This window comes from Primulina tabacum, chromosome 11 (assembly GCF_025594145.1).
Source record: "Primulina tabacum isolate GXHZ01 chromosome 11, ASM2559414v2, whole genome shotgun sequence".
Lineage (NCBI taxonomy): Eukaryota > Viridiplantae > Streptophyta > Magnoliopsida > Lamiales > Gesneriaceae > Primulina > Primulina tabacum.
The window spans coordinates 36,953,325-37,096,714 of NC_134560.1; the positions used below are offsets into that span (position 1 = coordinate 36,953,325).

The 143,390-nt window shown below is 34.1% G+C and overlaps 16 protein-coding genes and 1 pseudogene across 24 annotated transcripts; 9 read left to right on the forward strand and 8 right to left on the reverse strand.

Moving 5' to 3' along the window:
• Positions 1-3,416: 3,416 nt before the first annotated feature.
• LOC142519815 (uncharacterized) lies at positions 3,417-5,312 on the forward strand. Its single transcript, XM_075622838.1, has one exon. It carries the CDS (start codon positions 3,417-3,419, stop codon positions 5,310-5,312), a length of 1,896 nt encoding a protein of 631 aa, XP_075478953.1.
• An 11,051-nt stretch (positions 5,313-16,363) lies between these two features.
• LOC142518999 (arginine decarboxylase-like) lies at positions 16,364-19,192 on the forward strand. The gene has a single exon (XM_075621874.1). It carries the CDS (start codon positions 16,818-16,820, stop codon positions 18,966-18,968), a length of 2,151 nt encoding a protein of 716 aa, XP_075477989.1. The 5' UTR covers positions 16,364-16,817; the 3' UTR covers positions 18,969-19,192.
• A 4,578-nt stretch (positions 19,193-23,770) lies between these two features.
• LOC142519458 (epimerase family protein SDR39U1 homolog, chloroplastic-like) lies at positions 23,771-27,751 on the reverse strand (annotated as a pseudogene).
• A 1,073-nt stretch (positions 27,752-28,824) lies between these two features.
• Positions 28,825-29,358, forward strand: LOC142518971 (small ribosomal subunit protein bTHXm). Its single transcript, XM_075621839.1, has one exon. The coding sequence runs from the start codon at positions 28,931-28,933 to the stop codon at positions 29,204-29,206; it is 276 nt and encodes a 91-aa protein (XP_075477954.1). The 5' UTR covers positions 28,825-28,930; the 3' UTR covers positions 29,207-29,358.
• A 643-nt stretch (positions 29,359-30,001) lies between these two features.
• Positions 30,002-32,781, reverse strand: LOC142518969 (NADH dehydrogenase [ubiquinone] 1 beta subcomplex subunit 9-like). 4 transcript variants are annotated; one of them, XM_075621835.1, is made up of 6 exons: positions 32,521-32,781; positions 32,331-32,372; positions 31,834-31,915; positions 31,266-31,321; positions 30,620-30,694; positions 30,002-30,193 (listed from the first exon to the last, which is right to left on the reverse strand). In XM_075621835.1, the coding sequence occupies exons 1-5, from the start codon at positions 32,647-32,649 to the stop codon at positions 30,653-30,655; spliced, it is 351 nt and encodes a 116-aa protein (XP_075477950.1). In that variant the 5' UTR covers positions 32,650-32,781; the 3' UTR covers positions 30,002-30,193; positions 30,620-30,652. The 4 variants fall into 4 exon arrangements, with proteins under 4 accessions (XP_075477950.1, XP_075477951.1, XP_075477952.1 ...); XM_075621836.1 differs by having other exon boundaries at positions 30,606-30,694; XM_075621837.1 differs by having other exon boundaries at positions 30,002-30,300; positions 30,606-30,694.
• A 12,960-nt stretch (positions 32,782-45,741) lies between these two features.
• Positions 45,742-48,986, reverse strand: LOC142518811 (ABC transporter I family member 10). Its single transcript, XM_075621627.1, has 5 exons — positions 48,624-48,986; positions 48,197-48,283; positions 47,091-47,216; positions 46,879-47,001; positions 45,742-46,133 (listed from the first exon to the last, which is right to left on the reverse strand). Exons 1-5 carry the CDS (start codon positions 48,873-48,875, stop codon positions 45,921-45,923), a joined length of 801 nt encoding a protein of 266 aa, XP_075477742.1. The 5' UTR covers positions 48,876-48,986; the 3' UTR covers positions 45,742-45,920.
• A 2,541-nt stretch (positions 48,987-51,527) lies between these two features.
• LOC142519305 (uncharacterized) lies at positions 51,528-52,622 on the reverse strand. Its single transcript, XM_075622275.1, has one exon. It carries the CDS (start codon positions 52,611-52,613, stop codon positions 51,690-51,692), a length of 924 nt encoding a protein of 307 aa, XP_075478390.1. The 5' UTR covers positions 52,614-52,622; the 3' UTR covers positions 51,528-51,689.
• Positions 52,623-56,322: 3,700 nt separating this feature from the next.
• Positions 56,323-58,082, forward strand: LOC142518812 (mediator of RNA polymerase II transcription subunit 32-like). Of its 2 annotated transcripts, XM_075621628.1 has the most exons (3): positions 56,323-56,475; positions 57,260-57,714; positions 57,913-58,082. In XM_075621628.1, the coding sequence occupies exon 2, from the start codon at positions 57,283-57,285 to the stop codon at positions 57,712-57,714; it is 432 nt and encodes a 143-aa protein (XP_075477743.1). In that variant the 5' UTR covers positions 56,323-56,475; positions 57,260-57,282; the 3' UTR covers positions 57,913-58,082. The 2 variants fall into 2 exon arrangements, with proteins under 2 accessions (XP_075477743.1, XP_075477744.1); XM_075621629.1 differs by lacking the exon at positions 57,913-58,082 and having other exon boundaries at positions 56,470-56,566; positions 57,260-57,892.
• A 2,255-nt stretch (positions 58,083-60,337) lies between these two features.
• On the reverse strand, positions 60,338-62,990 carry LOC142519816 (uncharacterized). The gene is made up of 5 exons (XM_075622839.1): positions 62,664-62,990; positions 62,397-62,573; positions 62,169-62,294; positions 60,930-61,155; positions 60,338-60,825 (listed from the first exon to the last, which is right to left on the reverse strand). The coding sequence occupies exons 1-5, from the start codon at positions 62,988-62,990 to the stop codon at positions 60,338-60,340; spliced, it is 1,344 nt and encodes a 447-aa protein (XP_075478954.1).
• A 15,101-nt stretch (positions 62,991-78,091) lies between these two features.
• Positions 78,092-83,930, forward strand: LOC142517736 (SWI/SNF complex subunit SWI3D-like). The gene is made up of 8 exons (XM_075620140.1): positions 78,092-78,631; positions 79,219-79,502; positions 79,558-79,797; positions 80,628-81,233; positions 81,403-81,569; positions 81,644-82,065; positions 82,465-82,655; positions 83,199-83,930. The coding sequence occupies exons 1-8, from the start codon at positions 78,190-78,192 to the stop codon at positions 83,574-83,576; spliced, it is 2,730 nt and encodes a 909-aa protein (XP_075476255.1). The 5' UTR covers positions 78,092-78,189; the 3' UTR covers positions 83,577-83,930.
• A 129-nt stretch (positions 83,931-84,059) lies between these two features.
• On the reverse strand, positions 84,060-88,489 carry LOC142518772 (ras-related protein RABG3f-like). Its single transcript, XM_075621586.1, has 7 exons — positions 88,257-88,489; positions 87,484-87,510; positions 87,249-87,348; positions 86,320-86,466; positions 85,600-85,680; positions 85,097-85,242; positions 84,060-84,401 (listed from the first exon to the last, which is right to left on the reverse strand). Exons 1-7 carry the CDS (start codon positions 88,307-88,309, stop codon positions 84,335-84,337), a joined length of 621 nt encoding a protein of 206 aa, XP_075477701.1. The 5' UTR covers positions 88,310-88,489; the 3' UTR covers positions 84,060-84,334.
• Positions 88,490-90,545: 2,056 nt separating this feature from the next.
• LOC142519279 (glucan endo-1,3-beta-glucosidase 7-like) lies at positions 90,546-94,333 on the reverse strand. Of its 2 annotated transcripts, none has more exons than XM_075622245.1 (7): positions 94,127-94,333; positions 93,360-93,734; positions 92,808-93,091; positions 91,858-92,181; positions 91,322-91,502; positions 91,055-91,110; positions 90,546-90,747 (listed from the first exon to the last, which is right to left on the reverse strand). In XM_075622245.1, exons 1-7 carry the CDS (start codon positions 94,191-94,193, stop codon positions 90,703-90,705), a joined length of 1,332 nt encoding a protein of 443 aa, XP_075478360.1. In that variant the 5' UTR covers positions 94,194-94,333; the 3' UTR covers positions 90,546-90,702. The 2 variants fall into 2 exon arrangements, with proteins under 2 accessions (XP_075478360.1, XP_075478359.1); XM_075622244.1 differs by having other exon boundaries at positions 91,304-91,502; positions 94,127-94,332.
• Positions 94,334-101,108: 6,775 nt separating this feature from the next.
• Positions 101,109-104,983, reverse strand: LOC142519298 (putative receptor-like serine/threonine-protein kinase At4g34500). Its single transcript, XM_075622266.1, has 7 exons — positions 104,333-104,983; positions 102,762-102,866; positions 102,559-102,681; positions 102,090-102,260; positions 101,880-102,009; positions 101,585-101,794; positions 101,109-101,402 (listed from the first exon to the last, which is right to left on the reverse strand). The coding sequence occupies exons 1-7, from the start codon at positions 104,908-104,910 to the stop codon at positions 101,283-101,285; spliced, it is 1,437 nt and encodes a 478-aa protein (XP_075478381.1). The 5' UTR covers positions 104,911-104,983; the 3' UTR covers positions 101,109-101,282.
• A 10,653-nt stretch (positions 104,984-115,636) lies between these two features.
• LOC142518944 (NADH dehydrogenase [ubiquinone] iron-sulfur protein 8, mitochondrial-like) lies at positions 115,637-119,249 on the forward strand. The gene is made up of 8 exons (XM_075621804.1): positions 115,637-115,787; positions 116,529-116,625; positions 117,337-117,390; positions 117,489-117,580; positions 117,800-117,913; positions 118,425-118,492; positions 118,567-118,678; positions 118,765-119,249. The coding sequence occupies exons 1-8, from the start codon at positions 115,734-115,736 to the stop codon at positions 118,858-118,860; spliced, it is 687 nt and encodes a 228-aa protein (XP_075477919.1). The 5' UTR covers positions 115,637-115,733; the 3' UTR covers positions 118,861-119,249.
• A 943-nt stretch (positions 119,250-120,192) lies between these two features.
• LOC142518139 (phenylalanine--tRNA ligase alpha subunit, cytoplasmic) lies at positions 120,193-128,098 on the forward strand. 3 transcript variants are annotated; one of them, XM_075620836.1, is made up of 19 exons: positions 120,193-120,324; positions 120,890-121,150; positions 121,709-121,831; positions 122,211-122,300; positions 122,443-122,499; positions 123,152-123,207; positions 123,361-123,453; positions 123,699-123,789; positions 124,298-124,335; positions 124,425-124,463; positions 125,128-125,204; positions 125,278-125,362; positions 125,433-125,529; positions 125,999-126,095; positions 126,470-126,541; positions 126,962-127,028; positions 127,101-127,226; positions 127,400-127,454; positions 127,703-128,098. In XM_075620836.1, the coding sequence occupies exons 2-19, from the start codon at positions 121,004-121,006 to the stop codon at positions 127,751-127,753; spliced, it is 1,461 nt and encodes a 486-aa protein (XP_075476951.1). In that variant the 5' UTR covers positions 120,193-120,324; positions 120,890-121,003; the 3' UTR covers positions 127,754-128,098. The 3 variants fall into 3 exon arrangements, with proteins under 3 accessions (XP_075476951.1, XP_075476953.1, XP_075476952.1); XM_075620838.1 differs by having other exon boundaries at positions 120,912-121,150; XM_075620837.1 differs by having other exon boundaries at positions 120,199-120,320.
• A 1,788-nt stretch (positions 128,099-129,886) lies between these two features.
• On the forward strand, positions 129,887-130,914 carry LOC142519276 (glycine-rich RNA-binding protein). 2 transcript variants are annotated; one of them, XM_075622242.1, is made up of 3 exons: positions 129,887-130,095; positions 130,333-130,537; positions 130,592-130,914. In XM_075622242.1, the coding sequence occupies exons 1-3, from the start codon at positions 129,988-129,990 to the stop codon at positions 130,693-130,695; spliced, it is 417 nt and encodes a 138-aa protein (XP_075478357.1). In that variant the 5' UTR covers positions 129,887-129,987; the 3' UTR covers positions 130,696-130,914. The 2 variants fall into 2 exon arrangements, with proteins under 2 accessions (XP_075478357.1, XP_075478356.1); XM_075622241.1 differs by having other exon boundaries at positions 130,333-130,914.
• A 7,769-nt stretch (positions 130,915-138,683) lies between these two features.
• On the forward strand, positions 138,684-140,474 carry LOC142518602 (transcription factor RADIALIS-like). Its single transcript, XM_075621394.1, has 2 exons — positions 138,684-139,073; positions 140,297-140,474. The coding sequence occupies exons 1-2, from the start codon at positions 138,817-138,819 to the stop codon at positions 140,319-140,321; spliced, it is 282 nt and encodes a 93-aa protein (XP_075477509.1). The 5' UTR covers positions 138,684-138,816; the 3' UTR covers positions 140,322-140,474.
• The last annotated feature ends 2,916 nt before the right edge of the window (positions 140,475-143,390 follow it).

The window sequence follows — 143,390 nt, forward strand, 5'->3', positions numbered from 1 at the left end:
TGCCTCCTTTTGTTTTCCATATTATCCCAAAAATACGAACGATATGCAGTATTATTATTATTATTATTATATATATATATATATATATATAAATATATGAGACAGATTTTGTAAGACAATTAATATAAATTTTGTAAGACAATTTTACGAGAGTTAATTTTATGAGACAGATCTTATATTTGAGTCATTTATAAAAAAAATATTATTATAAATATTAATCAAATTGTATCGTCTCACGAATAAATATACATATAAATATATTAATTAATTATTTATTACATCCAATTCAATTGGCATGTGAGAGAACATGGATGGCTCATGAATTAGGTTATGATTACATATAAATGCGTGAAAGAGGAAACGGTTGAGACAATGGATAATATACCATAGGTCATTATAGAAAGGGGCCACCGATTTATTTATTTATTTACGGGCCTCCATCTTTCCTTCAAATTTTCTTATTCGATACAAAAGTTATTAAATAACACAATAAAAGAAAAATATGAAAAAAAAAATAAGGGTATTTCATAATTTTCAACATCAGAAGTAAAAAAAAGTTGGGTCATATCTCAATTTCTGGAGGATACTTCTAGTTCTAAGACGACATGGTAGATATTATATTCATAACTGACTTTTCGATGACTTATTGTTGACATCTATGTGAAAATCGCTGAAGTCGTGTCCATCTATTCGACATATAATTTCACGTGTAATAGATGAACGTCACCTCAAAAGTACTCACATATATGCTGATAGTGAATGTCGCGAGTCATATATATGGTTTTTTGGGGAGTTGTTGTTAAGTAAATATGTTGAACAAATCTAAGGGGAGGTGGTTCTACCATAGAAAGTATACTTTAATAAATTAACAATGACAATATAGCATAAAAGAAAAAAGAAAGAAAAATCAGTATGATTACTAAAATATTTCAGTCACACGGTTACCATAATTATATATTTTGATAAAATGATAATCGTTCGAACAGTTTTGTTGGTATCAGAACCAATGATGCAATTTTTTTTATCGGTCACATAATTGAATTATGATATAAGATAATGTATTACGTGCACATGTTTATGAATGTGGTCAGATTGTGGGAATAGTGGTCCCTAAAGAAGTGGGAATTGGAGAATTTGGCAATTTCTTGTTTGGAGTATAGGAACCCTGAACATGGTTTCAGAATATGTGCACATAAGTTATATTTAAAAAAAATTAAAAAAAATGCAACCGATTCAGTGCAAAGCGCCAAACACCATAAATAATTCAAGATGGATCTGTTCTTATTTTAGTAAACAAAGATTTGTTATTGTTCTTTCATTCGGTTATGAACAAGGTAAATAAACAGTAAGTCGAAGCAAAGATGTTCCTTTGTTCTCAAGACAAAATTGTATGTATCAAATTACTACGCGTTGCAGACAATCGTCTCTAAGATACAACGATTTCGAGTCGAGATATTGCAGTACTACAAACTTTTGAAAGTAGCGAACAAAAATATGCAATAAATTTCAAGGACGAAAAGAATGTGTGATGCAGCAAAAATGGTAAAGGATTTTGAGTGATGTATGAGAGGGATTATTTATAAATGATCACCGGATGCGTAGAAGAGTCACAACTCTCTGCAAGTGGTGATGGGACACATTGTTTGGTGCAAACAGCAGCCTGGATCAAATGCAACTTTCGAGAAGGGACGCACACACTACGCGACAAGACGCGCAGCAGCGCGCCTGGTTCTGTGTTGCGCACACTGTTCCAGCAGGAGGCGCGCTGCACGAGAAGACGAGCACCCGCGCGCCTAGTTCTGTTCGGATGCATCCTGAACAGCTTGTGCGCGATGTATCGCGTTTCTGGCCAACCCAGCGAAGGTGCTACTATTAACAAAATTATTTTCCAAATAAATTTGGTCCAAAAATATTAATATTGACGGCACCGTGCCACGTCGCCTGGCTGCGCGTGTGTGTTTCATCGAGACACAATTTATCAAGCTCTTCCCCTTCTAAAAAATTTTGGTACCCTTTGGGGCCCGAACCCTTAGCTCAAACTTGGAGCTTATAAGGGAGACTAAACTTGACTATTTTTTCAATGTGGGACAACTCTTATTCTCTTTTTCATTCACCACTCTTCACTCTTCTTTTCTCTTCATTTATAACTTAATTATTTTTTAACTCTGGTTATTATAAAATTTAATCAAACAAAGATAATATAAAGATGTTGAATCTCATTTTTTACACCAAACGATACAAAACTATATAAAAATATATATATATAGTAGGATTTATTGATATATGGAACAATGGAAAATCATTATTTGTCCGTTGAACGTTGAAAACTCTATGCTACATTGTATAATCGTTGCTGGTGGAGCTATTATCTGGTGGAGCCCCGTTAAATATTTAGTTGATTGGAACGTGGATTGGCATTGTGCATAAATAGGCATTGTGCATAAATAAATCGAACTGATCTGCAAATTTTTGGAGTTAGCGCGAAAATATATATTTCAGCTGTAATTTGATTTTTTAAATTTTCGTTATATTTGACTCATTTCGGTTCGTTTACTCTATGTTTTCTGACTTCCCAATGTTTAAACACAATAAATATGATTTTTTTTCTTTAACTGAGTTTTGCCATAGTATGTTCATAGGTGGTTTTATGTTTAGTTTATCCATCCAAATTAGTCCATAAACTTGAAAGAGCATGTCTTTTGTGAGACGGTCTCACGAATATTTATCTGTGAGACGGGTCAACCCTACCGATATTCACAATAAAAAGTAATACTCTTAGCATAAAAAAGCAATATTTTTTCATTGATGACCCAAATAAGATATATGTCTCACAAAATACGACCCGTGAGATCGTCTAACACAAGTTTCTGCCAATTTGAAATACATAATTTCAAATTCATCAAATAAAGCGCAATCTCACTGTCTTCATTAAATTGGGTTAAAAGTTTAGTATTCAACCATTTTCCAATATGACTTTTAAATATAATAATCGTATCGTGTTTTTATATTCTTTATTTAATAATTTTGCTTTCTGGAGTTTGTTTGTTTGTTTTTTTTATCGAAACTATACACTTAACACATTTGTGTGTTTTTTCATTCAAATATTATTAGAGTTAACATTGCATAATTCAGAAGCAATCATTTTTCAAGTTAGTTAGTTACGGAGGTTAAATACTCTCAGTAGAAAGCAAACCAAAACTCAATATGATACCTATATTTTTACTCCCAAGAGGAGAATAACAACAAATTCATTCTTTCTCCTATCTGTGATATGGTATCAGAGCCACCGCAAGGCGGTTTCCTTCGTTTATTTCGAGATTGAACGAAGATAGGATTACATTCAGATCACTGGTGTTTTCACTGTATCTTCATTTCGGATTTGTTACGGGATTTCGAGCTTGCAAAATCTCATACCAATGGCAAACACAAATTCGTCTGCGTGGAATTTGTCATCTCGATCGGCTGTTGATGATCCTTCGAGTTCATATTTCTTGCATCATTCTGATAACCCAGGGCTTGTACTAGTATCTCAGCCACTCACGGGTGACAATTTTGTGTCGTGGAGTAGAGCGATGAGGATTGCTCTTTCTGTCAAGAACAAGCTGGGCTTCATTGATGGCTCAATTCCTAAACCAGCAGATTCTGAAACCAACTTACTTAGTGCGTGGGTTAGAAATAACAATAACGTCATTTCTTGGTTGCTGAACTCGGTCTCCAAAGATATATCAGCAAGCATCTTATTTGCGGAATCAGCAGAGGATATCTGGAACGATCTTAAGGATCGTTTTCAACAAAGCAATGGTCCTAGAATCTTTCAGATTCGCAAGGATCTGATCAATCTTCGACAAGGGCAAGACTCAGTCAGTGTTTATTTCACCAAAATCAAGGCCCTTTGGGAAGAATTAAATCACTTTCGACCAATGTGTAGCTGCGGGAAATGTGGTTGCAATGGGGTCAAGAATCTGGAAGCATATATTCAAATGGATTACACAATGACATTCCTTATGGGACTGAATGAATCATTTACGCATATTAGGAGTCAAGTTCTACTCCTTGATCCTCTACCGCCGATCAGCCGAGTATTCTCTTTAGTTGTTCAAGAAGAAAGACAAAGAGCCATTGGGAATCAAAGCTCCATGAACGCCCCAAACCCCAACATGGCATTTGCATTCAAGAATGACCAAAATCAATCACAATTCAACAATCGGCCACCACCAAGATTTTCTAAAGGCAGACCATTCTGTACTCATTGCAACATTCTTGGCCATACGGTTGAAACTTGCTACAAAATCCATGGCCATCCACCTGGTTTAAAGGCCAAAAACAAGCAAGAAAACAAAGGACATGCTGCTTGTGTCCATCAAGAGACTGATCAAATTTGTCATTCTGAAACCCTTACAAACAATGTTGGTACAACATCAAACGTTGTCCAGAATTTTGACAAGAATCAAGTGGAACAATTGATGGCCATGATGATTCAACAGCTTTATACTTCAGAAAAGAAAGTTAATGAACATGAGGGTGATAATCCTTCAGTCAATCAGGTTGGAATACAAACTTGGCATAGCAGACTTGGACACCCGTCCATGCAGGTCTTACAGATTTTAAAAACACATTTTCATTTTGGTAATGCTGATGTTCATGATGATGCACCTTGCTCAGTTTGTCCAATAGCAAAACAGAGACGTCTACCATTTGTTCATCTCAATAATAAGTCTTACAATGCTTTTGATCTTATACATTGTGATGTATGGGGGCCGTATCATGTTCCCACAGTTAATAAACAAAGATATTTTCTGACTTTGGTTGATGATTGCACTAGATTCACATGGATTTTTCTAATGCAACACAAATCTGAAGCTTCAAGTGTAGTCTCCAGGTTTTGCAATATGATTGAAACACAATTCAGTAAAAGAATAAAAGCATTTCGAACGGACAATGCTATGGAACTGGCCTTCACGGAATTATTTCAGACTAAAGGAATATTGCATCAGTTCTCCTGTGTTGAAACGCCACAACAAAACTCAGTCGTAGAGCGCAAACATCAACATCTACTTAATGTTGCTCGGGCGTTATTTTTCCAGTCCAGCATACCTCTTGGTCTGTGGAGTGAATGCATAATGACAGCTACTTACTTAGTGAATCGTGTGCCTTCTCCATCCACTCAAAATAAGTCGCCCTATGAACTGCTATATCATAAAAAAGTCGACTATACCCACTTACGGGTCTTCGGATGCCTTGCATTTGCTTCTACATTAGCTGCCCATCGTGACAAATTTATGTCGCGGGCGCGATTATGTGTATTCTTATGATACCCACCGGGTATGAAAGGATACAAGCTGATGGATATGCAAAGCAAGGAAATATTCATCTCAAGAGATGTCATCTTCCATGAGTTGATATTTCCTTTTTCCCATATATCTTCCACAAAAGAGCTCATTGATCCATTTCCTTCAACTGTGCTCCCTAACCTGGCTCCGGTTGACACACAAGTCCCTTTGGACAGTCCTGTCATACCTAATCTGCACAATAATCTGAGGCCACATGATCCCATCAATACACAGGCCGCAACCATGCATCAACCTTCTGACAACAGCATCCAACAAAATTTGCACAATGATACTATGGCCCAAGATACAATTGATGCTTCTGCACTCCCATCTCCTACTCCATTACCTATGGCTGACACTCGTATCTCCTCAAGGGTATCTCGCCCACCTTCATATCTAAGAGAGTATCATTGTCATATGTTGAAATACCATTCTCCACCTTCATCAGCAACTACTTATCCCCTAACTCACTCCATATCTTATGATTCACTCTCTCATTCCTATAAAAATCTTGTGCTCAATATTTCATCTCAATTTGAGCCTCAATTCTATCATCAAGCTATCAAACTTGATTCTTGGCGCACAGCAATGAAGGATGAACTTGATGCAATGCACGCAAATAATACATGGTCTGTGGTTCCAGTTCCCCCAAACAAACAATCGATTGGTTGTCGTTGGGTATACAAGATCAAGTACAGATCCGATGGTACAGTTGACAGGCACAAGGCCAGGCTAGTTGCTAAGGGCTACACTCAACAAGAAGGGGTAGACTTCTTTGAGACTTTCTCTCCTGTTGCCAAACTAGCCACTGTCAAAGTCTTCCTTGCACTGGCAGCTATTCAAAATTGGATTCTCGCTCAACTAGATGTCAACAATGCATTCCTAAATGATGATCTATCGGAAGAAGTTTACATGGACCTTCCTCTTGGTTATCACCCCCCTGTCCAGCAACATACAACAGCTCCAAAACTTGTCTATCAACTCCACAAATCCATATATGGTCTACGACAAGCGTCTAGACAGTGGTACACAAAGTTCTCTCAAGCCTTACTGGATTCAGGTTTCAAGCAATCTCCAACGGATCACACCTTGTTTACCAGAGGATCAGCTCACTCCTTTTTAGCTCTGCTTGTATATATTGATGACATCATCATCGCAGGATCTTCACTTACTCTCATTCAAGGACTCAAGTCTGATCTTCAAAGAAAGTTCAAACTTAAAGATTTAGGTGATCTTAAGTACTTCATTGGACTTGAAATAGCTAGATCCTCCAAGGGCATTTACTTATCTCAACGCCATTACACACTTCAACTACTTGAAGACACTGGTTTACTATCTTGTAAACCGGCCAAGGTCCCCATGACACCACATGTGCGTCTCACTTCTGTTGAGGGTGATCTACTTACCGACATCACACAATATAGACGTCTCATTTGACGTCTTCTTTATCTGACTTTGTCCAGATCGGACATTATGTTTGCGATCCACAAACTTAGTCAATATGTTTCCAAGCCACGGACTACTCATTTACATGCTGTACATCAACTTCTAAGGTATCTCAAAGCTAATCCGGGTCAAGGGATTTTCTTTCCAGCCACGTCTCCTATCCAATTGCGAGCTTTTTCAGATGCAGATTGGGCCAATTGTCCTGACACCAGAAAATCGACCACAGGTTTTTGTGTATTTCTTGGAGATGCACTCGTCTCATGGAAAACTAAAAAGCAAATCACGATTTCCAGATCATCCACTGAAGTCGAGTACGGGGCGTTGGCGACTACGACCAGTGAAGTCATTTGGATCACTCAACTACTCATGGATCTACAGATCTCTCTTTCAACACCAGCTACCATCTTTTGTGACAATCAATCAGACATTCACCTTGCCAACAATCCTATGTTCCACGAACGTACCAAACATATCGAGATTGATTGTCATTTCATTCGAGACAAAATCAAAGATGGGTCTATCAAGCTTTTACCCGTCCGTTCACATCTCCAGCTTGCTGACATGTTTACTAAACCACTTCCGCTGTCCACTCTATCACAACTCATGTCCAAGATGTCTGTACAAAATATTTACGGTACATCTTGAGGGGAGGCTATTAGAGTTAACATTGCATAATTCAGAAGCAATCATTTTTCAAGTTAGTTAGTTACGGAGGTTTACGGAGGTTAAATACTCCCAGTAGAAAGCAAACCAAGACTCAATATGATACATACATTTTTAGTCCCAAGAGGAGAATAACAACAAATTCATTCTTTCTCCTATCTGTGATAAATATTGTGAGCTCCTTGTGCAAAGTTGGCAATACATTGGATTCAAAACCGGCTCCGTGATAAAACTGGGACGGGTTAGATATTGTGAAACGGTTCCACAAACGGGTCTAAGACGGGTTTCAGATTTTAGTGGACTCGTTATGTCATTATATGCATATATATGTAAATATATATATTATATTTTTTCGTATATTGAATAATAAATATCTTATTCATATTTTTATTTTATATTTTAAGATTTAAATAATTTTATTAGGTTTTAATATATTTAATTAATATGAAAATATATAATTATAAACTTTTGAAAACAATATATACAGTGAGAAAAGCACGTGTCGTGTTAAGCCATTAATCAAGCCTTTGCTGTGGACCCTTCGGATATACGAAATTCCGGAATAACCGCCACTGAACCGGGGCCCCATCTTTTAACGGAAGATTCCCGGGATCCAACTGTGAGATAAGAAATTGCCAAAAACCCCACAACGTTTCCCCCGTTCACACTTTGCCCACAATAGGATATGTAATTTCACAGTTTCGATTATGTAAATATTTTGATTTAACTATTTATTATTCATTTTTTCATGCATCGCATCAATATCGAGATGATTTGCTTGATAATAGATATCTTGTAAAACATCTCACTTATTTATATCCATAATACGGTTAGATAAGAGATCCGTATATGTAAAACAATTTCATAAAAAATTTTGTGTTTGATTAAAACGGTTAGAAATTTCAAAATATGTTAAAATATATCATATTCTAAGATATCTGAATTTGATGTCGTGTATGTATCAATATCAACATCATTATTTTATGAAATACAAAAATTTGTGTGAGACGGTCTCACGGGTCGTATTTTGTGAGACAGATCTCTTATTTGGGTCATCCATGAAAAAGTATTACTTTTTATGCTAAGAGTATTATTTTTTATTGTGAATATCGGTAGGGTTGACCCGTCTCATAGATAAAGATTTGTGAGACTGTCTCACAAGAGACCTACTCTTTATGAAAAAGTAATAATTCAACATATTTAGAAAATTATTATTTTAAAAATAAAAATATATTAAAATTAGAACATATCAAAGGAAAATAAATGAATATATGATTGGAGAAATATTTACTTTGGGAAATGGATATTGTTTAATATATAGTATTTAATAACTCGTTACACGCGTTTCATGTTTATATATAGACGATTTTTTTAAAAGTACTCTTGTTAAACAAAATTATAAGTTAAATTTTAAATTTTATTATTTTAATAAGTTTTTTTATTTTTTAAAATATTCAAAAAAACCAAAAAAGTGGGGAATGGTGGTAATTGTACATATGATCTGAACATACCAAACAAGAAACAGTGAGTTTAATACAAAAACTCTTATTATATCCTATCATGAGTAAATTTTACGAGACATATCTCTTATTTGGCACAACTCATGAAAAAATATTATTTTTATATCAAAAATATTATTTTGAACTCTACATATGAATTGAGACGATTATTTCAGGGATATAGATCTATGTGACCGTCTCGCGTGACACATACTCGTGGTTTAATATACGATGATATAATATAATTTCTACCTAATTAAAAGTTACAAGATTTATTTTATTTTTTAAAAAAATACAAAATAAATCCTCGACCAACTAAAAAGAAAAAAAAAAAGAAGAAAAAACACATCTAAAGAAAAAGAAATCTTATTCATTTGGAAAATTTGAGGTGGTCTACTATCGAAGAATTCATGTCAAGTTGTCTTACTAAGAAACATGTTGTCCATTTTCCTATAAATGTTCAGCAGAAAAGCTTTGACAAGTAATTGTACCGTGTGCATGCAAGTCATCGAGTGGATTGCTTTCAAAGAAAATTCAACATATTCGTAGATACTTCGTACACACAACTTTAATTATTTTATTTTCTCGGTGTCCGAAGGTATCTCACGAATTATTTAATCTTATGAAAAATATTTAATTTTTTTTTTTTTGTATCTTTATACCTTTTTTTTTTTTTTTTTGTATTTTTGTTGTTCAAGTTTCACTAAATCGTCGACTCGATTTATTGTATTTTTTTCCACCATATAATCCATGCTACCTGTATCGACTAGGGTCGTGAACGTCAAATCGTCGCATATTGGAGTGTTCACAAAAAAATATATTTTTGTAAAAATAATTAGATTTATAGATTATGAAGAAGTAAATAAAAAATAAAAGTACGTAGTCTAAAAAAATGAAAAAAAAAATTGAGTAATGTTCGATAAAGAGATTATACTTAAATTAAACAGAAATTAACAAATAATCTGAGTTTAAAAACGCATAAAATTGATTTTTTTAAGTCAAAAGTAATAAAAACTAATAATAAATAAAATTAATGTTAAGAAAACTCCTCGACTCAATCAAGAATATTTCACAACACATAATGGAAATCTAAAGAATCCACTATCGATTTATAGTTAAATAATCGGACATGAGTCAAAATAAGACAATTGTTTGACCTTTCAATGCGTATATACAAGTCAAAATTTGTGTGAAAATTCTATAGGCAGAAAAACTTTATAGATTAATAACGTTTAAATTATGAAAATTTATTAATTTAAAGAGATATTGGTTAATCGATGATTTAATTATTTATTATCTGAAAGGAATTTTTTATTCAACAAACATACATTTAATTATATAAAAATTCATTGTGTTATATCAATTTATGTGTCATCTTCTTTGAATTAATTATACTATATTATTAAGTATGAGATTCTTAGAGTAAAAACCTTAGAGAACACCAAAATATTTAATTATATAATTACTCTTCGTACCCTACTAAAAAACTCTTCAAGTCACTTCATATTTTACATAGAAAAAATCTAACAAAAATTCATTTTAAATCGAACAACTATTCTAAATTGGAAATAATTTCGTTTTAATTTTTTATAATTATTAGATCAAATTAAAAATAATAATAACACATGCAACGCGTGTTCATCTTTTACTAGTATAAATAAAAAAATCATTGTAAATACATACATACATACATACACACACATGTATAATTTTTATATGTTGTTCACCAGTCATGTTCATATCTGTGTTAATTTCACACTACATATACATCCACTAATTGATTAAAGCAATATAAACACAGGTGTATCATTTTTTCATGAAATAAAAATAATATTTTAAATACGGGTGTTATTCGTTGGACATATCTATCCTATTAATTGAGGATTGCCCTAATCAAATAACACACACATTGATATATAGACAAGAATACACAAGGGATCAACATACACATGTGACGTGCTCAAACAAAGAATTTGACCATAATCACATACTAATGGACAAACCTAGCCCCCCTTTAAATATCTAATTTTCAAATCAATGTTCAGTTTCAATATTCGAGTTGTCTCATTAATTTGTACCATTCTTCAAACTATTGTTGATGATACCCTCGGGATAGCTCGGGTTGTGCCCGAGTCATGGACGATTCTTGTGTCCGGGGCATGGACGACCCAGGATACTGGATGGATGGCCAGAATCAGGACAAGTCATCAGGAGCCGGGCGGGTGAATGCCCGGGACGTCTCCTCCCCGGGCCACCTCGATATGAGCACCGCACTCGAGTATACTAGCAGAATAGAATGTGGGCGACTGTCCCATCTCTGACACCAGGCCGATGGGTTGAAAAAATCAGACGGGCTGGATGTGACCAGTATGCGATTTGACATGTCAGAATATAGGGTGTGCTCAGCCGTTCTACTATAATTAGTAGGTAGCACGGAGAACGAGGTCATCATTACTTCTCCTACTATAAATATCAGGTTCTCTCCTTACATTTACATTCATTCATTCACACCAATCTCACAACCATCACTTGGTTACATTGGTTTCTTGGCTTGCATCATTCACTGACTTATGCATCGGAGTGGCCACGCCGGACACCCCTCCGGCGCCCATTCACGTGGTTACTCTCTTGGTTGCAGATTTTCATACCTCTCCCGGGAAAGAAGCTTCTGGTTCAGATATCTACATTGCTCTTATTTCCTCATCATTTTGATAGTAGATCCGGTGGAGCACCCGACCCTGCTCACTCATTTCACCAGGATCGCATCATTGGCGCCGTATGTGGGAAATTGAGCTCAAGACGTAGATATGGTTTTCATTAAAAAATAAGCCCAACTCTGCTTGGCAAACATACAAGTCCGACCAGCTCGACACTCAGATCTTATATGTGGATTTCATATGGGCTCAAAGCTCAGCAGCTATCCCGGATTGGCATGAAGAGCATTTGCTATGCACTCAGTGGCATACAGCTATATTAGTCACATAATTTAGCTCAACCAGATAAGTTTTACTCTACCGGAAATGAATTTGGATTCAATATTTCCAGGTTAGTGATTTGATTTTTAATAAAACTAATACAGCAGGTAAAGCAAAATCTCTTAAGCCCGGGAGGTACGAGGCCCCGACACATTATCTTAAGTCCGGGAGGTATGAAGCCCCGGCACATTCTCTTAAGTCCGGGAGGTACGAGGCCCCGTCACATTATCTAAAGTCCGGGAGGTACGAGGCCCCGGCACATTCTTGAAAGTCCGGGAGGTATGAGGCCCCGGCACATTATCTTAAGTCCGGGAGACACGAGGCCCCGGCACATTATCTAAGCCCAGGGTTCTCAAACCTGGCTCGGGGCTCCGTACCTCGACCATTCATGAAGGCCAGGGCTCCGCACCTTGGTTATCTATTAAGTCCAGGGACCCGTACCCTGGCCCGGGGACCCGTACCTCGGTCATCTTTTAAGTCCAGGGACCCGTACCCTGGCCCGGGGACCCGTACCCCGGTTATCTATTAAGTCCAGGGATCCGTACCCTGGCTCGGGGCTCAGTACCTCGACCATTCATGAAGGCTAGGGCTCCGCACCCTGGTTATCTATTAAGTCTAGGGATCCGTACCCTGGCTCGGGGCTCCGTACCTCGACCATTCATGAAGGCCAGGGCTCCGCACCCTTGTTATCTATTAAGTCTAGGGATCCGTACCCTGGCTCGGGTCTCCGTACCTCAACCATTCCCAAGTCCCGGGACATGCTCCCTAGCCCAAGGCTCCGCACCTTGGTTATTTATAAGCCCAGGGTTCTCAAACCTGGCTCGGGGCTCCGCACCTCGACCATTCCCAAGTCTCGGGACATGCGCTCCCCGGCCCAAGGCTCCGCACCTTGGTTATTTATAAGCCCATGGTTCTCAAACCTGGCTCGGGGCTCCGCACCTTGACCATTCCTAAATCCGGGAGATATGAGGCCCCGGCAATCTATTTTAATGCCCGGGAGACATGAGGTCCCGTCATCTTATACTTAAGTCCGGGAGACATGAGGCCCCGCCATTTTATCTCTAGTATGGGAGACTTAAGGCCCCGGTACCTCATCCCATCTCTGGGATATTTGAAGCCCCCGATGCTTTTACAGATAAACTAAATATTTTCCATGATCGGGCACACAAGACTAATCAAGACAGCGAGCATGACTCTAGCCCGACTATTTAAGGAGGGAGTGATGATACCCTCGGGATAGATCGGGTTGTGCCCGAGTCATGGACGACTCTTGTGCCCGGGGCATGGACGACCTAGGATACTGGATGGATGGCCAGAATCAGGACAAGTCGGCAGGAAGGGTTCATCAGGAGCCGGGCGGGTGAATGCCAGGGGAGGAGACCGGACGCCCGGGCTCTCGTTCAAGCTCCCGGGAACTTTCTACCCGGGCCACCTCGATATGAGCACCGCACTCGAGTATACTAGCAGAATAGGATGTGGGCGACTGTCCCATTTCTGACACCAGGCCGATGAGTTGACAAAATCAGACGGCTGGATGTGACCAGTATGCGATTTGACATGTCAGAATATAGGGTGTGCTCAGCCGTCATACTATAATTAGTAGGTAGCACGGAGAACGAGGTCATCATTACTTCTCCTACTATAAATATCAGGTTCTCTCTTTACATTTACATTCATTCATTCACACCAATCTCACAACCATCACTTGGTTACATTGGTTTCTTGGCTTGAATCATCACTGACTTATGCATCGGAGTGGCCACGCCGGACACCCCTCCGACGCCCATTCACGTGGTTACTCTCTTGGTTGCAGATTTTCATACCTCTCCCGGGAAAGAAGCTTCTGGTTCAGATATCTACATTGCTCTTATTTCCTCGTCATTTTGATAGCAGATCTTGTGGAGCACCCGACCCTGCTCACTCATTTCACCAGGATCGCATCAATTATTTATCCAAGTGAAAATCCAAACATCGCAAGAAGGGAAGTGATCGAGTTGGGGATGAGTTGATATACGGTTTTAATAAATTACGTAAAAAATTAGAGTTTTAATGGAAATTTCTTCTTCTTTCATTGTGATACTCACGAGAAATTTAGGGTCCGATTCCAGCAAGTGTCACTAGTCTAGAAGCAGGTTTCGAGATTGCCCTGAGCCTGAAATCACGAATAAGACCGTTAGAAGGGGGCCGAGAGGGTATACCGACGTAGTCCCTCCGACGCTCAAGTCAGAGACTTAGGATATAAGTGGAGAGCAGCTAAGGGTGCTACTGAAAAATAATATAATGAATAAAAAATTAGACACCCAAACCTCGTATTTATAGGAGAGTACATGAGCATGTGATGGACCTTCTACCTTGGTTGGGGATGAGCTAGGAGTTTGGGCCTGATTTTGATGGGCTCATCCACAGGGTATCACATTGTATTTTGGAAAGATTTGAAACTACAACCAACTGCTTGTTATTTTGAGAGTGGTGTGATTTTTTGTGAGACGGTCTCACGAATCTTTATATACGAGACGAGTCAACTTTACCGATATTCACAATAAAAATTAATATTTTTTTATGGATGATCAAATAAAAGATCTGTCTCACTAAATATGACTCGTGAGACCGTCTCACATAAATTTTTACCTTATTTCAAATCCATTAATTTCAAATAATTAGACTCCAAATCATTCCTTTGAACTCAAATAATAGATCTAAATATAACTATAAATTTGATAAGGATTTGTCATCAAATAGGTCAACTCCACATGCATCATTTTAGGTCCCACAGATTTGACAAAAATAATCCCACAAAAATTCCAAATTTAATCGTTATCCAAAAATAGAGTTCAATGTTTTTTTTTAAAAAAAAAACATATATAATATATAATTAAATCCTCTTAAATTCTTATGATGTACTGACATAAACATCTCCAAATAAAAGATACGCGTATCTTCGAATCTACGTTAAAATAAAACTCTTCGCCCCATGGTAGTAAATAAAATATAGCTAGATCGTTCATTTTATCAAAGTTTAGCGACGTCGTGAAAATTAATGAAATATTGAAAAAATTAGCAAGTTTTCCCAGTAAAACCTTAGATGTAGAAGGTCAAATATAAATAAACAAATGAATAAATAAGCTTGTTTGAGGAAGAACTTACCTAATATTAGTCAACAAAAGTGTAAAATGTGAAACACAACATCCTTTTTTTTCCAATTATAATATTTTAATTAATGCCTAAGAGGTAAAGTAGGCATATATGTATAACTTGAGGGTGTAAAATCAATAGAATCAATAATTGAGGGGGGTAAATGTGTATATGTTATATAGTTTAAGTAGAAAATGCAAATAACCCTAAATAAATAAAAGGATATAAAAAAAATTTTAAAAGGAATTGGAAGGGCATTATAGGTATTTCAAGTGAATAATTTTTTTTTTTTTATTTGTGGACGTGAATCCAATTATACATTCAAATTTATAAGGCACACACGGAGTTTCCACGTTTGTTTTTATTTTACCAATCCATTATATATTTTTAGTAATTTTTTCTTTTTTTTTTGCTTGGAAAAAATAAAACATCAAAATTATAATAGTGACGTGGAAAAATCAAATCTCTTGATCTAATTATAGTAAATATTTCCTCTAAAAAAATTATAATATATTTTTTTTTAGAAAATAAGTGCTTTAAAAATCCCGAATTCGTCAGAAACTTCCTAGCACTTTCCATGGTGGGAAGCATTCATGCAAAGCTCAATCTAAATGTAAGTTTTGAAAATGACAAATATAACAACTCTACTTTAAACCAAAATATTGCTTAAATGAGATTATTATTTTTATACATCCGAGTGTTGATATGACATCGGATACGATTCATAATCAAATCGAGAATCAAATTAGTTTATTTTAAAATAATATTTTAATCGATATATCGAATTAAAACTTTGTTATATAATATAATAAATAATATATTTTAAAGTCTAAAAATTTTGAATTGGTATATAATAAATAATAGAAAGTATAATAAAATTTACAGAGGGATTAATTAAGTGAAATTTATTTATAAATAGTAAATTTCGTTGCAACAAACTGACTGAGAGAAACTGGGCCCCGTTTATCATCTCTGCCACGCGGCAACTCGAAAATGATTCATCATCATCCCGTAAAATTTCAGGAGTATTTTTTTAAAAAAATACAATCATTTCAAAGTAAATAAAAATAATTATCTGAAAATATATATTTGTATAATAAATAACCACCTTGATTTTCCAAACTAAAAACTAATATTAAAAATATTAAAATAAGTCCAATTCAAATTTATACAATATTATTTTTATTTATTATAAAAAATATTGTAAATTAGTTTTTTTTTTAAATTTATGTAATTTAGAAAAAAATAAATTAATTTAATTGTGGGCCCCAACGCCTCAAAGTCCCCGACCTTGAATTTCCTATAAAACGCCGCTTTGCCTCTCATGCATTTCTCGCTCATTTCACAAATTCTCCTTCATAAGATACGGAGGCTGAAACCCTAGCATTCCGTTAGGTTTCCGTCCATTTATCCTCTCCAATCTCTCCCCTCTTTCGAGTTCTTTGCTCTCCGATCATAAACCTGTATGTTGGGATTCGCTCACGGGATCTAGAATTGTCGCCGATCCGTTTCTAGCATCCGCTTATGTATATCGTGCTCTGAAATTCTCTTCTTCTGAGGGGTAGGCGTGGGGATATCGGGCTCTTGTAGGCGTGCGAGTGGCTTCCGTTTTGTTGTGACCCAGATCCATTTTTGCTTCTTTTGAGGGGGTAGCCGGGGCTCCGGCCTCGGCGGGTGTCAAAGCCCCCACCTTTACAACATCGGCCAATTTTACATTCTTTGATTCTTTTTCTTTCTATTCCAACGAAAAGAACCCGTAGATCCGGGAAGAGATGCCTACCCTTACTTGTTTCGCAGACGTCGGCGATGCTCCTCCGTACGCTGTCACCACTGTACCTGCACCTCCACCTTCAAACACCTCTGCCGACGCCAGTGCTGTTTCCGTTGCCGCTTGGTCATCTGCCCACTCGGCGTTGCTTTACCGGGTTGATGGATGGGGTGCTCCTTACTTTACCGTTAACGCTAACGGAAATGTTTCCGTTCGCCCTCACGGCGTCAACACCCTGGACCACCAAGAAATCGATCTTCTCAAGGTAGTGAAGAAGGCTTCTGACCCGAAAAATTCAGGCGGGCTCGGACTTCAGCTGCCTCTTGTTGTTCGCTTCCCGGATGTACTGAAAAATCGCCTCGAGTCCCTGCATGATTCTTTCAATCTTGCTATTCAATCGCAAGGGTACGAGGCTCACTACCAGGGTGTGTATCCTGTCAAATGCAATCAGGATAAGTTAGTGGTCGAAGATATCGTGAAATTCGGGTCTGGTTTCCGGTTCGGGCTGGAAGCTGGCTCCAAACCGGAGCTTCTATTGGCCATGAGTTGTCTCTGTAACGGAAGTCCTGAGGCCCTTTTGGTATGCAATGGATTCAAGGATGTGGAATACATATCTCTTGCCCTTGTTGCAAGAAAGCTACATTTGAACACTGTCATTGTTCTTGAACAAGAGGAAGAGCTTGATTTAGTGATTGATGCCAGCAGGAAACTCGGTGTTCGGCCCGTTGTTGGAGTCCGTGCTAAGCTCCGTACCAAGCATTCGGGTCATTTCGGTTCTACCTCAGGTGAGAAAGGAAAATTCGGTCTGACAACAACCCAAATCCTTCGCGTCGTCAAGAAACTGCAGCAGCATGAGATGCTGGATTGTATGCAGCTGCTGCATTTCCATATCGGATCACAGATCCCTTCTACTTCTTTGCTTGCTGATGGGGTTCGCGAGGCTGCTCAGATTTACTGTGAATTGGTTCGCCTTGGTGCTTGCATGAAAGTCATTGATATAGGAGGAGGCTTAGGAATCGATTATGATGGCTCCAACTCTCAAGATTCTGATATTTCTGTTAGCTACAGCCTCCAAGAATATGCCTCAGCTGTTGTTCAAGCTGTTCGATCCGTGTCCAATCAGAAAGGCGTTAAACATCCTGTAATTTGCAGTGAAAGCGGCCGTGCAATTGTTTCTCACCACTCCATTTTAGTTTTTGAAGCAGTTTCATCAAGTTCCCGTGATTCTCCTCGAATATCTTCTCTGGGTCTTCAGCACCTCGTGCCGAAGCTGGCTGATGAGGCTCTTACTGATTACAAGAATCTATCAACTGCCGTGGTTCGTGGCGAGTATGATACCTGTTTGCTTTATGCGGAGCAGCTGAAACAGAGGTGTGTTGAGCAGTTCAAAGAAGGGTCTTTGGAGATGGAACAGCTTGCTGCAGTCGATGGCCTTTGCGAATTGGTATCGAAATCAATCGGGGTTTCTGATCCCGTCCAAGTTTACAATGTGAACCTCTCGATTTTCACCTCGATCCCGGATTTCTGGGGCATTGGCCAGTTGTTTCCAATCATTCCCATCCACAGGCTCAATGAGAGGCCCGAAGTGAGGGGAATTTTATCTGATTTAACATGCGACAGTGATGGAAAAATCGATCAATTCATAGGAGGCGAGTCCAGTTTGCTTCTCCATGAATTGGATGGAAACGGCAGTTTAAATGGTAACGGTGGGGCTTACTACTTGGGGATGTTCTTGGGCGGGGCATACGAGGAAGCACTTGGTGGAGTTCACAACCTATTTGGTGGCCCGAGCATGGTGCGTGTCTCGCAGAGTGATGGCCCTCATAGCTTCGCGGTGACGCGTGCTGTGCCTGGTCCATCGTGCGGAGACATTCTTCGGATGATGCAGCATGAGCCCAAGATCATGTTCGAGACCCTCAGGCACCGTGCTGAGGAATTCGACTATAGCAATAGCCTGGCAATCGCCAATGGCCTTGCTTGCTCTTTCGATAACATGCCTTATCTTTCGGCAACATCCTCTTGCAGCCTTACCGCAGCGAATTCAGGTAATAACAGCTACTATTACCTAATGGACGAGAATTTTACTACAGCTGCTGCTGCTGCCGCAGACTCGGTTACTTCTGAGGACGAACAGTGGTCTTATTGTGTTGCTTGAGTCGATTATGTTCCCCAATGGTTCTAAGTTCTTATGGTTAAGGTGTCTTTTTTCGATCATTTTGGTTCCCGTTCGGGTTCATCTTTGTTGGGTATTGTTAGTTGTTTCTTGTTTTTATGGTGTCCATCCTCCATTTCGCTTGATGCGAAATTCAGTCTTTCTTCTTGTAATCCTTACCGGATTCTATATTATGAACTCTTTTTAATAAGATTCTTGTTTTTTTTTGGTGTTTCTTATTGTATATATATGTATCACTAATATGAATTGTGGTTTGTTTGAAGTCATGGTTGATTGGAATTCAATCAAGGATGGCTCTGGGTGGCCATTTTTGAGGTGAATATCAATATAAATTTGAGTATGTCTTTTGTGAGACGGTCTCACGAATCTTTCAGGTCAACCCTATCGATATTCATAATAAAAAGTAGTACTCTTCGAATAAAAAGTAATACTCTTTCATGGATGATCCAAATAAGATATCAGTCTCATAAAATACGATCCGTGAAACCGTCTCATACAAGTTTTTACCAGTACATTTTAGTGGATTGGATTCACCACCCTTTAAAGTTCAAATCAAACTTTAAGACTGTCGGGTCCATTACACATATCTTTGCCCTTGTTTTCCAGACAGGGAAGGATCGATCTCAGGTGATAGCGAAATCAATGTAATAAAAAAAAACCAGACATAAAGATAAATTCGTTTTGAAAGTATTTTTTCACCTCTCTCCGTGTAATTATTTTTTTGAACTAAATTTACTTTATTATGTTACAAATCATCCAATCTAATAATTTTATAATTCTAAAATATTTTTCTAATAATTATAAAATGAGTTTTTTTTATAGTTTTCATTAAACTAAAGGTTATTTTGTGTTTAAATATTAAAATAAAATTATAATAATTTTGTTGTTCGGAGAAAATTCTTTATTCTGAGTTAAGAAATAAATTATGTTTTTATTAGTCTGTGACTTGAGAATTCTGTATCCATTGGGATTTTACGATGACACCCAGCTGTATAATGGACAGGTAAAAATTGAAAAAAGTACCAAGTATGGAAAATATTTCTATATACTGTTTTGTTTTATATTTTGATTTGAGCATCAGAAAAGTTTTCCAGCCACCTTCAATGTTTTTGCTTTTAAATAAATTTTATGTTTGGTAATTATTTGTATATTAATTTGTTCGATTGAGAATGCAAGATCTTGTTTGTAGAATATAGCTTAATATATTTTTATTTATTTTTAAAAAGTTGAAGCACATAAGAATCCTTTATAGACAGAAGATCATGTTTTTAGAGGATGGTTACATTTATAGATTGTGAAAAAGTGGGGAAAAAATTCAAATGTGAAACTAATGAATGACATCGTACGATTACATAGAGTTCCAGTTAGCATACTTTCAGACAGAGATCCTAGGTTTGCATCTCGTTTTTGGAAGAGCTTTCAACAAGCTATGAGGACTAAAGTTACTCTTAGTACGACATATCACCCTCACACTGATGGCCAAATTGATAGGACAATACAAACTCTTGAGGACATGCTGATAGCATGGGCTCTAGACTTCAGTGATAATTGAAGTGAACATATGTCATTAATCGAGTTCGCATACAATAATAGTTATCACAACAGTGTTGAAATGTCACCATACGAAGTACCGTATGGACAAAAGTGTCGATCACCACTATATTGGGATGAAGTAGGAGAAAAGACCATCGTTGGACCCGAGCTGATCCAAGAGACATTGAATAAAGTTATTATGATCAAGGAGAAAATACACCTGTGTGGGGGGCCCCAAAGTACACCCAGTTCGCATTAGTGGTCCGGGCACCGCTGCCGCCGCCCCCGCCGCCGCCCCCAAAAAAATTATTGTTAAAATCAAAACCAAAATTGTAGGTACCATATAAATATATTATTTTTTAATATATTTATATGGTACCTACAATTTTGGTTTTGATTTTAACAATAATTTTTTTGGGGGCGGTGGGGGCGGCGGCGGCGGTGCCCGGACCACTCATGCGAACTGGGTGTACTTTGGAGCCCCCCACACAGGTGTATTCTAAAAACTGCACATGATCGACAGAAAAGCTGGGCTGACCTGAAAAGAAAACCTGTGGAATTTGAAGTGGGCGAAAAAACATATGTGAAAGTGTCATCCATGAAGGGTGTGATGCGGTTTAATAAGGCTGGAAAAATGAATCCCAGATATGTTGGACCTTTTGAAATTATAGAGAAAGTGGGAACACTTGCTTATAGATTAGCACTTTCACCCGACATGTCAAGAATTCACAATGTTTTTCACGTTTCACAACTAAGAAGATACGTTCGAGATCCAAGTCATATTCTAGAAGCGGGACCACTAATAATTGAAGGAAACCTGAATGAGGAAGATCCAATCCGAATTGCGGATAACAAAGATCAAGAACTGAGGCGACGAACTATTCCATATGTCAAAGTACAATGGTCCAATCACACCGAAAAAGAAGCTACTTGGGAGTTGGAAGAAAAGATACGAGAACAATACCTTTATCTCTTTGAAGATCAGGTATAGCCAAGTTTCGAGGACGAAACTCCTCATAAGGTGGGAAGGATGTGAAGACCCAAGAATTAGCTGCACAAAACATGAAATGCATAATTCAACCAAGCCTTTAAATTCCATTCAAACCATGAATTAAATCTCATTCAAACCATGGATTCAAAGCTGAAATTTGAACAGCCCATAATAGCCATTTTAATGGTGTTTAAGGCCATTAAGGAGGCCATAAATATGGCTGTAATGGCCTTGAATGGCAGCCTATTCACCTCCCCTCCATGAGCCTATAAATACTCTGCATGATGACACAAAACATCCACAAACATTCTGAAAGTTTCAGCAGAAAGTTAGCTATATTTTCGAGCTCCCTAGTTGCTATTCTCAAGCATCGGTTCACCTCCGTCTTACCCACATTTTGTCCCAAAGTCGAGTTAAAGTTGCTGCTTAAAGTGCTGCCACTATCCGAAATCTTCTAGCAACTTGTTTTGGTTTGCAACAACCAAGTCTTGTACGAGTTCAAGCGGATTTCTTCCCACAAGTTCCTCAGGTTTTTCATCCAAAGAAGAGAAAAGTAAGTGGGTTTTTGCCATACTTTTATTTACACTTGCATTTCATAAGTGTACTAATTGATATATATATTGACATACTTGTTTTTCGTAAGTGTGTCCACATTTACTTAAAAATAAATTATGTATGCTCTTGAAATTCGATCGTTATGTTATATTCGTTTATATTTATTATGAAAATCATTGACCAATTTGTTGTTGATATTAGTTATAATTTTGAAAACATGTTTGAAATATTTGAAATGTACTGTAATGATTCGAATTAGAAATGGCAAGGAAATTCCGATATTTGATATGTTTTGTTTAAGGCCCTGATGCGGTGGGATATAATAACCGTTCTTTTGGTCTCTCTCCTTAGAGGAGTAACATATACGAGACTGATCAGTAAACAATGAAAAGAAGATGATTTTCAGTGCTATGTTTGTATCTTGTTCATATTCGATTCAACATGCTTATGATTGAGATTATGATAATGTATTCGTATAATTATAACATTGATATTTGTTATGCACGATCGACCCTCATTTACTGAGTATTTCCCAAATACTCACTCCTTATATTCTCACCCCAGATAAGAACAAAGAACAAATCGAAGATAAAGAACAAAAATACTTTTGGGGATGGTGATGAAGCCCAATCCAATTCAGGATTAGTCTTGTTATTCCGTCTTTAGTTATATTATCATGTTTTATGCTTTCGCATTTCGTTTTAATCGCATTGTAAAGACGATTATTGATTTATGTAATAGACTGGATTTTGGCTATTTAAGGTACTACGTGACTTGTTGTTATACGATTTTAAATTGTTAAACGACGCCGATGACACGTCTCGGTTTCGGAGCGTGACATGAACTAAACCGAGCAAAAGTAAAAACAAAATTCGGTTTAAAACTTAAATGAAAAGTGAAAATTCATTTTTTAAAAATTACAAACTCTCAACTTTGTCCAATGTGCATCTAAGAATTAAAGATGAATATTTATGAATATATAAGAAGTCCACATTTTTTTCCGTGGACATCTATCAATACAGACTATCTTGCACTTCGCAAAATATTAAACGTCCAAGTTAATTCATTTAGTTATACAAAAAATGCAAAATTTTTGGCAAAAATTTGTGTGAGACGGTATCACGGGTCGTATTTTGTGAGACGGATCTCTTATTTGGGTCATCAATGAAAAATATTACTTTTTAAGCTAAGAATATTACTTTTTATTGTGGATATCAGTAGGGTTGACCCGTCTCACAAATAAAAATTCGTGAGACCGTCACCTACTCAAATTTTACCAATCTTCCTCTTTTTAATGCATAGAAGAATAAATCGAGGACACAAGTATACTCTATATACAAATCAAATCCTTCAAATTTTGTAAACTGAGTTCATCATACATCATCGGTATCTCAAGGACATGAGTTTGATTAACGATTTCGGGCACACATGCCGGAAGAATTAAAGAGAAGAAAATAATAGAAAACGATCACAAAAAAATTTTGTATCAAGATGGGAGCTCCAAGATAAAAGAACAAAGAATCATCAGTGTGCTAAACAGATTTCCACATTCTTCATCTTTTTCTCAAGACATGATATGATGGCTCTAAGAGCGTCTGTAACATAAGGGTATTTGAAAGGAAAACCCAATTCATTTGCCTTCTTCCGAACCGCCTTTTGTCCTTCAAGAACCTGCAATTAGCCACCTGGAATGTGACACGTAGAGAGTTTGAATGGTGAGACCACTTATACTCAGAACCAGTGCATGAAGATCAATGTAAGAATTAAAAGGACTAGATGATCTTACTCACCACACAAGCACCTTCTCCAAGAACAGCTATAAGTGCAATGTCGGGTACAGGAAGCCACGAGGGTCTGTCCCAGGACAGATCCCAGCACGCCACACATCTCTGAAAGGCGAACTGGATTTGGCGCCGTGCAGTTTATAATACCTAGTATTTGAGACTGTAAAATGTTTTATCCAAGACAAGCAAAATGGCACAATAAGAAATCTACAGGAACGATTAACATTGCATTTGCAATTCAAACAAATGCAATTTTAATAAAATTTCACCTCTGTAAAAAGGGTTGGATAGTGCTTCATATATTATATTTACCATATCATCCACATGAATCCAGGAAAAAACCTGCTTGAATAAACTAAAATAAGTTCTGTCTGATATTCAAACAGGTATGGAGAAATTATCCATTCCAAAATTGTTCTGCAAAATATATACAACGTGACAGTTCAACAGCACCCTTGATTTCCAGAGCCCAGAGGTCGACCAGCAAACATCATAAAAAGAGGTACCATTTTAGCTGCAGAGAGTCAAAAGAGTCAAGATGGTATTATTAACTGCTTTGAAACGAGAATTTAAGAATGAAATATAAAGGGTTGGGATCTGCTTCAACCCCGTCACTTGGAAAGTTTTTTCTTTTAACAAAAGGTCTCAAGGATGATAGATTGTACCCAAAGCACCACCCTCTTTCCCCAGTACAATGCCGGTTCTTGTCTGCACTGGTCTAACATCTTTATGAACTCTCAGAGCAGCAGCTTCCCATTCTCTACAAACCTGAGTAACCATAAAAAAAAATTCAACATAGATGATATCTGCAGATGACATGCAATACTTGACATGCAGAAACGAAAAAATAATTTTTCGATTTAGAAGTAGTTGAAACATCCGACTCCAAAATGATGTCCCCATAAATAAATGTTAATATGATTTACCTCCGCCAGGTAGTCGTTTCCTGATGGACTTTGCTCATCAAATACACGTGTTTCACTAGAGCCTGATTTGAGCAATCAGGTAGAAAATTACAGTAAGCGCTTTATACACAACTAACGAACTTTACACATATTCCTGAAGAAATTATTGACAGGCACGGGTGAACATAGCATAAGGGCGAAGAGGGGGAGTAGGGAGTAGGGAAGATAACCTCCTCTTAAATTCTCTAAATTCGCCCCTGAATTGCGTTGAATCTGCCAGCCCACTCCAAAATCAGAAGGAGCCTGTAATTACATTGCTTGACCAGAATAATATCAGTTCTTGATCACATGTAACTTCAGTAGGAAAAAATGACTCCTACAAATTGTCTATTATGAAATAAAAATGCAGCAAAAATTAATTTTGACACACGTACCATAGAATCCAACGGCATATGAACTGATCAAAACATTGGGACTTAATTCATCAGGTGAATCGTTTATTAACTCTACGACCTGTATAGTTCAATGTGTTCCAGATATTAGCACATAGAAGAAGATTAATATCATCGCTTCAACACCATATAATTTGGAACTTGAGGAAGAAATTTGAAAAGGGGCGCCTGTGGAAAACCTTTGTAGTGACTTTAACCCTACTGTTCTTGATATCTTTCTTGATCTGAAAACATCGCATTTCAAGATTATTTCAAATATGAACATACAGGGCTTACCTCAAAGCATCACACTCTTTAAAATTTAAAGATATAATTACATGAAAAGATATAATAAATCTCAATAAATTTTGCAATGTACCTCAGGAGACCATCTATTACTTACAGGCGTCCCAGCCAAATTTACGACTGCTGTTGAACCCTGAATGTAGTTTTCCACTCTTGCTCCTCTGTTATTTCAATTGTTGGAAAATCCTTGACTGCAACATGTAAAGAAATTTCTAATAGAAAAGAGAGAGAACTTTGAGTTTGTATCAGCAAGAAGAGAAAGAACTCGGAATAGAAAAAATGGAAGGAAGAAAGGAAAGAAAGAAATAATATATTCGACATTTGTATCAAGAAAGTATTATTGATTGAAAGCAACAAGTACATAAAGTGTCATGAAAAGGGGGAAGATTTGAAGAACAGATGTTCTTCAAGTTGGGTGAGATAATTGATTCTCTGTTTTGAGAAGTCTCCATTTTACTTGGTTGCAGACTCAGAGATAAAAGAAAATTTGTTCTTTACCTCATTATACCAAGAATGAACGGAAAAAAAACTCGGAATAGAAATTGTTTATTTAGAGAAGTCTCCATTTTTACATTCTCCTCCTCATTTTCTCCCGAGGAGAGTTTTTTCTAGAAAAGAAAAAAAAGCACATATGTCCGGGTATTACGACCAATTTTTAATCTTCACCTCACATAAATGAGTCATCTGAATATAAAGATAGATAGGAAAATTCATTAAATTACTGGTTAATTACCTTCTTACCAGGGAAACTTGACAGCTCCTTTTGCCTAGTTCTTGTCAAGACCCGCAGACGATGATTATCTAATAAACAGATACGACAGAACACTAAATCCATACAAGTATGATGTGCTAGCTGTGCGAAGAAATGCAATCATCATGCGTAACAAATTAATTTACATTAGATAAAATTTCAAGGTATCACACACATAGATATGTTTTTAAAAACATATATTCAGTTATCAGTTCAATTTCCAATTTCTTGGGAGTATAGGATAAGCATTTGTCAAGTTTAGTGTTGTTTTCCAGCTCAGAGATCATGGTGAAAACGGATAAGAAGTGAATATACCTGCATGCAATCTCTGCACCAATCTTTTACCTATAAACCCTATGGCTCCAGTTATTGAAACAATCATCTCATTTTGCTGCCACGAAGGAGAAAAAAGAGCAAGTAAATCTGCCCAGATAATGGAAAGGAATATTGTACACAGAACTTTAAGGGCTAGAAGATACAGCACTTGATTGCTCAAATGTCAAGGCATGACTTTAGATATAATCACTCAAACAGAACTTTCTCTCAGATTTGGGATGCTAATAGTGAGTTGCATCTTTAGCACATGTATAACAACGTGCAAAGAGGCTATAATGCTAAACTTCAATGTAGAACATATGAATACATTTGTGGTAACAAATGAAGTCAAGCGCCGAAATCTCGGCTTTGGATTTGATAGGATGAACTGGAAGGAATTTGGAGAACACACGTATGAAGCAAGAGGGAGCTCACAAAATCTATTCACATCTGCAAGTATATCATTTATCAAATAATCTTCATTGAATTTCAAACTAAAACTGTAAGAAATCTAATTTCCAGCTCAGTAGAGACAATGCCACACACGAAAACAATTTGCTGCCAATTCTGCATGGCATCTATAGGACCATAATATCTCCACCTGAATATAGCTTACTAGTTTTCCTCGTAGGATAACAGTGAACACCGAAAATAAGCAGCTCAAGCATCAGTTATTCTTCTACCTTCCTCTGAATCAATATTTCAAGATTCTCAGTTAAGCAAGCTACAAACCTAGAACAACATTTATCAACAAAGGGTGTTTGTAAAGACCAACACATTTCAGATTTTAGCAAAGAAATCTCAAATCGTGTAAGTTTGAGAATCCACAATTCGGCTCAACTAAACTTCAGGGTTCCTGCAAAATGAAAATGCGCAATACAATTTGAAGGACATTACCTTCTGAGACTTCTCAGAATCATTCCCACTGCTGGAACATAAAATTCTCACTTTCTTAAACCTGCACATCTACAAAACCAAAAGGAATAAATAAGAATACCAAGGGATAATCAAATACTCAAAACTGAATGATTCACACAACAGACCAAACTTTTCCATAGATTAGAAATTAATTAACATACTGAAAATGTTCGAGGGAAGTTGACAGTGGGAGATATGGAGTTTGCCGTTGAATCTTTGCCTGTGAGACGGGTCTGTCTTACGAATCTTTATCTGTGAGACGGGTCAACCCTACCTATATTCACGATAAAAAGTAACACTCTTAGCATAAAAAGTAATACTTTTTTCATGGATAACCCAAATAAGACACAAAACAAGTTTTCGCCAATTTTGATTTAGTTAAATATAAGTCAATTTTTTTAAAAAAAATTTTGTGATAACCTTGTGAAAATAGTATTAATTGAGATTAAAGGAAAGATTTTATGTTATTGTATTATTTTACGAAATATCTAATATATGCTCTAGGAATTAACTATATAATTTTGTAAAGTAAAAATATTATGGGACTTTCACTTTATATACATGTTTTGTTTTTTTATGTAAACATTTTTAAGAAAACAATATATTTGATAAACAGCATTCCGTTCAAAATAACCATGTGATTAGAATCCATTATCTCTTAATTATATATTATGGTTGATTTAAAAAATTAAATTTTTTATGTTTAAAAAATCATAAGACGTGAGATAAAATATAAAAATCAAGAATTAAACATCACTTGATTTAAAAATATTAGAAATAAAAATTTAAGATTAACAAAATAGTTATCGATATAATGAAAATATTTTTTAATTTAATAATGTGTTTTTCTCTATTTATGGACACTGTCAAATGTTTTTACAATGTTTTTGAGTAATTAAGGATAATTAACAAACTTACAAAAAAACAATCAATAAAGGAGTACAATTGTTAAGAAAATAAAAATAAATATATTTGACATAAATCGAAGTGTAAATATAATTTCTCGTATATATAATATACGATAATAAATCAGTTATATTAACTGCATCACAAGTGAAACGACGACTAATCGAAACCCATTTTACATATCTGATAAACGTATAACATATAACAGTAGAAGCAAATAAAACTTGATTTATTTAGAAATATCTTTGTTATGAATGAAAAATAAAAGAAAACCATGCGTAATTTCCTCACGTGCATCGAAATAATCTAGGAATAAAGTTGTTAATGGGTTTATTAAGAAAACTTAAATGGACAGAGTCTGAACTGTGATTCCCAAAACCTTAGGGGTTAATAGTAAAATATCAAAGTATGAACACGAATATATCAGATTAAACCCCAGCTCTCGAAACAATTAAATAGCACTCCCATTGAACTGAGTTTTTAGGGTTTTAAGAATTTAGGGGAAACGAAGCACTGATCGATCGATCAACCAACCAACCTCGCCGCAAAATGAGCGTGATTCGATTGTGCAGCGCGGCGTCCAGGCGGATGACGGCAGCCGTGGAACATCGGGCGGCATTTTCATCCATCGCGACATCGAGTGCATCACCTACGGCGGCGCCGATCCTGTGCGGGCGTGGGGACAAGAGGACCAAGAAAGGGAAGAGATTTAAAGGATCGTACGGGAACGCGAGACCCAAAAAGGAGAAGAAAATCGAAAGGATCAAGGATAAGATCGAAGTGCCCAGGTCCACTCCATGGCCTCTTCCTTTCAAATTGATATAAACTATTTTCTTTGTTATTGTACTTGTAATCGATCCCAATTCTGAGGCTGCTTCATATCTGGGTAGAAGGAATCCATTCCTCCTCCTTCACTCTATGTTATTCGAAAGCAGTCACTGATTCTTAGTGAAATTCATTTCGTTTTCAATTTCGAATGCATCGTCATTCTGTTTAGTTTAAACATTTTGTTGTATCTACTTGATCTGTAAATTACATGAACAGATACCAGCGAAAAGCCAAAGTTTCTCGAAATCGTATCTAGATTTTAATACTTCACAGAGGCACGTTCTTAAATAGCGAAAGGTTCTAGACAGAGCGACAACGAGTTCTCAAGTCATGTCAAGAGAAAAAGAAAGATTTCAGGCTGATCTTGTGCGACATTGATTCTTGTTATATGATGGCTTACCAGCGGATGTGGATCTGAATCTTGTGGCGGCTTAAGGTTCAAAACATCAAATTTGGAACATTTTAGTTGCCATATTAATAGCAAATATATGATGATTTGTCTCTCGTGTGCCAATGTAGTTGACCTCTTCTTCTTTTAATCTTGCGGGTGGATGTTTTCTTAGATCGTTTGCAACGGATTAAAATCTCCAATGCAAAATTTGCCGATGCCTATGCATCCACCGCAAGACTTTAGAAGTAATAGCTTGCCAGCTTTAAAAAAAAAAAACAAAACAAAATTCACCCTATTTTTGTTACAAATATCTTGTACACACGCGATTAAAGTTTCACCACATGATTCAAATCAATCCGACTGCCAGATTATGTAATGACGATTCGATGAGACTCTATCAATATCCGTCAAGCTCAGAACTCGACCATTTTCATTGACAAACTGATTTTGAGAGTTAATATGCTTGATACATCAAACAAATTAAAGATCAACATTTCCGATCCAAAAGGTCTGAACTATACTCAACTTGAAACAAACTGAAACTAGATTGAATACAATCTGCTCCCTTGTAAAGTAAAGTGCACCTTGTCCATCTGTGTTTAGAGAGAAAGAACAAGGTGAAATTTATGGAAAGACAGCAAAATCAGCTAAACGCGATCACAAGGTTGAGGCACCCTGCTAATTCTTGCTGCCCTTCGGTCTTTAAAACAGATTATATTATCACTAAAATGTATTTTTGTTGCAAAATATTTTGGCAAACGATAAATTTAGGAATCAGTACTTCACCAAGTTTTAGCACATACGTTATTCATTACCCTTGAAAAAGCTGAATTATCTTTTACATAATTATCATATTCATTGCAGAAATTAATAATATGAAACAAATATTTATTTAACATTGAGGTGACAGGTAGCAGTTTTAGAATTATATCATCGGCCAGTCGCCACCCAAATTGGTTTTTGTAAGCCCCTCCCACATAAGAAACAGTAGGAGAATATAGTGACATCACACCGCTAACCTTTTATTTATTTCGAAGGATGAGGTTGTAGAATCAGTTATTATCTTCGCGACCATAGTCATAAATTATCTCGATCTGTAGCAATGGAACGGTTATAAGTTGAAAATCAGATGGAAAGGATTATCGCTTGGAGCCAATAGCGCAACACACAGATAAAACAACTATCAGCACTTCCCGGTAATGGATTTATAGGAAACAAGTACATGCAGAATATTGGGAACATTAATTCTCACAGGCTTAAAGGAAAGGATCGTACGTAATTCATTTTGTTGTATTATCTAGACACAAAGATATGGTTGCCAGGAAAAAAAAGGCAAGATAGTGAATCATTCCCAACAAACAAAGGGAAAACCAACATGGAGTCATGGACACAAAAGGTTGACCTACTTGTTAAAAGTTTAAACCAATCATACTCAGTTTTCGGAAACCATTTTACTCTGGTGCCAAAGAGTAACAAAAAGAAAGAAGATCAGATTGATGCAAACAGTCGTATAAAGATCAAATGTACACTTCAACTTTGTAAAGAGAGGCGGTTGGTGAGTTTTCTGAGGAACCAATAAAGTAAAAACAGAAAAAAGTGGGTAGCATAGAGAATGAAATATTTAAAACAGTTGATTCAAGAACATGATAATTTTCGATAAATTACCTCAGAAGGTGGTGTTGGGTTCCGGCAAAATTTGCTGCCACCAGGAGCCCATGGAACTGTTGAAATAAAAATGTAGTAAGGCAAAATATAAATAATAATCCCTGATCCGATGGTACAATTCAAGCAGTGAGTAATTCTCAATTTGAAAGCAAAACTAGTCAAAATAAAGTTTCAGAAGAGAAAACACAAGAACAAGAAAAGTTCAAGAAATAGAAACATGCTTCAACACATTAAACTTGCAGAAGATTGAAAAGATTAAATTTACATCTTTTTATGTGAGTCAACATATCTGCCTATCGCACATGATTGATGTACTTAAAGCAAGATTAAACATGATTGTAAAGTGCTCTGTTAGTTAACCTATTTATGTCCTCAAAATCTGAATACAGTAGATACAAACACTAAAACTCTATTTCTCAATCCTTAAAAGATGCATTCATAAGTACACAACTAGCAAGTTAGTATAGTTTCCTTAAAGACCCAAACTTCTTGTTCTCCTCATCAGTCTGACTTGCTTTTCTCTTTGTATTCATTATATAACGAATTAAGATGCTGACCTAAAACTTACCAATGTATGGGTCAGGGTGCCGCCATTTATTGTGTGTCGCTTCACCAGCAGCAATCATTCTATCAATGAGTTCAATATCTTCCTGAAGACCAGCGGGCACCACAAAAACAAGAAAAGAGAAGTCAACATGATGCAACTAACATTCTTTCAGTTTTTCAGCATTCTCACCCAAAAAAATCTTTATCAGCAAGATTACTTGACAGCATGATGAATGCAGTGAAAGTTAAACCCGAAAAAAAAAAAGAGAAGATCATAAAAAAATTGCACTTTTCAATCATCAAACACAATGTTCAAATCAAAGTATGCCGCATAAATCGCTACTACCACAATTTCTTTACATTCACCTAACAATCAAAGCTAGCGAAACCAAACTGTTTTTAGTCAATCAAACGCCTAACCTGTTTGCTGAGTGATTCAATTGTGAAATATATGCCAACAATTAAGACAATGAAATCGGCACCAAAAACATCAAATTCGATCAGAGAAGAGAAACAAACCACTTGTCTGTTAGCTTCAAACTTCTCTCTCAGGGCATCAGCCTGGAAAGACAACAAAAACAGAGGAAACCCTCTCAATCTTCAAGGAAATTAGGTTTGTGGCATATATTCAAACAGCATCCAACCAATTTAATGCACAGATCAAGATCAAATATACGAATCAAATCTAGAAAGAGAAATGAATTGTTACATCGGGGTAGAAGAGGTGGCGATGGACGGCCCAATTGAGAGTATCCTTCAGCGTTCGCCGGTAGAGGATCCTTACTCTCTCCTTCTGCGTCGCTCGCCGGGCAAGATACGACGCCGTAGCCACGCTCATTTTTCCTCAATCTCTCTGGTATTTTGTGCTATCAGTGATCTACCAGGGGGTTTTCGTCGCAGTCGGGACGATGGGGTTCTCTTCCTTTGATACGACGTCGTGTCTGTCGTGAACATTTTTTCCACTATTCATGTTTGGGCCTCTGATATAATATCCATAGATTTAGTGGGCTAAAGCCTACATGATAACTCGTTCAATAACCTCATTCAAAAAATAAAAATATTTTCTTTAATCCAAAAAATTATACATTTTTGTTGTGAAAAAATAAAAATTTATGGTAAAAAATAAAAATCTCAAACTCTCAAAATTTACCAAACTACACACTTTATAATATTTTTCTCTCTACTCAATTGTGATTTTCTTCACAAATGAGAGATCTATTTATAGGAAATCTTTACAAATAATCCAAAAATAAAATACATCATTACCTACATCATCACACACTAATTTTCAATATTTACAACTCTTATTTTCAACATTCAAATATTCAACATTCAAATATTCAATACACACATTTTAAATATATTTTTCAACACTCCCCCTTGTGATGATGATCATAATGATTATCTTCATTACGTGTTTTTATACTGCCTCGTTAAAAACCTTACTAGGAAACCATTGGGATAAAAACCATGGCAAGGGAAAAAAAGTGCAGTCACGTAAACTCCCCCTCATGTTGACACGAACAATTCTTCACAAATTTCGTAGATTGCGCATCCCAATATTATATATATGCTTTCTGAATATTGACGTAGGAAGCGCCTTTGTGAAGAGATCTGATGAATTTTCACTTGATTGAATGTGACGAACATCAATACATTTATTCTTCTCAAGCTCCTTGGTGAATGCGAAGAACTTAGGAGGAATATGTTTAGTTCTGTCGCTTTTTATGTATCCTTCTTTCATTTGAGCAACACATGCAGCATTATCTTCATATAGTATCACAGGCTTCTCGTCGAATGATAATCCGCATGAGATTTGGATATGTTGGGTCATTGATTTTAACCACACACATTCACGACTTGCTTCATGTAGTGCAATAATCTCGGCATGATTTGATGAAGTTGTTACGAACGTTTGTTTCTGTGAACGCCAAGAAATTGCAGTGCCTCCACGAGTAAAAACATATCCAGTTTGGGAACGTGCCTTGTGTGGATCAGATAAATATCCAGCATCGGCATAACCAATTATACTTGGATTAGCATCTTTTGAATACAAAAGTCCCAAGTCTGTCGTTTCTCGTAGATAACGGAATATATGTTTAATTCTGTTCCAGTGTCTCTTTGTTGGATATGTGCTAAATCTTGCCAACAAATTTACGGCTAAAGATATATCAGGCCTTGTACAATTTGTAAGATACATAAGGGCACCGATAGCACTTAGATATGGTACTTCTTGACCAAGAATATCTTCATCTTCTTCACATGGTCGGAATGGATCATTTTCTATGTTTAATGATCTAACAACCATTGGAGTACTTAAAGGATTTGATTTATCCATATTAAAACGTTTAAGTATCTTTTCTGTATAATTTGTCTGGTGAACAAAAATTCCACATTCTTTTTGTTCAATTTGTAAACCCAGACAATACTTGGTTTTTCCAAGATCCTTCATTTCAAATTCTTCCTTCAAGTATGACACAATTTCTTGAATTTCCTTATTCGTTCCAATGATGTTTAAATAATCAACATATACAGCAATAATTACGCATCTGGATGTTGTTTTCTTAATGAAAACACAAAGGCATATTGAATTATTTACATATCCCTTTTTCATCAAGTGATCACTTAGTCGATTATACCACATTCGACCAGATTGCTTTAACCCATATAATAATCTTTGTAATTTCACAGAATAACATTCTCTGGGTTTTGAATTTTGTGCTTCAGGCATCTTAAATCTTTCAGGGATTTTCATATATATATATTACTATCAAGTGATCCATATAAGTAAGCTGTAACAACATCCATAAGACGCATTTCTAAATTTTCAGATACCGCCAAGCTAATCAAATACCGAAACGTAATTGCATCCATCACGGGAGAATACGTTTCTTCATAATAAATTCCAGGCCTTTGAGAAAAACCTTGTGCAACAAGTCGAGCTTTATATCTCACTATTTCATTTTTCTCATTTCGCTTTCGAATAAAAACCCATTTTTATCCAACAGGTTTTACACCCTCAGGTGTAAGGACTATATGTCCAAAAACATTACGTTTATTTAGCGAATCTAATTCAACATGGATGGCTTCTTTCCATTTTATCCAATCCTGCCGATTTTTACATTCACCAAAAGATTTTGGTTCATGATCTTCATTATCATTTATGATGTCGATTGCCACATTATAAGAAAATATATCATCAATTTCTTCTATATCTTTTCGGTTCCATATTTTTCCAGTATTAATGTAATTGATAGAGATTTCATGATTCTCGTCAGTTTGTGGTTCTGACAGAATATTTTCATCATCATGTGTTTCTTCAGGAACATCATTCTCTATTTTGTGATCATCATGTGTTTCTTCAGGAACATCATTCTTTATTTTGTGATCATCGTGTTTCTCTATAAATTTTCTTTTTCGAGGATTTTTATCCTTGGAACCGACTGGCCTTCCACGCTTCAGGCGTTTAATGACATCATGAGTATCTTCAATTTGTTTATTTGTAATTTCAATTCGAGCAGGGGCATTTGCAGCATGTATATATGATTTAGTTACCCCTTTTGTGTCAGCAAATGCATCTGGTATTTGATTGGCTATTCTTTGCAAGTATACAATTTGTTGTACATCTTTTTCACATTGTTTTGTTCTTGGATCCAGATGTAACAATGATGATACATGCCATGTAATTTCCTTTTCGGTATGTTTCTGTTCTCCCCCTAACATTGGGAAGATTTTCTCATTAAAATGACAATCAGCAAAACGTGCTGTGAACACGTCGCCTGTCTGAGGTTCAAGATATCGAATGATTGATGGACTATCATAACCGATATAAATTCCAACCTTTCTTTGAGGTCCCATTTTCTTTCGTTGCGGTGGTACAATAGGCACATACACCATACATCCAAAAATTCTCATATGAGAAATGTCTGGTTCTTTACCAAATGCAAGCTGCAATGGGGAGTATTTATGATATGCACTTTGTCTGATGCGAATTAATGAAGCAGCGTGTAAAATTGCATGTCCACATATAGAAATAGGGAGCTTTGTTTTCATAATCATTGGTCTAGCAATCATTTGCGGACGTTTAATCAATGATTCAGTCAATCCATTCTGTGTATTTACATGAGCAACAAGATGCTCAACAATGATTCCCATAGACATACAATAATCATTGAAAGTTTGGGAAGTAAATTCACCAGCATTATCAAGTCTAATTTTCTTGATTGTATAATCGGAAAATTGATTCCTCAATTTATTATTGGAGCAAGTAATCTTGCAAATGCAACATTTCGAGTTGACAATAAACATACATGTGACCATCTGCTGGAGGCATCAATCAATACCATAAAGTATCTGAATGGTCCACATGGTGGATGGATTGGTCCACAAATATCACCCTGAATACGTTCAAGAAACATTGGTGATTCAGTTTGGATTTCGGCTGGTGATGGTCTTATAATAAGTTTTCCAAGAGAACATGCTTTACATTGAAACTTATTATTCTGAAAGATCTTCTGGTCTTTCAGCGGATGACCATGTGTATTTTCTATAATTCTTCGCATCATTGTTGAACCAGGATGTCCCAATCGATCATGCCAATTGGTTAATATTGAAGAATTATCAACTACCATGTTTGATTCAATCGAACTTATATGTGTATAATGCAATCCAGTAGGGAGCATTGGTAGTTTTTCAATCACATATTTCTTTCCTGATTTATATGTGATAAGACACATATATTTCTTATTCCCTTCATTCATTGTTTGAGTATCATACCCATGGAAATATATATTATTAAAACTCAACAAATTTCTTTTCGATTGTGGTGAATATAAAGCATCATTGATCAAAAATTTTGTACCATTAGGTAACAAAAATTGTGCTTTACCACATCCTTTAATCAAGTCTACAGGACCTGATATTGTATTCACCGTTGTTTTTGTTGGTTTTAGTTCCAAGAAATATCTTTTATCTCGGAGGATAGTGTGCGTTGTACCACTATCGGGTATGCAAACTTCAGCTTTGCTCATAGCATTTTCCATTTTTTGAACTTCAAAAAAATTTGCAATGAAATAAAATTACTGGCAATATATATTTAAATATAACACATATCATAATTATACAATAAAACATTATATGGATACATGAAAAATAAATTATTGTACATTTATATTCTACCACTATATTGTTCATTTTCAGAGAAACCATTGAGAAAATCTGCAGCATCAATATTGTTCATTTCTATCTCACCAACATATTGATCATTTCCAGAGAAATCATTCATAAAATCATCAGCATCAAAATGAGTTGAATCACTCAAATGGTCACTGCGTTCAGTGAAGTTGGTCTCCTTTTCTTTCCCCTTTAATGATTCTTTATAAAGTTTACAAAGGTGTTCAGGGGCTCGACAAATTTTGGACCAATGTCCTGGAGTAGCACATCTGAAACAAGAACTTTCATATCTTTTTGAGTGATTCTCATTAACACTTGTATTCTCATGATGCCTTTTCTGTGGATGGTTAGGGACGCTCTTTTGAGATGAATTATAAAAATAACTATCTCTATTGTTTTCAAAACCACGGCCTCGACCACGACCACGACCACGGCCAATTCCACGTCCACGTCCACGTCCACGACCTCGACCTCGACCAAAACCTTGTCTTTGAATTTGATTTTGGTTTCCAGGTTTAAATTCATTTTACTTACAGCATTTACTTCTGGAAATGCTGTTGATACAGTGGGTCGGGACTGATGATTTCTCATTAATAGCTCGTTGTTTTTTTCCGCCACAAGAAGACAGGCGATGAGTTCAGAATATCTCGCAAATCCACGTACTCTATATTGTTGCTGTAGAGTAATATTTGATGCATGAAACGTGGAAATTGTTTTTCAAGCATTTCCGATTCTGTGACCTCATGTCCACAAAATTTTAGCTGTGAGATTATTCGATACATCGCTGAATTATAATCGCTGACTTTCTTAAAATCTTGGAATCTTAACATATTCCATTCATCACGGGAGGTCGAAAGTATAACTTCCCTTATATGTTCAAATCTTTCTTTCAATCCTTTCCACAAAGCCATGAGATCTTTTTCAATTAAATATTCACATTTCAATCCCTCGTCGAGATGTCGACGCAAAAATATAATGGCTTTTGCCTTTTCTTGTGATGTCGATATGTCATTTTCTTTTATTGTCTCACTTAGACCCAATGACTCAAGATGCATTTCTACATCGAGAGTCCATGGCATATAATTTTTTCCCGTGATGTCGAGCGCAACAAATTCGAGCTTTGACAAATTTGACATGGTGGTACTAAAAAAATAATTACGATGCATTTTATTAGTTAATGAATATTGCAATACAAAGTAATGGATAAACAACAAGTACAAGCATTTGTAAAAATAAAGAAAACACACGATGAGGATATTCTCCGATAAATAAAAGACTCGTGAGTATGATAACCAAAATAATTAAAAATAACCTTGAGAAAGCCATCTTCTTTTTTCTTCGAAAATTTAGTGAAGAATAATTTTTAGAGAAGAAGAGAAAGTTGGAGTGATTGAATGTGTTTATGAGATCATATTTATAGGGCAAAAACTAGCCGTTTTGTTACCGTTTATGACCGTTGGTGTATAAAAAAATAAAGGTATGTATTTGTATAATTTTATGGTAATAATATGGTGTATATAATATTAGACATATTTAAATAATTATGTATATCATATCATATTATTATAATGATGTGTCATAAGATATTTTATTTAAAAATCTTATAGGCTTTTATACTTGTCGTATCCCTTACCGGGAGTGTGGGATGTCGTCTACCGGGAGTGTGGGATGTCGTCTTAACATCCTCCTAGGATTTATAACAAGTTTTTGAAAAATTTATTTTTATTATTTCTAATAACATTATATTATATATTAAATATATACACAATAAATAAATAACAGTAAAATATGTTGAAAAATATATTTAAAATGTGTGTATTGAATATTTGAATGTTGAAAATAAGAGTTGTAAATATTGAAAATTAGTGTGTGATGATGTAGGTAATGATGTATTTTATTTTTGGATTATTTGTAAAGATTTCCTATAAATAGATCTCTCATTTGTGAAGAAAATCACAATTGAGTAGAGAGAAAAATATTATAAAGTGTGTAGTTTGGTAAATTTTGAGAGTTTGAGATTTTTACTTTTTACCATAAATTTTTACTTTTTCACAACAAGTTATCAGCACGAAGCTCTAAAAGTCCTCCATCCTTTTCCAAGCTCCAAACAGAAGAAAAAGGTAACAAAAGTAATAATATTTATTTTACTGTTATTTATTTATTGTGTATATATTTAATATATAATATAATGTTATTATTAGAAATAATAAAAATAAATTTTTCAAAAACTTGTTATAAATCCTGGGAGGATGTTAAGACGACATCCCACACTCCCGGTAAAGGATACGACAAGTATAAAAGCCTATAAGGTTTTTAAACAAAATAACTTACGACACCTCATTATAATAATGTGATATGATATACATAATTATTTAAACATGATTAATATTATATTCACCATATTATTACCATAAAATTATACAAATACATACATTTATTTTTTTGTACACCAACGGTTATAAACGGTAACAAAACGGCTAGTTTTTACCCTATAAATATCATCTCACAAACACATTCAATCACTCCAACTTTCTCTTCTTCTCTAAAAATTATTCTTCATCAAATTTTTCGAAGAAAAAAGAAGATGACTTTCTCAAAGTTATTTTTAATTATTTTGGTTATCATACTCACGAGTCTTGTATTTATCGGAGAATATCCTCCTCGTGCGTTTTCTTTATTTTTACAAATACTTGTACTTGTTGTTTATCCGTTACTTTGTATTGCAATAATTATTAACTAATAAAATGCATCGTAATTTTTTTTAGTACCACCATGTCAAATTTAACAAAGCTCGAATTTGTTGCGCTCGACATCACGGGAAAGAATTATATGCCATGGACTCTAGATGTAGAAATGCATCTTGAGTCATTGGGTCTAAGCGAGACCATTAAAAAAAATGGCATATGCACGTCACAAGAAAAGGCAAGAGCCATGATATTTTTGCGTCGACATCTCGACGATGGATTGAAATGTGAATATCTGACTGAAAAAAATCCCATGGCTTTGTGGAAGGGATTAAAAGAAAGATTCGAACATATAAGAGAAGTTATACTTCCAACCGCCCGGGATGAATGGAATACATTGAGATTCCAAGACTTTAAAAAAGTCAGTGATTACAATTCGACGATGTATAGAATAATCTCGCAATTAAAATTTTGTGGACATGAGGTCACAGAATCTGAGATTCTTGAAAAAACATTTTCCACGTTTCATGCATCAAATATTACTCTACAGCAACAATATAGTGTACGTGGATTCGCGAGATATTCTGAACTCATCGCCTGTCTTCTTGTGGCGGAAAAAAACAACGAGCTATTAATGAGAAATCATCAGTCCCGACCCACTGGATCAACAGCATTTCCAGAAGTAAATGCTGTAAATAAAAATGAATTTAAACCTGGAAACCAAAATCAAATTCAAAGACAAGGTTTTGGTCGAGGTCGAGGTCGAGGTCGTGGACGCGGACGTGGACGTGGACGTGGAATTGGCCGTGGTCGTGGTCAAGGCCGTGGTTTTGAAAATAATCGAGATAGTTATTTTTATAACTCATCTCAAAAGAACGTCCCAAACCATCCACAGAAAAGACATCATGAGAATACAAGTGTTAATGAGAAGCACTCAAAAAGATATGAAAGTTCTTGTTACAGATGTGGTACTCCAGGACATTGGTCCAAAGTTTGTCGAGCCCCTGAGCACCTTTGTAAACTTTATAAAGAATCATTAAAGGGGAAAGAAAAGGAGACCAACTTCACTGAACGCAGTGACCGTTTGAGTGATTCAACTCATTTTGATGCTGGTGATTTTATGAATGATTTCTCTGGAAATGATCAATATGTTGGTGGGATAGAAATGAACAATATTGATGCTGCAGATTTTCTCAACGATTTCTCTGAAAATGAACAATATAATGGTAGAATATAAATGTACAATAATCTATTTTTCATGTATTCATAGAATAATGTTTTATTGTATAATTATGATTTGTGTTATATTTAAATATATATTGCAAGTAATTTATTTCATTGCATATTTTTTTTTGAAGTTCAAATATGGAAAATGCTATGAGCAAAGCTGAAGTTTGCATACCCGATAGTGGTACAACGCACACTATCCTCCGAGATAAAAGATATTTCTTGGAACTAAAACCAACAAAAACAACGGTGAATACAATATCAGGTCATGTAGACTTGATTAAAGGATGTGGTAAAGCACAATTTTTGTTACCTAATGGTACAAAATTTTTGATCAATGATGCTTTATATTCACCACAATCGAAAAGAAATTTGTTGAGTTTTAATGATATATATTCCCATGGGTATGATACTCAAACAATGAATGAAGGGAATGAGAAATATATGTGTCTTATCACATATAAATCAGGAAAGAAATATGTGATTGAAAAACTATCAATGCTCCCTACTGGATTGCATTATACACATATAAGTCCCATTGAATCAAACATGGTAGTTGATAATTCTTCGATATTAACCAATTGGCATGATCGATTGGGACATCCTGGTTCAACAATGATGCGAAGAATTATAGAAAATACACATGGTCATCCACTGAAAGACCAGAAGATCTTTCAGAATAATAAGTTTCAATGTAAAGCATGTTCTCTTGGAAAACTTATTATAAGACCATCACCAGTCAAAATCCAAACTGAATCACCAATGTTTCTTGAACGTATTCAGGGTAATATTTGTGGACCAATCCATCCACCATGTGGACCATTCAGATACTTTATGGTATTGATTGATGCCTCCAGCAGATGGTCACATGTATGTTTATTATCAACTCGAAATGTTGCATTTGCAAGATTACTTGCTCAAATAATAAAATTGAGGAATCAATTTCCCGATTATACAATCAAGAAAATTAGACTTGATAATGCTGGTGAATTTACTTCCCAAACTTTCAATGATTATTGTATGTCTATAGGAATCATTGTTGAGCATCATGTTGCTCATGTACATACACAGAATGGATTGGTTGAATCATTGATTAAACGTCTGCAAATGATTGCTAGACCAATGATTATGAAAACAAAGTTCCCTATTTCTATATGGGGACATGCAATTTTACACGCTGCTTCATTAATTCGCATCAGACCAAGTGCATATCATAAATACTCCCCATTGCAGCTTGCATTTGGTAAAGAACCAGACATTTCTCATCTGAGAATTTTTGGATGTATGGTGTATGTGCCTATTGCACCACCGCAACGAAAGAAAATGGGACCTCAAAGAAAGGTTGGAATTTATATCGGTTATGATAGTCCATCAATCATTCGATATCTTGAACCTCAGACAGGCGACGTGTTCACAGCACGTTTTGCTGATTGTCATTTTAATGAGAAAATCTTCCCAATGTTAGGGGGAGAACAGAAACATACCGAAAAGGAAATTACATGGTATGTATCATCATTGTTACATCTGGATCCAAGAACAAAACAATGTGAAAAAGATGTACAACAAATTGTACACTTGCAAAGAATAACAAATCAAATACCAGATGCATTTGCAGACACAAAAGGGGTAACTAAATCATATATACATGCTGCAAATGCCCCTGCTCGAATTGAAATTCCAAAGAAACAAATGGAAGATACTCATGATGTCATTAAACGCCTGAAGCGTGGAAGGCCAGTCGGTTCCAAGGATAAAAATCCTCGAAAAAGAAAATTCATAGAGAAACACGATGATCACAAAATAAAGAATGACGTTTCTGAAGAAACACATGAGGATCACAAAATAGAGAATGGTGTTCCTGAAGAAACACATGATGATGAAAATGTTCTGTCAGAACCACAAACTGACGAGAATCATGAAATCTCTATCAATTATATTAATACTGGAAAAATATGGAACCGAAAAGATATAGATGAAATTGATGATATATTTTCTTATAATGTGGCAATCGACATCATAAATGATAACGAAGATTATGAACCAAAATCTTTTGGTGAATGTAAAAATCGGCAGGATTGGATAAAATGGAAAGATGTCATCCAGGTTGAATTAAATTCGCTAAATAAACGTGATGTTTTTAGACCTATAGTCCTTACACCTGAAGGTGTAAAACCTGTTGGATACAAATGGGTTTTTATTCGAAAGCGAAATGAGAAAAATGAAATAGTAAGATATAAAGCTCGACTTGTTGCACAAGGTTTTTCTCAAAGGCCTGGAATTTATTATGAAGAAACGTATTCTCCTGTGATGGATGCAATTACGTTTCGGTATTTGATTAGCTTGGCGGTATCTGAAAATTTAGAAATGCGTCTTATGGATGTTGTTACAGCTTACTTATATGGATCACTTGATAGTAATATATATATGAAAATCCCTGAAGGATTTAAGATGCCTGAAGCACAAAGTTCAAAACCCAGGGAATGTTATTCTGTGAAATTACAAAGATCATTATATGGGTTAAAGCAATCAGGTCGAACGTGGTATAATCGACTAAGTGATCACTTGATGAAAAAGGGATATGTAAATAATTCAATATGCCCTTGTGTTTTCATTAAGAAAACAACATCCGGATGCGTAATTATTGCTGTATATGTTGATAATTTAAACATCATTGGAACGAATAAGGAAATTCAAGAAGTTGTGTCATACTTGAAGGAAGAATTTGAAATGAAGGATCTTGGAAAAACCAAGTATTGTCTGGGTTTACAAATTGAACAAAAAGAATGTGGAATGTTTGTTCACCAGACAAATTATACAGAAAATATCCTTAAACGTTTTAATATGGATAAAGCAAATCATTTAAGTACTCCAATGGTTGTTAGATCATTAAACATAGAAAATGATCCATTCCGTCCATGTGAAGATGATGAAGATATTCTTGGTCCAGAAGTACCATATCTAAGTGCCATCGGTGCCCTTATGTACCTTACAAATTGTACAAGGCCTGATATATCTTTTGCCGTGAATCTGTTGGCAAGATTTAGCATATATCCAACAAAGAGACACTGGAACGGAATTAAACATATATTCCGTTATCTACGAGGAACGACAGACTTGGGACTTTTGTATTCAAAATATGCTAATCCAAGTATAATTGGTTATGCTGATGCTGGATACTTATCTGATCCACACAAGGCACGTTCCCAAACTGGATATGTATTTACTCGTGGAGGCACTGCAATATCTTGGCGTTCTCAGAAACAAACGCTCGTAACAACTTCATCAAATCATGCCGAGATTATTGCACTACATGAAGCAAGTCGTGAATGTGTGTGGTTAAAATCAATGACCCAACATATCCAAATTTCATGCGGATTATCATCTGATGAGAAGCCTGTGATACTATATGAAGATAATGGTGCATGTGTTGCTCAAATGAAAGAAGGATACATAAAAAGCGACAGAACTAAACATATTCCTCCTAAGTTCTTCGCATTCACCAAGGAGCTTGAGAAGAATAGATGTATTGATGTTCGTCACATTCAATCAAGTGAAAACTCATCAGATCTCTTCACAAAGGCACTTCCTACGTCAATATTCAGAAAACACATATATAATATTGGGATGCGCAATCTACGAAATTTGTGAAGAATTGTTCATGTCAACATCAGGGAGAGTTTACGTGACTGCACTCTTTTTCCCTTACTATGGTTTTTATCCCAATGGGTTTTTCCAAGTAAGGTTTTTAACGAGGCAGTATAAAAACACGTAATGAAGACAATCATTATGATCATCATCACAAGGGGGAGTGTTGAAAAATATATTTAAAATGTGTGTATTGAATATTTGAATGTTGAAAATAAGAGTTGTAAATATTGAAAATTAGTGTGTGATGATGTAGGTAATGATGTATTTTATTTTTGGATTATTTGTAAAGATTTCCTATAAATAGATCTCTCATTTGTGAAGAAAATCACAATTGAGTAGAGAGAAAAATATTATAAAGTGTGTAGTTTGGTAAATTTTGAGAGTTTGAGATTTTTACTTTTTACCATAAATTTTTACTTTTTCACAACAAAATAAATATTATTACTTTTGTTACCTTTTTCTTTTGTTTGAAGCTTGGAAAAGGATGGAGGACTTTTAGAGTTTCGTGCTGATAACGTGTTGTGAAAAAGTAAAAATTTATGGTAAAAAGTAAAAATCTCAAACTCTCAAAATTTACCAAACTACACACTTTATAATATTTTTCTCTCTACTCAATTGTGATTTTCTTCACAAATGAGAGATCTATTTATAGGAAATCTTTACAAATAATCCAAAAATAAAATACATCATTACCTACATCATCACACACTAATTTTCAATATTTACAACTCTTATTTTCAACATTCAAATATTCAATACACACATTTTAAATATATTTTTCAACAATTTTAAAATATATGAAAATATAAATGAATTATATTATCCTAGCAAGGATTTGGCGTATTCCAATTTCCGTATCTCGGGTTATCCTTTTATACAAGATAATAAACTCGTGACGTTTTCCATACAAAATCATATTTTATATCAAAATTTAATATAAATGCATACATGTATTGGTATCGGGATTTAGATCATCTACTGTGTTGAAAACACAGCATTTGGTGTTGTGCATTTTTTACACGAGATGATCACATGATCATCTTGTGGACATTACACCACATGAGATAAATTTAAAAAGTTGTCAAATTAAATGAAATGATCATGTGATCATCTCGTGTAAAAAATGCACATCACTATATTTTCAACACAGTTGAGGATCCAAATCCGTATCGTCTACCAAAAATTATTTGTGCTTATCTATACTTGAACAAAATGGACTATACTATAAATGAGAAAAAAAAATGAATTAGAAGGGAGGTGAAAGGCTTAGAGACATTTGAGAACTTTCTTTTTCTTGTTTTCATATCCTAAAATGATGTGAGTATATATGAAACATGGACTAGAGAAGTTTCTAGTTCAGAGTCCTATAAAAATTTCATCATCCCGAGTAAATTTGATTAATGTAAGAGGCTTGTTGAGTATCAACAAAATCCCTTACTCTTGAGGCATTGTCTTGTAAAACAACCCTGCCATCTTCCATGTAGATTGCTCCATCAGCATGCTCGAGTTCTTCGAGTCTATGGGTCACCCATAAGGCTGTAGTTCCTTTCGAACTAGCCAGGGAGTTTTTCACTGCTCGAATAACCCCATTCTAGCACAGAGCAACAAATGATTATGTGACGACGTAGCATGGTGCAAATCAAGCCAATAACAGACATCCAAGGAAGTGAGAAAGAAAAAACCAACTGCAAGTCAGTCATGGTACAGCAAAGAAGAGACAAAGCGTTAGCACAGAGAATTGCTTCAGTTTTAACGAATGGCACTTCAGATGGAGGATGGATCCGGCATGGGAGAGGTGGTCACTTCCATTTGGAAATTGATTAAAAAATAATAATAAAGTGTGTAATTTTTTTACAGATACAAGTTTCTCCTTCCAAAAGTATGAAATTGTACCCCAATCAAGTCGCCTCTATCCCATTTCCCGGATTGGCCCCAATTGAGAGGCCACCATCCCATTATGTAATCAAAGGATATCGAAATAAACAACAATTATAAAACGATTCATCAACTTTTTTCTGGAGTGTCGTCTGTCTCCTAAGAACTGGAGACGATTTTAAGAACAGCCAAGTAACAAACAGAGGTTGCATTTCTATAGGGATATTACAGAAAATAACTAGGGGGAAAGTCGGCGAGATTGTACAATGTGTGTGACCGAATCAAATTTGGGAGTCAAACTTGCAATTCTAGACAAAAAATTTGATCTGGCAATCATCGGCATTTCACTTCTAAACACTTTGTACTTCAAATAGCAATAGTTGGAAAAAAGATTTTCTTGAATCCAGCTGGTACCTGTCTAAAAACAGGAAAGGAAGCACATAAAAGTAAGCCATCGATACCTGGTCATTTTCATCCAAGAATGATGTAAGTTCATCTAGTAGCAATACTTTACATGCTTCTGCCAGAGCACCAGCAATGGCAACCCTTTGTTTCTGACCACCACTAAGTGTTTGAACCGGTCTCTAAAGTGAAATAGTCAGTTAAACATATGCACAAAATATCCAATTTAAAATCGACCATAAATGTTAATCAGAAATACTACTTGACATACTTGCAAGTAGTCATACATGCCTACAGCATCCAAAGCATTGGCCACTCTAGACACGATCTCTTCATTTGTTAAATTCAATTTTCCAAGACCAAATGCCACGTCTGCTTCTACAGTAGGCATCACCACCTGGAAATAAAAAGGTCATGTCTCCCGCATGTTTATAATAAAAGATTGTACTTCCAGTTACTGGTTGAACTGGGAACATGATTCAACATAAAGAGTTGATAAATCTTCAGCATGGTGAAAGCAAACCCATACGGAGTTTTCTTTACAACATAGTTGCATTGAATTGCCGAAGGGGTGCATCAATACGAAAAAACCATAAAATTATTATCTTGTCTCACTGCCACACTTTCTCAAAGAATGATGATTACAGGTGTAAAGAATGAAAGTATTTAAATAAATTGAAGTCATGTACATTGTACACTGAGCCAGAGCCTGTCATGTTAAACCTCCCACAATATCTTCAGTAAACATCTTTTCTGAAGTCAATAGCAGCTCTTTGTTAAGAATTTCCCAAACATTTATTCACTATTTTGGAACATTGCGCAGCAGGATCAGCTATCAACTATATGTAACACCAGTACAACATTGAGTAAAAATTTGTTGGAGAATCAAGTATCTCCTTTAGATAGCTTTAACCAATTTCGTTCAGTCACATTAGACAGCAAATGAATCTTCTTGCCCAGTTCCACGCAATGGAAAAGGTTTAAACATTGAACATCTGTTGCTACTACTGTCACTAAACAGAAAATTATACTATTCCTCTTCATGCCGAGAACTGGAGGTTACTGAAATTCATCAATGAGATCAGATGTAATTGACACCAAAACTTCTTGATTTCAAGGCAGAGCAGATAAATTCCACAATTCAACAACACATATATCAAACAATCCAGTCACTTTAAAAACTAGATTCTATAAATTAACTATTTACATGACAATTAGACTGGATTCATCAGAAGAAAAATGAACATGAAATGTAGCAAAAAATACCAAGATAAGCTTAACATGAAATTTGTATATAACAGTACCAAATATAAAAGAAACCTTGAACTAAATCGCAAACAGCGATCCGAACACTTGTGACAGCTGAATAAAGCAAACCTGGTGGTCAGGATTCTGAAACACAAAGCTCCTTGGCTTGTTCACCAGCAAAAACCCACCACTTGGATTCAATAATCCACCTAAAATCTGCATAAATTACGGAAAACAAATATAACACCTAATTCCGATCCACAAAAATTACAGGCTCGGAAGCCATGGAAAGCAGAATAATACACAAAACAATAACTCAGATGTAAGATAATTAGGCACCAAGCATAATACTAAAGTAAACGATATAATACTAGATTAAACAATATATCAAATTCGAATATGAGAGGCAAAACCAGTAAAATAACTGATGCACAAACCATACAGTATAAAAATTTTCTCCGAAAGCGATTGATTTCGCTAGAAAATAACAATATCAAAAACTGCAAACAGGAGAACAAAACACTCGAAATTTTGAAAAGAATAGAGTGTTGAATACTTTCAAAAGGGTTGATTTGCCGCAGCCATTAGGGCCAAGGAGCATCCAGAACTGTCCAGAAGGGATAGTGAGTGAGCAATCTTTGAGAATGGGTATTACTGTTCCTTGCCGAGTTTTAACAGAGTAGGTGAGATTCCGGCAATGAATAGCGTAATTATCGGAGCTTGTAGCGGCGTCGAGGTTCCCGGCGGAGTGAGAACGGAGGATGGGGAGATTGATAGCGCAGGCGCGAACAACAGCGCTGGGATTCATTCAAAAATTCTTGAAAAAATAAGCGATTGAGGCCGCAAACTAAATGATGATTTACCAGTTTGTTCCGGTAACGCACTGTTTGGCAACCAAACAAAAATTAATTTGGATTTGGAAAAGGGTAACGAAAATCCTATTTGGTGTTATTTTTTTTTTTTAAAAAATCTTATTTGGTGTCTGGTAAAAATAAAATAATTTCAAAGCAAATTATATTGAATTTTAAAATTATATAATTACAATGAGAAATATTTATAATTGTTTTTGTTACCTTTTTTATGTTATAAAATAAAAATAAATCAAAATCATTAATATTGAGTCGTGAGATTTTTTTAACACAAAAACTCATGAGAAACGTCTCACGGGTCAATTTCTTATGCGAATATTCTATTTGAGTCAATCATGAAAAAATATTATTTTTTACTGTAAATATGGAGAAGTTGAGTCATCTCACGAATTAAGATCCGTGAGATCGTCTAACCAGATACCAGCTCTAGATACATAAATGATGTCAAAAAATCGTGGTAGATTCAAATCTTTCACCCCTCCTTGTATAAAAAAAGCATGGAGTTAAGGAATTTGAGGTAATGGTCTGGTCTTTAGTTTCAGTATCTAGTTTAATAATTAATTCACAAATTTGTATTTAGATTTTGTAATTAATGTTTTAATTATGGTAATTAAAAATTATTAGTAGGTCTCCAACATTAAATATATTATTAGGACTTGATAATACAAACATATACACGACCAGGAACACAACTTGAGTAATAAGAATAAAAAAAAAGACGCTACAACTATGCCAATTTCAATAAAAAGTTGGCTAGTGATCTGTTAACTAGATGAGTAGGTCTCTTGTAAGACGGTCTCACGAATCTTTATCTGTAAGACGGGTCAACCCTAACGATATTCACAATAAAAAGTAATAATTTTTCATGGATGACCCAAAGAAGATATCTGTCTCACAAAATACGATCCATAAGACCGTCTCAAACAAGTTTTTGCCGAACTAAATAATCAAGTCAAGATTAAATATAGACATTTGCATCAAAATCATTCGCGATGATTCGAGATTGCGCAACCTCGTGATCTTGTCTTAGTTTTCTGGAATGGTCTATTGGCTTTTGTTCGTTGACTCATTATCGTTATTAGACTTATAAGTCAACTACATAAAGCAAAACTAATCAGACTGGCAAATCAGAAAGTGTTACAAGTTTTATCAGTATGTTTCCTCCTCTTATAATCTCTTCCTTCTTCGAGCTCGGGGCGATTCTAAACTGATTGTTAATCAACTAAAAGGGAGGGCGTGTGTTAGCATTCATGAAAGAAAACATTGCTTGTGTAATGATGAACTCAAAATACAAACTTATCAAAAATATTTGCTTGTAAAAGTTGGAAAACAAAAATGAGTGTCCTTATTTGTGAGGAACCAAAAATAACATGGAGTTTGTTTGGAGCGGAAAATGTGAGCATTATATTATGTGATGGGACAATCGATAAGGAAGAAGATTGCTTTAGATAATGGCAAAAACTTGTGTGAGACGGTCTCACAGGTCGTATTTTGTGAGACGGATCTCTTATTTGGATCATCCATGAAGAAATATTACTTTTTATGCTAAGAGTATTACTTTTTATTGTAAATATCTGTAGGATTGACTCATCTAACAGATAAAGATTCGTGAGACCGTCTAATAAGAGACCTACTCTTAGAAAATTCAAAATTAAACCAATAGCTGAAATAATTAGTATATGATACTCAACTACCGTTATATTCAGTGGCGGATCCACATACATATATACCCGGCTTTAGTCTGGGTGGTCCAATTTTTTTTAAAAAAAATTTGTATGTAAATTTTGTATAATTTTGGAATAATATGATATTTGTTTGGGTAGATCAATTTAAAATATTAAAATATTCTAGAGTTCAAATTTATAATCCGGACAAAATCATATCTCTGACTCTGCCACTGATATATTCATGATACTACTTGTACGTATATACATTATCTATTCATGGTATGCTATTAGCATACTATATATACTATATATATATATATATATATATATATATATATATATATATATAGTTTTGATATGTTATTCATCAACCGTGCTCGTTATCGTGTTCATTGCTTAGTTGATACTCACTTAATAAATGTGATGATACTATATATATATATATATATATATATATATAGTTTTGATATTTTGTTCATCAACCGTGCTCGTTATCGTGTTCATTGCTCAGTTGATATTCACTTAATAAATGTGATGAAACGTAAATTCAACAGATAAATACTGCATCAACGATGAACATAGATATTGGTTAATAAACGGGTATTCGCATTAATCATTTAGCGAGGACGAGGATATCTTGCAACTCTAAAACTGGGGCTATACGGAATAAAGGTCGGCTAACGCAATACAAACAAACAAACTATATTGCCAGCAGTAAGTGGCAGAGTGACAAAATGCCATATTATAATACAGGCAGTCACTCAAATAATTAAATCTGTACGAAATCGAAAGGACGAATTAAATGCATAACAAGGTTTGCTACTTAAAAGGAAACAAACAGCAAAGTTTCTCCCCATTTCACACACAAGATCTACTAAATTACATCTGTCAAATTCAAAAATCCAAGCCCTAGAAATTAAAACCAGAAGAATTTAATTGATGCCACCCCAATTTGCATACCCATCACATATATATTATCAGGCTGCATGGAAATCGGCAATAATAATACTAACAATATCAAAAGATCCCAATAATAAACTAAATGCAGAAATAAATTTGATTGCAATGGGTACACTGTGTGATCGTTCATCGATCAAAGGGTCCGTTTGGATCGAGCTGTTTGCACAAACCCAGATATGTGAGATAGAGCACACGATCTTTAGCGCCGGTGCGATGGTTCTTTGTGTGTTTGCAGAAATATTTGAGCTGTTCCAGAGCGCAGCAACCCAGCAACTGACCCAGAAGCAAGAACAGCCAATTGATGGATTTCTTCTTGTCTGCGATTATGGGTTTCACGCAGTTCTCTTGTTCGCAGTACCTGCAAGTGGGTAGTGTGGGATTCATCCAGATTTTAGGGGCGCGATCGTGCATAAGGGATTTGTTTTCGGCGATGAAAGTCCCGATCTCCATGAATTTCTGCCGCAGATCGTACTCCATGGAGTACTGGCGCTCGCATCTCTTGCAGTGCACGTCGCCGCTGATGGAGGAGATTTGCTTGGAGAGGAGGTAACCGAGGCTGTACACGGTGGCGCGGCGGTTTGTGGCCCAGGGGTATTGCGGCGGGACTATCTCGCTCTTCCCTTCTCGGGGGGAGTACTGGGAAGTACTGCTACGCCTCGCGCGGGTCCTCGATGGACCTGTAGTCCCACCGGAAGCTCCGCTTGTAAAATGAGGAGAAATGGTCTCCGAAGGGATTATTATAGTCGGTGGATTGGTGAAGAATGAAAGCGGGGCAGGTGACAGATGCGGTGAAACCGGCGGCTGCTGCCATGGACGCTGCGGCAGAGACTGCCACAGCGACGGCGGCGGCGGGGGAGGAGGTGGTTGATGCTGCGGAGTGGACAGCTTACCACTGCTCTGGCGAGGGAAAGAGGACAAAGAAAGAGCCAACAGATCATTTTCACTCTCTTCCTTTTCTTGATCACGAGGAACCGAAGGGAATATCCTGGGGCTGGGAAAATCCTGGACGTTGATCTTCCTCTTTCTGGTGATCTCTTGGTCACTAGCCATGGCCGAAAGAAGAAGAAGAAATGAAGCAAGAACCAGCTAGGGTTTATATGAAAGAAGAAGACAAATGGAGAAAAGTTTGTTAGAGATATGAGGGGAGTGGTCGGTCTGTTGGATTATTAAAAGATAAAAAAAAAATATTCCATTTTATTTGAATTTTAAATATCAAAATCGTAGATAAAATGGGTATCTGATATTTGAAAACTAATGAATTTTGGAAATGAAGGGTTTCAGTTACAATAATTAATACAAAATACGTATAAATAGATAGATACATAGCATGCATGTCTGTATCTATATATTAGAGCATCTGACACTGTAGCGCGCGCAGTCAGGTGCTCCACTCATCCCGTACGTATAATACTCCCCCCAACTTCTCTAACAATTTATTTTTTTGAAATCCGGATAAGAACAAAATTCCATGCAAATCTCATGTAAATATCACATCTCGTGTGGATTCTAAGTGTTGTTAGTAATTAAAGAAAGTTACAGTTGGCGAGAGGCTAATTGAAATGAATATAGAGACTAGATACTAGAAGGCAAAGAGGATGACCAAAAAATGTTCTAACAATCCCAATTTGCTACTTGATTAAGTATATGTTTGGTCCCAATTTTTGGATCCATTTCTATATAAATCATCTATATATTGATCTATCATCTGTGTATCGTAAATTTATCGTTATCATTATCTCACGCGTCAAACTATGATTTACTTAAAAAAAATTAGATAAATCACATTTTATCCGAGATTACTTATCTTAAAAAGAGTATTTTGAAAGGAGTATTTCTCTTGTGAGACGGACTATGATTTACTTCAAAAAAAAATTAGATAAGTGACATTTTATCCGAGATTAATTATCTTAAAAAGAGTATTTTGAAAGGAGTTAGGTCTCTTGTGAGACGGACTCATGAATCTTTATCTGTGAGACGGGTCAACCCTACCGATATTCACAATAAAAAAGTAATACTTTTAGCATAGAAAGTAATATTTTTTCATGGATGACCAAAATAAGAGTTCTGTCTCACAAAATATGATCCGTGAGACCGTCTCACATAAGTTTTTGTCTTTTGAAAGACTAAGACTCCTATGAACTATATACGTAATTATAATCTATACTTTTAAAATTTTCCAAATATTCACTTCTTAATAAAAAGCAAGTCACCACAAATACGACAATATATATATATATATATATATATATATATGTATTTATATATATATATATGTATGTATGTAAAGAAAAGAGGTATGTTGTTTCGTAAGATAAAACCTAAATGAGATCGAAAGAATCTAGTCTACACCAGTACTGTAAATGAGGGATTATTAGCTTAATTATAATAGTGTTTGTCTCAATTCAACGTTTCACTTCAACCCACTATATATTTGTGTTTTTCAATAAATTTTTACGTAAATATTTTGTTGAAGTATATGTATATGGTGAATTATCTATAAATAAAACACGTTCAAAAATAATTAACTCGCCGCGGTTGAACTTATCAGTGTGGTTTACATATTACTGTGTCAGCTGAGTGATTTACTAATATACATAGAAGAGTAGCGATCGTAGGTTCTCACGTCATAAAAGAAAAACATGTGTGAAAAGAATTAATGATTCATGGATGCAAATTATTGCCGTATCTAATGTTTGAATGGGATTTATTGTGGAATGATAATACGTACAATACACAGGCATCCATTTTCTAATTAATTTACTTGGATGATTCAAAGACATTATTAATTAATAACAAAAATTTGTGCATGTATGAGTTTTCAATGCGAACCTGTCTTTTATCAAAGTATTGAACTTTTATTCGTCCCCCTAACACAGTCCCAATTCCATGAATATATGATAACTTTATCGGCTATCTATTTACTTCCATTTTTTAAATTTAATTAACAATTAATGCATAACTAGGACTGATATACCGTATCGTACTGAAACTATATATTGTATATCATATCGATAATTACGGCATAAGCAAAAATGGTACACCGAAAATTTGGGCACATGTAACTAGCATACAGATTATAGCGAAATTGTACGGTATTTCAATATTTCGGTACGATATCGGTATATACCGTTTTATACTGAAAAACCTTACATTTTTTAATTTTATAAATTTATTGTTTTGAAATATTATATATTTTAAAGTTTTTTTTTATATTTTTTTGGTATTCCGTATATGCCGAAATTTTCAAATTTCATACCATTACCGTAACAAAAAATTCGGTATCGTTATCGTACCGTACCGAAATCTTCGGTATACCAAAATTCGATATTTTTTCAGTACGATAATCTCGGTATACTGAAAATTCGGTATTTTTTCTCACCCTATGCATAACAATAATCTATTACATTATTTGAAAGTTTTTTTTGCCACTAACTTACCTCAATTTAGATTTTAGTTTATTAATTTATCATCAAACTTTGGCATTGATGTAATAACTTTAAAATTTCGACTATTTTTCTCAAATTGTTAACGTAACATCATATACAACTCACCATTTTTTAGCATTACTTCAATACTTATTTGATTCCGATCCCCGTTGGTATTTTAGACACAACATCAAATTTTTTTGGTGTGATGTCGGTAGTTCAATAGAATATGACTAAAAATTTCGGTATTTCAATGTGAATAATACCAATTTTTTTAAAAAAAATTTGTATAGACGGTATTTTACTGATACCGTACCAAAATTTCGGTACATCGAATTTTTTTCTTAAGAACAATATGGAATTTATGTCATACCGAAATTTTTTGTACTCATTTTTCGGTATAACATAAATTTCGATACGATATACGATATTTTTTGGAAAACCCGGTATACCATATCGAACCAGGCCTACATCCAACATCATGGGTGTGAGTGTGAGCTTTTTGACCATAGACTCGATATGTTATCGAACTTGAAAACTAATACTTGATTGGGTTTGAAGCACACTAAATTTATGTTTGGTCGAGCTCGAGTAATAAGATACTCGAACTTGACTTAACTCCACTCAACTGTACCCTTATGTGTGTGGATTATATGTGAGTGTGTGGATTATGTGTGAGGAAAGACTCAGTTAAACCGAAAAATATCCAACCAAATCGAATTATTTCGAAAATTCAATTCAGTTAATTTGAAAAGTCTATTTTAATTTTTCTTGTAAATAAAATCAGTTAGATTATGATTATTATTATAAAAATGTAGTTAAACAGAATCAACAGTTTTTTTAAAAAAATTTTATTGAAAATCTTGATGATTGTAATATTCACTGACTCACTGTGTTGGAGAAGGACCGCCAGTATTGACTCACTATAAAAAAAAACATCGATTTTTTTCTCCTTCCCTTGCCCGCGAGCAATATACTACCGGGAACGGGAAATGCTAAATGATGACGTCATTTTTATACGATCTTTTCTCTTATTTTGTAAAAAAAAAATCGGGAAATCCGAGTTTTAAATCAGTTCATTTTCCTCCATTTTTTAGAACACAAAAACTTGTACATGATTGTCTAATGGATAAATTTGTGAAACATATCTTCTATTCTACTTGACCAAAAAATAATTTTATTTTTTGTAGCTAAAATATTAATTTATAATATAAATATTGATCAAGTTCTGAAAACAATTCAGTTGGTTCGATTCGGTCCAAAAGAAATTTTGTTAATTCGGTTTGAACCATGGGTTCTATCGAACCAACCGAATGCTTGCTCGGTACACAAATTCTAAACATTTGTGAACCGGGACTTGTCTTTAATCTTTTGGATACTTTTACCTATTTGAACCGGAACATGTTTTTCTTTCCTGGCAAGACTTGAGCTCTCTACTCGGCCAGCTGTCTCTATTCAATCTTGTTTGTTCTCCGGTTCAGGAGCAGGTAAATACTTCGAAGCCGATTTTCTGTTGTTTAGCTCTAGTAGTTAGTTGAGGCCTATTTTCCCCAATTCGAAGCCCTAAATCTTAATGCGGTAATTGGTTGTGCACCTAATTTGTTACTTTTTCTTAAAAAAAAAAAGTTAACTTAGTCAAAGTAGTGTAATCACGAGGAGTTGGATTCTGCTATAGTATGTAGTTTGAAGGGTTCATAAATTATATACCAGAACGCTTTTCGTTGTTTTTTGTTACAGTTAGATTTGCTGAAAATGCAGATATTGGCATTTTGGGTTGTTGTTTGCTTGGAGACAAGTGAGATTTGGGCAATTAGTTACTATTTACTAAAATTTCAGCACGATTTAGATGTAAGAACATGGTATTGCTCAAGTCTTTGCATAAATCATCTGTTAACTGCTTATCAACTTGAACTTTTTTGTTGAGAATTAGGTACCTACGGCTATGGTCTATATTTTGAAAATATGACACTCTCCTTGCTTCATATGTTGATGTTACTCACAAAAGATGTTTCTTATTCCACCGTGTAATCGAGTGTATGTGTTTATTTTGGAGTTATTCGTATGTAAACTACGGGTTGTGCCGAATTGCCGTGTCGCCTTGAAAGAGGAGAGACTTTTGTTGCTTTTGTATGTTAATGTTATTTAGGCTTCCATACAGGAGTCTGTTTCTACGGTGTGAACCATCTTGTGTTTTGTTTGGAACGCTATTTCCATTAGTTGGTGTTGTGCGTGAATTGGACTCGCGGTTGCTTATATAGTTTCACTTTACAGGACTTGGGCTCTGCAGAATTTACATGGACAGCATTGTAGATTCTCTGAGTAGTGCATATCAGGAGTTTATTGCTGCAGCTGCAGGTGCTTTGGAGGCAAAAGAAAGTTCTGTTGGCCAAAAAACTCCAGCCACTGATGCTGCGCTCGAAAACTTTAAGCAGCGGTGGGAAATGTTCAGAGTTTATTGTGATCTAGCAGAAGAATTTGTAGAATCTGTGAAGCAAAGAATAGGGTCCGAGTGCCTTGTTGATGAGGCCACTGGATTTGTTGCTAGTAAACCAGGACAGACCATCCAAAGTGGTCTTCCGCCTATAAGTGCTGTACGATTGGAACAAATGAGCAAAGCTGTTCGGTGGTTAGTGATTGAACTGCAACAGGGAATCGGAGGTTGTTCATCACATCACAATGCAGCTGCTCCCTTTGATGCTAGATTTACCGAAGACGCTACTCAATAGGTAATCAGAATGATCATTACACTACTTGCTAGGCTTTCTTGTTTATGAATCTGTTGTGATCGCTTATAATTGGCTGGATATCTTGTACGAAATGTTTGTTCTGTTCTCATATGGAAAGTTGCTTAGCATCCTTCAATTTATGAAAGTAACATTTAGTTGCAATTGAATTTTGAATGATAATTTTGGATCTGATTACAGATTTGAACAGATAATTCATTGTCTGATAGTAAATATGGCTGGAGCTCACAAGACTAAGTACTATCTAACCATTTGAAGGACAGAAAATCGTGTAGAAATAATGCTTTGGTCAAGCTTGAATGTCTGCTTTTATACCAGAAACATTGGAATCGTTACATTTCAATAAATTTTGTTCAATTTTATACCTACTTATAATTACCATTTTCGTATATATCCATTTGCTATGGGAGGGTATGAATAAAATGTAACATTTTTTGGACTAACAAATACCGATTTTGGAAAATACCCATCCTTCCATGAACTCACAAATTGACTGATCAATTTATCCTATATTATTGGTAACTCACAAATAAATTTAAAACTACTTTTGGTTGATCACATGGTGTTGTACATTTGATTCTGAGTTCCAATTACTGTAGTTGGGATGACAAAATATGAAACCATATATTCACGAGTTCGAGTGTTTTTCCATGAATGATACTCCTCCGGCTTAATTATACATATTTTTTTTTTCCGTTGTCTCAAATATATATTTCAGTTTCTACGTAGTTTCAACCTATTTCTATTGCAATGACATTGTTGAATGTTAATATTTTTTCTTAGCCCCAATATCCTCGACACAAGTATGCTATTGTTTTCTTGTTATAAAATTTTATCGTATCATCTCACGAGCAAGTTAAACTTTAGTAGATTTTAAATTCACTTGGGGGTATACTTGAACAGATGAATTTGAAATTCATGGATTTCGATTATAATTTTATTATTTACGTAGAAACAACAAATCAAATCAAATATTAAATTTAGATCTTACTTATTAACACATTAGTAATATAAAATATAATGTATTTTAAATGACATAATGATCGGGTGAACTTGAAACTTATCATAATTAACATAAAATATTATATAAACATGTAAATGATGAATTCGAAGTTTATGGTCTTATCTTCTCTAAACAACAAAAACAATTTGAAATCTATTATTCCAAACACAATATATATCTTACTATCTAATTTAAAATTTAATATACCATCCGCTATCATTTATCCATTATGTTTTATATGAGCCACCATATATTTGATCAACACATCCAAATTCTTGAATTTTCTAATATTTTATTTTGATCCAAACTATTACACTTAATAATATATATACATAATTAATATTTTTATATAACACACGCATTGCGTGCGCTAAGTAGATTAATATATATATCGTGTGTGCGTGCGTATGCGTATATATATATGTATTGGTTTTTCTATATGCACTGAGTAAATCATTAAGATTGACTAAACGATAAATACATCTGGCAAGGTGTAATGTTGGTTGGTCAATTTTAATTTTTTTTTTGGCTAAGATTGCTCCTATGGTTCCGATATCCAGCTCTAATAAAATTGATTTTTTAAACTGGGAATAGCAACGATCATCCATGAATTAAATTACAACTCAACTTGCAAAATTTTAGCAGTATCATGACGAGGGCAATGACAACTGTATCTTTCTTTATATTATCATCATAAAAATAACACACACACACATGTGTGTGTGAAAATGCTGACTTTGTTTTAAGTCAATATTGAGTAAAATATAATTGAGAGTAGATCTCTTATGAGACGTTCTCAAGAATCTTTTTCTATGAGACGGGTCAATCCTACTGATATTTACAATAAAAAGTAATACTCTTAGCACATAAAATAATATATTTTCATGGATGACCCAAATAAGATATTCGTCTCACAAAATACGACATGTGAGATCGTCTAACGCAAGTTTTTGACTTTGATTATTAATAGCAAATATTTGAGAATCCTAACTTTTTTTAAATATATTAGAATTTTATCTTCATGTTTGTGCGAGAAACGGTGTGATTTCCTATGAATATGTACATATATTTATTTAAAGAAAAAGTGGGGTGTATTCAATGTAGAGATTTAATGACTTTCAATGACTTTTTTTAAATGATAGATTTCCATGGATTTGGTAGATTTTTATTGACTTTTGTAGAATCTACAGGTTTGTAAACAGAATTTCATGGACTTTTGTAGACTTTTTGTAAGATTTTGATAGATATTTGTAGGCTTTTGTAGACTTTTTGTAAAAAAAATTACAATTCAATTTAACAAAATCAAAATTTCAATATATATTATTTCTTCGAACTAGTAATTATTTAACATAAATAACATCTTCACTTTGAAATAAATTTACTTATTTAAAAAGTAAATATATTTAATATATGAAAAAAATCACAATTCAATTTAACAAAATTAAAATTTCAATCACCGTGTCTATTCAACATGCATAAATAATTAATCAATAAAATTTTATTTTATAAGCATATAAAAATAAATTTAATCAATATAGATAAATAGCTAATCAAAACATTATGAAATTTGATAAATTATAAGCAGTTTTTTATGAAAAAAATCTAAGGTTCGTTATTGTGAATATGATCAACGTCACTCCACGTTCTGTTTGCTATAGTATCTCTCCATGCATTTGCATTTGCTCGCTGTTGTTCTTCAGTGCCAAATATTTTATCAAAGTTGTTATCCTCGTAAATTTGTTCTGATGAAGGTTGTGGAACTTCATTCTCTGGTTCAACTGGAAATACATCAGACCGACACTCCTTTCGAAGAAAATTGTGCAATCCGGCACAAGCCAATACAAGCTCCGCATGTGTTGTATATGGAAATGGAGAAGCAATTTTGAATATTTTGAACCGCGATTTAAATATACCGAATATCCTTTCAATGACGTTTCTCAAAGAGGCATGACGAAGATTGAACAACTCTTTTGCATCTTCAGGGTGACGACCTTGACCAGTGAATTCTTGGAGATGATAACGAACACTTCTAAAAAGAGCCAAGAATTGACGTCTATTTGCATATCCACAATCCACTAAAAAAAATTTACCTATCGAACATTATTTGTAGAATCAAGTAACCAATGAATAACATATATAATCTTGAAAAATTACAAAAATTTTAGATGTATAGCATATAGAACAAAAAACATACCTTGTGGCACTTTAAGCCCGTTATTTCTTGATAAAGCATCTGTCAATATGTTTGAATCATGGGCAGATCCCTCCCACCCACTGAGCACATAAATAAATTCTAAATCAAAGTTACAAGCTGCTAAAATATTTTGAGAAATTGTCTCGTGACGATTACGATAACTGTTAGTATCATGCCCAAACACTATTGCTGGAATATGAGTGCCATCAATAGCCCTAATGCAATCCTACAATAAGAAAAACATAATAAAAATTGTGGTACTTATAATAATAACAACTAAAAAGAATTTAATCACTTACTTTAAAATAAGGATAAAATCTTGTACTCTCTCTTATTTTTTCTGGAACTCCAGATCCAGGTTTGACCATCATATCTGCTGCAATTCTATTCAATGCTCTCAACACTTTGTTGAAGTTTTGGCTAGTATTGTATTGTGATCGACCAAATATTTTACGAATCAAGCAATATCGAGTATTTTGACCAACAACAAGTAAAAACATGGCAAGCATTTCTTCAATACAAATATATCTTGAATCTTGCAATGGTGTTTTTTCTCTAAGGATGTTGCACAATTTTAAAAATATGTCAGGGTACATTCTATAAATTTCTCGAAAGTTTGTTGGATCCTCTTTTAATATTTTATGGATATAATCGTATCCACTTGAAGTTATCGGTCGTCTATTTAAGGGGTGATGGACACGTTCGTCATTCATGGTAGTTATATGCTTAGTTAGCACATAGAGAATCCCAAGAATTTTCCTCAACAAATACCTAAAAGTTTCATGTAATTTTTCTTCGAATTCCTCTTCTTTCATTTGATCTTCTACATCATGTACGTTGATATATGACATTTTAATGAACCACCTGATATCAGACAAAGAATTAGAATAAATTAAGTCTATGAATTTATTGAACATCATTCCATGTAAAACTCAAAATTTATATAAATAATCCAAAAATCCACAGTCAGAAAACAAATAAAATGAATATGTCCAGAAATTAAATCACAATATAATTCATTATTGATCATGTCCCTAAAAATACTCATTCGTTTAATTTATAGTCTATCCATCCCGAACGCTCTTCAATTGTCATTTTCAAGAAATCCATCTTCTTTGATCTGGTGTTAAGTAAATCAAGCACTTTGTATCGAGTACGATTATCCAAATTTGGGACCTCTTTGATAGCATCCCAACAAGTATCACATGCATTCCCTATTAATTCTATCTTAGAAACTACCTTCTCAAGAGTGTGAGATATTTCACATATATAATTTGGGTCTGTATTCTTGAATGTGCTTGATTTTGCTTCAAACTCAGTCCTATCTCGTTTTTTTGTAGTTGGTGGAACCTCTGAACTTCTGGGCTGAGGGCATAATGGTAAAGCAAAGTCCTCAAAAAAGGGAAGCTGGTGTGAAGATTCTTGTTTGTCACTTTGCACGAATTAACCACTATCATAATCAAAGACATAATCATCTAATAAATTAGTTTCCCTATTTTCTTCTATATCAAATGTTCTTGCATCAGTATCATCTCCTAGTCCAATTGAGTATTTTCCAGTAGCAGTTCCAGTCCCGACCGCAATTCTCAAATCTTCATAATCCTCAAAAGTGTCTGTCCGATAATGTTCATGTTTAGGATGAGACTGGTAAAAAACAAAAAACAAAAATTGTTAAAACTAGTTATAATTCTAATTATAAATATAAATTTATTATTTTAACTCAAAGACTTTTACCTTGAAATAATCATCCCATTCTTCATCTTTAGCGGTGAATTTCTTTGTCACGGAATCCCATCCAAAACCAGAGTTATGACGTATAAGCTTACAATAATTGTTGTATCGTTGTTTGAACCACTTTAAACGACTTTGATATTGTGTAATAGTCTTTTCACATCCAAGTTTTTCGTTTAGAGCATGAAGTATTTTTTTCTCCACGGTTTTCTTGTTAAATACTCCATTCTTATCACGCCATCCTCGCATTGCGGCATCAACCATGATTTTTAGCAATTCATTACTCTCTTCAGTCGTCCACACATTATATTTTGCTTGTGAATCTCCCATTGTAAGTATTACTTGAGTATGCATAAGATATAAAATATATGGTGATAAGAAGCAAACAAGCACATGCATTTTACTAGATATTGACCAAAATAGGTAAAAAGATATAGAGACAATGCTAAAGTGTGATACAACCAATCAAACAATAAGGACTAACAAGTTCAATGGAATTCTATTTCATAAAAAAAATAAAAGAAAAAGAATAAAGAAACGCCTTCAAGTTCAAGTTTTTATATACTCACAACAAAAATTTAACAAAAACAAAAAAAAAAATACAAAAAGCCTAAATGAAAGAATTTACCAAAAAAAATTAGTAGGCTTGTGAATTGATCTATTTACAGTAAAAATAGTTTTCTTTTTTTTTTTCTTTTTTCCCAAGGTAATTTTATTTATTTTTATTTATTTGGCCTTTTGGTGATCCTAACCTATAAGATGAAAATATGAAATCTTTACACTGTCGCTTTGCACTAAGCACACTGTGTTTGGCAAATAAATATATTATTTCAACTGCTATTCAAAATAATTGTACTACTTTCTCAATTATAACTAATTTTGACGAAAGCTATTCTTTTTCTTATGAAATTGTTGAAATATTATTAAAATTATTGAATTAAAAATGGTAGCTTAATTTTAATTTATCTAGCAATATAATTGATACGATATGATTTGGTTTGAATTTGTATCTAAAACTAACAAAACATTAGTTGAACACCCTTAGATTAGATGTATGTAAGTATTTTATGAAAAGAACTGTAACATATGAATTGCCATAACAGATACCAACGACCAGAAAGCTTCTCAAGTGTTCTTTCAAATGGCGCCATCTTTTTTTCTCTCAGAATCGTGGAAAATCCATCAACTCATCATGATTTGAATATATAGAAATCAAAATATATTTTTTTATCAAATCAATAATGATTCAAGAAAAGATTCATACCTTTGAAATTTGGAGAAACCCTCGATTTGTCTTTAGAGAGGAGAAAACACCGTCTTTTGAGGGAGAAAGAGAGATATATGGGTGAGAATGAGAAAATGCCGTCTTTTTATTCTATTAAAAGTCTATCAAAATCTCTAGGGTGAGTAGAAGACAATTTTTGAGTTTTTATAGTTGTACCTAGAGTTTTAAGGTTTGTACATAGAGAATTATATTAGAATCATTGTAAATCTATGAAAATATTGGATACATATAGATTTTTATAGATTTTTAAAAAGTCAAGTTTGAATATCACTATACTTTTCATGACTCTAGAAAAATCTAATTTGGATACCACAAAACTTTTATAGAGTTTATAAAATCTATGTTCAATATCTCTAGACTTTTAAACTCTACAGAAGTCAATAAAAATAATTAAATTTTCAAAGTTGAATACACCCCCAAATGTATTAGCGAGGACATGTTGATATAGACATCGTACTTTTTCTAAAGGATACATTTGAGAAATTAAAGCGACATATTGAAATCAACACCACAGTGGATAGATTATTAATTACAATAAATGACAACATCTCGTGGATACGGAAATTCGATGCCACCCTTGCGACAATTTATTAGGGATGTTATATAATATTATATCGAAAATTATATACAATATATCGTATCAAAACTTATAATATATATTATATATTATATATCGTATAAAAAATTACGGTACATATAACTAGTATATCAATTATATCAAAATTATAATGGTATATCAAGATTTCGGTATGTTATCGATATGCACCGTTTTATACCGAAAAAATATTATATTTTTAAGCTTTTATAAATTTATTGTTTAAAAATATTTATATTTCAAAATTTTTATATATTGTTTCGGTATTTTGGTATTCTGATATATACTGAAATTTTTAAATTTCATATTATTATCGTACTGAATAATTTGGTATCATTAGCGTGGCGTAATGAAATCGTCGATATACCGAAAATTCGGTATTTTTTCAATACGGTAATCTCGATATACTGAAAACTTATTATTTTTTATCACCTCTACAATTTACGAGAGTATGGATGAGACATAACAATCGTCTCTCTCAACCAAATGTTTTCCTAATTTTCATACATAATTTTAGTTTAAAAAAACAAAGTTAAGTTTTAATGAACTTATACTTGTAAAATTATCCCCTTGATTTGTTCTGTCTAATCCCTTTTATCGAAATTTCCCATTTCGATGGTGATTGTTTGTGATTTACTTGGTCTTAACTAGGACGTTGTAAAAATTCGTATTATCGAAAACGTTCGTCTATACAAAAATCGAAACTGTTTTAGGTTTCAAAATAGGAAACATAATCGCGAACTTGTATTCGGTTCCGGATTCTGAAAATTTAAAACTAGAACCGGAACCACAACCGAAACAGTAAATTGATTTTAAAGTTTGATTAAAGAGATTATGGCGGAATCAAATCTTGATGACACTAAAGGCGAAGAGATTATTCTTGTATAGAAGAGACTACACTAGCAAGTGCACTTGCATCTTTAATATTGTGTTTTTGGTTGTCCTAAATATATAGTCAAGTTTTTATATTTAGTTGCATTTTTCTTTGTTTTACTAATATAATCTTATTAACTAAGTTTTGGGAAATTGTGTAACTATTTTTTGAATTTACCATTGTTAATTAACAATTTTTTTCCTTTTATTCTACATTCTATGTAACCTACTTAAATATATATAGGGAAATAAAAGAAAAATTCAAATTTTAACTGAAACAACCCTTAATTTTTACTTTGAAATCCTAATATTTTTTTTATACCCATTAATTTGAAACCATAATTAAAATAACTTAACATTTTCATAAATCAAAATCTTTTAACAATTTAAACTTCAAGTGCATAAAATCCCAAAAATCGTCAATTATCGACTTCTACCTTTAACATGATCAAAATTAAATTCAAAATAAAGCATAAAATCTCTAATAAAATTCTTAACAAAAATCCTTTGAACTTTGCCTAACAATCTAGTGCAGAAAATAAATGTCTCTCAGAAGTGTACTGATGTACTCGATCAACTCAAGCGTCAGCGCCTCCCTCAATCTCATCATCACCTGCAGCATTCAAACCTAGTGAGTCTAATGACTCATCACGTTCTAAACATGAGTAGCAAATAATATATATACAAGCACATGCATTAAAATCATACTTTTATTTAGAATAACTTTTCAGCATTAAATAAATCATATATCATAAAATCATAAAATCGTAAAGTTTTGCATCATTTATCACTTTGAGTGAAGTTTGATCATTGAAAGTGACTAGCCTTTTATCATCTGATCGATTGATCAGACTTAGCTCCCATTGCGCAAGGAGATGGGCATTAGGCACCGTCATGGAAATACGATCGTCAGTCTCCCTCTGGACCCTTGTCCCATAAACAAGCTCCATCTGGGGCCTTTTTCCTCATGACATTTCCATAAAATTGTAAGTTCAATGTTACTTCTTAAAACGGATCTCTCACATATTCTCTATCCTATTGTCACAATCAATTCATATTCCTCAAAACATTTTTCTTTTTCCCTTTTTAAAGCATAAAATATCACGACTTTCCAAAAATAGCATTTTAACAGTAAAATTGCACAGATTTGCCATAAATCACAAATATCATATTTTCATTAAAATCATCATTTTATATCGTTTATCATGCGTTATGATCCTTCGGGACACTGCCAACCCTTTTCATACTACCCAAGTGTAAAATGATCGTTTTGTCATTGGATCCTAAAATTCTCGATTTTTTACTTTTTCTTACTTTCATTGACTCTAGACCATCTCAAATACTTATTTAAGCTTAAATTTAATTTTTGATATTTTTATTTAGCTTGAATTCAAGTTTTATGATTTAATTCGTTTATTAAGAATTCGTAAAGCATTTTAATTCCGAATAAATTCAAACTTTAATATTTTCTTCTCAATTTTTCAACATAGACTTTTATTACCTAAAATAACCCCGTGAACCAAGAATCGACCCCCGTGGACCATGGCTCGACCCTTTTTCTTATTCCTAGCCATAATTCGAACCCAAGCTATTCCCTTCGAGCCATCATGCGTTTTTCTTGGACCATGGCTGAGCCACCTCGATCCATCCCTTGACCAGACCTTCTATGGACCCTACTGACCACGCCTAGCCCATCTAACCAGCCCCTAGCCCATTCCACAGCCTCCTGCACATGAGAACAACATCCACGACGGTCCTATTTGGCGAGACAAGGAATCTTCGACTCGAGCCACCACCGAGCCCAGAAACCTCCTGACCCTCACTGATCGGCCTAACTCAGTGTTCAAGTTCCTAGCCACAAGTGCACCAAGCCCCTTATTTCTCCAAAGTTGCGGGTTCTCTCTTATTCGAGCCACCATGGCCCATGGCTGCACCAGGTCCTGACCCGACCCATATCCATCCTCCCCAGACCCTGATGGACCAAACCTGAACCACCCTACCCTAGCCGCGAGCCCCCTTGGCCACATCCACCTTACGCATGCATGGGGCAGGAGTCTCAATTCGCGTTGACTTCTCCCCAGCCCATGAACTCGAGTCCTAGCCCTTCTAGGACTCTTCCCAACCCTTGACCACGTCCAGCACGACCACCTAGTCTAGCCCCTGTCGAGCCACGCGTTGCACCAGCCCAAGCCGAGCTATCATGCTCATGGTGATCAAGCAAAACCCTAGGCATTTTTCCCCTTGCCAAGTATTGTTTCCAGCCCTCATTTCCATCCTAAATCGTCCACGTCTCATCCATAAATCATCCCAAGTTGGCACTCTAACCCTTAGAAATCATAACGTTCAAAAAAACATAAAATCGTCAAAACTTTGACAATAATCGTTCTATCGTAAAAATAATTGAGCGTCAATATTTTTAATGCAACAATAAACAAAACATGCATATCATGGTTTGAATGATGCATCAAAAAGGTTTAGTAACGTGCTTTTACGTTTTAGAACGCTCGATGATCGTCGGCGTGGGGTGTGAAGGAGGACGAACGACGACGAAAACTCCTAGTTTCCTTCCTCTCCCTTGTTTCGAATTTTGTGTGTGAAAAGTGTGTGATGATCGGCTAATATGTGTCTCCAAACCACCTAGGAATCCTTTTTATAAATTTTAATTTGCATATTAATGGGCTTGGATTTAGGGCTTTCAAGTATAAAAGCAATTGAGCCTACTCAATTTAGTTAAATTGGCCCAATAACACTTATTTAATTGAAAAATAAAAGTTTATAAAAATAGTTTTAAAAAATAATGCATTTGTTATTTTAAAAGTAACTCGTTTGCCCAAAATCGACTTTCTAAATAAAATCGAATTTTTCTAGTAAAATAATTTGAATTATATCATTTTTAGAAAAATTTAATCATTTTTAATCATATTAAGAAGCCTTGAAAATATTTAATGAAATATATTTATTTTATCTCCTTCGTCATCGGTCTCCTTTCCGGGGCACTTTAAAATCTAACCCTAAGAAAATTTTAATTTTAAATATTAACCTTTTGGAATTCAAAATTTGATAAATAACATCCACTTAAAAAATAATAATTAATTAATTAAAAAACAGAAGAAGCGTACAAAACAGAAAAGGGAGAAAGGAAATAGGTTCTTGTTCCCTCCATTCTTCTCATCCTTCTCACAACGATTCATCCTTCACTCATTGGTCTTCTCTTCGATTTTTTTCTTCCTCTACATTAAGCAAGAGAATATTGTAGTCATTTGTTTTCCTTAAAAAAGTTTCAGTTTTTCTCAACATTATCAAAGATTTTAAATCAAGTGCAAGTTCTAATGTCATCTCAATTTTTTTTGTTGATTTATTGGTTTTTATTACAATGTATATATTGTTAATATAATTTTTCATATATTTCATTCTTAATTGTTCGGTCGCCCAAACATTATGGGTTCAGTCGCCTAATTCTGTTTTCAGTCGCTCAATTCTGTTTTCAGTCGCCCACTTTGATATGTTATGTCATCCGATTATATGTTAAATCATTTAATTTTTATGAAATCTTTATTGCTTATTTTGTATTGGAATGACGATCATCCATATTTTGATTAATTCTAATGGAGAGTAGAAGAATGATTTCTCCACCTACTCCTGCAGTTGTTGTCTGTTTCAATGTGATAAAATTCCATGTAAATACGCATTAGCTTGTGCATATGTGGCGTCAAGCCTACTCGGGTACCATTTACCCCGTGCCTCATTCAAGAGATTGGAAGATTCCCGATTATATTTCTAATTTGGAAATGCTACCTCCTAACTTCAAGCCAAAACGGGGGCGACTAGGGATGGGAAAAAATACCGAAATACCGTACCGAAAAAATACCGAACTTACCGTAAAAATCGGTATACCGAAATTTTTGATATCGGTATCGGTACCGAAATACCGAATATAATTTTTTATTATTATTTTTTTAAATTTAAGTTCGGTATACCGAAAAAATTGTCGGTATACCGAAAATATTTCGGTGTACCGAATGTGCGGTATACCGAATTTCCGGTATCGGTATCGGTATGGAATTTTTCCATACCGATATTTTCGGTACGGTATACGGTACCGTAGTTCGGTACGGTATACCGTACCTACCCACCCCTAGGGGCGACCAAATAAATGAAGAATACCATCTATTGAAGAGTTTGGACAACAACGAAAAAACAAATGCAGCTTATGCAATGATGTTGAACATTATAAGACGAAATGTACTCGTAAAACCACTTGATGTACTAGAAAATATTGTTTTTTGAAAGTGGATGGTTGTATTTTTTTTTTAAATGTAATTGAACATTAATGATTTAGTATGAATGAATCGAATATATTTTATACTATTTAATCTATAAAAGGTTATCAAATTAATTGTAACGTCCTGAAAATTTGAAAGTCCACGGGAACCACATGCATGCAACTTATTAAATTTCTTTTGTATTTTATTAAATTGTTTTAAACCAGTAAATGCATGTTTATTTCATTAATTATGTGTTTAATTATTTTATGCATTTTATGTATAATTCATGCATGGTATAATTTATTCCATAAATTTTATAAGTTCATGCATTAGGATTTTTTGATGCATTTCACGTCCGATCGAGGAACGGAAACAGGAGAATTTTCAGGAAAATTATTTTTATTATATGATCTTTCTATAAATTAATATAAGGTATTTTTAAGTGCATTTTTCAAAAATAGAAATTTTTGGGTATTTTTACCCGCAGGATTTTATTTTAAACGGCACGCAAATTTTATCGAATCGGGAGACTTTTTGAGGGTTCGGCTAATATTTTCAAGAACTTACCAACACGAGATATTTTTGGGTGTGTGTTTGAATTTAATAGGCCTACTTTTAAGCTCATTGAGATTAAATATATTTTTAAAATTTTAATTATCAACTTAGGGCTCATTAGTTGGTTTGCTAACCATTTAATTAGTTTATAATATAATTAACCCTGAACCTAGTAATTTACACCAAACCAGCTGACACCCCATTCAGAATTTCCAACTCTCGGTTTCAGTAAAATCCCACCTAAGAAGCCACGGGCAAGCTCTATTCTTGAAGGAAAATTGGTCTCCGGCACTCGTTCTTCGTTCCCTCGCGACTACATCATCAAGGCATGCTTTGTATCAGCTTTTCTCGCATCATACACGTTTATATGCTGTTGTTTTGGGTTCATGTACGAAAATTCTCGATCCAAGCTTTCCATGAAATATTTTCGGGTCCCATGTGTCTTGCATCTTCTAATTGTTGTTCACGTTTTTGTTTCTGAAATTTCTGTGCAAGGGGCGAGGGGTTGCTGATGCTAGGGGGTTGTATCACAGCACAGTTTATGGGACTAGATGGTAGGGTCGAGCAGGAGCGCAAGGGCTGTCTGATTTCGGGGCTAAGCTTCGGCCGCAGCACGTTGTAGGCTAGATCGAGAGTTTTTGGTGTAATAGCTGTACATGACTCATCACCAGCCTCGAAGCCGACCCTCTTGGGTCAGTGGGAGGGCTAGGGAGGGGCTGAGCACAGCTGGTCTCGTACCGTGGTCGGATCGAAGGCTCGGGTAGCTGTTCTTGGAAGGGGACTGTCGAATGGTTGCTTGGGGAGAGTTCCTTGATCAGTAAGGCAGCTAGGACTGGTCCATGAGGTCTTGGTGAGTTCGGTTGGAGTCCAGCAAGGGTGTTTAAGTGCTGTACCAGTTAGCTTGGAAGATGGGACCGATAGAACTAAATTTAGTGCCTAGGATCTTTTGTTTTAATTGGTGGGTTGCTGGATTTTCTTTTCAGTCTCGGTCCAGGTTCTTTTTGAAATTTTAAGGGCTGGTTTGTGAGGTTTTAGGGCCTTTTTAAATGTATATTAAGTGTGGTAGAAAGTTGGGAAAATTTGGTTAAGTTTCGAGTCGATTCGGGTTAAAACCGGGACCCCGAACCAAGTTTTGAAACGAGTCAGTTAAGTTATGGATTGGGCTCGAGTTTACGTCTAAGAATGGTTTTAAATATGTTTTGGAACATTTTAAGGAGTTTGGTAAGTTTCGGGTCAATTTTAGAGGTCCATGGATAAAACGGTAATTTTTGGGTTTCTAGGGGCAAAATGGTCATTTTGCACCCGGGGTGAGATTTTCGTCCTGACAGCGCCCTGAGTACAAAATTATGATATTTTAAATGTTTATGCATCATGTTTACGATTTTGACGCAATTATGATAAATACGGTGCATGCTTGGTTTAAAGGAAAAAGTACGTATATGCATGCTTTTATTAAGTGATGAATATGATGACACGCTTTGAAGGAAGTGATTTAATTGTGACTAACACGATGACACGATGATATGATTGGAGATATCGTGAGGGAAAAGGCCCCAGAGAGAGCCCGTTTACGGGAGAAGGCCCCAGAGGGAGCCCGACGAGCGTATTTCCATTGACATGATATGATGACATGGATAGGCTCGGGCTCAGTTGACGGGTGAGAGTGTCGCTGATGTCCCCCGTCGCCGGGTACCGCGGTTACACGTAGATGGATCCATCGACTGACATGATGATACGAAAGTCACAGCTAATGAACGGAATTCAAATTAAGATTTTAACACGTATATGCTGATACGATGATACATGCTATTACCATGTTTTGACAGGTCATAGTTACGCATATGATATGATAACATGATGAGACATGTTTTGACACGTTACGATTTTACACGACACGCTTATGTTCATGTTTTTAAGCTCATGAAATGTATTTTGATTATGTTATTTTTCACTGATGTGTGCTACGTATATGTACTTGTTATTACTGGTACAGGTGTGTTGAGTCTTTAGACTCACTAGGCGTGTGTGATGCAGGTGAGCATTTTGATCAGGGGACCGGAGGTGCCGAAGACTGAGTAGGCAGGAGGGATGCGCGGTGACACGACCCGAGGACCATTATTTTTCCGCATATTGATTCACGTGTTTTGAGAGGAGTTGCACATTTTTATATGTTGATGATATTACGATTTTTACACGTTTACGCTTTCGTTGATTTTGGATGACGTTAGTTATTTTTAAACTGCGTTATTCTTGTTGGCAAATAAATACGATTATTTTAAATGAGAGATTAAAAAAAAAATATTTCCGCACTTTTAAAATTGGTAGACGTTTCATTAATGTTTTGTAGACTATTTACTATATTATAGTATATTATAATCGTGTGAGTATAAAATATAAAAGTGGCGTAAAATAATTCAAAAAACGACTGGGAGCGACTGAGTGATATATGATTATTATAATAGAAAATACGATCAACTTCACGTTTGGGGTCTATTTACTCTATTTTATTATAGTATAATGGAGTGATAGTGTAAAATATAAAAATAATGTCATAATACAAAGAGCAACTGAGAGCGACTGAGTGATCTAACAGAACCACTTGATGTACTAGAAAATATTGTTTTCTGGAAGTGGAAAGTTTGATGTTTTTTCTAAATGTAATTGAACATTAATGATTTAGTGTGAATGAATCGAAGATATTTTGTAATATTCAATATATAAAAGGTGATCAAGTTAATGTTTTGTGGACTATTTACTATCTTATAGTATATTATAATCGTGTGAGTATAAACTATAAAAGTGACGTAAAATAATTCAAAGAGCGACTGAGAGCGACTGAGTGATATATGATTCTTATAATAGAAAATACAAGCAACTTTACGTTTGGGTCTATTTACTCTATTTTAGTATAGTATAATGGAGTGATAGTGTAAAATATAAAAATAATGTCATAATATAATGAGCGACTGATAGCTACTGAGTGATATATGTGTGATCTAATAGAACCACTTGATGTACTAGAAAATATTATTTTTAGCTTATTTCACACTATTTTTCATTTTATAATCTCTTATCTATAAAAATATATCATAATATATTAAGTAGCAAATAAAACATGAACTTGGTCACTATTTTTTACTATATAACTCAGTCTCCATTCGGTCGCCCTCAATCATTTTTGCCTTATTTCACACTATGTTTGATTTCATAATTTCTTATATATGAAAACATAATGTAATATAGTAAATAGGATATAAAACACGATTTTGCTCACTTTGTTTTTATCATATCACTCAATCGTCATTCGATCGCCCTCAATTGTTTTTTTAGCTTATTTCACACTATTTTTCATTTTATAATCTCTTATCCATAAAAATATATCATAATATATTTAGTAGCATATAAAACATGAACTTGCTCACTATTTTTTACTATATAACTCAGTCGCCATTCGGTTGCTCCCAGTCGTCATTCGGTCGCCCTCAGTCATTTTTGCCTTATTTCACACTATGTTTAATTTCGTAATTTATTATCCATGAAAACGTACCATAATATAGTAAATATGATATAAAACATGAATTTGCTCACTTTGTTTTTATCATATCACTCAATTGTCATTTAATCGCTCTCAATCGCTTTTTAGCTTATTTCACACTATTTTTCATTTTATAATCTCTTATCCATAAAAATATATCATAATATATTAAGTAGCATATAAAACATGAACTTGCTCACTATTTTTTATATAACTCAGTCGCCATTCGGTCGCTCCCAATCGCCATTCGGTCGCCCTCAGTCATTTTTGCCTTATTTCACACTATGTTTAATTTCGTAATTTTTTATCCATAAAAACGTACCATAATATAATAAATAAGATATAAAACACACGTTTTCTTACTTTGTTTTTGTTATATCACTCAATCATCATTCGGTCACTCTCAGTCGCCATTCGGTCGCCCTAAATCATTTTTGCCTTATTTCACACTATGTTTAATTTCGTAATTTCTTATCAATGGAACAAATAACTAAACAATGAAATCCATGGAATGTAAAACAAATAATTAAGCTATGGAACAAATAACTAAATCATGGAATCCATGGAATGTAAAACAAATAATTAAAGACTCACTGTAAAATGTAAAACAACTAACTAAAATGTAAAACAAATAAATAAATAATTTCAACTGTGGAAAAACTCATGAGCCTGTTCTTTCGATCTCTGGTAAAGCTTAGACCAGTAACCGTAGGCAAAAGAAAAAGAACAAATGAGCAGTCCAAAGGAAGAAAACATTAGTTTAGGGTTAAAAGAAAAAAAAAAGATTTGAAAATATTTAAAATGATGGTAGAATAGACATTTTAAAAGTGAGTGTTAGTTTTTTAAATACGATGTTGTTGAGTGTTATCTTCCAAAATTTCCCCTCTTTTCCTCAGCCTATTATCGAATATTTGGGTAAAATCTTTCACTTTCATGAAATCATATCATACTTTTAATCATATATATTATGCATCAAGTAAGCATTTAAAATCAACTAAATAAAACAATTATGCAATTTAATTTGTTTGCATGCATATGGTTTATGTAAGTTGATTTTTCGAGCATTACATTAACGATGACATAAAGTAAATATATAATTCTATTATATATATATATATATATATATATATAAATATAACATATATTAATGGTTTATTATTATAAATGTTTTTTTCTGTGGGTTACTCAATCAATGCTTTAAGTGATAGATTTGCATCAATTTGACTTTATATAAATTACATATTGAGGGTATAAAACATCTCGATACTTCGAGCGTTGACAAAAGAACTTGTGGCCAAGATTGAACTCGACTGGATTTAATTTTTAACGTCGAAAAACACTCCAAATAATCCATATTCATTACTATATGTAGGGTCATGGATCTCTTACAAAAGAATAAATATAGAATATTATTGGATACACCCACAATTCATTGGATCTAATCATCTAAAAGTCAAAAGACAGCAAAATTCATTGGGGAAGTCTAGAGACATAAACATATACTAATTATTCTGCACACACGATCTTTTTTATCATTATCGATAAACTAAAGTGAAATTTTGACAATTATGGAGTGACTAAATTGATGTTTGAATTTTTTAAATAAAAAAATTAAAATAAAAATGTGTGTTGAATTTTTAAAAAAAAAACAAAAACAAAATTGTAATATTAATATCATATAAGGGTAAAATTAGAAGAAAAAGTTGATGTTCCTTACTAGGTGGTTACTATCATGTTATCAACTATATATATATATATATATATATATATATATTGCAACGTGGGGGTGTTGACTTTGAAACATTGAATAGTGGGGGTGTTGACTTTGAAACATTGAATATGCACACGAGTTGCTCTCTATCTCTATATAACACTCAGGTCAGAGTTTGTGAAGTTTACAGCAAAAACTAAACCAAGAATAAGGCAAGTTTTTTTGTATTCAATATGAGAATCAGAGCCTTTTTGCCCTTCTTCCTTCTCTTCCTTATATCGGTAAGCTTTCCAAATATTCCTCTAATCACTTAATAATCATAATAAAAATTCAATATAACGGATGAATGTTTGATAAAATTCGGTTTGTTTGTTTTATTATTTTAATTTTCTTTATATTTTCTTGTTTTTCAGTGTTGTCTGAGTGATGCGAGAAAAGATGGTGGAGATCACTGGAAAAATATGATGAACGGCGAGCCTGTACCTAAAGCAATCAAAGATCTACTTAATCAAGATTCTGAACTGGATCCCAAGAAAATCCACGCAAATCGTTTCGTCAGAGAGTTTAACAACGACCCTAGTTTCATATTATATCACGCACAAGAACCAAGTCCTTAAAGTGTATTTGAGTCTGAGTTCGAGTTTGATAAACTGGATCCCGAGAAAATCTACGTAAATTGTTTTGTGACAGAGTTTGACAACGATCTTGTTTGTATAATATATCACGTTCAAGAACCAAATCCAAATCCTTGAAGCGTGTTCAACTCCGAGTTCGAGTCCGATAGATTAAATATTGTTACGACATATGTTTTCATGCATCTAAAATTGTGGATTCCATATGTTTGCATGCATCTAAAAAAAAATTTGTGGGATTTTCACTTCCGTGCTCTAAATTTGTATGGTTTCGTGTTCGCTTTGTTGATTGACCGTGAGATTTGGTGATTTAAGTATATAAATAAATGTCTAAAACTTCGTGGTGTTAAATAATTTTTTTTTTTTTTTTCTGATAATTATTTTTTTTTTATGTAGATTGATTGTAAATTAAAGCTAAAAAATCTAGATAAAGATGAAGAAATATTAGTAATAAAATTTTTTTAGAAACCTATGTATTCACTCAAATATATTTTATCAGATTTTTTTTATCAAATAAAAATGGGTTAGTTTTCTGAGTAGGTCTCTTTTGAGACGGTCTCACGAATCTTTATCGATGAGACGGATCAACTCTACCGATATTCACAATAAAAAGTAATACTTTTAGCATAAAAAGTAATATTTTTTCATGGATGACCCAAATGAGATATCAGTCTCACAAAATACGACACGTGAGACTGTTTCACATAAGTTTTTGCCTAATTTTAATATGAGAGAGTTATATTTGTTACTTTAAAAATTATATATGTGATACCAAAATTAGTTATTTTAAACTTTTCAACCTTAACATTATAGTAAACACTGAATGCTAGTTCCATCCTTGTATGTATAAAAAATAATACAATATAGATTTTCACTTTTATGTTATAACTCGTAATGTTGCGTGGTTTTATTTGAAAAATAAATATTTAAATTTTTTGGATAAATTAAGATAACGAAAATCATATATGTGAGTATTTTTTGTATTAAAAGACCTTTTTAAGCTTTTTGAATAAAGAGTAAGTCTCTTGTGAGACGGTCTCACGAAACTTTATTTGTGAGACGGGTCAATCATATCGATATTCACAATAAAAAATAATAATCTTAGCATAAAAAGTAATACTTTTCATGGATGACCCAAATAAGATATTTGTCTCACAAAATACGATCCGTAAGAACGTTTTACATAAATTTTTGCCAAAAAGTAATAATTTTTCATGGATGACCAAAATAAGAGATCTGTCTCACAAAATACGAGCCGTGAGACCATCTCACACAAATTTTTGTCTTAGATAAATGATATGATAATGTGAAAATAAATTTTTTAAAAATTATTTTTGGATATATTTTATTATTTATATCATTGAACTTTGGGACGATATATAAAGGAAATAATAAATTTTGTAAGGATATTTTGGTCTTTCAAAATATTAAAAATTAATTATTCGACAGAAAGCTTTTTTGGTTAAATATTAAAGTAAGGTAAACATCAATTAAAAAGATAACTTTAAACTTATTTTTTGTGAATTGATATTACAAGTAAAATGAATTACATCATGAAATTAAGTTGTTTCAATAATTATAATTTGATTTTACATAATGTTAATATAATAATTGCTTATTTTAAATTCAGTAAAATTATTTCAGCAGAATTAAATTATTTCATGTAAAAGAATTTTACAAAATAGAATATATATATATATATATATATATATATACATGCATATATAAATTTAGACTAGATTTTATTTGTTTTAATCAAATGTATTTTTAGAGTAAATATAATGGATTTTAGAATTTCAAATTTTTAAATATAATATTTTCAATATAAATTCGAAAATATTAAAGTTTTTTGAAAAATGAATATTTTTTATTATTTTTTATGTCAAAAGCGCTCTAGCAAGTAGCAACTCTGTGAAGCTATTTTTATCAGCCAATCTCAATACTGGAGATCAAATGGACGGTGAAGATCAAGAGTTAACGCCGGTTGCACCGGATTACCGTGAGGCTGCGCCGCAGAATAAAAAAGTAAATAGAGATACACTCGAGTCGAGCGGCGGCTGGAAAAGTGTTCAGTGTCAATGGAGGAAAACCGAAGAGATTCCACCGGAACCCCGCCGACGCCGGCAATAGATGGTCACACTCCGGTTGCGGAGCCTTTGACGTCGTCTCGGAGAAGAGGTGGTGCACAAAAACGAAAATCGGCCTCCATCAATAGCGGCGGCGGCGGCGGCACAGATCCTCAAGCGGCGTCCTCTAAGAGACAGGCTCGGGAAAAGCCTCCCGTGGAGTCTTTTCCTCAGATCCACCTAAATGGACCTTGCACTAGGGCTCGAGTTCAGCCTAACAACGGTGATAGTTTATCTCTGGAGGTGGCGGATGGGAAGGTCGAATCGGAGGCGAAGGCGGAGGAGTTAAGGAGAGCTAGTGAAAATTGGGAGGAGTTGGAGGCAGAGATTGAGGCTGAATACGAAGCTATTATATCGAGAGACTCGAATGCCCATGTGGTACCTATTCATGCTGGTGAGTGAGTGACGATGATTCAATATTGTTGTAATGTCGTTTGCACGAATAGTTATTTTAGCTTCAACCTTTTGTTTGGACTTGTGGAGCTGTGCATGTTTGTGCGATTGAAGATGTTTTTCAAAGAATTTGGCTTTTTGAAACTGCTCAATTGTCGGATTAAAGGGAGTGAAGTGTTACTTTGGTGAATTTGAGAAAATGCAATGACTGAAATATATTTGGCACGGTGCAGTGAAATATGTTCACTTTTGAAGCTTAGTTTTCTGGTCTTGGGGACTTATGGTTTGAGAAAATTGGGCAAGGTTGTTAAATTCATATCTGTTATTTTAGAATCTTGAAATGCAAATCTTTGTGTGTGTGGACACTGGACGGTGGACCTGAATTTGTTTATTTAATTTAGTTAGGTTTTGCTTAGGAAAACACGTTGAACTGTTGGATAAACGTTTTTACATGTTTGATTACCTGGTCGCTTGTGCAGAAAAAGTACCGGGTACCCGTGAGAATGTTCTGGCCGTTTTAAGTGAAGGTAACTTTTTTTTTTAAAAAAAGTTCAGTATTGTTAATATAGGTCACTTTGTATGTTCTAGGTTGGTTTTCTTGGAACAAAATCCACACACTGGAGGAGAGGATGATGCCTTCTTTCTTCAATGGGAAACTGGAGAGTAGGACTCCAGAAATATACATGGAGATACGCAATTGGATAATGAAGAAGTTCCATTTTAATCCAAATTCTCAAATCGAGTTGGAACAACTTTCCGAGCTCACAGTTGGAGATTTGGATGCTAGGCAAGAGGTGATGGAGTTTCTAGACTACTGGGGTCTGATCAATTATCATCCATTCCCAAAGAATGAACCTGTCACCGCTGCTACTGTTGATGATGACGACTGACGACGACGACAACGGCGGCGGCGGCGGCGGCGGCGAGGACGATGAATCAAGTAAAAAGGACTCGTTGGTTGATAAACTATTTCAGTTTGAAACAGTGGAATCATGGACTCCTGTTGTTACTAGGACAAATATGGAGATGCCTTCCATGTCATCTGGATTGGTACCTGAATCTTTCATTGCTGAAGAATTGAATAAGTCCGAGGGACCTTCTGTTGGGTACCATTGCAATTCTTGTTCAACGGATTGTTCCCGGAAACGTTATCATTGCCAGAAGCAGGTTTCTGTCTCTGGCACTGCTCTTTCTTTGTGTTGAAAGTTTACTCTGGCAGTTCTATATTTTGTGTAATGTTTTTATGTGTTATAACTTATAAGCGCGAATTAACCATATTAGGAAATTTAAAGGTTTGTGTGTTCGTCTAGTCATATGTATGCTCGACAATCAAAGTGCAAATAATTGTTTTTAGGAGAAGATGATGGCAAGCTTGTTCCTGTATGGACTTTTATTCAAATTTTACCCATCGGGACTCCTGATGTGTCAAACAGATTCTATCTCTAGAGAGAAGAGGATAGGGGTTTATTATGTCATATTAATAATCACCGACTTCTCATTTTTGCCTCCATCGAGTCGAGGCTGTAATTTAGCTGAAATTTAGAAGAGGTGCAAATGCAGGACAGTTATGGTTTATTCTGGGCATTTCTATTTTGTCTTGTATATTGGCAAACATGGTTGGATTCCAAGGGAATCACTTTTTTGCTTACTTATTAATCGACAATAGATGGAAGGAAGTTTATGAATATTATTTGCATTTTAGGAGAATGGATAATTGCTACGTGGTTACCTATTTTCTACTCTTGTGACTGTTTATGGAAGTTGTGAACTTTTTTCAAGCATTTATAACCTGTTCATCTGTCTTTTAGGCAACTCTTTGGATGTTCTTTAATATTTCATTTGGACCTTCTTTTGTTGGCTCCCCTTATTTTTCTAGTCTTTGCCATTTATTCATACCTCCAAAATTCTTTCTGGTTTTATTTATCCAAGGTTGATTGTTTCTTCCTCTACATCTTTCATGGTAACTTACATGACTGCTGAACCCAACCTGAGCACAGGCAGATTTTGATTTATGTGCGGAATGCTTCAACAATGGAAAGTTCGGCTCGGACATGTCCGTGTCAGATTTCATTCTCATGGAATCAGCTGAAGCCGACGGTGTGAGTGGAGGCAAATGGACAGATCAAGAGACACTTTTACTCCTTGAAGCAATAGAGTTATTCAGAGATAACTGGAGTGAGATTGCTGAGCATGTGGCCACAAAGACAAAAGCTCAGTGTATACTGCATTTTGTCCAAATGCCGATCGGAGATGTGTTCTTCAATAGTGATGATGAAAACAATGTGGTTCCTAAAGAAAGTGGATTACCATTTTCCACTACTACCGAAAATTCATCTCCTAAAGCTAACCACGACATAGATACTGATGTTAAAGATGTCACTGAGAAAACAGAAAATGAGGGTGATGCCACTGACAACCAGGCCTCATCCAGCCCAATGGAAATCCCAAAATCAGAAGAAGTTGATGATTCACATAAGAGTCTTGAATTTATGGAAAACTTTACACAGAAAGCCCTCAAGGACGCATTTGAAGCTGTGGGTTCTCTTTCTTCACCGGGGAATAAGCTATCATTTGCTGAGGCGGGTAATCCAGTGATGGTATTGGTATGTGGATTATATCTTCCTTTTCTCTCAAATTGAGTTAACTTTTCATGTATTTTCTTTGGTGTATGAACTACTTATTTGAACACAAAACTGGCTGCAGTTAGCTTATATTCTGTAAATCCTACATCTTTTTTCGTTTGCTTCCAACCTGGTCTATTTTCTTTTCTAGGCAGCATTTCTAGTGCGATTGGTGGAACCTAGTATTGCAAGTGCCTCGGTTCATAGCTTTTTAAAAGCTTTATCTGCCAAACATTCCAGCGATCAACTCGCTGCTAGACACTGTTTACCTTTGGAAGACCCACCAGATGACAAGAAAAAGCTGGCGGACTCTGAAGGGTTTGTGAATTTCTATTCTTGTTATTCCTTAGAATATGCATACTATTATTGATTTCAATCGAAAAAATTTGCAGTGCTGCTACTGAAACTGTTGAGGATGAAATTCTAAAAGATAGGAATGAACATGTTGAAAAGCAGAATGAGGAAACACCTGATTCAGCTGTTGAGGGTATCAGGATTCAAGATGATGGCAAGGAAGAAAATAAGGAATCTACCTCTGAAGAACATAAAGGAAAAAAGGATGCTTCCTCTGAACAGAAACTCGTTGTTACTACCAGTAGTGACAAATCTGAATTTCCAAGGAAACAGTCTCTAAAAGATGCTGAAGCATCCAGTGTTTCAGCGTCACATATCCATCTTAATTTCAATCATGTGAAAGAATCAGAAAATGGAAATTCAGCTGTGGAGTTGTGTCAGTCTGAAGCTCCTCCGAAAAATAAAAATACTGAGCTTTTTTTTATGTCAAATTCAGTGACCGAAAAAGAAAAATGCACAGGTGCAATTCAAAATTCTATTTAGCACTCTTCCTCATTTGCAAGAAGTTTTTGGAGTCTCACGAGTAAATTTATGGAAATAATTGAACTATCTATTTATCACCTATTCCTTAACGAGTGAACTGGAAATTAATATTGCAAAAACCAGTTAGTTATTAATTGCTTAATGCTGAAATTCATCTCCATTATATGTTACAATACGGGGCTACACTTTGATTTTCGGCAATAAACAGGGATTTCTTTTTTTTTTTTGTGTGTGTGTATCTTAAGTTGCATAATGGCACATAAATGAATAACCTGGATTTTTCGCCGAGAACATGCGGTAAACTATAAAAGAAGGCTTGTTAGCATATTTTACTGGGAGAATCTTATTGGATGCCTTCAATCGAATGCTAATGCAGGTGATGAAGAAGTTAAAGAGCATGTTGGTGGAAAGAAGAATTCCCTGGTTACTAAAAATGATCTTGATATCAACAAATTAAACCGTGCTGCGGTGACTGCCTTTTCAGCTGCAGCAGTGAAAGCAAAGCTTCTAGCAGACGAAGAGGAAAGCCAAATTCGTCAGCTTGCCATATTGCTGGTAGAAAAACAGGTATTATAGCCACTAATATACATACTAGTATCCTGCTGATGGAGCTGCAAATGGATTTAATGATTTGAGTCGTATGTTGGATCATTCACACTTTTGTAGTGGTCTGAGCCTAATATTTCACGAAGTTGTGCAAGAGTCCAAACAAACTTGATTTATTCGTGAGTGGAATTTAAAGCTTGCATTAATGATTTGTGATGAAAGTTGTGCTTCATAGCTACTCGTATTAGCCATTAGTTCTTGTTGAACTTTCAATTTAGAGCTCTATTATGAACATGATTGAAGATATGCATATATTTTAATTTAACAAGTTCATTTTTCGAACTAGCATATTGTTACTCTAAACGACGGCTAAAGCTTAGGATTGGAGTCAATAAAATATTCTTGAGACATGACTTTGTTTTTGGGATTTGAGCTTCATTTTTTCGTTTCTGTGATCTGTGATAAAGTTTGGCACAATGAACTTCTTGAGCTCTACATGGTCTCTCACCGCTTTTATACACATATTTGTGCTTCCGTTGATTGCTCAGACTTCCTTATTCGCAGTTGCACAAACTTGAAACAAAATTGGCTTTCTTTGGTGACTTGGAAAATGTGGTTTTGCGTGTTAAAGAACAGTTGGATAGGTCAAAACAGAGGCTTTTCCAGGAGAGAGCACAGATTATTGCGACACGGCTTGGGATGCCAGCATCTGCTGCTCGTCCTACTTCTCACCACTTAACTCCTAACAGAGCACCGGCACCGGCGGCTAATTTTCCAAACCAGACATTAAGACCCTCGATGGGAACGAACTCTTTAAGACCACCTATTTCACGACCAATAATGGCCCCAAATCCTGCTTCAAGCCCTTCAATGCCCATAAATGCTGCAGGAAGTTGGATGCATCCCAATTCAGATAAGTTCTCTTCATTTGGCTCAAAGTAATTGTTGCTTAAGCATGTTTGGAGAAATCTTTTTCCTAGCAATGTTACTATCACACGCGCTGAGAAGTTCTTGATTGTAGAATTCTTAGCTTGTATTTTATTCGAAGTTTGCGAAGCAACAATATTGTCTCATACCGCGAAGAAAGAATAGGAAAAAGCCGTGAATTCCTTCGAGTCGAGGACAGAATGATTGATTCTGCTTACAACCTTTGTACTAGTTACGTAGATTAAATGACCCAAAATTATTGTATTAGTTGTGATAGGCAATTCCAGGTACAATTTCTGTATTCATAAACGCATACTTGAGCTAGTTTTTCACGTATTTTGCTCAATAAATATAACTGATTTTTCCTTTTATATTCATGCACCGACTCTTTCCAGTTTTAGGCCAATGTTGGGCAAAGGGTGAAAAATCCAATATTTAATCAAATGGGTTACACCACCATTCCTTCTAATCTGCTGTCGGTGCCAACATACATTGAAGTAATAAAAGATGAAACTAGAACTGAAAAGGAAGATTATATCTGCATTTTACATAAGAAACAGAGGGGCAAGCCAATTTAGAGACGGACAAATTAGTTTATTACGAACAGTAAAGCTAGTACAAATTGGACAAAATTAAGAGTTGATAAACAGTAGTGTTACAACGTTTGCACGAAATCCTCGGTAACTCTTACCAAAATCGAAGATTGAACACGGACGTTCAACCAATAGGAACAACAAAAAAGCATTTAGTAGTGTACATAAAACAGTGTTTGTTCAGCACTCGCATCCACCTGACCTCTGCTGATTGCCACTTGCAACGTCGATCGTGTCGGGTAAGTACCTTCGACGCAACAAAAATTTTCTCCAAATTTAGAAAACAACGGAGAAGGTATCGCATTTTATTAGGTTAAGATGCATCTGTGACTCACACCCAGCCACTATGGAACCTGATGAAAATTGCATTACCTTTTTTCAACTATCAAAATTAAATTCGATTCCTAAACTCAGGGTGTCCTGGTCATTATACTCGAGGATCAACTAGAAAAATTTCCAATACTAGAGGCCAACCCAAGCCCTACTCAGTAGAGGTTATCAGGTTCGAGCTTTTGAAGAGTTCGATTTGTTGGAGTATCGATTTCGCACAAGTTTGACAATTATATGACCCTTTTACTAAAAATAATTTATAACTCAGATTTATACGACGAAAATAAGAGGGCCACAATAATTTTAATAATATTTGGGAAAAAAGAAAATATTGGCTCGATTCTTAACGAGTACTCCAGAATGAGATGGCAGCACTCAACCTTTACGAGACAGCAGACGAGCTATTTGAACTCAACTTTGATTCAGTCAAAGTTGAACTTGAGTGCAGTTCTTAATTGAGTTGGTTCCAAGCAGTTTGGATTGATTACAGCCTCACCCAAAACACATGTCAAGATGTAAGACAGCAAACTATATGATGTTGATGTGCATTACCAATGAATCTATTGAACCAGATTTGGGAGAAATCATATAGTTTTTTGTTTAGTTACTCACATTTCTTCTTCTTCACCACTCTTCAATGCATTCTTCGCAATGGCCTGGAAAGCCTCTTCAATATTGGTGCCTTCCTTGGCAGAAGTCTCAAAGTAGGGAATGTTCCCTTTCGAGGCACACCAAGCCCGAGCCTTTTTCTCAGATACCTGCAACAGTGCAATTGAGTTAGCATAACATTCTCAACCACAAAGAAAGGTTCACGGGTTCAAGAACTGAAAATTATGACAGACATTAGTAGTATAAATATCAGCATGGCAAGTCCTCCAATAAACCAATAAGATCAACAAACATAATCAGTTTCCAAAGTGTCACCACCTCCAAAAATACTATACCATATATGTTCGATTTTTTTTTTTCAACAATGAGGCATTCCTAGAGTGAGAGCCATAAATGTGTCTTGACATCATATTGACCTTTCTGGAAGTACCCGTGCATCGCAGGGAAAAGAGGCTTCACCGAGGAAAGGGAAAAAGAAAAGGAAAATCATACAGAAGGAAGCTTACCACTCTGCTATTTCCACCATCCACATCGATCTTATTGCCAATCACAACAAATGGAAAATTTTCTGGATCTGATGGACTTGCCTGCAGAAAAATTTCCCATTTTATTAGTATTTTCATTTCTCCAACTAAATTATAAAGAAATGGGGTTGGTAACACAAATGACAAAACTTTGTTCTCAAATTGTACACTACTGGAAACTGAATAAATAGCACAAAGGAATATATTTTAAACATTAACAAGACCAAAAAAAGTTCAGACTATCGTAGCACATTATAGCACAAAGGAATATATTTTAAACATTAACAAGACCAAAAAAAGTTCAGACTATCGTAGCACATTATAACTAAAACATCTAAAGACCATCCTCATGCTCTTGTTACCCAGCATAGACAAAAGTGAAAAAAACAGCAGTATAAAAAAATTATATTTTAAAACTACAAGGGTTATTCCTTAGATGTTTTGTACTTAATCTCATCTAATCAACTTCTTTTAAAGCAAGAGGAAGAGAGTGGTAGGTAACTTTTCTGTCCATTATAAAAAGAGATGCACATACAAGTCAAATGTCAGTTTGAGGAACGAGGAAAGAGCAGTTGCTTGCCCTTACAGAAACACGGTAAAAGAATGAGACCAAAGAAAAATAATATACTAGTTTCATAATTAAGAATGAATAGTACAGATAACTGAAGCCAGGCCAGAAGACAAAAAGAACAACACAAGTACCTGAATAAGAAATTCTTCTCTCCAGTTGTTAAGATTATCAAATGATTTCATTACATTGACATCATAGACAAGCACACAGCAATCAGCACCACGGTAAAAAGCAACCCCAAGACTTTGAAATCTTTCTTGGCCAGCTGTATCCCATATCTAATTCAGGATAGGAGTCAGTCCAAGATCTTGAGAAATGCGACAGATATTAGATGTACATGGAATGCAAATAATTTATTACACAATTTCAGTTGTCTGATCACGTTTTTCAACTCAAAAGGATCCCCGCGAAAACTATGACATGTATCTGTTCAGATGTCCAAATTTAAAAACGAAAAAGTTTGAAAATAAGAATATATCCAAAACGTATCCTTGAAACTGTTATCATCCAGATGAAACTTTTGATACCCAGATCTAGGAGAGTGACAATAGTGGGTCTCTGAAGCTAGCATAAATATTATATGAGAATTTTTGGCAATCAAGATAAGTTATTCATAGGGATGATACTTGTGAAACAAGTATGGGTGAAAATGTGTCTCGTCTTGGCTTGAAATCTTCTATATCATGATTCCCAAACACCATCGGATCACGTGGGATGCCACATCTTTTTGTAGTATATATCTCAGTGATCTAAGGTCCTAAAAAGTTCTATATCATGATGCCCACACACATGGGGTACCACATCTTTTTGAAGTATCTAACAACGATCCACGGTCCTAAGAACTTGTGATCTTCTTGCTAACTTTATGGAAAAATAAGTTGCTGAATGAGCAAACAGTTCCTTGATAATTCCTCTCACTTTAATTGAAAACCTCGTGTATGTATAAATATAACAAAAACCTTTACGTATAAAAAAACTCAAAGCACGCCAAGATCCCACAAAACCATTAACAGCAGCATTCTATGATAGCTATCATGAATCGAATATGTTCCCAACTTACCTGTAAAGTGAAGAGTCGGTCCTCAAACTGAACTTCCTTGGTCAGAAAATCTGCCCCAATAGTGGCCTTGTATTGGTTGCTAAATTTCTTATTTACATACCTTTAAATGACAGGTCAAGAAAACACCACAATAGAAACTAGAAATAGTTCTTTGTCAAGGAGAAATGTACCGGTCGAGTGTAGCTTTAAGTGAGAGCAATTATCCTATCATATATGAATAAATTTTCAAGGATACTGATTCATCAAAGAGGTCTTTCCCACCCTGCAAGATCGCACACAACACAATTTCACACAGGTTAATCAACATACACATTCGCATAAATGGTGGCACAGTGCTTTTCTATACACCAGAGAATTCAGATTAAAAAAATGGATATAAGGAATATCATCGGATCTTAGTGATCAGGGACAATATTCCCCCCTTTTCTTTGGTTTCAACATCCATTTGGATCATTGATAATCCGTATGAAAGTAAAACAACAATTAACAATTTTCTGTTTGACCGAACGATCAAACTTTGAGATTTAAAAAACGGAGTTTCCTATCATAACAACGCAAATGTCTTGTAAAATAATGAATGCCAAAATGTTTCTTCCCTGTTTTCTATGACAAGGTCCAAACCTCAAACATACTGAATCAAAAAACTGAAATTGATTTAAAAAGAACCATAATAACGTAAAATATTACACTCGTTAGATAATACATCTTTTCACATAACGATACCACTAAATCACATGGTAAAAGAGAAATTTGATGCTTAAAACGTCGAAATAAATTATTTTTCAGAAAAAATTCAATTATTTGGCATCTTCTTTCACCTCTACTCCATGATCTAGTCGTATATCTTATCAGCTCGTCAAACATTAAACAAAATACCAATTCAAAATCCTAGAAATTAAAGACCCACATTCCACAACAGCCAAATCAAAACATCCAACACTGCAACACATGTGTCCAAACATTTGTAACGGAAAAAAATAAGAACGTGTAATCGCAAGAACCACTTGCCCGCTGTCGCCGAGAATGATGACTTTGAGAAGCACTCTTCTACGAGATGGCATCGCTTCGATTTCGGGTTGGATACGGACGACCCGATCTCAGATTCCGGATCGTAAAAGTCGAGGAAGACGAAAGAGCGAGCTTCTCGATTTCTTTCTTTAATATTTTTTCGAGGAAATTCTCGATGTTTGATTTATGAGTAATTTTTGTTGTCAGTCTGCTGCGTCTGTTTCCAGCTGGCGGCTTCTGGATTTTTTGAGACGAAATCTCGAATTATAATAAATTAATCTTCTGGTTTTAAAAAAAATCTGGAAATGCATGTTTTATTAAAATTTTATTTTAACATCAAATAAATTGCTAAAAAAAATTTAGATGATATTTACAATTTCGTCATATATTTTTTTAAAATAGATCTCTTATAAAATAGTTTATAGAGTATGTTTTTTGTGAGACGGTCTCACGAATCTTTATCTGTGAGATGAGTCAACCATACCGATATTCACAATAAAAAGTACTACTCTTACCATAAAAAATAATACTTTTTCATGGATGACTCAAATATCGGTAGATTATATATGTATATCTGCTAGATTTATATATGTATATATATCGGTAGATTATATATGTATATATACTTTTTAAAAAGTCACACTCACAAAATACGACACATGAAATCGTCTCACACAAGTTTTTGGCTAGTTTATATATGTATATCTGCTAGATTTAAAAATTAATAATTTTGATATAAAAAATAACATATTTTTTTATAAATCGAATCGGACATTTGTATCAAAAAATTGACTCATGAACTATGAGACAATATCATATAAATTTTTATGATATTTTTTATAACTTATTTTTCATTAATAAGTCGGATATAATTGTTTTAAAATAAAATATGATCGGGTAATTTTATTATTAAAAAAAATTTTTGAGACAAATGGGAGCTTGGTTTAGTCAAGGGATTCGCTTTGCGATGTCTCGTCTTTCACGTGAGTGTCTTTTATTTGTCTTGTTATTATTATTATTATTATTCAATGATTGGTTAACTTTAAAGTATTTGTGAGAATGTTCGATCATAGTAAGAATATAGTCTTATTTTTAACTCATATATCCTGATTAAAATTTATATATTAGCTTGTCCAGATTTCAATATGAACCCAATTCTATACTCTTGAATTCGAACTCAATCAAGTTTCTAATTTTAAGTTCGAGCTTATATATATATATACCGGGACATGTTCCGAGAATATGAGTTGTTTGTATGTGGTTGACTTTGATTACGTGTGGGCATGATTTATTATATGAGATGAAATACTATTTTTAGTTTTCAAATAAGATGTTTTGGGCTCATCATAAAGAAAATTTAAACTCGTTTTTCGCTGTAATTAATTAATCCTAATCAAATTGCATTATAATAACGATTAGGAATTAAAGGCCCCACACCCTTTGATACTCTTCCAGCAAAAAGGTTACCCCAATCAATCTAGATTGCAAAATTCGAATGAGAATTGTCATGAGCGTGCTTGCAATATTCAAACCAAATCGCCCAAATCATCATAGCAAATAACCCCGTCTCCTCTTGAGAACAAGCCATCGATATAAATTATTTAAGATTATATATAGATTGATAAATTTTAAATCTATCCAAACATTATTTTTTATTTAGATAAACAAAATCACAAACTCCAAATCAACCGCTTCCATTTTATATAGTGTTTCATGTAAATTAAGATGAATTCAAATTCATTAAAAAATGAAAGACATTTGAAATTAATTCTATTTTGTTTAAGTAATATGCAAATAAATAAATTTTGAATTTATCGAAATTCATGAATTTCAAATATATCTCCTCAAATACATCCTAAAAATATACATTTTATCTTATTCATGCATGCTTGATTCTTTTCATAAAATATATATTCATGGCTAGAATAAAAAAAATCCCACTTCCTTTAATATATATAACATAAAATATAATAAATTTACTCAAAAGTGTAATAACTCCTTCAATCATTGGATGATCACAAATTAGTATACACAATTAATAATCAAACCCTCTCTTTACAAATAAAAAATAAATGAAACCGAAAGGATACACAAAAATTACACTAAGTAACGAGCAGCGATGGAGCCAGAAATATGGCTCTGTCCGGGTTAGAATTTTAAATTCTTGAATCTTTTAATATTTTAAATTGATTTACCCAGGCTAACATCGTATTATTTCAAAATTATACAAAATTTACATATACATTTTTTTAAAAAAAAATTGGACCACCCGGGCTTCCGTCCCTGGTAACGAGTGTGAACTAAAATCATTATTATTCATTCTTATGGGCAAACAGTCCATACACACATTTGTAAAAGAATTTACACCACAACAAATCTTTACATTTTCTGATATAATACAATACATTGAATTTGTACAGAATTAAACATTCCCAGCTATTTTTCTTCATGTATTCCCTCCCACCATTAATGTAAATGCTAGCATTGTGACCTACAACACAAGGAACAATTGTCACATTAATAACAGAAGAAACAAAGATACAATCATACATCCAATGCGAGCTGAGTATGGAGAGTCACTCGATTTCGAGAATGTGCATCTTTGGCTGCTTTTTTCATGCATGGCTAATTCGACTCGTACAACTAAATTTTTATGCCTGACCATTATGCGAAACGACTCGTGTTTCCCTTTTATATTTGATTCCTCAGGGGTAACAAGTAGATTTTGATCTATGATAACATGCAATGAAAATAAATCCATAATACGAGGTTTGCTCATGAAACTGTATATTACTTACCGTGAACAGTAGTAGTGAGCGTAACGGTCTGCAGGAAGCTGTGGCTCCATTAGTTCCTGCCACCAGATTGAGAAGAAAAGAGGTTCATTGCATCAGAAGCAATTAGCGTACATAAATCCAACAGAAGTAGATATGGCAATATCACAATTTTCAGGTTGCTTAGGAATTTGATTGTTCGAAGAAATAATTGTCATTGTCGTCGTCCTGTGTGGCTATTTATATGCTACAAAGATATTCCAAGCTACCAACCTGTTATTTGTGGCGGACCTTGTGTCACTGGAGTTAGTGGGATCGTGTTAGGAACCGTGGGAGTAGCTGGAGCCGGATTCAAGGTATTTGGAATTGCAGGTGTTGCAGGAGCAGAAGTTGCCGGAGCCGGAATCAATGGAGTCGCAGGAACAGGGTTCGCTGGAGCTGGTGCGGGAGTCGCTGGAGTTGGGGCTGGCGTCTAGGCAAACCAACAATTTGTGTTAATATGTGATAAAGCAGTCAACAACTACGCTTTTAATAAACGTATAGCAGACACATGAATTTATAAAAAGTGTCTTATTTCAAAAAATTCTACATAAGCTTTCGCCATGTGTTCTTTCAAGAAAAAAATCGAGATTCAAGAATCATGAATATGAAGAATTTATGATGAACAATTCCGACGTTGATTATGAAAGTCGACATTTTTGTGATCCTCTGTACACCATGTTTCTGGAGAACGCTGGAAAATCGTTCATAAGTCACAGAAGATTTGAATTTAAACTCATAATTACTTTTATTTTCCAAAACATAAAAGAACGATGGAGTTGTCTCACCAGTACACTCTTCGAGAGTCCGGCATCATAAGTCATGGAAAGATCAGGCTTATATATCCCAAAAGATCTCTCCGATGTAGGACCAGGTTTCAAATCCTCATCATAAAGTGCAAATATATACGTATCGACTGATTTTCCAGGCATAAGTGGCGTACCGACCATCGATCTAAGGTGGCTCACCAAGTTCCCATTATAGGCTTTTGCATTGTCCAAACTCGGGCCAACTTCATTCGGATCTCCTTTATAAGGCCAACCTGTTTCAGCAACCACAATTTCAACGTCCTTAAATCCCATTGCTTTCAAGGCAGAGTGTACTGCGTCAACCTTACAAATCAAAATTTGAAAATCAGAAAAATTTCCTGCAAAACTTGTCACAAGAAGTAAAATTATTCATGCAAAATTTACAGATATACATGTATAATAAATGCATTTCTCCTTGCTCTCTTTGTGTTGCGATATTGCAATCGAGAAAAATGTAAGCACGTTAGCTCTCCCAACTTGTTTGACAAAAAAATATTGATATTTTATGTACAATTTTTCTAAAATTGCAAGTTCAGTCTCCTCAAGTTCACTCATTCACTAGAATTCCTATGTTCAGCCCTCTCCCGAATTCCTGAAATGTCCCTATCTCAATTTTGTTGTTCAGGGATTGAAATTTGATAGGAAAAGCAAGAAGAAAACAATGAAAATGACTTGTAGAGGCAAGTGTTGAACACTTTCTCTTTAAGAAAATTTGGCACCTCACAATGTGCTAAAGGTTTGTGGCAATCTTCTCCCAAGATATCACCGAACTTAATATTCCTTCTTTGTTTCGAATTTTTCCAATCAAACATATTGATTAATTTGCTTGATTTTCATTCATCAAGCATCAAAATTATCTAACAAATTTTACAAGTCACTACAAGAGTGCCCATATATTACAATATCTTAAGACAGTACAAATTAATTACCTGGGCATCAAACATGTTCATGTACTTGATGCTGGTTCCTGCATCCACACGTCCCGGATTAGGCTGGAACAGACAGAAGGCCAAAGTATCGGGCCTTGGATCGCTTTGATATGCAAAGAAAGGGTATGGATTGATCATAAAAGGCGACCCATTCGTGCTGTGGAACTCTAGCAATGCTTTCATTGTGTCACCATAGCCGAAAGCTCCGGATGAAGGAGGCTCTGATTGAGCCAAAACAGCCATCGAATTCACAGTTGAGACCTTAATTTTCCCACCCAGAGAGACTGCAATTAAGTTCATATCATGATCATAACGTACTTTGATAATCTAGAATTCAAGGTTCAAATACCGGCTTAATTCAAGGTGGCATTTTTTTTAATCTAATGACTTGACATGCTGTGTTTATAATTATAAACAATAAAATATCAACTTAAGTTAAAAAAATAAGATAATCCGATAAAAATATGGCATCAAGAAAACACTCTTTAAATTCCAATCATACCCTAAAAACTTTCCCTCCACAAGTCAAGAGTTGAAGCACTAAGTTCTTACCTGCATTGAGGGCGTTTTGGATATTTTGCATGGCGGGCAGCAGCCGGGAGACCAGATTCGGATCATTTAACGTCACCACCTCGTTACCAACGGTAACGACAATAATCTTGCTGGCCGGATAATAAGCCAGCACATTCGAATTGACCCAATTACCCGCGAAATCCGGGTCGGACGCCAGCGCCGGAATGTCCCCATTGGCGGCGCCGATGACGATCCCGATTCCGGAGCCCGCGAGCGCCTTGATGATTCTAGGATCGGCGCCGTACAGGCGCACTTTCTCTATGCTCGTAGATCGCAAGAGCTTCGCCGTCGACTCCGGCGGCGGGAGATTGTCCGCGACTTCTCCGTAATTGACTCCGATAAAAGACTCGGAATCTGCAAATTTAACAGAAAACTTTTTAATTTTCTTTTTTTTTTGGCAAAAGTATCTTTCTTCAAGAATTTCAACAGATATACGGAAGAACAACAAATGGGTTGCTGAGTTTTCTTCCTGAACAAGAATCAAACATGAAATCATTAAAGAATTAAAGGGAAAAAAAGAAGAAGGAAGCTTGCTTCAGTGCTAAGGTAAAGAAAGGCATGTTCAACAGAGCGCCGTAAAGAGAACTTCAAAGCCATAAAATTCCGAATTCTTGGATGAAAAAGGAGGATAAAAAGAACATAACAAGAATGTACAGATCAAGATGAAAACTAACCCAAGAAATCTTGAGGTGCGAAATCAAACATGAAATCGAGAAAACGATATAATTAGCTAACTAGAGACATACCAGCGGAGAAAAAACACAACCGGAACAAGGAAAGAATTAATAGTACTGTACACGAAGATCTCTGCATCTTTGAAAAACGATATGTACAGATGGAGAAGTGTGAATCGAAGAAGAAGCCTACAACGGTAACCTTATTGATTTCAGGAATAATAATAATGATAAAGTTGGGAGTTGAGAGGGTTTTAAAGGAACTGGAAACGTGGGGCGTCAGAATTTAGGTGTCTGTCTAATGCAAAAGTACAACTACTTAATCTATTTAAATTGCTTTAAGTCCATTTGATCTTTTTAAAAAAATTTGGCAAAAATTTGTATGAGACGATCTCATAGAACGTATTTTGTGGATCTTTTAATTGGATCATCTATGAAAAATATTACTTTTTATGATAAGAGTATTAATTTTTATTGTGAATCGGTATGATTGACTCATCTCATAAATAAATATTCGTGAGACCGTCTTACAAGAGATCTTCACAATTTTTTTTTTTTTTTGTTAAACATGCATTCAGATTCGTTAAATTATATATATACTAAAGAAATGAACAAACGTATACATTGTAAAATAATTACTATTATATATATAAATTATGATCATTAGTTTCTAAAATTTTATTATAGTGTTTAAGTATAGAGATAATACGTAAATTTATAAAATAAATTAGATATTATAGTTAGGAAAAGATCATACGAAAAACATTAATTATCTAAATGAATAGAATATTTTTGTTCACAAAGTCGGATTACTAATAGCGTCAACCTTTATATATAACTAGCGAACGACGATTTACGTATATGAATCATGATCATGATCATGATCATTAATAGATCGAGTTGATTAATAAGATTTTGTTTTGAATTTTTAAGTGGATTAAATATTGTAGTTATGAGTAAATTATATTAAAAATATTATTTATTTAAATAGATAGGGTATTTTCGTAAAAATCAATTGGTGTCACAAAGTCAAACCACTAAAGACATTAACATTTATATATAGTATATATATACAATTTTGCTAAGTTTTACACCTTTGGTGGTGACATAATAAGTTGTTACATTTCTATTGGATGTGATGAAACTATATATCATATAAATATGTGTCAGCTCATATATATATATGTATATATATGTATGTATATATATGTATATGTATAAAATCACGTTGAAATAGAGTAAAATATATAGACATACGCCTCTATGAACACATAACTCGATCGAACACCCAACAGTTACAAATTCAACAACTTTACAAAAAGAAGTTAAAGTTGGAACAAAACCATGTTCTCAATCAACAATAATATAATACAATTCAAACCACTTTAAAACACGAACTCAACATCATATATAATATGCACAATAAAGAAACAATCCAAAAGCTATCAATATGAATTTCATTATCATAATAATAGATCAAATTTTAATAAAAGCAGCCTCAAAAACTTTTGGAAAGAAAGACGAAAGCACCTGCCGCCAGATGGCCGATAGCCTCTGGAACGAGAAATTCGAGCCTTGTTTTTATTCTTCAAGTAGGTTACCATGCTAGTATGTTTCTGCGAATGAAGACATTGATAGGTTGTGACATCAGACCGTCAGTGTGGAAATTCGAGACCTCCGAGTTGAAGTAAAAAAGTACAAGAACCTAAAAAACATCATGTACGTGTTGAGTGACTAACATCTAGAAACATCTACGTACTACTCAATACTGTCGGCAAAATAATTAAAGGTGGGGACATACATAATAAATGCATGCAGAGGAGAATTCTTATTTGATTGCCTTTGTTGAAAAAGAAGCAAAACGTGTATGTGCAGCCGAAGGAAATATGAATACGCGTTTTTAACGCGTATTCACACGGACAGAGAGCTCTATTTATAGAGCTCCCCCTTCATTCTGAAATCATCCCTTCTTCGAGTTTTCTCTCATCTTATAAGCATTTGAGTGCTTACTTCTATAATATTTGTGAGGTGATTTGTTCTCCTGTATTAAGAGAGTGTGTGTTCTCTTTGGAAACACAGTGAGTGAGTTGTACACCACAAAATATTATAGTGAAATTTTTTTCATCTTGCCCGTGGTTTTTACCCTAATAATTTTTAGGGGTTTTCCACGTAAATCTCGGTGTCCAGTTTATTCTTTATTTTTCTTGTTTTATTATCTCAAATTCCGCACGTGGGACCAACAAGTGGTATCAGAGCCTTGGTTTAAAATTTTTTAAAATTCTAAGTATGCTCTGTGGTTGCAGCCTAGACTGATCTTCCACATCATAAAAGATTTTTTGAGATTTTTTATTTAAGGCGGGATTAATTTTATCCAGTCTACTAAATTGTTGTAGACATAATGGCGGGAAGGTATGAGATAACAAAGTTCAACGGAAGCAATTTTATGCTGTGGAAAATAAAGATACAAGCAGTTTTAAGAAAGGAGAATTGCTTGACGGCTATTGGAGATAGATCGGTGGAGATTACAAATGATAGAAAGTGGAACGAGATGAATGATAATGTTGTTGCCAATTTACACCTGGCTATAGCTGACGAAGTTTTGTCAAGTATCTCTGAGATAAAAACAGCAAAAGTTATCTGGGATACTCTGACAAAGATGTACGAGGTCAAGTCGCTACACAACATGATTTTCCTAAAGAGAAGGCTTTATACTTTTCGGATGGCGGAATCTTCATTGATGACCGATCATATCAACACACTCAATACTCTATTTGCCCAACTCACTTCCATGGGGCATAAAATAGGGGAAAATGAACGTGCGGAGCTTCTACTTCAAAGTCTATCAGATTCATATGATCAACTTATCATCAACATAACCAACAATATTCTTATGGGCTTTCTAAGATTCGACGATGTCTTAACTGCGGTTCTCGGAGAAGAAAGCCGGCGCAAGAATAAAGAAGATAGGTTGGTAACCTCGAAGAAGGCAGAGGCGTTACCGATGATAAGAGGAAGATTTATGGACCGTGATTCCAGTGGGAGTAAAAGGCGAGGTAGATCAAAGTCGAGAAGTAAGAAGAAAAATATTTACTGCTTTAAATGTGGCGGTAAAGGGCACTTCAAGAAAGAGTGTACGAGTATCGATAAAAGCTCTCAAGGAAATATGGCCAGTACTTCAGGCAGTGGTAAAATATTATTCAGCGAAGCAGCAACTGTTGCAGAAGGCAGGCACAAATTTTGTGATACATGGATTATGGATTCAGGAGCGACGTGGCACATGACGTCTCGGAGAGAATGGTTTGATCATTATGAACCAGTCTCAGGAAGATCTGTATTCATGGGAAATGATCATGCCTTGGAAATCGCTGGGGTCGGTACTATCAAAATTAAAATGTTTGATGGCACCATTCGCACCATAACAGGAGGTACGACATGTGAAAGGACTGACGAAAAATCTTTTGTCCTTGGGGCAATTGGATGATATCGGGTGCAAAACTCGGATCGAGAACGGGATCATGAAAATTGTGAAGGGAGCGCTTGTGGTTATGAAGGCGGAAAAAGTTGCTGCAAATCTGTATGTACTTTTGGGATAAACACACAAAGAGGCAGAACTAGCTGTTGCATCAATTGGTTCAGGAGAAGAATTAACAGTGTTATGGCATAGAAAGCTCGGGAATATGTCAGAACGGGGGTTGAAAATTCTCTCAGAACGGAAGCTGCTGTCGGGACTTACAAAAGTGTCACTACCCTTTTGTGAGCACTGTGTTACCAGTAAACAACACAGATTAAAGTTTGGCACTTCTACTGCCAGGAGCAAAAGCATATTGGAGCTGATTCATTCGGATGTTTGGCAAGCACCGGTTGTATCCCTAGGAGGAGCGAGATACTTTGTCTCGTTCATTGATGATTTCTCTAGGAGATGTTGGGTGTATCCAATGAAGAAGAAATCAGATGTTTTCCAAATCTTCAAAGATTTCAAAGCGCGGGTTGAACTTGATTCTGAAAAGAAAATCAAGTGTCTGAGGACTGACAATGGAAGAGAATATACCAGTGACAAGTTTGATGCATTTTGTCAACATGAGGGCATCAAGAGAAAGTTCACGGCGGCTTACACACCTCAATAGAGTGGAGTGGTGGAGCGGATGAACAGGAACTTGTTGGACAGAACAAGAGCTATGTTGAGGACTGCGGGTCTAGAAAAGTCATTTTGGGCGGAAGCAGTCAAAACCGCTTGTTATATTATCGATCGTTCTCCTTCAGTGACGATTGATCTGAAGACTCCGATGGAGATGTGGACCGGGAAGCCGACAGATTATTCTCATTTGCATACATTTGGAAGTCCGGTGTACGTTTTGTACAATGAACAAGAAAGATCAAAGTTGGATTCGAAATCCAGAAAATGTATCTTCTTGGGTTATGCTGATGGAGTAAAAGGGTTTCGCTTGTGGGATCCTACTGTTCACAAGCTTGTCATCAGCAGGGATGTTATCTTCGAGGAAGATAAAGTAAAGGGAGACAAAGGCACACCGAGTTCAGAAACTACTATATTTCAGGTGGAAAATAAGACGAACGAAGGTCAAGTTTCTTATGAAGCAGTACCAGAGCACGAGGAACAAGAACATTTTGAGTTTGAGGTTTCTAATGTGAGGCAGTCAACTCGAGACAGAAGACCACCAGGTTAGCTTTCAGATTATGTCACTGAAAGCAACATTGCATATTGTCTATTATCAGAGGATGGTGAGCCATCGAGTTTCCACGAGGCTACTCAAAGCTCGGATGTATCTTTGTGGATAATATCAATGCAAGAAGAATTGGAGGCATTAGACAGGAATAAAACTTGAGATCTTGTTACACTACCACGAGGGAGGAAAGCCATCGGTAACAGATGTCTCTATAAGATCAAGCGAGATGGCAATAACCAAGTGGAGCGGTATCGTGGTAGATTGGTGGTAAAAGGGTATGCTCAGAAAGAAGGCATTGACTTCAATGAGATATTTTCTCATGTGGTTCGGTTTACAACAGTCAGAGTGGTGCTGGCATTGTGTGCGGTGTTTGACCTACATCTAGAACAGCTAGATGTGAAAACGGCATTTCTTCATGGAGATCTTGAAGAAGAAATCTATATGCTCCAGCCAGAAGATTTTGCGGAAAAAGGCAAAGAGAACTTGGTTTGCAGGTTGAACAAATCTCTGTACGGTCTCAAACAGGCGCCGAGATGTTGGTATAAGAGATTTGATTCCTATATCATGAGCCTTGGATACAACAGATTGAATGCAGACCCTTATACGTATTTCAAGAGGTCTGGTGATGATTATATTATTTTGCTGTTGTATGTGGACGACATGTTGGTAGCAGGCCCCAACAAAGATCATGTCCAAGGATTGAAGGCACAGTTGCCTAGGGAATTTGATATGAAGGACTTGGGACCAGCAAACAAGATTCTAGGGATGCAAGTTCACCAAGATAAAAGTAACAGACAGATTTGGCTTTCCCAGAAAAATTATTTTAAGAAAATCTTGCAACGCTTCAACATGAAAGATAGTAAGCCAATTTCGACCCCTCTTCCTGTTAACTTCAGGTTATCCTCCGAAATGTGTCCTAGCAGTGAAGCAAAGAGGATGGAGATGTCTCGAGTACCGTATGCATCAGCAGTGGGAAGTTTGATGTTCGCTATGATCTGTATAAGACCGGACATTGCTCAAGCAGTGGGAGCAGTTAGTCGGTATATGGCGAATCCTGGACGAGAGCATTGGAGCACTGTTAAGAGGATCCTTAGATACATTAAGGGTACCTCGAATGCTGCATTATGTTATGGAGGATTGGATTTTACACTCAGGGGTTATGTCGATTCAGATTATGCAGGTGATCCTGATAAGAGGAAATCTACTACTGGTTATGTGTTTACACTTGCAGGAGGAGCAGTAAGCTGGGTTTCAAAAGTGCAGACAGTTGTGGCGTTATCTACAACCGAGGCAGAATACATGGCAGCTACTCAAGCTTGCAAGGAGGCAATATGGACTAAAAGGTTATTGGAGGAGATTGGGCACAAACAAGATAATGTTCCTTTGTTTTGTGACAGTCAGAGTGCCTTGCACATCACAAGAAATCCAGCCTTTCATTCCAGGACGAAACACATTGGAGTACAATTTCACTTTGTGCGGGAAGTAGTAGAAGAAGGAAGCGTGGATATGCAGAAGATCCATACGAAGGATAACATAGCTGATTTTCTGACCAAGCCAGTGAACACTGATAAGTTTGAGTGGTGTAGATCCTCAAGTGGCCTAGCGGAAACGTAAACAGTAGGGAATGGCAAGATTGAAAGGATATGTGGAGATGTGTTTGATTCTCAATCAAATCTCCAAGTGGGAGAAATGTCGGCAAAATAATTAAAGGTGGGGACATACATAATAAATGCATGGAGAGGAGAATTCTCATTTGATTGTCTTTGTTGAAAAAGAAGCAAAACGTGTATGTGCAGCCGAAGAAAATATGAATACGCGTTTTTAACGCGTATTCACACGGACAGGGGACTCTATAAATAGAGCTCCACCCTTCATTCTGAAATCATCCCTTCTTCGAGTTTTCTCTCATCTTATAAGCATTTGAGTGCTTAGTTCTATAATATTTGTGAGGTGTTTTGTTCTCCTGTATTAAGAGATTGTGTGTTCTCTTTGGAAACACAGTGAGTGAGTTGTACACCACAAAATATTATAGTGGAATTTTTTTCATCTTGCCCGTGGTTTTTACCCTAATAATTTTTAGAGGTTTTTCACGTAAATCTCGGTGTCCAGTTTATTCTTTATTTCTCTTGTTTTATTATCTCAAATTCTGCACGTGGGACCAACAAATACATTGGACATAAATTATCATATCAAAGTTATTCATCCAGGTTCGACTCGAGAGTGAACCGGCCTCCCGACCGCAGGAGTTTTGAGGAGTCGTCCCAGTTACCCGAATAGGTAAATGTTTTGTCTCCGAACTCCTGGGAAAATACCAGACATCCACTTAATTATTTATTTGCTGTGTTTTCATGCTTTTGCCGGCTGAAAGAATTGCCAGAAATTATAGTTTGGACTTGTCACCAATCAGGGGCGTATATCGTCTCTTATTAATTATCATTACACACGGGTCATTACAATTTCAGTAGCATCACCATTCACCAAATATGGCTATGAAGTCAGGAAAAAGTTTACATTTTTTAGTGCATCGATCATGATAAAATATATGTTCATCTACACCTCGTTCTTTCTTCATCATCATTCCCCACTTCCTTACGAAGCGATCTAATATTATAGTTGCCAGGTGCTTGGGGATGCAGCGGGGTTGTATCGCGAACAGTCCGTGGCTCCTGTGAAAGAAATAGTTATTTTTACAATAAAAATTTACACAAAATAGCCAAAGATATATATATTATTAACGTAACCATGTAACAGTTTCATCTAAAAATAATATCTAGCCAGTGCTTAGTGCCTGCAGTATATGAGCAGTGGCTGAAATGTGAGAAACTGCATTGCAGAGGATAGTGCTCACAGCAGAGTAAGGAAATTCATCAGCCTCAAGCATGTGTGCTATTTGCCCCATCTTTGGACGTTTGCCGGCATCCATATCTGTACAGCGAAGGCAAACTAATAGTAATCTCTTCAAAGATCTTGAGGGAGGAGGAACTTTAATCGAAGGGTCTACCAACTCTTCGCCACGACGACTCCCTACCATTCCTTTGAACCATTCTACCAAGTTCATCTGAAATTTAAAGAAAGAGTGTATTAGTGCAATTACCTTGCATTACGTAAGTTTGATGGGTTGGAAAAGTTGGAATGGAAAGAACCTCTCCTGGAGGTCTTGAATAGTCTATTGGACTCCTCCCAGTAATTAATTCCATGAGTAGAACTCCAAAGCTGTATATATCATTCCCCTCGTTGAGCATACCCGTGCTTGCGTAGTCAGGGGAGACATAACTGTGAAAAATAACTGAAAAGTTGATGATGTGCTTTTATTCGATGCAGAAGCACATACTAAATACCAGAGAAGGACGAACCCAAATGTTCCCATCACGCGTGTAGTAACATGGCTTTTCTCAGAACCCAATAGTTTGGCAAGTCCAAAGTCTGATACTTTCGGGTTCCATTTCCTGTCCAAGAGAATGTTGCTGGATTTCACATCACGATGAACAACTTTGGGTTCCAAACCTTCATGTAAGTATGCCAATCTGTGATAGCATTTTCAAATCCATGTATTAGTAGAAATAAGAAGGTAATGATATTGGTAAAGAGCAGGAATGAAACGGCCGTGGACTTGGATAAATTTTGTGATGTCTAGTAGTTGCCAATGGTGGACTCTCTCCGCTACAATTTAGCTTAACTTTCAAAAGTTCTGAAGGAAACAAAGTAATATCCTAAAGATCGTTTCAATAAAATGCAATGATCAATTGTACACTAAAATGGGAAACAGAAACACCTTTTGGTTATACACAAAGAATACTTGCGACAAGAAGTATGATGTCTCACCCTCTTGCCGTCCCTACTGCAATTTTCATCCTGATCTCCCAACCTAAAGGGCTAATTGGCCCGACATCACCATGTAACCAATGATCCAAATTGCCATTCTCGATGTACTCGTAGACAAGGAACCTGGAGAGAGAAAAAGAAATTGTAGTGAGAATTCAAGCAAGCATGTTATACCTACATTGAAACGAGGGCTAGTTAGGTACCTTTGAGCACCTTCTGCACAGTAACCTATCAGACCCACTAGATTCTTGTGTCTTGCTTTGCCTATGACTTCAACTTCCACCTTAAACTCCTTCTCTGCCTGGCCCCTGTTGACAATCAGATCCGACACCATCAAGTTGATATTTTGCCCAGTACAATCAAGACATCAGGTATCATTTTCTAGAGTTCATTTGTCAATCTCTTGAAGAAAACTAAATATCATGGACAACTTTCATTCTCTCATGTCTTCCAGTAAATCAGCTAATTTATCCACATCACGAGGACTTTTCTGTTGAGAGACATAACGACCGTTACCTCGTATTTTACTTTAGACTTGACTGTTCAATTTCAAATTTACATTTATCGAATTTTGTCACTGTTCAAATACATATCCTCAATGCCGAATGAATGCCACATTATCAGCGACAAATCCTTTTATTAAATCAAAGCGCATTCTGGGGGGAAATGATAACTTGCACTAAAATGGAAGTAACATGCGTTCATTCCCCACCAGAGACTTGTAATAGCAAACAAGTCGTGGTCTAACATTTCAGTGATATAACTTTTTCGTCATGAAATTCTGTAGAACAGTCAGTATCATTTCTGGAGCGACAGAAGCCAATTTCCACCAAAAATCTTACTCAAGAATACCAAATTTTACAGTATATATATATAAATTGGGAAATGAAAAATTGGAATATGTTTAGACTTTAAAAGAGCAATATATGTAAAAGGATAAAGTAAAATGAAGATAAAGTAAAAAGAGTGATATTGCAACAGCACAAATATTAATTATTATTACTCTTATTAAAAGGTAAAATGGTGAGTTAAAGTTTATCCTGCAGGCGATGAAGAAGAACGAGAAGAGAGAAAGAATCAAAAAGTAACCATTTACTTTGTTTTTATTCAATCCCTGGTCAAAAGAGACAAAAGCAAACGATCAAGCACTCAATTCAATAAAATTTAGATCTGAGAAGCTTTGATTCGTTTTAAATCCAATCCAAAAAATCCTCACCAAACACGCATACGTACAATATTACTTCAACTAATTCCACATGCATCAGATGAGCACTTTAAACCAAAATCTCTATCACTAAATTGCCAATTAGAACTTAAACACGAAATCATCTGTGAATTAAACACAAAATCATTTGCGTCTAACAACCAAAATAACCGCATTTAACAGAATGTACTATTTACAACATACACAAGTATTGTAATGCAATTGCTTCGCGTGATAATAATTACTGCCACTGACATGCATCAAGTGTGGAGCGATATTTCTGGCTCCCTTCGGATTGAAATTTTAAACTCTAAATTTTTTTATTATTTCAAAATTATTTCAAAATTATACAAAATTTACATATAAATTTTTTTTAAAAAAATTAGGTCATCCAGGTCAAAGCTCGAGTAAACAACCATGTGGCTCCGCCTCTGCATGCATCACATGGACTACCTTGAGTGAAATTATTATCAGTAATCAAACTTCATATAATTCTAACTTCCTGTTTTTGTACAATTCAAGTAAACAAGAGCTTTGAAAATCATGGAAACAATTCCTCTACGAACTTACTTGTTGTTTCGAAGATTTTTTACAGCAACTAAAGATCCATCCGGTAAGACACCTCGATAAACAATACCATAGCCTCCTTCACCGATCACATTCTTAGTGGTGAACTGATCCGTCGCAATTTGAAGCTCGCTCAAGCTAAACCACCGTCCCCAGCCGAAGTTACCCAAACCGTCACCGGAGCTAGATTCATTGCCTTCCGAACTCCTTTTAATCCTACCCGAGTCAATTTCCGTTTCCTTAACCACATCTTCAATCAAAAGCACTTTGTCTCTATCTCTACCAACTTTATCCGTTTCTCCTTGATCAAACACTTTGCCAACTTCAATGGCTTGTCCTTGATTGGACTCTTTAAATTCTCTAATCTCTTTATTGACCAGAGGCAATAGTCCTGAACTGTGTCTGACCGCAATGCAGCGTCGTCTCGAATTCCGATTCCGGCGAAGCATTAGGAGGATTAAAAGGAAAACGACGAGAATGAGTACAACTGTAGTGATTATGACGACGTAGAGTTTCTGGCCGAAAATCGAAGTCTCCGAGGTGAAAATGCTGTCGCCGGAAGAATCGCCTGGAACCGCCATAAATACCGGCGAGGTAGAATGAATTGGAGTGAGAGATTTTGCGTGAACATGAAGAATGGCTACCGCTTTTGAATTTAAGAGGCCAAACGGGAGTAAATGTTGTTCTGTTAAAATAATAATAAATTGAAAAGGTGGGGTCGGAGGACTATAATTATAATAATTAAGGAAATAAGGGTGGAAACGAGAATATAATCGACGTGGAAAATTTCATTGGGGTATCGAATAGTAAATTTATGAAATATTGTGTTCTCGATAGATATTAGCTAAAATTTAAGTAATAAATCGATTGGACATTCTAAATACAAATATGTTATCAACTATATTTTTTATTGATATGGATTAGATCCACGTACTTTTACAGTATATTAGAATGTATCTAATTTTTTTAAAATTATATGGTATAGTGAAAAAATTTGAATAATACTTTCACGAGATCTACAACATGAAGATAATAAAACTCAACATATTATGTTATCAAATCCGAAGTCGAGGCGAAGAGAATTATTTGTTCTTAAGACGAATTTGTGTCGCAGATGGTGCTCACGGATATGACATTTGTTTCTCAATATACAACGACTATCAACTTGTGATAATAGCTTTACAAATCACAAGTTTCATAATCAGAAAATGAAGCAAATTGGAACGAAGAATATGCTCAATATGCATGCAATTGATCTTACATTGTTTGATTCTCTCAAAATTGATGTTATTTTGCCTCTTTCTTTTTAAATTCATTCATGTGGATTGATATATAAGTCACAAATATCGAAAATGTGATCAAAAGACACAAATTGGAGGTGAAGCTCGATGAAAACTCGCAACTCTTATCAAACAACATCGCCAGATGCCTAGGCACCACTTTACTGGCGCATAGGCTTCTCTCCCACGGTCCAGGGCACAGGGAAAGCACCTCCTCTGTGCAACAAGAAGCACCCCCCTACACCCTTGGTTGTTCTAGGCCGTATTTAGGGCCCTGAGGCGCCCCTTCCAAGCGCCTAAACAAAATCCCCCACATGAATGAACGTTGCTGAGTAGAATATTATCGAATTTACTAAGTCACGAGAAAATCCGATAGTTTACACAAGAAAATCATCGCATTATGAGAGCTAACTTTTTGCTATGAACATTGCTAAGTAGAATACTATCGGATTTACTAGGTCACGAAGTGAAAATTATGTCTTGAACTTCTTGGCAGTTTGTGTAAAACTAGACAACAATACCTACACGATAATTTTCCTATCATTTTCTTTTGGTATTTCGGCTGTGCCTGTTTTGGTCATAGAACACATATTGACTTCATAGATATTTCATTTAGGCGGTCTGTCATCACACATACATAAATTGTCTCCTTTCTGAAGAGTATCATACCATAATCCGCCCTTTACGAGTAAAAAAATCGTTAAAAAGTAGAAAACTTATCCTCACTACATTTGTAGAAACAATACTTTGCGTCATAGGAATGAGAATAGAGTAATTATCGAGTATTAATATAAGTTCTCATAATTTAGTTTTCTCATTTAATCAAGATCTTGGGATCTCCGGTCAACAAGATTTGGTTGCCACTATAAAAACTTTATTATGTAGATTTGAAGTTCATTCCTTTTGACGAGATATTTATTTGATCTTCATCCAAAGTTTTAATTACGAATATGTCAAGTTATGTTATGATTTCACTCAATCAAAATTGATAACACTACTTGAGATAAAGTTTAACATGATATTCTGTATTTGACATACATGTTCATAGCTGCCATCAATCATTTAAATTAAAAAACTTTGAAATGTATATACCGCTATTAAACTTAAATTCTAAGCATTAAAACTTATAAATCCAAACCCACAAATTAACTTTTTTCAAAATTGGATGTAATTACAATTTTTTAAAGAATTCGAAACAACTCTAATACAATTCTAAAATTCGAATTTTAAGCGCAAGACTTTGAAAATCCAAACTCAAAAGTTTATATCTTGTAAATTTTTGATTTTAAGCGCGAATGTTTTTAAAGTTCGTATGTAAATCTAAATTAGCAAGGAAAAAATAAAAGAAAATGATGTAATTTAATTACACTTTTCAAAGACTTCTCGTACCGGCAAACAAATTTGGGTAAGCACATCTTTATCGATTCTAAGAGACATAACTTAGAAATTTAAATTCAATATTTTCTATCTTGTTAAATTTGGATTCAAGCGTACTTGCTTAAAGAATTTAAAGTCGTAAAAGTTCAAATAAAGATAGAAATCCAAATTCAAGATTTCAGTATCTTGTTAAATTTGGATTTAAGCGTGATTGTTTAAAAAACCAAAACTTTATCAAATTTTAAGCAATATGAACTTAAAAATCCGTATTCAATATTTAATATCTTGCTAAGTTTGGACTTAATCATTCTCGCTTAAAAAATTCAAATTTTATACATTATTCTCAAATTTGACAACATTGTATTCTCCATGTCTATCACTTCACTTTATCGTTTGATTGATATTGAAACTTCCAAGTTTTCCAAATTTTAAGTGTTATAACTTATAAATCTAAATTAAAGATTTTAATATCTTGCAAATTTATGTTTAAGCATGTTTTGTTTTACAAAATTTAAAACTTGGAATCTCGAATTCTATTGACATTTTGAATTTTAAGTGTAAAATATTATAAAACTAAAATCAAGACTTAATATCTTGTAAATTCGAAGTTCAAGCGTACACAACTTAAAAAATTTGACTATAATCAAACATCGGATATTAGGACAATTTGTCACAACATATGCAACACGTTTATATAATTGATACATCATTCTTATGTTCATCAGAAGCTACTAAAGCTCCATCTTTCATTTCGTAAGATAATATCTCATATCTTGTACTGTCATTAATGAATATGATGGAATATTATTTTTTATATTTAAGGAGCCATATAAATTTCGAATTAAAAGATTGAGATCGTTTATATTTCAACGCATATATCATTTGATGCCGTGAAATTTTAGACATATAATTTATTATCTTTTTTCAATCCATAGTCTAAATCTAAGATCTTGAGTCTCATTCCGATTTTATGTTTTTCTTTAAAAAATCTTCATAAAACCACTACATAAAGTATTGAATTCTTAAGTCAATAAACTATTTGAATGAACATATTCATATGTTTTGCATAATAATCGTGATTCATAATTTACAATTTTTTCATATTGCAAAAAAAAAATATTTATTCAATCAAAAAATTCGAAAGAACATTTAATTTAAGAAGTATAGAAAAACTAAGCAATGAAAAATTTCAAAAACTGATATTTGAAATTCAGTGATTAACAAGTCATCGTATTTTCGTGAGACTGTATAATTTGGATTCGTTCATGTTGATAGTTAATATATCTTCAAATAGAAAAAAAAAAAAACAAAAACAAAACAAAACAAACAAACAAAACAAAAGCAATTTTAGTCTAAATATTATTGGTGATGATTTTTATAGAACATTTTCATAAGATCTGCAACTTGAAGATAACAAGATTCAGGAAACTGTGTTAGCAAATTTAAAGTCGAGGCAAGAGAGAACTATTTGTCCTTAAGATGAATTTGCACCACATGGTGCTCACGGGATATGACAATAATCTCTCAAGATACAACGACTTCTTAATTATAATAGTAGCACTACAAATCACGAGTTCTGTTACCAAAAAATGAAGCAAATTCCTTTTTGAGAAGAAAGAAGAAGAAGAGGAAGTTTAATATGAGTGTAAATATTCTTCTTTTGTTTGATCCTTTCAAAGTTGATGTTATTTCGTCTCTTTTATTCATTCATGTAGATTGATAAACATGTAAGAAATCTCAAAAATGTGACCAAAATATATCTTTTGGAGACAAAGATCCACGAAAACTCGTAATTCTTGTAAAATAGTGTCATCAGGCGTCTCCTTCGCTGGAAAATTCCCTATAGCCTGGATTGTTCCACACCGTATTTGGCCGTATTTGGGACACCGAGGGGCCCCTTCCAGACGCCTCAACACCTCCTTTGGCACATAGTACAATCCCATTTCGAGTTTTATATATTTCTTTGCTTAATTTCATTAGTTAAGCTTCAAATTTATCCAATATAAAATAATGAATTGATTTTATCATTATTCATCAGGGCAAAAAAAATCTGCTGCATCAATTTAATTTTTTACAAATCTGATTTTCATTTGCGGTGTAAAAACTGTCTTGTGTGTTGCAAAATTTTTATTAAAAATAAGTTGATTTAAAAATAGCTGAGCATATTTATGTTTAGAAATATCTAAACACAGTTTAATCAGTTTCTTTGTAAATGGTAATAAAAGATGTATATAAATATACACTTCAAATAATTATTAAGCTACGAATGTGTTATTAAGAACTTACAACATCATTTTGGTGTAGAAAATCGATTGTCACATAAAGACAAAGGGACTATTTGTAATCTCTAAAAAATAGTTATGAGATTTTTACTTTAAAATAATTTTTTTTACTGACTGCAAAGTTATTTTTTGTTTTTGACTTAAAATCAGTTTTCTGTATTGCTTAAATCCAGATTTTAAGTTAGCTTTTACATAATTGAAATCCAAAATAAGGGGAGATGCTGATTTTTCTTCTATAAAAAGCGATTATTGTAAAAATCTAGTATTATTATTACTTATATATCAAGCATTACTCACTTGTGATTTTCAGTTTTTTACTTTTGTTTTCAAATACTGCTCACTTTTGATTTTTTTTTTTTTGCACTTCTTCATAATCTATAAATTTAACACAAAACTTATGTAAGACAATATAACAAGTCGATTTTGCAAGACATGTATTCTATTTGAGTTATCTATCAAAAATATTACTTTTTATGCATAAAAATATTACTTTTATACTAAATAAGGGCATGATTGACTAGTCTCATGAATAAAGATCTGCGAGATCATTTCACAAGAAACTTACTGTTTATTAAATTGTTTATACAAAAACACATCTTTTGCAAACACACGCAAATAGATTAGACAAAAGGACCGAGTGCTTACCGTTTTACCAAAAACTATAGCTAGTAGTAATAGTGCAACTAAAATCTTTTAAACCGCACAACAGCTCAAGCACCACGATTCGATCGCTCTACCAAGCAGGGACAATTATTGTACCCAACAATCCCCCTCCCAATAATTGCACTCCTTGCAATCAATGGGAATCGAACCCGTGACATTGGCTCTGATACCAATTGTAGGACCGAGTGATTACCGCTTTACCAAAAGCTATAGCTAGTGGTAATGATACAACTCAAATCTTTTAAACCGCACACCAGCTCAAGTATCACGGTTCGATCGTTCTACCAAGCAGGAACAATTATTGCACCCAACATGTAAAATTAGAAAATGATTCTTTTTTTTAAACGAAGAGAATTTTGAAAATACAGTTTTAACATTTTGGGAGTCAACAAACCACAAATTATTCATCGATTTGGCTATAAAGATTTTCTCCATTTAAGCATTGTTGAGTACAATAATTATTCTTGTTAGGTAGAACAATCGAAACGTGGTGCTTTAAGTTATTGTACGATTTAAAAATATTTGAGTCACATTATTATCACTAACTATAATTTTGGTAAAACGACAGTTTACTTACATTTACTTTGAACAAAATTAAATTATTAAATAAAGTCGACATAGTTTATCGTTTATTTGATATTTTTTATAATAAAATTTCAAATCTTGATATATGATCTGACATTATTAAAAAATTTGACAAATAAATTGTGAAAAATAGTCAAATCAATTTATTAACGTCGTGACATGATATTTAAAAATAGGCATGTAAAATAATTTTATAAAAGATTTATTTAGTTTATATCCATTACAAATTTATGACACACAACAAGACAAATAACATAATTTTTAGAAATATGTTCCAAACAAATACATAACTTTTAAAAATAAAATATTCTCCAAATTTATATATTCAAATGACATCTTTGGCTGAGGAAATTTTCTTGTATATTTTGAGAATTCAGTAAATATAATATAATTAGTTTTTATCTCGATATATTATAAGCTAAATCATAGATAGATAATGCTCTAAAATTTCTTATTAATAATTATAAAATAATTTTAATTAAAACGACTGGATCAATGGAGGAGGACTGGAACAATTATTATATCATAATTATTTAAAAATTTATCAATATACTTTTAAAATATAGCATAAAATAATTTCAAATTCTAACTTCTGAAGATGTATTTGGTTGAGTGGATTAAACAATGATAGATTAATAGGCAAACACTTATATAATGTTTGGTTAAAATTTTAAGATGTTTTAATATATATCATTATTAATTAATTTGATTTAAACTTTAAAAAATATAAAGATATTTTTTTTATTTTGAAACAATAATTTATTTGCATATATTTTAATAAAATAATAAAAACTAAAAGTTTAATGTTGGTTATGCTTATCAATAATATTTTTGTTTTTATTATATTTAATTTTATGATATTTACACTTATTAATTCAAAGGTTATTAATATCTTTATTATTAACATTATTATTATTACCTGATATTATGTATTGCCTCCAAACGTGTACAACAAATAAATAAACTTAGCAAGTGTATAATAGTAAATTTATTAATATTTAAAAGCTAATCACATATTCAAAATGTTGAATCAAACAATCTTAATAGTATCATATAATGTTTGATTAATAATATATCAATCTTGTTATCTATAGCATAATCAATCATTTATTTATCTCATCACTTGTACTCAACACACCCCCGAGTGTAAATTTGAAAATTTCCTCATTTGTTAATATTTTTGGCCCATTCACTAAATCCAAACAGACTATGAGAAAAAAGTCAGGAACCATACGTTATTATTGCTTGGAGGGCAGGGGGGATTAATAATGCACTTGAGGATGTAAAATATATATATATATATATACATGTATAGATATATATAATTTTGATATGCTGCACACCTATTGTGCACACCTATATGAACACCGATGAGGTGATGAAATATAGAAAAATTGCGCATCCAATGGGTGATTGACACCTCATCGGTGCTCACATAGGTGTGCAACATATCAAAACTATATATATATCTATATAATTTTTTTTATATACAATAATTAAATTATTATTAATGCAATACATTACAAACTATGTGGGTCATGTAAATTGTAATGGCTCTATCGAGAAGATTTTGCCGGAAGAAATCAAAATACGTTAATTTGTCAAATGTTCATATATTCCACCAAATTGAATTTCGAGTAGGATGTAAGGTCGTTTTTGAGACACATTACATTATTGCATAAGTATATATTATTTTAAATGTGGTTTGGATATATATATATCCTTTTTTAAAGAATATATAAAAATCTTTAACAATGAATGCAAGAGCGTACCTGACAGGTGTTGTTTCTTGTGACCCTTTTCTTTCCCTAATATATAAATGTAATATAAAATAAATTAAATATTTTTTTATTTTAGCAATAAATTGATGAAGCGATACAGCTATTTTTTAAAAGTTTTAATACCTTGTAAATTTGTTGATGAAATTTTGCATCTTAGTTTATAGGTTTATCCCAAAAAATATTGATACGGGAAATTGAACTAATGACGATTAAAGCACTCACGGCTCGGGGTTCAAACAATTCTATTTCAGTTACATGATGTGTTATCGTTCATTTATATTATAACAATAATAAATAATGAATATAAGTATAAAGAGTAAATAATATTTTGATACAATAACTATTGATAAATTAATACACAAACTATTATAACTGATGTTAGGTTAAATGTGTATGAGTGAGAGTAGTATTGAGATGATTGATCACTTAGAAAGTTCTCTCGTGCGTCAAGATGCTGATGTTGTGCCGCTTGATATGGTTGGCTAGGGTCGTAAAAAAGTTACGTAAGATCTTAACGGTGGTAATATTGTCTCTGCTGAGATAGGACTGTCGATAGGGAAATTATAAGACTGATCTCTAGGATATGAGACACAACCAGCAGATAGACATGCACCTCTCTGGACTCATGAGCCTAACAGTCTGACCTATTAGCACCCAAGTAGATGAACTTCGTGCGACCACAACGATAAAAAATAAAGTTACATCTTTGCTAACATCTATAACTTTTAGCCTAATGGTAAGCATTTAATCATAATAAATTAGTAATTGATACTCTATACCGGTTAAAAAGTCAATTTTACCCTTAATATAAATTGAATTTAAGTCCAATTATTGTTATTGAATTCAACTCAATATTCATTTTATTTTTAATTTATGGATTAAAATTATAAAAATAAATTAAAATTATATTATAATAAATAAATATAAATTTTTTATATACAAATGTTAGAACTATTAATAATAATTTATATATTGAATCATAATATATTTTAAAAATATTTATAAATATATAATAAAATGATATTTTTCCTCTATGTTATAGTATTATGATTATATATCGATAAAAGTAAAACTCAATAAATCAATTATATACAATAGTAAAAATTTATTTTAATATATTGATAAAAATATAATAAAATAAATATATTTTTTATACTCAAAATATAGTACAATTCGAAAAACAACTAAATTTAAACAACATTCTTGAATCAAGTGCATAAAATTTTTAATCATAGATTACACAAATTGAGATAACCGGTAGTGTCCGTGCTCCGAAATATTTTGTCACATTTTCATATCGTTTTTTTTCCGGAAGATTTGTTTGTTTGTTGGGTTTTATGGTTAATAAAAACTTTCTTATCAAACACTTTTTCAAATTCTTAAAAAATCAATACCGAATTTCAAAAAAAAAAATGATTATTAGGGTTATTTCGATCGTTTGCTAACAATGTCTCCATGCTCCTACAAATATATTTATTTTATTATATTTCAATCGTATTTGAGTTGTAATTTTATTAATATATATTATAGGGCCGTTTGGGACAAACATTAATTTACAATAGCTCAGTTCTTGAAATATTTAATAAAAAAAATTAAATGGGGTTTGATTTTCAAACCAAGTAGAAGACGCTCAAAATAATCTCTTGTACTGTACATTTTGAAAAACATTTAAAAATATGCAATTTGAATATGTAAAACGTTTTTTTTTTTTGTTGAAACATTTTATCAAGCACTTGATACGCAATATTTTGAGTATTTGAAGAACACATAAAATATTTCAACAATAAAAACAGTAAGAATAATTAAATGTAATAAATAAAAAACACGAATTTATTTATGGATGTTCGGATATTAACAACTCATATGTCACCTCTTCTTCCATCCAATAATGATTTACTAGAAGAATTTGGTTTATACAACTCCTTGTACAATCTCATTTCAATTTATGACTTAAAGATTGTCTAATTGAAACTTCTAGCACATTCGATTGTAGACCGCAACCTCATAATCAACATAATGTTTGACGTCTCCATGCCAATACTACAAGCACGATCTTTAATATCTTTTTGTGAAGACTCACTCGACTAAACTTTGAAGCTCAATTCTCATATATATGTGTGAGTAATCGTGTGTGATGATTTTTACCTCGTAAGTATATATCAAATGTATCCTCACATTTGGGTTTGCTCTCATTCTAACTAATCTGTTCGTGTAGACTGCACATTCTTTGAATCATCTTCTAAAGCTTGTATTTAATTTGCAATATGTTGTATATATAGCCTATTTAGACACAAGAATACGACTGTTTGAAAATTTTGTGTGCAGATTCTGACATTGCAACGGTATAATTCGTGTTTCTGGCCATAATCTGTAACTGAGCTGTTATTAGATCGAGCTGATCTGTTATGAGTTTGAGATGTTGGCTTGATCTGAGCTGTTGCACGTGAGTTGTTGCTAAGCTAGTGCAAGTTGAGCTGTTGGTTTTGCTTTATTATAGCCATTGATTCGTCGATATTTGGCAAAAGTGTTAAGGACGAAAGTTGTAGCACTTTCTCTTTGATTTCCATGGAATCATGAATCAATCAATTTCAAGTTTTTATTAGAAAGATATGTTTGACATATCATGCTTTTAACAATCTGGAATTTGTTCTTCATTATGTGCATAACCAGCAATTTCATCGTAGTTTATCGGCCTCTTCTTACCCGATTCAGACTGACTTATAAAGATGATTTGTAGATTGACCTCTTAGCTTTGTAATTCATATTGAATCATCCTATTTGAATTATGGAGCTGAGAGATATGACCAAAATACCAGAACAATTCTATTCAGATTGATTGTTGTTTATGTTTCCATCAGCTCAATCTGATTACTAATATTTCGCCTAAATAATGCTACAGACAAACTAAGATGTTGTGATACACGACTTATGTAAAATTGTGTTTTCTATTCATTCGTTTTGATATTTTGTCATTTGCATCATCGAATTATGAGATATAGTCGAAACATTGTAACTAGTCAGATTTTTAATTTGGTTGATTTCGAGTTTTACCTTCTAACTTAAGATAGCAACTTCGCACTCGAGTCAATATGTTAGAAATTAAATAAATTTTTTTGTTATAATCGAAATCAAGTTTTTTTTACGTTTATCAATCTAACAATAAAATTATAATATAATTGAAAAATAAAAATAATATTATTTACCAATTAATTTATTTGTAATAATTCATATAACAGTTCATCAATAATTTATGTACTAAAATATTTTTTACTCCAAGTAAAAATACATTCTGTCAATAAAAAGTAAGTTGTATTTAACAAACAACAATCTCAAAAAATAACAATTTCTAATTTAACAAAAAGAAAAAGAAGGCGAGCCTTCACCGCCCGTGACCGAGACGAACAGTAGCTAGCCAAATTTCGTTTCGCCTAGAGATATGGCCTCCTCCTTGGCTCGTAAATCCGTGTCCGCTTTTCGCGCTCGTCACTTAGTAAGTCTCTGTCGTGTGGTATTACAATTTCGAATTTCGTTGATGAGAAGATGTCGTTTTGATTTTTGATTCGAGTCGTTCTGTAGGGTTGAGTTTTGCTTCGATGTGATTTCGTTTATTCCGATGCCGTTTCTATTGTTTAAGGAATTAAATCAGTACGAGCTAGCTGATCGTTGTACATTTTTCACTTGATTTTTTTGGTTAAATTGTAATTCCGATTTCTGATCCTCGTATTCGATTTGATAGAGCCCCAGTGCTCTGATCAGTTTAGTTTAGCTCATTTATCTGGAATTGCTGTTATTAGGATTAAAATTAGTTCGTGGTCATTAAAAACGGGTAGTTTGGGTTTAGTATGCAAGTATTTTGCTTGCATCTCAGCTGGACTCGGGATTTCATTTTTTTGGATATTGCATTTCATGGTATTTTTTTAGGTATTTTTTTTAGCTATTTATTTTGATGGACGGGAAAATCTTTTATTCCTCTATTGCAAGTGTTCTAACCTTGCCTACCCTTTGTATACCATCGTTGTTAAATTGTTGGCTGGTCGTTTTGCATGATCTTATGTAGACGGTTAATAATGCTGGCTCACGCTGTCTGTCTATTCTGTGCCCCAAAAGTCTTAACTAGACTTGCATTCACAGTCAAACCTTCTATCATGATAAATTCATCAGTAAGGAGGATGTTATACTAAAGATTTTATATTTTGTATTTTCTTAATATATTTGGGGTTCGAAACTATAGGCTTTGGCAGCGCAAACATTGAAAGGAACCAACTGCTCTGGAGCAACATACAATGAGCGCTCATTTGCCACAAAGCAGTCATTCTCTACTGATAAAGGTTTTTATTACGAAAAATTTGAATCATTTTACAATAAAAAAAATTTGAATCATTTCCTGCATTGAATTGACTTTTGCTTTTGGTGTATAATACACTTGAACAAATGATTGTATACTGAGATATGAATGGCAAATATTAAATGGTGCTACTGAACAGGGTGAAAGTGCTTTTGTCATGGTCCTTTGTGCATTTACACATGGAATTATTATTACAATTTTGATCTCTGATCTCTTGTACATGAAAGGAAAAGTAATTCCTCGTGAATATCATTCTTGTTGCCATTTTCATTTTGCTTTAGATCAGTATAGAACAAATAGCAAGCTGGTGATACAGTAGCTTTTGGCTGTGCATATTCTCTTGTAAATGTCATCTCAAACACAGGCAATTCACAGACAATTTATTCAGCATGTAGGTTATCTTCATCAAGTTCAAGTCATAAGATACTCATGATATTTTGCTGAGTAACCCTAAATACATGTAAAAGAACAGTGACAGTGGTGATACAGTAGCTTTCGGCTGTGCATATTCTCTTGTAAATGTCAGATCACAGACAATTCGTAAACAATTGATTCAGCATGCAGTTTTATCTTCATCAAGTTCAAGTCATAAGATACTCGTGATATTTTGCTGATTAACGCTAAATATATGTAAAAGAACCGTGACAGTTTCACATTTTGATTTTTAATTTGTTTTGTGCTCTTTAAACTACAGATGATGAAGAGAGACAGAAACTTGCAAAGGAGATATCAAAGGACTGGAGTTCTGGTTAACAAAGTTTTACATCTTTTATCTATATTTGGTTCATTGTTTTTGACTATTTACCGGAAAATCTTAAAGGTTGTCTCCTTGCTACCTACTTGTAGTTTTTGAGAGGAGTATAAATACTCTATTTCTCACTGAGATGGTTCGAGGTCTGTCGCTGACACTCAAATACTTCTTTGATCAGAAAGTAACTGTAGGTGTTTTCTTTTTTCACCCTATTTTTTATCACGGGATGGTTTCAGGTTCTTTGTTTTAAAGTTTTTGGCTAAAGTGCATTGCTGGGGATTTTGGGCTTTGAACAGGAAAAGCATATTACTGTGTATTAACAGGACAAGGTCTCTTACAAAAAAGGCCTTGGCTCTTGGTATTTCTAGTCGATAGATAAATGCCTGAGATTACTTTCCTTCTGCAGATTAATTATCCTTTTGAGAAGGGTCCTCTGAGTCCTCGTTTTCGTGGAGAACATGCCCTGCGGCGTTATCCAACTGGAGAGGAACGCTGCATTGCTTGTAAACTATGTGAAGCTGTTAGTAGTAGATTCTATCACTCCCTTTGCTCAAGTTTATTTAATCGTGGTATTCTAGGGTCATTTATAATTAGTTTAAGAAACACTTTTGAAGTTGACTTTTGTTTAATGGTTTACTTTTAAAATCAAGAAAGCTGTTCTGTTTTTAGATATAAAAGTGAAAAAGAGCTATCTCATCATTTTCTAAAGAAGTTAAATTCAGACATATAAAATCACATTTTTTTTATTTCTACCTTGCTTATACTCTCTTCAAAAAAATACTCATGTAACTCATATTTTGTTATTCATAAACTTTGGGGAGATGCCATGTATATCTGCATAGGGATTCTGGACTTCAACGTGGCTTCTGTCAGTCTGTTGCTTGATTGTCATATTTCTAAATAATCTACATTACTGGAAATATTCTCAGTTCCAACTCATTGTATACATTGGGGGCTTCTGGTGCAGTTATGTTTATATAGTCTTGTCGCTGATTACAATTTTAGTTCATGGAATATCCATTCTTGTACAGATATGCCCTGCTCAAGCAATCACCATTGAAGCTGAGGAAAGAGAAGATGGGAGCAGACGGACAACCAGGTATGGTTGTATCTTGTATTTGTGTGCACGGACTACTACTTATGGATCACACTAATACAAGTTTTGATCTGCAGGTATGATATTGATATGACGAAGTGCATTTACTGTGGATTTTGCCAAGAAGCATGCCCTGTCGATGCAATTGTTGAAGGGCCCAACTTTGAATTCGCTACTGAAACTCATGAGGTCTGAACTTCTAACTTTAATTTCGGTTTGACTACATATCTGAGTACAACACTAATCACACCATAATTCTTTGAATGTAATAATAGGAACTTCTATATGACAAGGAAAAGCTCTTAGAAAATGGTGACCGCTGGGAGACTGAGATTGCTGAGAATCTCCGATCCGAAAGCCTATACCGTTGATTTAGTTTTCATTTCCATCATCTCCAAAACATGGACGTGCAGAAGGATATTGAAGTTTTTGAAAAACTGTCTAATAAAGGAAGATTATTTACTCTCCTGCGTTATGTATCGCCCACCAGCTAGCGAACGTCATTCCCATAAACATACTCTAAACTTGCCTGATATGGGATTCTACGGTCGAGGGGATTTTCTTGTTATTGTGTTAACATTGTCTGGGATGTTTTAGTTTCTTTGTTTCTTCAACATTGCCCCCAGACCGACCTTGTTATGTAATTTTGTTTTCAAATATCAATTTACCAAGGCCCAATAAAGTTTGCGTACTGCGGCCTACGGGTGGATGGAAATAGGTCTCATTTTCTGTTGAATAGTAGTAATTAGATCATGTCTAACGGAGATGAGAAAAAATATCAAATTTTCGGTATACAAACCGAAAAATGCTGAATTTACTGAATTTTCAGTATACCGAAGATTTCGGTACGGTACGGTACAATACCGAATTTTTCGGTACGTCAACGGTATACAATATGAAAATTTTGGTATATACCAAAATACCGAAAAAATATATAATTTTTTTAAATATATGATATTTTAAAATAATAAATTTATAAATTTTTAAAAATATAAGGTTTTTTCGGTATAGAACGGTATATTTTGATATCATACCGAAATTTTCGATATATCGTACAATTTCGGTATAACCGGTATGTTGGTTATATGTATCGAAATTTTAATATATCGATTTTCGGTATATACCGAAAATTTCAGTATGATTCAATATGAATTTTCTTATACCGTAATTTTCGGTATGATATATGATATATAATTTTCGATACGATACGGTACAATATATTACCCATGATGTGTACGATGAGTCCCTTGAAAGCGAGCTATTCATCCCACGTTTAATTATGGTCAGCAAATAAGATTTTGATAGACAAATAATTGATTTCGGGATTTAAAATTATTTTAATGAATTTTGAATGTCTTAATTTGATTGCAAGAATATATTAAAATATATCTTGATATTCCATAAAATATTGTTTTTAGAATAATTGTTCAAATATAATTTTTTTTAAATAGTTGTCCAGACATCTTTTTAATTATAAAAACATTTTTATAAAATAATTGTCACTTTGTCCAAACACATATTTTTTCTTAAAATAACCTAAATTTTTTAATAATTTTTTGGTGAAAACTTTTATAAAAAATATTTTATAAATATTTGTTATTCGAGGAAGAAAAAATACATGGACTTTATTTATTATAATAATTAGTTATTATTTATTTATAAAAATTTTTGAGCAACCCTTTCTTCTTTTGTGATTGGGTACGCTTGCTGCAGTAAAAGCCCACAAGGCCCAATTGGCCGTCAAGGGTTAAGTGGCTGACAAGAAACTACGGTCGCCAGTTCATCTTCAACAACGGGAGCGTGCTCTGGCGGCAGCAGGAGGACGGCGGCGGTTGGTTAGTGCACAATTTTTTCTTAATTCTTATTTTTTAGCTGAAATATCTATTCATTGTATACTCTACGAACAAATAATGCTTTAATCAAATAACAGAATTTTGCTGTATGATATCCCAAAAATCGAGATTTTTTTGGAAAGTTGACAGGTTTTCGTCCTCCCTAGTAATCTTATAGTTCTTTCCTCAAATTAATTGATAGGATGTGAATTAATGTTTTTAATTGATGAAATAATGATTGATGTATTGGCAGCATTATTTTCAAGGAAGTCATTTATCTTAATCAGTATGCAACAAGTATAGAAAATAAACATAAAGTCCTATCGTAATGTTAATGTATGTATTTATTATAACATTTGAAGCTTATTTAAAGGCAATGGAAAATTTCTACGAAGCGAGATAGCATTATAATTTCAACAAATGATGTTTTATTAAATTCGTCATGAAGAGTAAAGAGCTTGAAGGGTAAAGTTAAACTAAATTTTAATCGGATTTCGTTTATTTGTCTTAAAATCCCACAAAATCCTTTACAACCATCTTTCTTATTCTAAATATCCTAAAATCTTAGGAAATCCCATCTTACCAAACAGAGGACTTGTCAATCTGTCCTATCATCGTACGAGCTGCAGCAGCAGAAGTGATAATCATTCTTCTGCCGTCGCGGGCAATTACGTGAGAAGCGATGGCAGAAGAAGCCGTGTTAGGATACCTGGAAAAGAATGAGGAAATTTCAGATTCTGGGAAATTTGCAGAGGAAAAAGGAATCAGTCATGATGAGATTGTTAATGTTATCAAAAGTCTGAATGGTTTCCGTCTCCTTGATGCTCAGGTCAGGCTTTTTAACCTCATATTCCATTGTTTTCTGTGACAATTTATTCAGTTTTAGAGCAGTACACAATTGGCTTGAATTATCGAGAGCTCGATGCCTAGTCATTATATTAGCTGTAGTCAATGTTTATTTAAGGCTATAGTTCTTTGTATATCTGAATGCATGTGAAATCAAAGGAAAGGAAGAGGTCTATGTGTGATATCTTGTAAGATTTAGTAAAATCTAGATTAAGGGATTCTGTTCAACAACCTATTTTCCTTGGTGGGAATTTTCAAGGACTGCACGATGCTTGGTCCTTCAATTTACGTATTGCGTTTCTTGTTTATGATGTTGGAACTGTTTGGATTATGTATGTGTTGATATGTATGCTAACTGTCTCGTGAAATGTAGCTGATTTCTTGGAAGCAACATTTTCTAACATCTTTTTAATAACATGAAGTTGAATTCAAGTTAGGGATATATATGTTATGTCAGTTGCAGTGTGGGTCCTGGGATCGGTGGTTTTGTTGGAAATTATTGGAATTTTCTGACAATGTTCGCTTTTGAAAAATTATGCAGGATATCAAGAAGGAAAGATGGGTTCTCACCCAAGAGGGTGAATCATATGCCAAGGACGGGTCTCCAGAAGTACAACTCTTTTTAGCAGTGCCACCTGAGGGCATTGCTAGGGAAAATTTACAGGTAATGGAAGTATGGAACAATCAATTATCTGGCACGCTGGCTGACTGGCATTCAATAACTAACTTGTCTATGGACAAAAAACCTTTACACTATCAAAAGTCATGCAATATATTTGTTTCTTTCAATGTGGTACTTGTTTAGTAAATTACTTCCAAATTTTCAAATATTTTTTAAACTGAGTTGAAGTTCTGATTGCACGTAGTAATAAATTTTACTGGTTCTTGGAAGTATTTTATGGCTTCAGTTGCGTAATTACTTCAATTATTTCTCCCTTTCCTGCTGGCCGTGGATGTGTTTCACTAGTCGCTACCATCAACTTAATTTTCACACTTGGAAGAAATTCTGGTGATTTTGAATATTTTTTATTTCCCTAATGCAGAAATTGAAGCCCTCGATTTACAAAATAGGTACCCAACAGGCCATAAAAAACAAATGGATAGAGATGGGAAAGTTGCAGGTGTCACGAAAGGTAATACTCCACCAAAACTGAGCTTTAAGAATTATTTTAGACAAATAGATGTGACTTTGTGCACGTGAGACCTTATTTATTTCTGAAAACAAATGATAGTTCTTGTCATGCTGAACTATTCTTGCTTCGGCGATTGGTTTAGGTCGACCGTGTCGATGACAAAGTGAGGGATTTTCTTATACAAATTCAAAATGGTGAGGTGAGTTAACAATTTTTAAGTGTTCAGATCTTCTTTGTCCCTTTTACTCCTGTATATTAACATCTTGCATGCATATATGACTGCATGTGTTTTTTAATGTATTCCCGAACTCGTGGATTCCAAGCCGTTGATTAAACTTCACAAGTTTGTGGACATGAACAAATCATGTATGATTATGTGTATCTATGGATGTATGACCGTGCAATTGTATTTCCTCTTGCATCCTATCATTAAAGTTTTGTGAGGTTGCTTATCAGTATTCAGAATTAGTTGCATCTTACGCTAACCATATGGAATGCAATGGATTAAAATGTTTAGAGCTATCTTATCTAAATATGCAATCGGCAGCCTCAAGCTTTGAATGTACGTAATTGAAATTAATATGTGTTTGGTTGGCCACAGGTTCTTATTTCTAGAGTCTCAAAATATATTTCCCCCTGATGCTGAGCTTTAAATATATAAGCATTCTCTCATTTAGCGGACTTCTGATGAGACAATTTTGAAATCTATTTCTTCCTCTGCTTCACTTATTAGGCTCTAAAAAATGTATTAGTGTGTAGCTTTGTCATTCATTAAACGCATAAAACTGAAACAAAATTCAGTTTCCTTACTCATTAAGGTCTAATTTTATAACCCATTAATTAAATTGCAGGCAATCGGCTCTGACGATATTGATGCTCTCAAACGGAGAAAGCTCATTAGTTCTCAGTAAATATGCTTGTTTTGTATTTCTCGTTCACTTTTGGCATTATCCATTTTTAGTATAAATATGTGACTCATGTTATTTGGACTACAGACTTTCCAAATATGGAAGATTTTATTTTTGTTATCATTGATTTACAACTATTTTCCTGATACAAGAATGTGGAAAGGCTATTCTGTAAAGAAAGGTCCCAAGTACACTCCAAAAAGGAAAAAGGTGGCCACTGACTTAACTCGTGAGAATCTACTGAGGTAATTAATCTACTTCGTGCATTTCCAGGCTGTTGTCATGTACAGGACTACGCTTTATGGTCTCCTGCATGTTTATGCTATGTTGATATCCAGACAGTTTCTTATTGAAAAATGATTATGGATGCTTCTTGTCCTAGAAAAATTGAAAATGTTATGTGGTCCTTATTCTTACTGTTGCATTATTTTAAACGGACTACATTTCACTCTTAATTTTATTATCTGATATTAATTTCTTCTCTTTGAAGGGGCGATTGGAAAGAGATTGAGTTTAAAGAATATAACTTCCTTGCAAAGGGTCAGCCAACTGAAGGTGGCTGTCTCCATCCGTTACTTAAGGCATGGTTACAGTACCTTTTGTTTTATGTCTCTTCTTTTGCACTCATTTTAGTGACCTGCTAATTTATAGGCTCCATAATAAGTAAAAGTGTCAATAGGTTAATTCATTTCTGTTAGTTCACATGCATTTTGATTCAGTAAAGGCTAGGTTCGTGGTTTACTTTTATTTGAGTCATGTTTTTCTCGTTTACTTTTTTTTACACGGAGACTAGTGTTAAGCTTGTGCAACTAACGAAGCCAATTTTGAGCTTTGTTTTCAATTTCCGTTGGCCTTGTCTTCCTTTTGAAGGCACTTGAATGGAAGAAGTTGGGAATTATATATAAGTTTATACATATTTGTAAATAAATTTTTATCATTAATAATGTTTTGGAAATGGTGTAATTATCTGCTGCTTACGTGATTTCGCCATTTGTGATGATGAGTTTATCTGACGATGTTTCGTGAATCTTGTATTTCGCTGATATGTCATTAATTTATTGATTGCTATTTAATATCATTTTCTTGAAGGTACGTCGCCAAATTCAGATGATATTTCTTCAAATGGGGTAAGTTGGTGATATTTTTTGATGAATTAGTTTGATGCAAAATCCTCTAATTTGGCGACTGTTGCTGATATGGCATTCTTGGCTTGCAGGTTTGAAGAGATGCCGACAAACAATTTTGTGGAGAGCAGGTGCAAGACCTCAATCTTCTGATTCTATTGCAGGCTCCTAGTGAAGCTCAATTTTATATCTATATCTGTGCTTTTAAAAATCATAAATTAGAGAGCTTAAAAGAGAAGTTGAATCCTGTTTACTGTTGTCTAGGATGCTTTATCAGTTTTCATTCAGACGAGGTTGCGATAGTTGGTGCTGCCACATGGCAACAGTTCTACTCATCTTCCAAAGCTTAAACTGAACTAAATCTTTGGGATTGTTGAATTTAAAAAAAAAAAAATTTAAAAAAACAATCCGTGTGAAAGTAGAAAACAAAAAGCCATCACACTATTTTTGTTCCATCCCTTACATTTGATATTATGAAATAAATGCTGGTTTCCCCCTTAGAAAAATCAATTTAGATTGTTGTAGCTTGTATATTGTTGCCATCATCACTGTTTGAGAAAATTGAAAAAATTGGATGGCAATTTGCTTTTGCACTTCCATTTTTTTGGTGTAAATAGATATACTTTAATTGCATCATCTATCAGAAAGATGGAGCTGTTTCTGCTTGAATTATTTCTCTTAATTCACGTGCAGTAACATTTGATAAGTACTTGCTTGAGCTTGCTGTTTCTGCTTGCATTATTTCTCTTAATTCATGTGCTGTAACATTTCATAAGTACTTGCTTGAGCTTGCAGCTTCTGGAACTTTGATGCTCTTTTCCAACCACAACAACATCCTGCTCGTGATTCACACGATACATTCTTTCTGAAAGGTTTGCTCAGAATTTCATCTTTATATTAGCAGCAATCCATTTAAGTTTTCTGATAGTAGTTGATATTTTACAGAGCCCTCAACCACTAGAACACTACCTGAAGATTACGTCAAGCGGGTTAAACAAGTTCATGAATCTGGTGGTTATGGATCCAGGGGGTAGGTTATCATTAACCTTTTTCTGGTTCCATCTTTTAATGTGAGTAACAAATGTAACTGTTGTCACTAGGTATGGCTATGAGTGGAAGAGAGAAGAAGCCAATAAGAATCTTCTTCGAACTCATACTACTGCTGTTTCCTCCCGGATGCTTTATGCACTTGCGCAGGTTAACCATTATTTTACCTGGCATGGCATTCTAAAATTTCACCTATGCTGGATGATTCTATTTCGTTCCTTTTTACTTGTGCATACTGCAAGACTATGATACCTCAATATTTGTTTTTTTGCTGAGCCTTCATGAACCCTTGGGTATAATTTGATGTCTGATCTAAAAAATAAGAAAAAAATTATCAATGGGTTACCGGCTAGTTTCTGAGCACCAGTTTTTTTTTGTTGAAGTACTTTGTTCTTACTTCATAGGACTGCCTTAATAAGTTACTCCTTGAGATGTTGGGTAAATTTTTTTGATACAAGTTGTTTAGATACCGACTTATTTATGTTTCCGTCAAGGTCTTATTTTCCCTTTCCTTTTGTCGCTTCTGTGGTATATCTTTTCTGTAGATTGGTCTGTCCATACACGTTATTCTCTTAGTTGCTACATGTTTCTATTTCTTGATTGATCATTCTTTTTGCAGGGAACATTTGCTCCGAAAAGTTACTATTCAATAGATCGGGTCTTCAGAAATGAAGCTGTAGATCGAACTCACCTTGCTGAATTCCACCAGATAGAAGGTATCCCACTTTCTATAAAGAAGCCACACCTTGTTAATGATGTTAATCATTTTCTAGCTGCAGAGGAAACATAAAGGTGTTCTGGTTGCAGTAGTGTGACCTTTAAAAGATGATAGGTTTGTTATTGCCAACACACACACACAATTTTTCTTTGGTTCTATGGGTTCTTTGTGAACTGGAACCTTCCCTTTCTTTGTAACTGATAGCTTTGCTATCCGGTTAGATTGTATTTTCTTTGACCTGCAATGGGAATTGTGACCATTTATGTTTGCTGTCCGGAGTGTAATCATTTATAGCTAATGTTTGTTTCTTTTGGCTGAATGGTGGTTTTCACTTTTTTCTATGCTTACACGAAACTGTCTTATGGTTGGCAGGGTTAATTTGTGATCGTGGACTTACTCTTGGGCATTTGATAGGAGTTCTCCACGACTTCTTTTCTCGTCTTGGTAAATACGTAGTGTTCTTTGGACTTGAGCTTAATAGGATCTTGTATCAACACTGAAGTAAAGATTTGACTCAGATAAGGTTGCTTAACGTTTAGTGTACATAATAAGAGCGAGTTTGTGTACAGAAGTACTTGGCTTTAAAAACAATCATGAAGCAGAACATTTTAAATGGGTTCCTTTTAAAAATCAGTAGTCGTTTTTATGCTTTGTATATGATAGCGATTTTTTAAATAATTTAAAGAGAAGCAAATGCCACTTATTTTGGCTTCTTGACTTTGGCTTTTTTACATGTTTTTTAGAAGGAACAATACCGCACATCATTTCTTATAAACAAGCTTTGTATCTGAAAAATGTGTAGTTTTGTTAAGAGCTTCTCTAATCAAGATTGCTGACTATGATTCTTCCATCTTTCCATTTCAGGTATGTCCAAGCTTAAATTCAAACCTGCATATAATCCATATACCGAACCCAGCATGGAAATCTTCAGGTCAGAAACAAAGCATCAGCAAATGGCTAAATCTTTACATTGTAACATACTCTAACTAAAATTGTTTGTCAGTTATCATGAAGGGTTACAGAAATGGGTCGAAATTGGAAACTCTGGCATGTTTAGACCAGAGATGCTTCTTCCTATGGGGCTTCCAGAAGATGTCCAGGTCATCGCATGGGGTCTTTCCCTTGAAAGGTAGGAATTTTTATACAGCCTCACGTTTTCATTTTTTCGAAATGATGTTATGTCATCGTTTTCTTATTATTCGTCGTGTTTTGTTTTCTAATTCAATTGCAGTTTTTTGAATAGTCAATTCTTATCACGTAAGTCTTGCTGTCTTAATACTTTCGGATCATTTTTTTTAACAGACCCACAATGATTCTGTATGGAATTGATAACATCAGAGATCTCTTCGGCCACAAGGTGCGTAAAACTGTCTTTTGCTCTATGGTTGAGCCATAAATTTACCGTGGGGTGAATCTAAAATTCGAAGGGTGAAACTTTATATACATACATATATATACATACATACATATATATATAGCAAGATTAAGGTCACATTGTCTGTCAAATTAAACCTCATCCGACACAACCCCCCGGTAGTGATAAGAATGATACTTGGGGTGATTTTGCAGTTTCTTGATGATACGAATATATATTTGATTTTGCAGGTGGATCTTAGTCTGATCAAGAGAAATCCATTGTGTCGCCTTGGTATTTAAGACGCTCGCTCCTCCTTTGTTCACCCATTGAGTTCATGTCAGTTTCTATCTGCTGCTTAGATTCTTGTTTGCTGCTTAGATTTTTATTTGCCAGATTAAAATGGATCCATGCATTAAAGAAATATTGTTTCCTTGTTCTTGAAAAATATTGTTTCCTTGTTTCCTTGTTCTTGAAAAATATTGTTTCCTTGTTTCCTTGTTCTTTCATCTTCCCATAGATTTTTAACAATTAAAAACAAAATCTTCCTAAAGATTAAAAAGGATCCTTATTTGTTTTCTTGTAATATTGTCAATTCTGATCTCTCAAACGATCAGTATTTCTCATATATTATGGATATTTATATTCGAGCTTCTTTGATGTTCGACATGATAGTGGAGAGATTTATGAAATTTTCCCTACAATTGGTCTCAACTTGTGGGTCTTTTCCCGTTTGATTATCACTTATTCGATCAGTTGAAGATTTGAGTAGATTAAAGTTTTGATATTTGAATAAAAAGATTGCTTAAAATTTGATGATTCAATATATATACTTAGCATTTAATTACACACGTTCTGTGTGCAAAGAAAAAAGGATCATTTTTATATATAGAAAGAAATTAAAATAAATTTAAAATATTTTGATTTATTTAGAATATAATTTTATAAATAATTATATATACTATTCTCTTTAAAAATATGAGTGATAGGTTTTTAGAAATTATTAATTTAGGAAAACCAAAAAATATTTTGCAAATAATATCCTATATATATGTATGTATGTATATATATGTATGTATGTATATACTGTCCTTGGCACGTGGTACATTCATGTATATTAATATTTTTTTTGTTAAATAATTTTTTTTAACAAAAATCGAGATTATAATGATAAATTTTTTTTTAAAAAAAAAGATTTGTAATAATTTTTATAATTTGATTAGATAATTTTTTTTTGGTTTATTAAAAAACAAATCAGACATTAAAATTGGTTATTCTAAGCTTCTTAATTTTAATAATATATAAGTATTTACGAATGCATACGATTTTTGTGTAGCTTAATTATATGAATATTATGGTTTATGTATATTTTGTTCTTAAAATTCTTGATTTAATTATAATATTCTATGAACTAAATCAAATATAACATGAAATTTATGAAAATCATTTTTATAATTATAAAATATGAAAAATTCAAGCACTCTCTTATAGCTAGCGTGTAGTTTTGTTAACATATTTTGAAGTGTAAATAACACTTCGAGTAGGTCTTTTGTGAGATGGTCTCACGAATCTTTATCTGTGAGACGAGTCAATCCTATCGATATTCACAATAAAAAGTAATATTCTTAATATTTTTTTTATGGATAAATCAAATAAGATATACTTGCTCACAAAATACGATCCGTGAGACCGTCTCATACAAGTTTTTGCCTAACACTCCTATCATACAAACTATAACATGATAAATCTTTTGAAAGACGATTTTGCCATTTTTAATAAGATCAAGTTTAAGAAAAATTTGTATGTATTATTATTTAATTTTATTAACTAAAATGTATGAATAACAATTTTGAAATTAAGAAAAATAAATTCACCAAAATATAGTTACTATCATATACTTTTGCTTTACTATGCGAATATAGTGTAGATATAAAGAACTAGAATTGTTCAATATATATATAATGTTATACAAAAGTAAAAGGAAAAGAATTATTCCCTAAACTTTGTATGTGAGCCAAATATTCCTTCCACAATGATTGATTCCTTTCTATTTTTCACCGTTGAATTATTTTAGTGTTTTTCCTCAAAAATTTATTAAAATTAAATTAATTTCCAATTTTTTAGAATTTTAAATTAAAATTACATATAATCATCTTTTACAAAATAATATATTAGTTATTTTGTACACGTGATGTGTATGTACAGTCTTTTTTATCATTATAGATGGATTAAAATGAAATTTTATAAATTATGTAGGGACTAAATTGATATTTAAATTGTTGAAATAAAAAATAAAAATAAAAGTGTGTTGAATTTTTTTTAAAAAAAACTAAAAATAAAAATATAATATTAATATCATATAAAAATAAAGTTAAAAAACAAATGATTATTTTCGTGTCCTCAATTTTAATAAAATAATGTACATAGTGTTCGAGATCCTTCCTAACCCACGCGCCCCGCGAAACCTGGCTAGCTCGAGCAGTATAAATACCCTTTTCCGCCCGCTCTCCATCATAATCTTTGTTCTACAAAATCAATGGCAGATTCAGAATTCAGATGCTTCGTCGGTGGTTTAGCTTGGGCAACCACCGATCAAAGCCTAGAGCATGCCTTCGGTCAATTCGGAGATGTGATCGATTCGAAGGTCCGTTTGCAACAGAGATCGGGATTCAACCGATTCATTCTAAAATCTCGTTACTGTTACTGTTACTACTGAAATTTCTACTGTGTTACTGTTTCTGTTACTTTTTTGCCCTGAAACGGTACGTTCTGTCTACCTCTTTTTGGCGGAGGCAAAGATCGAATCATCGCTTTTCAGTTTTTTTGGTTTGTTTTGTTTTGTTTGGATCTGATGGTTTTGGTTTGTGATTTGTGTATGCAGATTATCAACGATCGTGAGACTGGAAGATCCAGGGGTTTTGGATTCGTGACGTTTAAGGACGAGCAGTCAATGAGAGACGCCATCGAGGGTATGAACGGTCAGGACCTTGACGGCCGCAACATCACGGTTAACGAAGCTCAGTCCCGAGGCGGAGGTGGAGGTGGAGGCGGTTTCCGTGGACCTCGCCGTGATGGAGGTGGTGGGGGTGGATATGGCCGTCGCGAGGGTGGTTATGGTGGAGGTGGAGGTGGAGGTGGAGGAGGCTATGCCCGTCGTGAGGGTGGTTATGGTGGTGGCCGCGGTGGTGGTGGCCGTGGGTACTCGAGGAACGGCGGCGCTTCTGATGGAAGCTGGAGGAATTAGGCTCCGACATTTGGCAAAGTGCGTTTGCATTATTGTGTTTTGACCGTCGATGTGAGTTACTGCTTTTCTACCGTTGGATTGGATGGAGAAACTAATGTGATTGATTATAAAAGATATTTCATATTGTATTTGGACCCTATTATGTACTAGCATTTTAGTCCTCAACCATCATTGTTTGAATGATTAGGTACTGAATATATTTTGAATAATATATATATATATATATATATAAATTAAATTCATTGCCATGTTTTTAGAAAAGAAAAGTTCCTCAGTCTTGTAATAAAATTTGTTTATCCTCGATTTTACATCAGATTTATACATTTTGTACGACGGCAATCAAAATACAATTGAATGTAGGACGAATATTTTTTAATGACAAAAACTTGTGTGAGACGGTTTTACGGGTCGTATTTTGTGAGACGAATTTTTTATTTGGGTCATCCATGAAAAATTATTACTTTTTATGCTAAGAGTATTACTTTTTATTGTGAATATCGGTAGAATTGACATGTCTCGCGTATAAAGATTCGTGAGATCGTCTCATAATAGACATATATCTTTTTTTAAATTGGGGTCACATTGAAGAAACCATCTGGTGAAGGAGTGTGATCGGATCGAAATAGGTGACGAGGATTGTGTTTGAAATTGGAACAGTTGGATCAAAGAACATGCATGTTGATCAGATCCAAGTACGCGTGAAAAGTGCATGAATAGATACAGTCAAGATGATTCGATCAGTATTTGCAAATGGTTTAAAAGATGATAGCGGATTTTGTCTTTACAAATTTGAAAGATTTTGTAAAGGAAAAGTTGGTAATCAAATTTTTTTTAAGCATTTGCAAAACGGTACTTAAAATGAATGATGGTGTAGATCTTCGTCAAAGAATATTCCGGACTAGTTGGTGACAAATGAACTGACAGAAGCATCACACCATAATATTTGGATCACCAAATGAAGACAGAATGAATCGAATTTGATTAGGCGAAAAAGTCGCATATATTCATGAAATGACATTACGACTTTTAGAAATATAGAGAGAGACTTCCAATTTCTCCCATATTCATTGTATCGCATTTCACTGCAATTTTACATACAATTCTCTCGCGTTTCCTTCTTATGTCTACAAAGAATTCACACACTTAAATTTGAATTTCTCGCATCCTGAGAAGGACAATGTTCTCCGACAGAAAGAGTTCAACTTTTACCGCAAATCTAAAGGATTATTCATTTAATAAATAAATAAATAAATTTGGGATCAGATGATTTTTTAAAATACTTGTTTTTTTAATAATTTTTTTAATTCAATTTAAATTAGTAAAATAAAGATTTATTTGATTACATCCTAAACTCATTTAAAAACTTTTTAAAAAGTTGATTATGTACGTTTCTTTTACAAATTTACAGAACTAATTCATAATCATTTTTTTAAGCATTTACAAACACTATCTGAATAGTTCTAACTTTTGAGTAATCTTTAATTTGATCCAAAAATATCATGAAATTCGTAACAAACTGTGCTGATCATGCATTCGGTGTTATATGTAATAATAACGGAGTTAGCATTTTTTTATGTGACCTGAGATAATTGTCGACCTAATTTTAATTTTTAGCCCCAAAAATATGGTGACAATAATAACTGGAGGACGAATTAATTCGAAAAGTTAGATTTCGTGGTGCAAATTTAAAGCAAAAACTTGTGTGAGACGGTCTCATGAGTCGTATTTTGTGAGACATATATCTTATTTGGGTCATCCATGAAAAAATATTACTTTTTATGCTAATAGTATTATTTTTTATTGTGAATATCGGTAGTGTTAATTGACCCGTATCACAGATAAAGATTCGTGAGACCATCTCACAAAAGATCTATTCCAAATATAAACCCGTAATCGAAAAATGAAATAAAAGGAGAAAATCCCTTTAACAGATGGATGAAAACAAGTCATTTGCAAAAATATATAAAAGAAAGTTTATTACTAAAAAATGGAGAAATAAGCTTATATATATAACTAGGTTACAAAGCAACAGGAAGCCACCAAACTATCCTTACAAGATAAAATAATCTTTTTTCTTTATTTACACAAAAACGAACATCGTTGAATTTCTCTCCTCGAATCCCGCCTTCTGTTAATTCAAAGAATCACCCTCATCGACTGTGAAAGCCAATCTCGAACAATTTTTATATTTTGATCAAGAAACCCATGGAAACCCTAAAAAAGCGTGCGTACACACTAAATCATTCAACATGATGAGATAAATCGTGGTGAGCCATCAGTCGAATTGAATCGTAGTTAGGAATGTTATCGTAACAGATTCTTGAGTAGGTCTTTTGTGAGACGGTCTCACGAATTTTTATTTGTGAGACGGGTCAATCCTACCGATATTAACACTAAAAAGTAATACTCTTATCCTAAAAAGTAATACTTTTTCATGGATGACCCAAATAAGAGATCTGTCTCATAAAATACGTCCTGTGAGACCGTCTCACACAAGTTTTTGCCTAGATTCTTAATCGGAGACTCGTTTAGTATTGTTTCTCCTATCCCGGTTTAGTCTTAATGTATTTCTTGTGCCAAAACCGTCCCCATATTTTCCAATAAAAATTGGTCCCTACAGGTAGTCACATGGAAGGCAATAGTAATTGCCAATATTTGTGTTTAATTTTCATTTTCTTCCCCAGTCACCTTCATTACCTCACGTAATAACCCTCCATTCCCAGATGAATTCTCCTTTCTTGTCACAAACCAGCTTTTAACTACTTTCACTTCCTCTTGAAAATCAAGGTTTAGGGAATCGAAAATTATTATTGCACACTGCAGAATGCGTTCTTTCCCCTTCTCTCCATATTTTCGAAGAATTGCTGGGTATTTGTAGAGCTTGTGTTAGTACTCGATTTCCAATTAATCGTGTAAGGGCATGCCTTCTGCTCTTATGCTCGTTTCTTTTTTTTCTTATGTGCTGATTCATCTAAATGATTTGAAGTCATACAGTCCGAGATAGACTCTATGTTTTCGAACCAAGTATGGTCCTTACCTGACCTACCTAAGGGATTTGTTCCTATATGATGCAAATTGATTTACAAATGGAAGTTTGGAGTGAATTAGAAGGTAACAACCTTTAAGACTATATTGATAGGAAAAAGGTATACTCAAAGACAAGTTATTTACTATGAAGAAATATTTTATACAATCTCGATGTTCAAGTCTATTAAGATACTGCTAATCATAATAGCATTATATGACTATGAAACATAACAGATTGATGTGAAGACAACATTTTTTAGTGGTGACATTAAGAAAGAGATTTATATGTCTCAACCTGAAATGTTCACATAAGTAGAAAGCGAGCATAAAGTATGCAAACTCATTGATTCATTTATGGACTCAAACAGATATCGAAGAGTTGGAACATCATGTTTAACAACATTATCAAAGAGTTTGACTTTATTGAAAATCTCGAGGAACCTTGTGTATACAAGAAAGTTAGTGGTAGTGCATTGAAATTCTTAAAATTTTATGTTGATAAGTAATTGGGAATGAAGTAGAGATGTTGCAATCAACTAAAATATGATAATCTAGTAAATTATTCATGAAAGATATGAGTGGAGCATCCTATGTGTTAGCAATACAGATCTATATGGATAGATCAAATAGGATGATAGGGCTCGCCAAATCCAGTTATATCGATTTCATACTGAGGAGATTATGGAAGAGTCTAAGAGAAGATATTTCTCAATGTTTCATGATGTAACCCTATCCAAGTTTATGTGCCCTAAGACTGATAATGAGGTAGAAACAATGATTCGCATTCCATATGTATTTGTCATTGGCTCGGCATACCGCTACAATACTGGTGTCATTGCGCAAGCAAATGATCTAAGGTTTCATCAGCGATCTAAACATATATTGAGAAAATTCCACATAATCTATGAGAGTGTGGGAAGACGAGACATATCAGCAGAGAGAATTGTCTCTGCAGATAACATTATTGATCCACTAACGAAGCCCCCACGAGGCCATTGATTGAGATGCATCGTGAAACAATGGGTCTGAGATCTATGGATAGTTGGTTACAGGGCAAGTGAGATATTGTTAGAGTGGGTGTTCAGCGAGCTAACTTGTGGCTTTAGATTTATTGGCTCGTATATAAAAATAATATTTATTTTAATAATATTATTTTATGTTTTTATACAATTATGATAATTATTTTATATATATACTAATGCAAGCTGCATAGATAAAGTACTTGAATATACTATAAGTATCATGAGGCCCACGAGTCTAGTGGATCGTGAAATTCATTAAGAAGTGTATTGTATATTTTAAATATATTCATAGTCGATTCATTCGTCTAAAACAAGGATACAAATCGTTCGAGTTTGAGACTTGCATCTGTGATGTAAACGCATGAGGATGTCTATTCATACATATGAGTTATCATTTGATGATGCATTGAACAACCTTCCATCGGACGCTGTCTGATCGTCGATCTGATTAGAAAGTTGAAGAAAGTTCATAGATATTTTTACAAGATCTATTACCAGTTAATCATCGGTGTAGTTAGGAGTCAGCGTTAAATACACAAGGATAAACTAAATCTAAATGTCTTATGAATAATTTTAAATCATACGAGATTCAAAAATATTTTCAACGTCAAACCAAAAATTTTAAAATTCCAAGGAACAATACTCAAGGCAAACCACGGGATATTGTCGCACAAGATCAATTATTGCCTGATGATAACTCTTTCCGGGAAAAAAAATAAAAAATTGCCTATGTCATAATATTCTACATAAAACACGTCCCCTAATTAGATATTTGTTTTTCATCAATTTTAAATTGGACTCGAATGGTTGATCGAATACGATTAATTAACAATGGGATAACATAATAATTTATTATTATTTTCCGATCCCCTCGTCCCTTCTCTCGGGATCACACATAAATGAAACGAAAAGAAACATCCACGATACTATATATATTGTAAAGTTGCCATTGCCCCCTTCTCTTTTATTGCTAGATTTGAAGCAAAGTTTTATTTTTTGTAATTTGTAAACCACGAAAGGGATAATTAATATAATTTTGTCAGTGGCATTAAATCAGATCAAACAATACAATTTTAAGGGTTTATCTTTTTCAATTAGAACACAACATGTAATATTTTACTCGAATTCAACTATAACTAAACTTTACGAGTGATTCGATAAATATTTGATTCTGATCCTAAGAATATATGGCAATTTGGGTAGCCTTGAATATCTATCCCTCCAATATTTTTTTTTAGGCATAAAATGAAGGTCCCTCATCTACCCCAACTTGTGAGTAGCTAGATAGAGGGCCACTCTATAAATCTTGAGTGTGATATATATATATATATATATATATATATATATATATATATATATATATATATAGACACACACACACACATACATATAGGCTCAACGACTCACTAGTATCTTTCATTTATGGAAGATATTCTTCGTCAAGATGTAGCTTTCAAATAATCATTTGCGAGAGCCTCTAATTAATCCACGATTTTATTGTATGTATAGTGCCACGTCTCAATTACGCTAGCACATTTATAGATAGTAATTAATTTTTGGTGTCATTGTCTGTTTTAATAATTATATATATTAATGAAATGTTAAAATTTTAATGCAAGTCACGTGTACTTTAGCGGATAAAAATTATATAAATTAATAAAGTATTACAACTTTAATGTAATTCACATGTACTTTAGTAGATAAAGTTTTTGTTTTCTAACAATCAAGTTGTATGTTAATTCCTATTTGAGTCTTTTTTTTTCCTTTTTTTTTATTTTTTTAATTCATATGTCAAAATTGTAGTGAAGTCTCTCACTATTTCTTATAATTATATTTTGATCTTCATTTAAATATAAATAAGATGAATTATACAAAATATTATACAAACACACTACGAATACGTAAGTACATTAATATATGTAAAGCAAGATACTCATACTAAGCTATTTTGGTGTTTTGAAGTGAATTTTCTTTTCCATCCTTTTAAATTTTTAAATACAATGGCTATAAATGTAATCATGGTGATTGGAAGAGACCCCACGTTGACTTGAAGAAGTTGAATATAAGAATATTCTCTTACTTACTTTCACATTTTCCATTTTTATATTGTTATCAATTTTAATTAATTTAAGTTGTATTTTTTTCAGTTTTAATCTTTTTTTTATCATAGTACTGATATGACATATAAAACTGATTATACATGTGGCACCAAAACTACTGATGTGGGATTCGAATAATGTTGACTAACGTGTACGATGTCATGTTAGCACTTATGATGAAAAACGAATAAAATCGAAAAAAAAATTATAAACTATCAGCTACAATGAATTGACCGATAAAAATGAAACATGTGTGTTTATACGACCAAAAATATAATTTTCCCTAAGAAAATTAAATTAAGACTTAGTATAAAAGTATCTCCGAAATTACTAAAAATATCATATGAGTTCAAGATTTTGAGCTGATCAGTTTGAGGACCATTGATTTGGGGTACTCCTGCCAACTTGTAGCTATAGTAAGGATCGATCACACCCAAATTCTTTGAACTTTTGTTGCATCCAAAAGGCCTCTTTTTCTAGTGTGTGTGTGTGTATATAGTATATATATATATATATATTCACCACAAGTGACCATACGCTGATGGGCTCTTTCGATTCTCCACATTTCAGAATAGAGTATGTCTCTTGTGAAACGGTCTCACGAATCTTTATCTATAAGGCATGTCAACCCAACCGATATTCACAACAAAAAGTAATATTATTGGCATAAAAAGTAATATTTTTTCATTGATAACCCAAATAAGAGATCTGTCTCACAAAATACGACCCATGAGACCGTCTTACACAAGTTTTTGCCATCAGAATATTAGGTTTGTGAAATTTAATAAAATAATAGAAAAATTATATGGTAGCATAGTATTGAAATTGAATATTCATTAATTATTACAAGAGGAAGCAGCCCCCGTCGCAGAAAATACAAAGCCAATTCATTATCTTTCAAGATTCCATACCCAAGAATCCCATGGAATGTTAAGGCCAAATCGACTCAAACTACACAAATGTAATCTTTTGTAATCCCAAAAGCATAAAATAAAGTTATGGCACACAATTGAGTTCAATTCTCCATTGTTTTTTCGATATCGTTTGCTATGTCGCCGAGAATACGATGATCTTCATCGGAGACCATTTGAGACGACCCCGATAGCTTAAACGAAGAAATCAACTTTTTTTTCGAAAATCGAAAATGAAAGATTATAATATTGTAAAGTGTAATTTATTTGAAAACTCTTAAAAATTAATATGAAAAAATACGGGAAAAATAAAAAAGCTTTTATATATTTAATTTGTGAGTTACAGTTTAATACTCTATTTGACCATGAAAGCTGGCTTCCAAACACTTGTATGTTTTTGAAAAAAAAAGGTTTAAATTATTAAAATTGATGACTTTATTAGCTGAACTACATATAACTTGCATTAAAATTTTAACATTTTATTAATATATATAATTATTAAAACAGACCATGACACCAAAGTTAGTTACTCTAAATGTCTCAAACTAAATAAAATAGCATAGATATTAGTTTTTTTTTTTTTTTTCATTATTGTTCCATAAAGATGAGTTAATTAATATCCTTTAAAAGGAGTCTAAAAGACAGAGTTTGTGCAGTTTCCTTAATTATTTGTAGAGAGTTTCTTATCAATAAATTGTACCATTAATATTTACGATTCTTCACACACACACACACTTGGTCCTCCTTCAAGCTAGTGTGGTTCTTAAGGAGACAAATCACTAAAAATTATAGAATATGTGGCAAATTCGCACACTAAGTTGCAAAGTTAGACATCTGTCTGTGTGTCTGTGTGTGTGTAGCATCGAATCCAATATCAAAGAATAGAAGAGTACTGACCCCACGGATCTACGTCACCCCCTAGACCTGAGCTTATAAAAGAAGTAGCAATTCCCATATCTTCTGCACAAATTTCTTGATCAGCCCTTCAATATTACTCTCGACTTGTAGAGAGTTGAGGCCTCGCTTCTTGCTTAATATCACCCTACCTTTCTTGAATTCCCAATGGCGTCGACCTCGATGACTCGCTCCTGGACAGCCAAGGAAAACAAGGCCTTCGAGAAGGCATTGGCGGTGTTCGACAAGGACACATCGGACCGTTGGGACAATGTGGCGAAGAGCATCGGAGGTCGTACACCGGAAGAAGTCAAGAAGCACTACGAAGTCCTTTTAGAGGATATCAACTACATTGAGAGTGGTAGAGTGCCATTCCCTAACTACAGGACCACTGGACCTGCTAACATGAGAGATCAGGAGCAAAGGTATAATATATATAATATATATATACAGATGTTTTATGTTTCAATCTGATGTTTGCGACAATACTTTTCAGCGTCACAATGTGCCGAAAACAAATCATATAGAAGCTTTTATCTCATTCGACGACTCGCTCTCGTCGAATCTGCCTAAATTTTATTACCAGTCTTAATTTTTTTTCCTTACTATTGGTGTAGTTTTTATACTAGATTTCTCTAAGTGAAAAATCAATTAAAACCCCCTGAATTTTCCAAGGTCTGTCTAAAAATTGAGTAAATTAAGATTCATTTTGCTAAAAGAATCATAAGTTAAATGAACAAGAGATGAATCAAATTTCTTACAGTAAAGGGAAAAAAAATATGTTGAAATTAGTTATGAAATATATATAGAAAAATCTACTAGGACGTAGAAGATCATACTACGAGCGATTCGACAGTAACGATAGATCTTGTAATAAAAATTTCTATATCTATACTTAAATGGTCTCTAATCGCGGGTCATATGTTTTGATGGAACCATATGTAGGGTTCTCGTGCATGGAACCGTAAGAGGCGTTTCAAATTTGAGCTCAAATTTGAATGTAAAATTTAATGGATACACAGACACACACACACATGTACGATGTATCTTCATTTATAGCCACAAAAGCCTTTATCCGCGGGAGGTTTTCTATGATTTTAAATCTCTGATTTGGAATTTTGTGCTGCTTCTATAGTTGATATAAATCATTCTTGTACCCACTGTTACACTTGCACTTTTCACGTGCAATTGTACTATTTTTTGGGTTGCGTCGACATGTAGGAGCTAAAGGATTTTTGAATATATATATATAATTTTTATATGTTGTCCTCCCAACGTACTCTAATTCAATCAACCAATGAGATGCCACTCATCTATTGGATGAACAATTTGAATGAGGTGTCACCCATTTATTGGATGTGTTTCATCACATCCAACGGATGAGTGACACCTCCGTACCCACAGATGAGATATCATTCAACTATTGGATGTACAATTTAAATATTTTTCATCACATCCAATAGATAAATGACACTTCACTTATGTATATCTGTATATATATACACGCACATATATATAGTATAGTATATATATATATATATTATAAAATCCATGCATGACGTAATCGACGCATGATTATATTTTTATTTAATGACCATATAGTCATATTGTCTTAATTCGTTAATTATGGAATGTTATTACCATGCAGGATGAGGAGTCTGAATTTCCGGTGAATTGGCTCGGAAAAGATTCATCGTACTGCGTTGCCTAACTGAGATTAATATTTATATATTATTAAGTAATAATAACGTACAAGACAAATTGGATAATTTATCCAAGTAATTATTTAATTTGTCTGTCAATTTAGCTATGGAGGAAACATTCGAAATCCTCCCAAATTGTAATCCTCACTCATAAATAAAGCATCGTTAATTAGCGTGTGAATTATCTATATTACATCTGTTTCAATTAACATTTTATATATATATATATATATATATATATATATATAAAGTTTATTTATTTATTGTTTGAATTTTCCAACAAGTAAATTTTCAAGTATTATATTCATCCGCTATATATAATTTTCAAAATATCATAAACTTAACGTAGAATCAAATGCTCATTGATTTAGCAAAAAATATATAATATAGTGGTAATGATGCAACTCAAATATTTTAAAATGTACAATAGTTCAAACTTTATGCTTTGATCGCTCTCATAGCAGAGACGTACAAATATTTTTTCTAAACAATTTTCTTCCTAGTAGTTGCATAGATCATTTCAATTTACGGTGATCGAACACGTACATGACTCTGATATCAATTATAGGATCAAATGTTTTTAGAAGTAGTGATAATGATTTGACTTCAATCTTTTAAACTTTTAAGGTCATCTTAATTGTGGTGATGTGCTGATTAAAGAAAACCAGAACCTAAGGAAAACCATAACACTTACTAAGAAGAAACTCCATTAGACACTCAGTATCAGACATTAAGCAAAACTATATTACAACACTTCATAACCAGATCCAGTAGACTTCGTGACAAGTCTCTTGTAAAAACATGTCATATTAACATCAAATCATAAAATTCTTAAAAAGAGGCTTGTATTATCTGTTTGTTTGTACCTTTCATAAGAGGATGCTTCCTATTTAATATGATTTTTTGTACACTTCAATTAATGTATTTACAAAATCATTTACTATTCTCTTTAACAAAGTCTATTATTGGATTGAGGCACTATTAACAGAACAAAAGAATCGTTCTTTCTTGAACTTTAAATATCAACTATATGAATATCTCTTGAAGATTTACAAAGAATCTCTCCGACTGCCGAACTCTGATTTTTACCGTGAATATGTTAAAAAGACTCTAACTTTTCAAAACCTCAGAAAACCAACACATACTTTATAGCTTTATCAGATTCAGAAGATCATTTGTGTTATCTTTCTTTATACACATTCACTGTTTCAACTACTGTAGAGTGTGACGTATTGTAATATGATGAAAGAGTCTTTCCCACAATTAAATCTACCAAGTGTTGTGTTGTAATACTAGGAGTTTCAGTAGACAAGGTAAGAACTATTGAATTGGGTTTGTACAAGTGTGTACTAATCAAAATTTTTAGTGATACATTTTGGAAACAAAATAAAGAGAGACGTAGAAGGATTTTGTCCTTCATACTTTGAGAAACAAATTATGTGTCATACTGACTTCTACTGCATTTATTTCATTAAAGTATTGTAGATTAATTTCGCACTTATCAAATTAGTCTGATGCACTTTCCACGAACTAGACAAGCTTCTGACTTCTTAAAACATTTCAGAAACACACTTTTCAGAAGTAGAAGATTTTGAAGTTTGAAGTGTTTATATACCCTCTGTCTAAACATTTCAGCGATTCTAACAAAACTATGTACAACAACTCAAATGTCTGATCATTCTTTTTTACCAGAAGCAAGTATTGTTTCCCAACATATAACCAAGAAAAGTTGCAAGTTTTGTGTAAAAATATAAATTACCCCCCTCAATTAAAATTCTTAGTTTGGCTCATATTTGAAAGATGATAAACCTGAATTAAGATAATTAAGAGACAAAGCTCATAATGCTTTGTGGTTCGATGACATTAAATGATTGAGTGAGGACAACTTAAAGGACATGAATGTAGCACATTAGATGTGGATCGAGTGAGAAATGTCAACTATTAATTAATTGTTACAAAATTTTCGGCAACCTTCACCAATTAATTTAAATGAACACCAAATCTATATTAATTAGTCAATAATTTTTTTCTTTAATTATATTAAATATATACCTGGCTTGAAAACTTTAAATTTAAATTACAACATAGGTGAATTTAGCCCCAAAAGATAAATTATTTTTTAAAAAAAAAAAACCATCATTGTCAAAAATTTGAATATGTGCAATTATATGTGATTTGGACAAAACGAGGAACGGAAAACCTTAGAAAATCGATGACGTGAATGTAAATACAAGTGTACACGAAGTCACAAACGACTAATGGTCGAACAAAAGACACATACATAAATGTCGGGACATTGAATCGGCGCTTGAAATTGTTTCAAATATCAGTCAAAAAATTAATATTCGATATAAATTAAAGTTTCAAAAGGACCACAATTTGAATTGGTGTGGCTCTAGTTTAAACTTCTTTTGGCGAAATATATCGTACACTTTCGGCTACGCAAAGTCACGTTGCCATTGATACTGTTGAATGGCCTGCATCTTCATTCTCTCGATGAGGAGTAGGTCTTTTGTGAGACGGTCTCACGAATCTTTATCTGTGAGATAGGTCAATCCTATCGATATTCGCAATAAAAAGTAATTCTCTTAGGCTACGTTTGGTTTGGAGGATAAAATAATGAAATATTTAAGAGAGAAATGATAAAAAAAATGATTGAAGTAGATAATCATAAAATAATATTATGTTTGATACGATTGTTAAGAATGTGATAAATAATAATCTTTTGATGAATTGACAAAATTATCCTTCCAGTTTTGTGGCGGTGGTCGCCGGTGGTCGGCCGGCCGAAAGTGGCGGCGGCAGTCCGGCTATCGGTCGGCGGTCGGCCGACAGAAGGTGGCGGCGGACGGTCGGCATCGATGGGCGGCGACGGTCGGCGGCGACGGTCGGCGGCGGGCGGCGGTGGTCGACCGGCGGCAGGGGTGGTCGTCCGGCGGTCGGTGGAGGGAAATGGTTGTGAGTTTGGATTTAGGAGAAGGGTAAAATTGAAAAATATGATGGATTAAGAGTGTTATAAATAATCCTAGGAGGTGAGGA

Excerpts from the sequence above, each read along its gene's own strand:
- LOC142519815 (XM_075622838.1), top strand. The coding sequence starts at position 3,417 with ATGGCAAACACAAATTCGTCTGCGTGGAATTTGTCATCTCGATCGGCT.
- LOC142518999 (XM_075621874.1), top strand. The coding sequence starts at position 16,818 with ATGCCTACCCTTACTTGTTTCGCAGACGTCGGCGATGCTCCTCCGTAC.
- LOC142518971 (XM_075621839.1), top strand. The coding sequence starts at position 28,931 with ATGAGCGTGATTCGATTGTGCAGCGCGGCGTCCAGGCGGATGACGGCA.
- LOC142518969 (XM_075621835.1), bottom strand. The coding sequence starts at position 32,649 with ATGAGCGTGGCTACGGCGTCGTATCTTGCCCGGCGAGCGACGCAGAAG. Across the intron at positions 31,916-32,330 it reads TTGAAGCTAACAGACAAGTG|GAAGATATTGAACTCATTGA; the intron begins GTTTGTTTCTCT and ends GCTGGTCTTCAG. Across the intron at positions 30,695-31,265 it reads ACCCAACACCACCTTCTGAG|ATCGAGATAATTTATGACTA; the intron begins GTAATTTATCGA and ends CCATTGCTACAG.
- LOC142518811 (XM_075621627.1), bottom strand. The coding sequence starts at position 48,875 with ATGAATCCCAGCGCTGTTGTTCGCGCCTGCGCTATCAATCTCCCCATC. Across the intron at positions 48,284-48,623 it reads GCAAATCAACCCTTTTGAAA|ATTTTAGGTGGATTATTGAA; the intron begins GTATTCAACACT and ends TAATTTATGCAG. Across the intron at positions 47,002-47,090 it reads GCATGTATGACTACTTGCAA|AGACCGGTTCAAACACTTAG; the intron begins GTATGTCAAGTA and ends ATTTCACTTTAG.
- LOC142519305 (XM_075622275.1), bottom strand. The coding sequence starts at position 52,613 with ATGGCTAGTGACCAAGAGATCACCAGAAAGAGGAAGATCAACGTCCAG.
- LOC142518812 (XM_075621628.1), top strand. The coding sequence starts at position 57,283 with ATGGACAGCATTGTAGATTCTCTGAGTAGTGCATATCAGGAGTTTATT.
- LOC142519816 (XM_075622839.1), bottom strand. The coding sequence starts at position 62,990 with ATGGGAGATTCACAAGCAAAATATAATGTGTGGACGACTGAAGAGAGT. Across the intron at positions 62,574-62,663 it reads AATGGGATGATTATTTCAAG|TCTCATCCTAAACATGAACA; the intron begins GTAAAAGTCTTT and ends GTTTTTTACCAG. Across the intron at positions 60,826-60,929 it reads CGGGCTTAAAGTGCCACAAG|GTAAATTTTTTTTAGTGGAT; the intron begins GTATGTTTTTTG and ends AATGTTCGATAG.
- LOC142517736 (XM_075620140.1), top strand. The coding sequence starts at position 78,190 with ATGGAGGAAAACCGAAGAGATTCCACCGGAACCCCGCCGACGCCGGCA. Across the intron at positions 78,632-79,218 it reads TGTGGTACCTATTCATGCTG|GTTGGTTTTCTTGGAACAAA; the intron begins GTGAGTGAGTGA and ends TGTATGTTCTAG. Across the intron at positions 81,234-81,402 it reads GTAATCCAGTGATGGTATTG|GCAGCATTTCTAGTGCGATT; the intron begins GTATGTGGATTA and ends TTTCTTTTCTAG.
- LOC142518772 (XM_075621586.1), bottom strand. The coding sequence starts at position 88,309 with ATGCCATCTCGTAGAAGAGTGCTTCTCAAAGTCATCATTCTCGGCGAC. Across the intron at positions 85,681-86,319 it reads GAGAAGAATTTCTTATTCAG|GCAAGTCCATCAGATCCAGA; the intron begins GTACTTGTGTTG and ends ATTTTTCTGCAG. Across the intron at positions 84,402-85,096 it reads AGTGGTGAAGAAGAAGAAAT|GTACTTACCCGACACGATCG; the intron begins GTGAGTAACTAA and ends GTTGCGTCGAAG.
- LOC142519279 (XM_075622244.1), bottom strand. The coding sequence starts at position 94,193 with ATGCAGAGATCTTCGTGTACAGTACTATTAATTCTTTCCTTGTTCCGG. Across the intron at positions 93,092-93,359 it reads CCAAAACGCCCTCAATGCAG|TCTCTCTGGGTGGGAAAATT; the intron begins GTAAGAACTTAG and ends ACTTAATTGCAG. Across the intron at positions 91,111-91,303 it reads AGGTCCGCCACAAATAACAG|GAACTAATGGAGCCACAGCT; the intron begins GTTGGTAGCTTG and ends ATCTGGTGGCAG.
- LOC142519298 (XM_075622266.1), bottom strand. The coding sequence starts at position 104,910 with ATGGCGGTTCCAGGCGATTCTTCCGGCGACAGCATTTTCACCTCGGAG. Across the intron at positions 102,867-104,332 it reads AAAAATCTTCGAAACAACAA|GGGCCAGGCAGAGAAGGAGT; the intron begins GTAAGTTCGTAG and ends GATTGTCAACAG. Across the intron at positions 102,682-102,761 it reads TGTGCAGAAGGTGCTCAAAG|GTTCCTTGTCTACGAGTACA; the intron begins GTACCTAACTAG and ends TTCTCTCTCCAG.
- LOC142518944 (XM_075621804.1), top strand. The coding sequence starts at position 115,734 with ATGGCCTCCTCCTTGGCTCGTAAATCCGTGTCCGCTTTTCGCGCTCGT. Across the intron at positions 115,788-116,528 it reads CTTTTCGCGCTCGTCACTTA|GCTTTGGCAGCGCAAACATT; the intron begins GTAAGTCTCTGT and ends TCGAAACTATAG. Across the intron at positions 118,493-118,566 it reads GGGAGCAGACGGACAACCAG|GTATGATATTGATATGACGA; the intron begins GTATGGTTGTAT and ends TTTGATCTGCAG.
- LOC142518139 (XM_075620836.1), top strand. The coding sequence starts at position 121,004 with ATGGCAGAAGAAGCCGTGTTAGGATACCTGGAAAAGAATGAGGAAATT. Across the intron at positions 123,208-123,360 it reads AGAAAGCTCATTAGTTCTCA|AATGTGGAAAGGCTATTCTG; the intron begins GTAAATATGCTT and ends TCCTGATACAAG. Across the intron at positions 126,096-126,469 it reads TGAATTCCACCAGATAGAAG|GGTTAATTTGTGATCGTGGA; the intron begins GTATCCCACTTT and ends TATGGTTGGCAG.
- LOC142519276 (XM_075622241.1), top strand. The coding sequence starts at position 129,988 with ATGGCAGATTCAGAATTCAGATGCTTCGTCGGTGGTTTAGCTTGGGCA. Across the intron at positions 130,096-130,332 it reads GAGATGTGATCGATTCGAAG|ATTATCAACGATCGTGAGAC; the intron begins GTCCGTTTGCAA and ends TTGTGTATGCAG.
- LOC142518602 (XM_075621394.1), top strand. The coding sequence starts at position 138,817 with ATGGCGTCGACCTCGATGACTCGCTCCTGGACAGCCAAGGAAAACAAG. Across the intron at positions 139,074-140,296 it reads ATGAGAGATCAGGAGCAAAG|GATGAGGAGTCTGAATTTCC; the intron begins GTATAATATATA and ends ATTACCATGCAG.